The sequence below is a fragment of the Homo sapiens genome, chromosome 12 (genome assembly GCF_000001405.40).
Source record: "Homo sapiens chromosome 12, GRCh38.p14 Primary Assembly".
NCBI classification, from domain to species: Eukaryota; Metazoa; Chordata; class Mammalia; order Primates; family Hominidae; genus Homo; species Homo sapiens.
The window spans coordinates 126,621,830-126,729,641 of record NC_000012.12 but is presented as its reverse complement, the minus strand read 5'-3'; the positions used below and the strand labels follow the sequence as shown (position 1 = coordinate 126,729,641).

The 107,812-nt window shown below is 41.2% G+C and overlaps 2 long non-coding RNA genes across 4 annotated transcripts; one reads left to right on the top strand and one right to left on the bottom strand.

The window, feature by feature from the left end:
* Positions 1-9,311: 9,311 nt before the first annotated feature.
* Positions 9,312-39,226, bottom strand: LINC02824 (long intergenic non-protein coding RNA 2824). The gene is made up of 5 exons (NR_183614.1): positions 39,054-39,226; positions 37,727-37,842; positions 34,052-34,125; positions 21,358-21,463; positions 9,312-10,477 (listed from the first exon to the last, which is right to left on the bottom strand). It is a non-coding gene; the product is annotated as a long intergenic non-protein coding RNA 2824 (long non-coding RNA).
* Positions 39,227-39,323: 97 nt separating this feature from the next.
* Positions 39,324-76,696, top strand: LOC100996671 (uncharacterized). 3 transcript variants are annotated; one of them, NR_110034.2, is made up of 3 exons: positions 39,324-39,607; positions 64,078-64,197; positions 76,555-76,696. It is a non-coding gene; the product is annotated as an uncharacterized LOC100996671 (long non-coding RNA). The 3 variants fall into 3 exon arrangements; NR_110035.2 differs by lacking the exon at positions 64,078-64,197; NR_110036.2 differs by lacking the exons at positions 64,078-64,197; positions 76,555-76,696 and adding an exon at positions 65,544-65,963.
* The last annotated feature ends 31,116 nt before the right edge of the window (positions 76,697-107,812 follow it).

The following is a 107,812-nucleotide window of genomic DNA, read 5'->3' as shown; positions in this document are numbered from 1 at the left end:
CACGCACGTTAAACAAAATACAAGTTAATTTTTCTCTTGTGTTCATAAAGTCCAGAAGCCATCAGCCAAGGCTGGGGGGGCAGTGTAGCTGCAGTGGATACCCAGGCTTCACTTCTCTTGCTATTCCACTGTGCAGTTTCCATTTCCAAGGAACACCTCATGGTCTAAAATGGCTGCTAGAGCTCCTGTCATTACTAATGGTTCGTTTTCCAGCCATGACATAGGGACAAAGAAAGGTGACTTCCTCTACTGAAGTTCACTTCCTGAAATTTACAGGTGCCACCCCCTTTTACATACTAAATCTTAGAACCTAGCCGGGCGTGGTGGTGCGTGCCTGTAATCCCAGCACTTTGGGAGGCCAAGGCAGGCGGATCACAAGGTCAGGAGATCGAGACCATCCTGGCTAACACGGTGAAACCCCGTCTCTACTAAAATACAAAAAATTAGCCAGACGTGGTGGCAGGCGTCTGTAGTCCCAGTTACTCGGGAGGATAAGGCAGGAGAATGGCGTGAACCTGGGAGGCGGAGCTTGCAGTGAGGCGAGATAGCGCCACTAAACTCCAGCCTGAGCGACAGAGTGAGACTCCGTCTCAAAAAAAAAAAAAAAAAAAAATCTTAGGACCCAGTCACAGAGCCACACCCTGCTGCAGAAGAGGCTGCCAAAGGCAGTCCTTATTCTGGGTGATCAAGTGCCCAGGAAAACATCAGGAGTTTGCTCCTGAGGAAGAGAAAGGAGAGTGGATGCCAGGGCCAGCTCCAATCTGAGACACACGTGGCCTGCCTGGACCACATGGTCAGCTTCAGGACTCTGCCCACCTCCCTGATGCATCCCCGACCCCTTTCGCACCCTCACTCAGTTCCAGCCACATGGCCGTCTCGCCATTGTTCTTCTTTCCAGGCACCCAGCTAATTCCAGCCTCCGGGCTTTTGCACACTAGTTGTTCCCTTGCCTGGACAGCTCCTCCCCAGGTATTCTCTGGCCTCTTCCCTCACTTCACTCAAGTATCAGCTCCCAAGTAAACCTCCTTGGGGAAGCTTCTCTGCCCACTCCACCACCACCAGGCACCCAGCTAATTCCAGCCTCCGGGCTTTTGCACACTAGTTGTTCCCTTGCCTGGACAGCTCCTCCCCAGGTATTCTCTGGCCTCTTCCCTCACTTCACTCAAGTATCAGCTCCCAAGTAAACCTCCTTGGGGAAGCTTCTCTGCCCACTCCACCACCAATAGCCCCCGTCACTCTGTCTCCTCACCTAGTTTTATTCCGCACCCTGATACTGGAGATCTGTTTTGCAATTGAAATAAAAGGAATAAAAGAGAAGATATCTGCTACCCCCACCCTCACCTCTGCCTAACTGGAAGCCTTGAAAGAAAATGGCAGTATTTAAAAAACATGTTTTATAAGTTCCATCTGGCTCCTGAAGGAACCTGCAGGCTCAAGGTGAGTGGATATCCCAGGAGTTCAGGCTGCACATGACTTCTGAAAAGCAAAAACTTTTTTTTTATCACTGAAATTGGCAGTATGTCCTTCCTAGTGATTTTCCAGCTGAGCTGAAAGAGCTTTAGGCAGGAGGCAGCTGGATAAAAAGTGCTTAGAAGATCTGTCTGTAAGCGGGCTAAGGTAGAGCTCTCCGCATTGAGAGCAGAGACCTAAGAAGACCCCGCACCTTACGGTAAGTTTAACCAACAGGCGGTCTCGCTACTGCGCTCGGAGCCCAGCCCTGCGGACACAGCTCAGGCGCGCGCGGGAAACAGGCAAATGACATTCTCCTAGCGCTCCTGCTCTCAGGCGCCCTGGAACCCTGGACAGAGGCGCAGCCGCCTTCCCAGCCTTAGGTGAGACTTGGCACGCCATCCACGCAACCACGCGTGCCAGTAACCGCGCAGAAGGGCGCGCGGGTCGCTCTCCCCGGACCTGGAAGCCTCCCCCTCCGCTACTCATGTGGGTCGGCTTGATTCTACCTGGGCCCCACGTAGGCATGATGATAATGGCAGTGGTTAACAGCTGCTAAGCTTTTCGTGTGCTTCAGGCGCTGTGCTATGTGCCTAATGTACCCACTAAATTCCCTCTGAGATGAAGTAATTCGCGCTGTAGAGATGGGGGAGTGGGGTGAAAGGCCTTCTGGAAAGCCCAGTTCTGTTCTACATTCTTGTACCGACTCGCCAGAGACCCCCCAGCCCCTCCTTGCAATCCTCAAACCACATCGGACCGGATCTCGATCTCAGGTGTCTGTTGAGATAATCGCACATTTCTGCCAACCTGGGGCCCCCTGCGAGCTTCGCTGTGAACACCTGCTCCCCCGTGGGCACAGCCTGGCTCTCAGGACCACAGGCTAGAAGGGAAACAGGTGCAGGGGGACTGGCTCCTCCCTGGGACCCTCCCAATCTTAGTTTAACTGAACTAGAGTGAGGGAGGCATGGAGCTCCATTGTTGGGGAAAAAGGAGTGCAAAGAACCGGGCTCCCCCATCCTCCTAGTCCTGTCAAGTCCTAGGGAGGGGAAAAGCAAGGGACACGACACCTCCACCACATCCCCCCTGGCGCCAGATCTGCACGTGGTCCGCGTGAGGTCCAGGTAGGCGATACAGTCCGCGGAGCCCCACAGTGTCCGCCTATCCAGCGCCGCCGCGGGATCCAAACCCCACGTTTACTGCGTCCCCTCACTCCGCACCCAGAGAGGCCACGCCACAGATGCCCTCTCCGCCCAGTCTCACCTGTGCCGGGGAAGGCGCCAAGCACCCGCCCCAGCGCGCCGCACCTGCCGGGGCCGCGATCTCCCAGCTCATCGAGTCCCTCGCGCCCGTGGCCCTTTGTGCCAGGCGGGCTGCGTCCCCTCGAGTCGTCTCCACCGCGGCTCCAGCTCCCGCCACTGCCCGGGCTGGAGACCTGACAACTTTTCTGAACCGCCGTCTCCATCTCGCACCCTTCCCGGGCTCCAGGACCGTCCCCTGTGCGCCCTCATCTGCACCGTCGCCGTCCGACTCCGGAGCCGGAGACCGGCCTGGGCGCAGGAGGAGAGAGAGCGCGGGCGGCGGGGAGGGGAAATCTCTCCGGGACTGCTGCTGGCGGAGCCGGGGACGGAGAGGAGATGGGGCCGCACTTACCCGGAGCTGGAACTGCCTGTCCGCGTGGACCCGCTCCTCTGGCACGGAAACTCCGTGTCTGCAGACTCCCTCAGCCCTGGAGACTTCTGCCGGGAACCCGGGACACCGAGAGGGGCCCAGCCCTTCCCCACCTCTCTCCTGACCGTTACTCCGGACAGGTAGGGTCTGCGCTCCTCTTCCTCTCTAAATTGCGGGTCACATTTGCGGATGCCAGGGGAGCTCGTGCCTTCGGAAATTAAAAATCCTATCCAGTTGATTCGGAACCATCTTCCGGATACACGGAGAGGAAAAAGAGCAGCGTGCACGACCGTGTGAACAAGGGATACACAAGTGTTTGTATAAACGGACGTGTACCTGTGTTTATAAATGTGTAGGGGAAAACACTCAAACATGCGGAAACACACCAGAAACTCATCACTGAAGAAAGGGTAATCGCTCAGTTTACCCTTATTGCCTCATTGAGTTTTTAACACGATAAGCCTGTGCTAACTATTTAGGTGGAAGTGCCCCCTTTTCCCCGCAGAATTGTTCCCGCAACGGCAGGTTTTTAGTTGGTTTGGTTTGGGCTTTGCACCATGGGGCAGGAGAAATCCAAACTTTCCGTCTTCCCCCAGCCTTTCCCGCTGATTTGCACCCAGCGCGCTCTCTCTTCTTTCATGGAAGTTGCCTCTACCAGGGCCCAACCAGATGATTTCAGTTCTGGCCTGATCTGCAGGGGGTGGGAGTCAGAGCCTGACCGCTCTCCTGACCCTGCCTGCAGTGAATGAACAGCATTCAGACACCAGCCTCTTCCCTCCCCAAACCCCAGGGCAGCACCCTCTGCGTCTGCCCACCCTGGAGGCAGGGCCCAGTCCCCCCCACACACACACCTAGGGCTGGCTCGGTGCAACCTCAGAAAGGAAGCCTGCTTGCTCGCAAGGTGTCACAGTAGTCTCCTTCAGTGGAGCACCCCAGGGCGTCCTGAGCCAGGAAAGAATTTCAAAAGAAATAGAATAAGGAAAAACTCCTGTGATTAAATGACAATGAAAGAGATAGATGCTAGCAATGAAGAATCAATTTTTGTCTCCAAAATTGGGCACAGGAAGATAACCCTCAACAGGACTAGGAGAGGAGGGGTGGGCTTGGACAACCCACTCATCCTGGGAGTGTGCCCCTGATACAGCGTATTGGAGAGTTCTAGTCCCAGGAGGAGCTTGACACCAGCTCACTTTTTTTTTTCCTTAAGAGCTATTTTTTTTATTATACTTTAAGTTTTAGGGTACATGTGCACAACGTGCAGGTTATATATGTATACATGTGCCATGTTGGTGTGCTGAACCCATTAACTCGCCATTCTAAGTTAGTTCCATTTGCCTGCAGTGGGGAGAAGGCAGCTGTGGTAACATCTCAGCCAGGCCAAGGTGGGACAGGAATAGCACTGGGTAGTCACAGGGTGGAAAGACCCAAACAACAGCTGAAACAAGAACTACACAAAGAAACCCAGGATAACTGAAAACCCAAAATACGGAGCAAAAACAGCCAAAACCCCAGTCAGGGTGACAGGCCCATGACTCTTCCAGGCAAACCCAATTAAGGGAGAAAGGGGGCATTCATGGGGAGTCCCTGAAATCCCCTCTGTATTAGTCTGATCGCACACTGCTAATACAGACATTTCTGAAGCTGGGAAATTTGTAAAGCAAAGATGTTTAATGAACTCAAAGTTCCACATGGCTGGGGAGGCCTCATAATCATGGCAAAAGGCAAGGAGGAGCAAAGGCATGTCTTACATGGTTGCAGGCAAGAGTGCACGTGCAGGGGAACTCCCGTTTATAAAACCATCAGATCTCATGAGACTTATTCACTACCATGAAAACAGTGTGGGGGAAACTACCTCCATGATTCAATTATGTCCACCTGGCCCCACCCTTGACATGTGGGGATAATTACAATTCAAAGTGAGATTTGGGTGGGACACAGCCAAACCATATAATTCTCTTTTTCTGGAGCACCTAATGATTGTTCTACCCCCTAATTAAAGAAACACCCATTAAATCGGAATGCTGGGTGGTCACAGGAGAAGAGGGAAAATATGAAGCAGCAATTTCACATAACTGCAGGAAAGGAGCTGTTAGAATTAGTGACAAGAACAAAGACAAGCCTGGGCTGATAAGACCCCAACAAACAAGGTAGGGGGCAAAGCTGGTTGAGACCAGCTGGATCTGATATGGTGATGGACTTGACTTATGCCCTACCCGACCTAACTGTACTCTCGTCACCATCCAAAATCACACACCCACCAGCACCAATGTATATTTAGTACATAAATGGGTGGCATCCCAATTCTAAGATATCCCTACTTGTTTTCTTAGAAAATATCATGATTATTCCCCTAATTAGAAGAGCCTATAAAATTAGACACCCAAATTCTGCCACGTTCTTCTCACTCTCCCAAGCACGCCTGCACTTCTCTCTTCTGTGTGTACTTTTGCTTGACAGTAAAAGCTTCTTGCCTTTTGCTTTATTCTGATTTGTCATCGAATTCTTTCTCTCCATGGTGTCAAGAACCTGGACACTGCTGGGGCTAGGGTCCCACTGGCTTCCAGATACCCTCCTGAGCCCTCTGGCAACAAAAGGGTCACTGAAAAATGAGGGGTTCAACAGGTCTGCATAGAAAAAAAAAAAACTGCTGAGAATTTCCAAGACTCCTTTGATTTGCGTAGCCTACACATGACCTTAGGAAGCAGCTACAGTTACAAAGCAGATGGAGACTCTCTGGTCTTCCTAAAGCAGCAGAAATATGTTATTTTCTCTCTCTCCTTCCCTCCCTTTCTCTGACACACACACACACAAACACATACACACACTTACACGCTTAAATGTTGCTCTCCTTCTCAGTGCACTGAGGAATAAAACATAGCCCATTATTTCCAACCGATGGATTGGGGCCTCATCCACCCTTCCTTTCTCCTAGAAAAGAATATGAACCACGAAGCTGTAAAGTTGTGCCCAGAGTTCCCCAGCTCTCCTTCCTCTGCATTTACTTGCTGATTATCACTTGATCTTAGCCAAAAGGCCGAGAAGCGATATGTGCCGATTATCTATCTCTTAGGTCCCCCTGCCCAGCCCCCATGTGAGTTCCCTGGAGTGTGACTAGATGGAGCGGTGCTTTCACAGTCTCTCCAGTGGGGCCGGGCACAGTGTGCATCACAGGACCGTTTGTTGCATGAATGACTCCTGTGAAGCCTTACAGTGTTAGCCTCATTTTAACAATGGAGGCACCGAAAGGCAGACATGTCAAATTAAAGTCATCTACCTTGCAATATTAGTAGTATCTTTAGACCTGCAGATGCTCTTCTAGGCATAATACTTGAAGTAACTTATTTAATCCTTATGAAAACCCTAAAAGTATGTACTCTCGTAATACCAATTTTACACACAAGAAAACAGATGCTTAAAGCAAATGCTTAAAGAAGTCCAGTTAGGTGGGGCGCGGTGGCTCACGCCTGTAATCCCAGCACTTTGGGAGGCTGAGGCAGGAGGATCATGAGGTCAGGAGATCGAGACCATCCTGGCTAACACAGTGAAAACCCATCTTTACTAAAAATCCAAAAAAAAATATTAGCCGGACTTGGTGGCGGGCGCCTGTAGTCCCAGCTACTCAGGAGGCTGAGGCAGGAGAATGGTGTGAACCCAGGAGGCGGAGCTTGCAGTGAGCCGAGATGGCACCACTGCACTCCAGCCTGGGTGACAGAGCGAGACTCCGTCTCAAAAAAAAAAAAAAAGAAGTCCAGTTACTTACTTGCTCAAGGCCACACAGTTGGTAGGTGATGGAGCTGAGACTTGAACTCAGATAGTCTAGTTTCAGAACTCACATTTACTAGATGATTTATTTATTTATTTATTTTACTTACTTATTTGAGATGAGGCCTCACTCTCTTGCCCCAGCTGGAGTGCAGTGGCAAATCATAGCTCAATGAAGCCCTGATCTGGGCTCAAGTGATCCTCCCACCCAACCCTCTCAAAGTAGCTGGAACTACAGGTGGGCACCGCCTTGCCTAGCTACTGTTTTATTTTTTATTTTTAGCAGAGATGAGTGTGGGAGAGAATGTTGTCCAGGCTGGACAATTTTTTTCCCCTCAGCTTTATTGAGGTAAAATTGAAAAATAAAAATTGTATATATTTATGGTATACAGCAGAATGTTTTGATAGAGGTATACATTGTGAAATGATTACCACAATCAAGCCAATTAACATATCCATCTCCTAGCCTAGTTACCATTGGGGAGGGCTTTGGTAACATTTAAGATCTACTGTCTTAGCAAATTTTACCTACACAGTCCACGATTGTTAACTATAGTCACCATGATGTCTAACAGAGCTCCAGAGCCTATGCATCCTAACTGAGACTTTCACCCTTTGACCCACATCCCCTGTGACTTCTGCCCCAATAGGCAGCTTGGAGCTCAGGTATTTCTGGAAGTTGGCTCCTACCTGGACTGCAGGACACGTCACTGGTCTCTGTCGACTCCCACTTGTTAGTACATTTCAGTCAAGTTTCACTTGCTTCAATTTTCTACTTAAACAAAGATAAATTAGTTTTTGTAACTTTTACTTAACAAGACAGAAAAGTCCCAGGCCCCTGTGCTGTTCTGGGGTCAATGCTTTCCAGGAAACCAGCCTCTGTGGAAATTGATCTCCCATGAAGGGTAGCAGGAGCCAATGCAGATGCCTCTTACCTTGTGAGATCAACTTGAAGATTGATACCCAAATGCCCATTCTTACCACTTATCCTGGCTCCATCCTGGTCTCTTCATGAACCGTCATGCAATCATCATCAATATAATTTCTTAGCCCATTCTCTCAGTTTCAAGGTCAGCAAATTGTCCATTTAGATGCATTGTGGCTTAATATGGCTTAATAAGATTTGTATTAGATTACAAGTAGAATGAACTCAAATTATGTTACAAAGGGAATTCATTCACCACACTGCTAGTCCCTTTATTCAATTTGTATACCTAACCATAATAGCTAGCACGTATAAGTGCTTATAAACAATGGACACTGTTTCAAGTGGTTTTTACATGTATTAACTCATTTATTATTATTATTTTTATTTATTTATTTATTTTTGAGATGGAGTCTCACTCTGTCACCCAGGCTGGAGTGCAGTGGCGCAATCTTGGCCTACTACAATGTCTGTCTCCTGGGTTCAAGCAATTTTCTGGCCTCAGCATCCCAGGTAGCTGGGATTACAGGCATGCACCACCACATCCAACTAATTTTTGTATTTTTAGTAGGGACAGGGTTTCACCATGTTGGCCAGGCTGGTCTCGAACTCCTGACCTCAAGTGATCCAGCCACCTCGGCCTCCCAAAGTACTTGGATTACAGGCGTGAGCCACTGTTCCTGGCCAGCTCATTTATTATTTGCAACAACCTTATAGCGTTACTATATTTTCTATTTTCTTTAAAGGTAAGGAAATTGAGGCATAGAGGATTAAACAAACTACCTACAAATAAGTCCCAAGACGTTGCCAAAATTGACCCTGTTGAAAACAACTAAGTTAGAATAATCTCTGTTAGAGAACATTGAAATTTAGAGGAAAATTTTCAATTAGTGTATTATTTTGGTACTTGGAATGATGCAACGGTCATTCCTTCATTTTTATAAGAAAATATTCTGACGTATTTTCTTCTATAGATTATTTATTTCTTCTACGCCAAAGCTCAGCCTACATACAGTTGCCAGTGTCCCCTGGGAACACCGGCTGGTGTGTGTGGCTGGCAGGGAAAGAAAAAGGAAGAAAAAAAAAATCAAATTTCCTTGTCTGGACCTTGAGTCCTAGGTTGAGGGAGTAAGCAGATTCTAAATCCTTGTGTGGCAGCAAATTGAGTATATGTTACACCCCTTCATGTCTTCAACAGGAGAGGCAGTATTTAGCCCCCAAGAGGCACTTGATGTCTGATTTATGAGTAAAGGTTGTGGCAGCCTCCAAGGGTGATCTGTCTTCAATAAAGAGTCCATAAATAGTGCTGTCATTTAAAGTAGCAGCCTTAATGGAGCCCAAGAATCTGACCTTTGATCTTTGTGTCATATATGGGTTAGCTGTTAGACTGAAGAGTCCAAGAGAGGGAAGCTCAGGCCAGCTGAAACTAGAACAGCATAGAGGCAAAAAGGAAAGGGATTCTTTTGCTCACCTTCCCTGTGTAATTTATGTTGACCGTAAATCATTAGGTTTGACATGATGTTTATTAAATGGTAATAAAACACTCCATGTGTCAGTCAGGGTTTAATCAGAGAAGCAGCACTTCTATTAGTATTATGAAATCAGGGATATATTTAGAATGAGGGCTTGTAATACTTGGGGGAGAAGGGCAAGTGTTGGAAGGCCCGAGGAAAACCACCACTCAGCCCTCCTCGAACACTAGAGCAAGTTGAGGTTAGGTGGATAAGTGGGAGCTTTCAGGGTGTATGGCGAGTAGGCAGGTCCAGCTGCAGAGTGGGCTATGAAGGGCAGTGCAGGGAAGGTCTGTGGAATGCTGTCCTTTTGAGTTGCTGCTGCTTCTGCAGGTCTGCATTCAGACTTGTGGCAGTCGGCCTGGGCCCTTTGTTGGTCAGGAAATCTGGCAATTGACAAGAAGAGCAGGATAAAGAATAAAGAAAAGACTTGTAAATCCCACTGATACCTTGCTAGCTCTTAGCTCCCACCTGTACCCACAATGATCTTCAGTGATCAGTGACTGTGGCTTCATTTTTACTATCCAAATCACGTCTAAATTTATTTTATTGGCCAATCATCACCTGGAAATAAACAGGACAAGAGATTTAGGGAAATATGATTCTAGCTTAACCAGTTTGACTGAGTGCAAACCTCCTCATCCATTGACAAGGCAATGTTCAGAAATGGGACCATCCTCTTCTTGTGAAGCCCATTTAAAGGATATGTGGAGGATAGCATTCATCTTTGATAGCATAAGGTAAGTGTGTCACATATTTTTGTAACAATAGAAATGATAGCTTTGCATGTAGCTATCTTTTTGCAGAATTCCCATAATGTTCTTGAAAAGTAAGACAAGACCTACCAAAGACTATTCAACTTCAACATAATGGAGAAACTAGGAAGTGAAAATGCTATTAAGTATTTTTTTTAAAAAAAAGATAAAATAAAGGACATGCTCAGGTGCTGCAAGTCATCTGAGAACAACTGGTTTTGCTTACCTTCCTCTCCCCCGACACACACATATGCACAAACACTTCACCTGAGAACAGAACATCATTCCCACTTCCGTATGTCTCAGGCTATCCTTGTGAGAAAGCTGGCGTTTTGAGAAAGGGAGGCTCAGGGAATTGCAGGAGGCACAGGGAATTAATTCTGCTGCCTACTGCCACGTGTTGAGACCTGGGGGAGAAAAAGTGATTGACATTACTTCTGTGTATTGACACTGGGCAGTGGGGAAACATAATAGCTTTTTAAGTGACTACCTCTATTTAGCTTGTAATGAGTGTATCAGTTGAGCTATCATGTAAAAACCATCAAGGATATTTGTAGTTATACTATTAAGACTTAAATATTCTAAGGAAAAAAGAATGCATTGGCTCATAAAACTGAGGTTTAGGGATGATGATAGCTTCAGGTATTGTTTCATCTAGGAGTCAAATCAAATGATCTCTTCTCTATCTTGGTTGTTCTCTTCCCCCATCTACAAATTTTGTTTCTCTTTGCATATTGATTTATTTTCTTCTGTAAGTATTTAGTCCCTCTAATCCTTCCCTTTCTCGTCTTTAAAATGGAAATGTTAAAAATGCATACCTCACAAAATGATTGTGGGGATTCAGTAGATCATGTATGTACAATGCTTAGTAAAGTGGCTAGAATATAGTAAGTGGTCAAAAATATTAGCTATCATCACCATGATCATCATCAATGTCATCATCATGATCATCATCATCACCATTACCATTATCATTACCATCATCATCATCATCATCATCATCATCACCATTATCATCAGGAGCATCATCACCATCATTGTCACTATCATCATCATCACATCATCACCATCATCATCATCACCATACAATTACCATCATCATCATCACCATTATCATCACCATCATTATCACCCAATAAAGGCAAGGCCAATAAGATAAAACATATTATTGTAACACCAAATTAAATATTTATTTTGAGTTTCTAAATGATCTGTTGAAGGCCAAGGAACCACCACAGTTAAAAAGGAAGGGAAAAATATTAATTCAGATCAGAGCAAGAAGAGTGTCACTGGAATGAGCAGATGAGCATCTTCAAATACCTGGAGGGCAGTGATTAACCTTAATAGTAAGCTCTGTGTCTGTTGCTCTCAGGAGAAGAGCCCAGGGACACTGATAAGACACCTGGTTGCAGATCACAGAAATTAGTCAGTGATATGGTTTGGCTTTGCCTCCCCACCCCACCCAAATCTCAGGTTGAATTGTGAGCCCCAGTGTTGGAGGTGGGGCCTGGTGGAAGGTGATTGGATCATGGTGATTGTTTCTAACAGTTTATCACCATCCCCCTAGTGCTATCTTGTGATAGAGTTCTCATAAGATCTCGTTTGAAAGTGTGTAGCACTTCTCTCTTTGCTCTCTTTCTCTCTCCTGCTGGCCATGTGAAGATGTGCTTGCTTCCCCTTTGCCTTCTGCCATAATTGTAAGTTTCCTGAGGCTCCCCAGAAGCAGAAGCCTGTACAACCCCCAGAACTATGAGCTGATTAAACCTCTTTTCTTTATAAGTTACCCAGTTTCAGGTATATCTTTATAGCAATGTGAGAATAGACTAAGACAGTCACTAAAAATAATCAGCACTAACAGTAGAAAAGAGAGAGATTTAAAAAAAAAAGAAAAAGAAGGCCAGGTGCAGTGGCTCACATCTGTAATCCCAGCACTTTAGTAGGCCAAGGCGGGTGGATCACGAGGTCAGGAGATCGAGACCAGCCTGGCCAACATAATGAAACCTCATCTCTACTGAAAATACAAAAAATTAGCTGGGTATGGTCGTGGGCACCTGTAATCCCAGCTACTCGGCAGGCTGAGGCAGGAGAATCTCTTCAACCCAGGAGGCAGAGGTGACAGTGAGCCGAGATCGTGCCACTGCACTCCAGCCTGGGTAACAAGAGTGAAACTCTGTCTAAAAAAAAAAAAAAAAATAGCTGAAAGTTTCAGGGGTTTCAGATAAGGCTAACACTAGAGTCAGAAGTCAGGTCAACACAACATTCTCCCATTTATTCTATCGAGATGGGGACCAGAAACTACTCCATCTCTGTATTTTATGAGGGTTCTCTGTTCTTGGGGGATAAATGCCCAATTCAAAATCCTCTTTCCTTAAGAGAAAAATATTTAATGCCAACTGAACAAAAGGAATCCTCTCTCTCTCTCTCTCTCCATCTTGCTATCTGTTGTCTACTGATCTTAATGAGGGTGCTAGAAAATATTGCCTGTATTTTATTTTGTGAATTATAGATATAAAATATTTATCCAATATTATGTACTGTCATCAGAATTTCATGTGACAGAGGACATTTTTTTCTTATGAAAGATATGAACTACAAAATAGCAGAATAGAGAAAATTTCCAGGCAAGAAAGGACTCATAGCAACCTCAATATACTCGTCATCATACACATTTTTGTTATCTTCTTCAAAACCTATGGAAGTTTCCAGATGTCCATTGCAGATCAGTGAGTAGAGAAAAACAGACAACTTGTATTAAGAAAAAGTGGGTTTTGGTCTAGGTACTGCCACTTTCTGACTTAACTTGTTTCTCAAATTTCCTTAGTTGCCCTTTATTAAAACTCTTCCTTACCCATCTTCTAGCGTGCGCACAGACACACACACACACACACACACACACACACACACACACACACATATGCAAGAATGCACCCAAGGCTGCCAGCTCATTTCAGGGAGAGAGGCGGCTACATACTCCATATCTATGCAGTTTGTCAAGTACAGAAGAGTTTGAACTCTACAATCTAACTTTGGCCATGGGTGAGATAGAAATTGGGGGAAGATAGTGGTGATTCATTGATTTCATCTGATTCTCTGAAATAGAAAAGGAAAAACTACCAGAATTGCCAACATGATTTTCAGGAAGAAGCACAGAAGTCAGAGTTGAGGAGATTTGTCCCCGAGATGCCAAAATAAAAACTAGAGTTAAAGTAACAAAAACGTATTTATTGTCTTAGTACAGAAACAGGCAAGTTGATGGAAAAGAAATGAATTACCTCTATGAAGAAATTTATTATGATTTGTTGATGTTATTGTTGTTTTCACTAAATGGGTCCTGCCTTACTAACTAAATCATTCTGTAAATGATGGAGAGAATAGAACAGAAGACACCTGGCTTTGTGTGCAGAGCTTGGCATCAAGGAGGACCAGGCAATAGACGTGGCTTCTGATTTTTGGTTGCAAATGGGTTTCCTTTCCTCTGTTAGAGTTTGCACAAGTTGTTCCCTCTTCATATAGCAGAGAGGAGATTCTCATTCTAAAGCCAGCCAGATCAGAGCAATGACTGCACTCCCAGTGGAGAATAGTGTTGGGTTCACACATGACAGGATGTTTCTAGGATTTGCATTCATTTTCTCTCTGAAAGACTATGATCTAGCTTCCTAATCCTCTATAGAGTTTGCAAAGTGTTCTAAAGAAACTTTCCTTCCTTCCTCCCTTCCCTCCCCTCCCCTCCCCTCTCTTTTCTTCTTTCCTCCATCTCCCTGCAAAATGTTCACAGGGTCAAAAGTGCTCAATAATGGTTTACAGGGTAGACTTTTAAGAGAGAGACATCCGGCCGGGCGCGGTGGCTCACGCCTGTAATCCCAGCACTTTGGGAGGCCGAGGCGGGTGGATCATGAGGTCAAGAGATCGAGACCATCCTGGCTAACAAGGTGAAACCCCGTCTCTACTAAAAATACAAAAAATTAGCCGGGTGCGGTGGCGGGCGCCTGTAGTCCCAGCTACTCGGGAGGCTGAGGCAGGAGAATGGTGTGAACCCGGGAAGCGGAGCTTGCAGTGAGCCGAGATTGCGCCACTGCAGTCCGCAGTCCGGCCTGGGCGACAGAGCGAGACTCCGTCTCACAAAAAAAAAAAAAAAAAAAAAAAAAAAAAAAAAAAAGAGAGAGACATCCATATTGGCTAAACTAACTAAGCACCAACTCTGTGCTGAGCGCTGCTTTAAGAGTCGTACTTTCATCGTCTTATTTAACTACAACAACCTCTCATTCTTATTTAACAACAATGACCTTCCTCATTCCCGTTTTAGAGATGAGGAAAGTAAAGCTTGGTGCTCAAGAGCTTGTTCGATGTATACTTAGAGAGATAGTGGAAGGGCTGGGATCTAAATCAGACAGGTCCGGCTCCAGGTCCCAAGTGCCTGAGACACCATAGCATGAGATGAAGTGCTAAGATCACTTCAAGCATGATGCAGGGAGGGATTGGAGGAAAGTGATGTGAGTTACATTTGCACCACAGATGACTTGCCTGTGGTGGATTACTGTGCCAGGGAGATTGTTTTCCTCTGTGCTGCCTCACTACCAGGTGGTTATTAGAGTTCCAAATGATAAAGAGAAAGAAATCACTCTAGCAGCCAATCACGCACATTCATATGGAAACATTCCCTGTGATTCAGTGGTGCATTAGTAATGCCTGTAAACCAGAGGAAATAAAACTCAAAAAGTCTCACATGGCATGGAGCATTAGGAGTTTCAATATCAAGAAGTATTATGGGGCCGGGCATGGTGGCTCACGCCTGTAATCCCAGCACTTTGGGAGGCCAAGGTGGGTGGATCATTTGAGGTCAGGAGTTCAAGACCAGCCTGGCCAACATGGTGAAACTCTGTCTCTACTAAAAATACAAAAATTAGCCAGGCAGTAGTGGCATGAATGTAATCCCAGCACTTTGGGAGGCCGAGACAGGTGGGTCATTTGAGGTCAGGAGTTCGAGACCAGCCTGGCCAACATGGTGAAACCCTGTCTCTACTAAAAATACAAAAATTATCCAGGCAGTAGTGGCGTGACTGTAATCCCAGCTACTCGGGAGGCTGAGGCAGGAGAATCACTTGAGCCTGGGAGGTGGAGGTTGTGGTGAGCTGAGATCGGACCGCTGCACTCCAGTCTGGGTGACAGAGTGAGACCCTGTCTACAAAAATAAAAAAAGTAAAAATAAGAAGTATCACAGTAGGGCAGTTTGAAAACAGGCTAATTTATAACAGCTCAAAAGTGTCAAATTTGTTCAGATTCTTTCTGTGCTTTTGCTTTGCTGTCTTCATCTTATTGACTAGGTCCTTAGGCTGGATCCCTTACAGTCAGCAGAATGGTTGCTCATGTTCCGGGGATTTTGTCAAAACTGGACAGGCGTTCTAAGTGTCTCCTTTTTTCAGTAAGAGAACTTTTTTAAAGGAAATTCCCAGCAGATGTTCCTTTGCATCTGATTGTCCAGAACCAGGTCTCATGCCCAACAATCACTGGCAAGGGTAGAATCTGGGTTCTACCTTTTCTGGGTTCTACCTTTTCTGGGTTTACCCCTGCGCCAAGGATGGAGTCACCTTCCATGAAGGGTGAATGGACTTTGGTTAAGAAGCCAATTGTCCTGCCTTGTGAGTTAAATAACTTTCAAGCAAAGTGTAGAACTATTCGGGAGTTCACCTTCGGCTGTCTTTCCCTTGTCTCTGTGACATGGTCTGCGGTCCCTAAAACACACAGCTGAGGCACATTTTACACACAAGCAGAACCTGCCCAGTGAGCTGCTGCTAGCAGCCCAAGTGAGTTCTCAAAAGGCCGAATTATTTCTTTTACCCAGACCAGATCCACCTGGGACAGTGAAAAATTTACTTATCACTCAAGTTGCCACTGCTGTTTTTTAAAAAGACCTACTGGGAACACTTCAAAATCCTTTTCTGTTGGTGTCTATTGAGAAACCCGGTGATTACTCCTCAATTTCGGTAGTTCTGCCTGGATTTACACTACAGATAATTGGGAAGAACATGTTTTTATTGAGTGGAATTTTGGTGCCAATCTACTCTGTAGACGCTCACCTGGGACCTCTCTGCTTGTGTGTGGTGCATGTTATGTCTCCGGCAGAACATCTTTGGGTTTTGGATTGTAATCAAGGAATGTCTAGGCACATGTGTTTTTTTCTTCTGTAAAAGTTTTTCATCTTTATTTCCTTTTTTGGTGGAGAAAAGGAGCTTGCTAGGTTGCTGAGACCACATGTGCTTTTTGTTTTTTTGTTGCTTAGTTTTTTTATTTTTATTTATTTATTTACTTTTGAGACGAAGTCTTACTCTGATGCCCAGGCTGGAGTGCAGTGGCATGCTCTTGATTCATTGCAACCTCTGCCTTCTGGGTTCAAGTGATTCTCCTGCCTCAGCCTCCCAAGTAGCTGGGATTACTGGCGTGCACGACCATGCCTGGCTAATTTTTGTATTTTTAGTAGACACAGGGTTTCACCATGTTGTCCAGGTCTCGAACTCCTAACCTCAGGTGATCTGGCTGCCTCGTGAGTGGAATTCTGGTGCCAATCTACTCTGTAGACGCTCACCTGGGACCTCTCTGCTTGTGTGTCGTGCATGTTATGTCTCCGGCAGAACATCTTTGGGTTTTGGATTGTAATCAAGGAATGTCTAGGCACATGTGTTTTGTTCTTCTTTAAAAATTTTTCATCTTTATTTCCTTTTTTGGTGGAGAAAAGGAGCTTGCTATGTTGCTGAGACCACATGTGCTTTTTCTTTTTTTGTTGTCTATTTTTATTTTTATTTATTTATTTTTGAGACAAAGTCTTACTCTGATGCCCAGGCTGGAGTGCAGTGGCATGCTCTTGACTCATTGCAACCTCTGGCTTCCGGGTTCAAGCGATTCTCCTGCCTCAGCCTCCTGAGTAGCTGGGATTACTGGCGTACACACCTGGCTAATTTTTGTATTTTTAGTAGACACAGGGTTTCACCATGTTGGCCAGGCTGTTCTCGAACTCCTGACCTCAGGTGATCCACTGGCCTTGGCCACCGCGCCCAACCCACATGTATTTTTTCTATCAACAACTTTTAAAAAGGGAGAGAAGGTTGTAACAGGATCGCTAAGTACTGGATCTGCTTGTGCCTTGTGACTGCAGCCCTTCAATGAAAAGGGCTGATGCATTTGATTATGGAATCATCAGGCGTTGTGCTGGAGAAACTAGTTTAAAAACCTAAACATGTGAGTTTTGCAAACGTAGCCCTTAGAATTTAAATCAGTACCATCTTTCCTACCTTTTCCCCAGGAAAATACACCGTGCATTCACAAAGTCCTCCAGGCCATGAGTCTGCCTGCTTTCCAATTGCATATTTACCGCCTATCAACAAATTGGTTGCCAGTGTCCAGCCGTAATTATCCTTGGATCTTGGTTATAATTTTAGCCTGAGGTGAGGTTCACTGCAATATCATGAATAACTCTTGGGCTCTCAGGTTCTTACGGAAGATTCTAAGTTAGAAAGCTTTTATTTGGGGAATTAAATACAGTGCTGGATATTCATGCTTTTTAAAAAAGATTTTTTTCTTTCTCTAAATGTCAGCTTTTCTAGTGCATGACTTCATATTTGTTTATAGGTCATGGGCTATACAATTTCAGCCTATATAGCTCATAAAAATTGGTCAAATCAATTTAAAATAGTGCGTTTGGGTGAACATAAGAATTTAAACTCAAATGTAAATTTTCTTTTACATTTGGAAGTAGAGAGGAAGGGTTTTTTTTTGGTATGACATATTAATGTATGCTAACAGAGTAAAAATGTTATAATGCTAGACAAAATCTGAGCTATATCTTGTGACTCAAATAATCTTTGACTTCTTTTTGAGAATAAGGTCAAGCATCAAAGAGAGGCCAGACAAGAGGTACCATTTCTTCGATTAGTCTGACCTCATGAGGAAAAACAGGTGTTGGTGAAGGGGTAGAGGAGTCCCCCACTAGGACAGAATCGGAGAAAGAGCCCTAGGTTGCCACTTGACAAATTTCTCAGCCCTCCATCCCTCCCTTCTCCCTTGCTTCCTTTCTGGCCTTCACCCTACATGGCTTTGTCCTCTGTCAGTGTGTCCAATGTGCATATAATCCCACACTCCTTACATAGATCATTGTTTAGAGGAAACTTCCAAAGTGAAAGCAGCCTTGAGCCAAGAAGCCAAGAGCTGTCTTTGTTATTTAAGTTAGTCTTTCATTTCCTCGACCATGGATAAGCCACCCAACCTCTGGGTGTCAGTTGGCCCAACCACTGAATAAAGTGATCGCTGCTGGCTCTAACATGCTGTGATCTATTTTTGTAAGTAAATGATTTAAATACCTCCTAAGATGAAGGGAATGCACATTTTTGCCTCAGATAGAATTATAACCTTCAAATATAATTAGATTGATTATAGTGGTCTAATTTAACACTTTAATTCCTCAATCCTTTATATTCTACATTATTTTAAAGCTCCCACTTCCACCCTGGAAATCTTTTACCAACTGTGACTTGGGATGGTGCAGAGGGAATGAAACATAGTCATCTCAAATATATACATTTGCATGTAAATTGGAGTTCTTTCCTTCACTTTCTGTGTCCAGTGTGCAAGATGCAGTGAGCGAGTTAGGCTTGCGGTATTTGGTTCATGCTGTGGCTTGGAGATTACACCAAAACCATGTACACTAGAGTTGAGAAAGTTTAGAATCTAAAAAGCAAATCCAGAGATGTTATTTGAATGGAGGGGGTGGGGACAGGGATAAGGCCTGAGATGAGTAATGTCCATTTCACTGTCTTCATTTCAATCCTGTCTTCCTTCCATGTAGCAGTGTCTAAGGGGCAAGGCAGGGAATGTGTCTGCTCATACCCCCATAAGGTCCTAATCATCGCTACCTGAATAGAACCTCACCAAATCTCTAGGCAAAATAGCTTTCTGGGCTCTGGGCTTCACCTGTGCCTAGGAACTCTAATCTGGTTCAAGGGCTGGATAGAGAACAACCCCACATCATCCATTCTATCCTCTGGATACCTCCTCCTCAATTCACTCCCTTGCCAACAGTCCTTTCACCTCCTGTATTGAGCATTCATGCACAAAATTTGGCTTAGAAGTTCTATATCCTCAAGTTATGTTTCCCAGAGTCATTGCTGTTTTTAAAAAAAAGATGTTTAGAAACTGCCCAAATCAACAGAAAACCACATACCACATGTTCTCACTTATAAGTAGGAGCGAAGTGATGGGAACACATGGACACAGAGAGGGGAACAACACACACTGGGGCCTACTGGAGGGTGGAGAATGGGAAGAGGGAGAATGTCAGGAAAAATAACTAGTGGGTCCTAACCTTAATACCTGGGTGATGAAATAATCTATACAACAAACCCCCATGACACAAGATTACCTATAAAACAAACCTTCACATGTACTCCTGAACTTGAAAGTTTTTTAAAAAGACTGTAGAAAGAAAAAGAAACTGTCCAAATCAGGACAATTTGGAAAGCAGCTGGTCTTTGAGGTATTTCTGAGAAGCAACAGTAACACATAGGGTGGGGTCAATGGTCCCCCAACTTGAATTCACACCAAAGTTAAACAGAGTCACTTTGCCTTCCCAATTTCTGTTCTGAAAAAGTTCTTTACATCATTCAGGTCCTTTAAAATTGGAAGATGTGAGAGCATTTCATGGTTAAAATTCACTTTGACATAGATTTATTTTTCTTTTTATATCTAGGAATAGTCTAGGCCAGGTAGAATTTATTTTAGGTTGTTGAACAAAATACCACTTTGGGCTACCTGGTTCTATATATTCTATATTTATAGAAATTTACATTTACATTTGCTATAGTTGATAATTTGGCAATAAATGTTCAATGACAAATAGAATAATTATCATATGTCTACAGTGTGTCAATTTGCCTCCTAGTCTGCAAAAGGTACAGTCTTGTTCTACATCTAGAAGAGATGTAAGACAAAACACAAACACACAACACAAAACTGTTTTGTTTTCTAACAGTTGAAATGATTTCTAGTCTTGGCATTGGCTGAGAAGAGTGTGTTTAGAATATTTTTACATAAAGTGATTTTTTTGTTGTTGTTATTATGTTTAGCTTCATAAAGAAACTGAAAATGTTGTTTTGCAGATTGTTTAATTAAAGTAAAGCATTATACACATGGCTTGCAAACATTTTAAAATTATGATATAAGAAGAGAAACTGGCCAGGCGCAGTGGCTCACATCAGTAATCTCAGCAATTTGGGAGGCCAAGGTGGGCAGATCACTTGAGGTCAGGAGTTTGAGATCAGCCTGGCCAACATGGTGAAACCCTGTCTCTACCAAAAATATAAAAACATAAAAATTAGCCAGGTATGGTGGCACATGCCTGTAGTCCCAGCTACTCAGGAGACTAAGGTGCCAGAATCACTTGAACCTGGGAAGCAAAGGTTGCAGTGAGCTGAGATTGCACCACTGCACTCCAACCTGGGTGACAGAGTGAGACTCTGCCAAAAAAAAAAAAAAAAAAAAAAGAGAGAAGTGGAGCTAACATGTCCAGTGAAATTGAATATGGAGATATGAAAGAGTTTTATAATTTCACATGCTCTATTGTGTCACCCGGAACAAACAACAAATTACGGTAGGAACTAATGAGTCTAACTATCTACAGTCATCTTTGGAAAGAATGAGGCTTCTTTCCGTCCAGCCACCTAGTAGCTGTGGCTGGGCCAGTGATGGGGCTTGGAGGGTTTGCAGAATAATGTTAACATAGCCAGAAACTGCTCTTCTTAGAAAGATCTGCTTGCTGGCCATTGGCTGGTGTCTGGGTACTTTGCATTTGAGCTATTCCCTAAGTGATAATAATGACTCACTGTTTTTAGAATGTTTGTGCCAATCATGTGGCTTTTGCTGAACATCTGGTTTCTTTCTGTGAATCTGAAATTCTGAAACGTGATTGGCAGACTGCCTATGTGAGCAGGTCCAGATAAAAATCTTGGGCTTCCCCGGACAGAAACCTTCTGAACATTTTGCAGAAAAGCTCACTCTGTGTAACTCTCATATAGGAGGAAGAAAGCATGAGAAAGGCTGCCTTATGAATTCCTCCAGACTCCCCCTGTGTCTTTGTCCCTTACAATCTGACTGTGTTGCCTCATTTTGCTGCTGTAATAAATCTTAGCCAGTAGTACAACTCTATGCTGAGCCCCTTGAGTATTTCTAGTGACTCTCTGAACATAAGGGTGGTATCAGGGTCCCCAACACAGAGGGGACCAAACCAGAAAGTAAGCATGGTTACCTTTCAGAACCCCACATACATCAACTTCAGGGGATGGTAGGACATCAAGATCTGGGCGGAGGAGAAGAGTCTTTGGGAATCATCTGCCTGTGATTTGCATCCTGTACTGGCAATGGAAAGATCATAGAATTCAATGAGGCATGAAATGGAAATGCTATAGGAATAAAGTAATAGATGAATGTAAAATGGTGTGATTTTGATGGATAAGGTTATGGTTTTGATGGATTCTAATGGAAAACAGAGTAAAACATATATGAGAGATCTGAGTATATATAAAATATTTCATTTGAACTTTTGTCTTCTGAGGAGAAAAACTGCTAAAATGTGCAAAATATTCCTTTTTTTAAAAAAAATATAAGTTTAGAAATGTGTAGAAATTTTAAAGGGAAAGTTTGTTTGTTTTTTTGTTTGTTTGTTTGTTTTTGAGATGGAATCTCGCTCTGTTGCCAGGCTAGAGTGCAGTGGCGCAATCTCGGCTCACTGCAACCTCCACCTCCTAGATTCAAGTGATTCTCCTGCCTCAGCCTCCCAAGTAGCTGGAATTATAGGCATGTGCCACCACGCCCAGCTAATTTTTGTATTTTTAGTAGAGACGTGTTTCGCCCTGTTGACCAGTCTGGTCTTGAACTCCTGACTTCAGGTGATCCGCCCGCCTCAGCCTCCCAAAGTGCTGGGATTACAGGCATGAGCCACCGCTCCTGGCCTCTTTTTATCCCAAATTCCATTAATTATTAATACTTCTGAATATGGGATACATTATTGTCATGTTAGTTTTATTCCACTGCAAAAATATCCATATTGAAAATGTATAGTATTCGACTCCCCAGGCAGCTACCTGTCCATGTGGTACCTTTGTAAAGTTAGAAAAGGCACCCCTTCCTCAAAGAGTTTGACTGCCGTCTTTCTGACAATGGTTATAATAAATACTGTACCATATTTCATTAGATGTAAGATGCTAGCATTGGTCAGACTTACTCTTATTTTATATACCACTAAGAAAAACAAATGCTGCCTACAAGATGAATTAGTTGTAAGATGCCCCCTCATTGCAGATAATTGATGAAATATAAATAAATGAAGCTACAATAGAGGATGTGAATTTTGTCTTGTTAAGACATACCCCTCTGCAGGTGTGTGCCCTGCTAACTTCTCAGATCTTGTCTTCAATACCGTGTGCCTTTCAGAATCCTGACATTCCTTCATTTACCAAACACCTGAGCACAGGCTGTAGGTGCCAGCATCCCAAATCCTACTAAAACTCATAAGTATAACAAAACCCAGTTCACAGAGTCAAGCCTATGTTCTGTAGCAGTCAATACCAGGAGTGAGAACATATTCTTTGACTTGGAAAGGGGCAGTCCTGGGTCTGGGTCTGCAACTCCTTAGTTGTGTAGCATTGGGCTGGTCATGCCACCTCCTGAGTTCAGCTTCTTTCCCCTGAGAAAGGAGATCATAACATACACAGCTCAGAGCTGATTGAGAACTTTCTGGGTTCATTAAGGAGCTATCTGTGCTTAGTAAATGCCTGTTCTATTTTACTTATTGAGAATTCTTTCTAAACCATCCAGAAGTGTGTTTTATTTGTTTGTCTCTAAGACAAGCGGAAGAAAAAAAAAACATATATAAAATGCGACATTTTGAGGGTGGAACTGTTTATGCTGGCTTTAAGCTACTACCTCAGCTCCAGACCTGCCCTTTCACACCCTGATGTCAGGGCTGGAGCTCTGCAAACCACACCTCTGCTTTGCCGGCTGCTTTCTGTTGGGCTCTGTCATTAGGGACACTAGAGGGAGACCTTGGGGGTAGAAGGGGAAAAGGATCTTGCTCTTTATGTCTTTCCTGCTGTTCCCCTATGCCATCCAGTAAATGGCCCTGCATGCTGGCAGCAGTCATTGATTCTAACTTCCAGCTTCTTCCTACTGTCTGAGGCCAGCTTCAGCACAAGCTCGAAAGACATCAGCATCTCCTGGGCATTTTCATCTTTTCAGAGTCTGGGTCTCAGCTCCCTGGGGACCTTCTTCCCAGCTCTCAGGCATCGCTAGCAACTGGGTGGTAGTCTTTCTTCTGAATGGTGGGTCTTTGCTTTGCACAGTCCTCCAAGCTTCTAGGTTCCAATATAACTACATGTGTGGTTTTTTCTTCAAAGTTAAATAAAATATTTCATTTAAAGAGGCCTCTGTGTGCAGCAAATGCCAGTTTCATTTCACTCATTCATGGCACTTTAAGGACAAGTTGCAAGTATTTTATTTGCTAGTGTTCCAGGCATATCAGAACATAAAACATTCTTATTTAATGTGGAATATTTGTAGGAAGATCTGAGTGATTTTTACAGTGGATTCATTGAAAGTGATATTTAAAAGGTTTTATAGAGGAAATACATTATTATGCCCATGCAGATACATCATAATCTAGATTGGAATGTAGCAGGAAACTGTTTGAAATATAAAATAATAGTCCATTAGCTCTGAGAAACGTAAAAATCACATAACTAAAAGAAATATATTGGCTTAAGTAAATACTGGTTCAAAGCAGACAAAAAAATGCCAAGAAAAATACTGCTAAGTAGATTCTTATCCCTTATTTGTGGTCTATAAAAGCAAATGGCAGCACTGCAGTTCAGGAAATATTGGTGACTAAAAAGCAAGTCTCAACGTAAAATCGTATGAAATAAGAACAAATGCCTTTACTTGAAAGCAAAGGAAATCAAGCAACAACAACAACAAAAACCTATAAATTTGACTGAATTCCCACACAGGCTGTGTTGCATATTGACAAGCCAATATTTTTGTATAAATCAGTACAAAACCTGTAAAAAAAAAAATTGAAGGTACCCCAAGGTCATTCTCATGTATGTAGTAAAAGCCAGTCAGTATTTGCTTGGCTATGAGCACATGAATAAGCAGCAAAGGGGAAAATAATTCTGATAGAAACCAGCCTAAACCATGCCTTCAAGAGCTTCCCAGAAATTCCATTCCTATTTGAGCCATGGTTTATGGCAGTGATCAATTTAAATCTAGTCAGAAAATAGTCCATAATTTACCCCCTGATTATCTAGGTGGCTAATACCTTATTTCTCAAGTAAAGAAAAGCAGCCAGATGCGGTGGCTCACGACTGTAATCCCAGCATTTTGGGAGGCTGAGGTGGGTGGATCACCTGAGGTCAGGAGTTTGAGACCAGCCTGGCCAACATGGCGAAACCCTGTCTCCACTAAAAATACAAAAAATTAGCTGGGCCTGGTGGTGGGCGCCTGTAATCCCAGCTACTTGGAAGGCTGAGACAGGAGAACCGCTTGAGCCCGTGAGACTGAGGTTGCAGTGAGCCAATATCATGCCATTGCACTGCAGCCTGGGTGACAGAGTGAAACTCCACCTCAAAAGAAAAAAACAAAAAAAGAAAAAGAAAAGCACGCAAGGATAGAAATCACCAATCTTTTCTGTGATGTTTGTGTTTCCGTTTTCTGCCACCAGGGGCTAATGATATTACCATGGTCTATAAATCCACTATTCCTCTTTCCTTCCCTGTTGGGCTTTCAATAGGCTTAGTTCACTAGACATGGGGCAAATATATTGCTTTTTGGTAAAGATGAGTTTTGCTTGCTGACAAATATGGTAGCTCCTTACAAAATGAACAGTGATCAGAGACATTGTAAGCTAGTAGAACAATACATTGCTGTAAGTTACCCCAAATTTATTTGATTCAGCCTGGGTTAAAATACAAGCTAATGTATTTTAGGACTCAACATTTTGTTTTACATTTGTTGGACAGAACATTTGAGAACAAATTTAAGAAGTTACTGACACAAGTGTTTTCAAGGATTTTCTTCACTGATATTTAGCCTTTGTTTACATAGGGAAGAGGGAAGATTACCAGATAGTTTACATTCTTATTATCATGACATATATGCCATACTTAATTGATCCATATCATGGCATTATAGCTTTTGAATTTTTCTCTGTTTAGATAGGAAAATAAGTTTTTCATTATATTGAAAGTTCATTTTAACTGCTTCAAGAACTATTGGCTTTATTACTGAGACTATGAATGTTTATTACAGGAAACTTAATTCGGAAAACTTTGTTCACTGTAATTGGAAACCGAGTTTGCCACCAAAGGCTGATTAAACCCAACAACTATTCCATTAAACTGCTGACTCTTCCTTTAGTTTACACAGCCAAGATAAAAGAGATTGAACAGAATCTTTTCCTTGACCTCGAGAAATGAATGACTTTCACAGGTGAAAAGGATGGACCATGTCTGACAATTTAAACAGTCAATTCACCTTCTCCATGAGCCTCAGTGAATTAACAATATTTTCAACCCCTTTATGACTCTTCAAGAAGAAATAGGGCGGTTAACCTGCATTTTACATAGGCTTTCTGCTGTTTATCTTTTCAGCCCTTTATATATGGCCTTCTATTGTTTCTCTTTTCTGCCCCTGAGAAGCTTCCTCTGATACCTCTCACTGGAAGATTTGATTGTATTGGAAGAGGGAAGGAATCTCACAGGAGATCAGTATGGTTTTACCTTGTATCTGTTCTATCCATGCCTCATTTCCCTTTCTGTATTCTGTTGTGGGCAGAATCCAGGGACAAGTTGTCTTGGCATTGTCATCTTGCACAGAGCAGCACCCTGAACATAGTAAGTAGTTGGAAATAGTAACTTGAGTGCATGGCTATCCTACTACAAATTATTTCTTAATGCCCATCTTTCACGGGTATCATGGAAAATCAGGATTACGCATCACCTATAATGGAACTCATCACATTCCCCGTGCTCATTTTCCAGGTCTCCTGAATCAATGGATGGCTCTGCCTTGTATTCAGTGCTAAAAAATGGAATTCTCCAGTGAGAGCTCTCTCATCTGATGACCAAGTCCAGCCATGGTCTGCTGCCTCTACCCCATAAATGTCCTTCAATTCCAGCCTTTTGCACAATTTCCAGTTCAAACTAACCAGTGTATCTCAATTCATCTGTTGTTCCCTACTGGGTTTCTCTTACAGCAACCAAATCTGATTATAGTATTTCCTTACTTAATGTCTTTCTGTGGCTCACAACTTACTTTTCTAAAACGATCTTGATTCTTCCAATAGCTGAAAAGATTTAATATGTCCCAGCCTCTGCTGACCTCTCTGGCCTCATCTCACCTTACCCTCATTCTTGAGAATCTTTGTTTTATTTTGTTTTTGCAGAGCGGCCATTGTGATTTATTTGTCAGTTCATGAAAAGCACTGGACTTCTCATCCGGGGCATGTGTCATTCCTTCTTTCTGATTCCCTTTTTATAGAATGTTCTGATTAGTCACTCATCCAGTTGATTTCACTTATTTAAAAAAATTTCAGACAAATGTCACTTCCTGAGTGGATTTTCCTGATTACACAAATTTGTTTTGACTCTCCTGTCATATGTTCATTCCCCTAGGTTTGATCTTGTATATATACTAAATCTGTGATTAAATAACTAATTTTTATTTAGTTGCCTATTATGTATTTTCATGGCTAGAATGTTATTCTTTGTCCTAGATCCTAAGAGTAGGATACATATCCTACTAGGTAGATAGACAGGTAGATAGATAGATAGATAGATAGATAGATAGATAGATAGATAGATATGTATGATACTATATATATATATATATATATATAATCCTTTATATATAGTAGGACACACGCACACACACATAAAAGAACAGCACACACATAAATATAAGAACAAATTATTTTTAATCCAGGTTCTTAATACCATAGATCATGATTTTTTATAATGCATATTCATTTTCTGCCACTCTCTGACCCCTAACACGTGTGGGAGATTGTTCTTGGCCATGGGTTTTGGGTGGTAAGGAGATAAATGTTGTCCTTAGCCTCAAGGGGCTCATAATTGTTCAACTAAATTTGCTTAAAATGAACCTTGTCTGTCAATATGTATAGATGAAGTATACCTAAAGCATGTTGTGGCTCATTAGGAATGGTCTTAGGAAGTGTTGGGTTGAGAGGCTGAAATAGTAGGTCATCTAAAGTGCATTAAGAAGGGAGCCCACTGGATCCCAGTCTCTGCCACCCCAACAAGAGACTGATCAGCCTGCATGTTATTGAAGGCAGAACCATTACAGAACCTCGAGGGGCAAGGTGCTGAGGTGGAATAGGGGACAGAGGAACTGGGTCTCCTCTTTCATTCTGCACACAGCATCTGTGGGCATGTGGGTGAATTAGGTCACACCCCTGGCCATTATAAGGTGTTTGGGATAAAAATGCAGTGGCATTTGTGAAGTGTCTAGCACATTGCCTTTGATCTTAGTCAACAAATGAACGCTTGTTTCTTTCCCTGCCCTTTTTCCTCATCATCAGACCCATCATTCTAAAATACTTTCATATTCCCTTCCTGCTAACTAGGGAATCAAACTGATGCCTAGGTGTGTCCTTGTGTTTTCTGCTTGTACAGAATTTTTAAAAACTCATATATAGTGATATAAGCTATATACATAGATTTATAATTTATCCCACATGAGCTTTGAGATTATTTTTATATGTCCTCCAGCTATAATGAAAATTTCATAAACGAACAACCCCTTTTTATAGTTTTTTACGTTACCCCAAAATGCTCTGTTAGTGCTTTGTGGACAATAGTTTCGGGTCACCTGCCTATGGAAAGAGTAGGTGTTCATGAATGCTGAAATGGTCTCAAGAAAGAAGAAGAACTCAAAGCCAAGGACCTGATGATCTACAGAATGTCTGGTACAAATGTTTTAAGCACAGGAGCGACCTGGCTGATGTAACTGCATGACGTTTGCTAACTGGCCTGTCAGTTTACAGACCCCATCATCATTTTCTAACTCCTTCATTTCCACTGACTCTTTCAGCAGAATGAAGGTATCTTCTGACATAATGTTGACTGGCACCAAAAAATTACACATGAAATTATGAAATCTTTTAATTAACTAGTTACTAGTTAACAACATGTATAAAGTATCTGCTATTTTATTCTATGCTAAGCATTCCAGATTCAGTGATGAGCAAAAATGCATGGCCCCTCCGTCTATCCTGTTTATACAGAAAGGATCTTATTCCCTCTCCAGTGTCCCAGTTTACCCATACAATATGCTCTTGAAATATACATCACAGGATGCATTGTTGAATGTTACACAATGTTGAATGTTATACAACATAATGTAGTTAATTTCCACAAGAATAGTTTTATGAGTTCCTCAATGCCACAGTTATTATTATGCATTCCTAAATAACATCAAATCTTACAAAAACTGAAATAATTATTCCAGGAGTTAGCAGTCCACAGGAAGTATTTTCCTCGAGAATGACTATAATCTGATTGTCCATATTTTCTCTTTAAGCACTGTATTAGTCTGTTCTCATGCTGCCAATAAAGACATAACCTGAGACTGGGTGATTTACAAAGGAAAGAGAGTTAATTGACTCGTAGTTCAGCATGGCTGGGGAGGCCTCACAATCATGATGGAAGATGAAGGAGGAGCAAAGACACATCTTACATGGTGGCAGACAGGGAAGTGTGTGCAGGGGAACTGTCCTTTATAAAACCGTCAGATCTTGTGAGACTTATTCATTATCATGAGAACAGCACAGGAAAAACCTGCCCCCATGATTCAATTCTCTCCCACCAGGCCCCTCCCATGACACATGGGGATTATGGGAGTTACAATTCTAGATGAGATTTGGGTGGGGACACAGCCAAACCATATCAAGCACTTTAGAGTAATCATTTAAGCCAACTCACAATGAAAACATAACATGATACATGATATTCACGTAATTCAAGCTGTAAGGCCACCTCTTTTGCTAAACAGAAACAAAGGAAACCCAATGAAATATTAACAGTAACTAATCAGAAAGCAGCAAAGCACATGAGAGCCCTGCATACAGCAAGTGCTCCTGGCCCTGCCATGAGTCAGCCAACTTCCAGAGCCCTAAAAGGAGAACTTCTGTAACTTCAAGCCAACTGCACAGTGGCACGGAGCCCTTGTCTTGGAGCCTCAGCTGCTTCAGCGTTAGAAATGGATCCTGAGAATAGGTCTTGTGAGCAGAGAGTGGGGGAATTAAATGAATTCTTCTTGCTGAAACTGAATGTGCAAATCTGGTACTTAGACTGTATGTATGTGTGAAAAAGGAGGATGAGGTGTGATTAACAAAAGATAAGTCGTCTGTCTATAAGCACTACATTTTCTGGTGATTTTTTAAAGATTGTTTTTCGCTATATATATATATGTGTATATATATGTATATATGTATATATATGTATATATGTATATATATGTATATGTGTATATATATGTATATATATGTATATATGTGTATATATGTATATATGTATATATACGTGTATATATACGTATATATATACGTGTATATATATACGTATATAATATATATATACGTATATATATACGTATATATATATATATGTAATCCCATCACTTTGGGAGGCCGAGGCGGGTAGATCACCTGAGGTCGGGAGTTTGAGACCAACCTGACCAATATGGAGAAACCCTGTCTCTACTAAATATACGAGAAATTAGCCTGGCGTGGTGGTGTATGCCTGTAAACCCAGCTACTCGGGAGGCTGAGGCAGGAGAATCGCTTGAACCTGGGAGGCAGAGGTTGCCATGAGCTGAGATCGCTCTATTGCACCCCAGCCTGAGCAACAAGAGAGAAACTTCATCTCAAAAAAAATAATAATTTTATAATAAAAAGTCATTTGAATTAATAGAAGAGGACACCACAAACTAAGTGAAAATTGAGCAATGAGCCAATGGGTTAGTGATTCTCAGGTCACCATCTTTGGCCTGAAAATGATTTTCACTCAAATCCCAAGCCAATATGACTGCTATAATCCCCAAGAACATGTAAGGATAAGAGAAAAAGGGAACAAACTGCATCACCACTTTTAAATGTGGTATGTCCTGGGGCTGTTGCTCTGATAAGGAAAAGCTGCAGCATCTGGCATCAGGCATCCATCCTACCTCATTCCTTGCCATCTCTTGGGCCACATGTCATAGTGATGCCCCCAGCCAGCCTTCCACATAAGTGGTCCTACCAGCTGCTACCTGGAATGGAACTGAGAGGCCAGATTCATTTTCCAGGAGGAGGCCCCAGTGAGCTTAGACAACATTCACCGAAATGACGGTTCTCTCTGCCTGGAAAACAGCATCCCAGCTCAGGCTTATGTTATACCCCAGGGTTTGGTGTGTAATGACAGAGGCCATCGATCCATTCTGGGGACACTCTGGGATCATAGAGCCCCTCTCCCATTTTTCCCTGGTGATAATCTTGCCCGTAAAGGGAAATAGATAGACCACGCTTTGAGGATTCTGTGGCAATTATAAAGCCTTGGAATCTTGCAGGCAGGAGACTAGACTTCTCAGTGTCCAGCACTAGAGAGAGGGCTGTGGGGAGGGAGGTGCTCCTTTCACAACCAAGGGTTCAGGGTCAGTGGAGGTCGGCAACCCTCTCCCCTCCCCGTGACCCCCTCCGCACACTCTACCAGTGGTCTGACCTTGGGCAAGGTACCTACCCTCAGTTTTTCTCATCCATAAAATGGGATACTTTACATGACATACATCACAGGAGAGATGTGAGGATTAAATTAGCCAGTGTGTGGAGAATGACTGGCACAGTGGCTGTCATGCAGAAAGCACTCAGTAAATTCAGTTGGCAGCCAGTGTCTTCGCTGTCCCTCCTCACCTGTGTCCTATGTGTGCTCATATGTGGACAGTGCCCTGGTTGTTGTTGCAGTGAGAATTAGCAACGAAGGATTTAGCTTCTAAGAGTTCAACATCAGCATTGCCCAGGAAAATTAGAATTTTAAAGGAGCCTTCTCCTGTGGACTCAAAATGAATGGAATTTTAATTCTGCCAGATTTGTGTTAGACTTTGACTGTTACCAAGATATTTAACTTTCAAATGATTAAGTTTGCTAATCTACAAAATAAGAGTATTGATTGATATTAACCCGTGGGGTCTGTAAAGCTTCAAAAAAGGAAGGGTGAAAGTCTGACGGGGTTCAGAAGACAGTCTGTGCAGTTAGAGGCAAATGCATGCAAATTCCAGCTCAGCCAATGAGAACTTATCTCCTCTAGCTTCATGTTCCTTATCTATAAAACGAAGATAATAGTAGTCCCATAGTTTAAATAATTATGAGGATTAAATAACCTGTGTAAAATGCTTAGTGTCTGCTAAGAATTTTAGATTTGGTTCTTATCATTACATGAAATTCTATTGTATTAATCAGGCAGGATCCATTCAGCTGCAAGTGACAGAACACTTACTTCAGCAAAACGAGCTAACTTACTGCCTCACACCCAGGAATTGATCTGAGGGTTCAGTCAGGAAGGGATCCAGGAATTGAAACACTTCGGTCAGCAATTGTTTTCTTCTTTGTATCCTTGCTCTTTTGTTCTGTTCTTTCTTTATAATTTGCCTCAATCCCAAGAAGGTTTTGTCTTGGTGATATTGGACATATTCCATGAGTTTGGTTATCTCTGCAGGAGATACCGTTTCTTAATTCCAACATTTAAAACATGAAGTCTTCCATGCAGTGCTCACCAGTTCTTATTAACTTGGATGTCATTGCTGGCTCATTCCCAAAGCACTCATTGTTGACAGTAGGGTGGAAGGCTCTGATTGGCCATCCTGGATCATTAGCTCACCCCATAGCCAGGGTGGGAGTCAGCTCCACCTGACAGCATAGGCTGAATATGGTGTGGTGCTTCTCCAAAAGGAAAGGGAAAAAATGGTGCTGTATTAGTTTGTTAGTGCTGTCATAACAAAAGAACACAGACTGGGTGTCTAAAAAAATAGAAATTTATTTTCTCATAACATGGAAGCTTCCATAATATGGAAATCCAAGATCAGGATGCAGACAGGGTTGGTTTCTTTGGCGGCCTCTCCCTTTGGTTCCCAGATGGCTGTGTTCTCTCTGCATCTTCCCATGGTCTTTCCTCTGTGTGCACAGGTACTTCTGTCCAAATTTCCTCTTCTTATGAGGACACTAGTCGCATTGGATTATGACCCACCCTGAAGACTTCATTTTAATTTAATTATTTCTTTAAAGACTGTGTCTTCTGATAGGATTACCTTCTAGGCACTGCAGGCTGGGATTTCAATATATACATTTCAGCGAGGGAGGGGGACACAATTCCTCACATAATTGCTGCTATTAGAGGAGAGGTACTGTTCAGGAGTGGAAGGTCATGCTGGAATTGCCAACACTCCAAACTATCACTGGTTTATCTTATCACAGGTTGAGTTCTGTTTTGCAAAATAAGATGTGAGCTCAGCCTCGGCAATTGAGGCTGGTTCCATTTTGTGGCTCCTCCCTCTTGACTGTGGCTTCTGCTTTTCTGCCACTGGGAAGAGAAGCTGGAAGTTCAGGAGTCAGCCTTTCCATGCTTGAGCCCAGCAGAGATCTCACTTCTGCTCAACCCACTAGCAAAAGGAGTCACAAAGCCCCACCTAACTTCAAGGAGGTTGGACAATCATGGAGAGAAGATGGATACTCAGTGTGCCATCTCCAAAGGAAAAATTGAGTCACTTCAGGAAACTGCAGCAATTATCTCATCTTTTCTTCCAAGTTTCCATGCTGATATTGGTTACTGCATCATCCTATCACTGTAGAGGCACGTGTTTTTCTTCCTTCCTGCCTCTGCAGTTCAGCAGGCTCTATACTCCATCAGCATCTACAGTATACTCCATCAGTTATGTCTATCACATCCTTCTCTTCATGTTTAGTGCCATTATCTTTGTTCAAGTCTCTATAGCAACATATATAGACTATCGCAAGAAGAAGATCTAGAATATAAAAAAGCTCAGAGTTGGAAACTCTAATGGGTACTGGAAAAAGAGGAATGATTCTTCATCCTTACAGCATAAAATTCAGGACTGGAATGAGGCAAAAGACAGGAGATGAGGCTGGCTGGGCAGGTAAGCAGGAGACTAACCAATACCAGCCTTGATCAAGTCAGTCCAGAAAACTGAGAACTTGCATCCAGTGAGTGATTGGGAGCTATTGGGTAACTTTGAGAAGGGAAGGTGAAGGGTGAGGGGGACTGGGGAAATATGAAGCTCGAAGCCAGAGTCGGTGTTGGTGGAGTCAGATTTTTAGCCTGTAAGGGGATCACAGAGGTGCACAGGACTTTTGACGAGTTACTAGAGTTCTCTGTCCCTCTCAAGTTCCTTATTTATAACAAAGCAATAATTCTAACAAACATTTCCTGTAGAAGTGGACTTAGGGAACTAATGTATACAAGATAGCTCTCACTGTTCCTGAGTATAGAAAGTACTCAGTGAAAACTGGTTATAATTCAGAAGGGGAGAATCAGATGGAGCAGGCTGCCTTGAGAGAAGCTATGAGATCTGTGACAAAACACGCCCAGGCAGTTGGCAACCCTGCTTGGAGAACGCTGAAGAAATAAACACATGACTTTATTCTCCCTCGCTCTTTTATCGTCTTCTATCATTGGCCAGAGCCAACTGGAAACCAAAGCAGAAAGGAAAAAAGAACCAATAAGGGTAGACAGCAAGACAGGGAAGGCAGAGAGTGAGTTCATGGGGCAAACAGAAAACATCCAGCACCTCATTGTGGATAAAATTCAAGAACAAGTGTTCTCTCAGCTGCAAGTGATGGAAACTCAAGTTACACTTGCTTTTGCAAAAATGAGATGATTTACCAACTCATGCCATTGGAAAGTCCAGCAGTAGATTGTGTAAGGTTCAGTCGAGGTGGGATCCAGAAGTGGAAGAACTGTGGGTAAAAGCACAGAGAGAATTATTAGGGTTCTTGTACTTACATTTGAGTAGTAAAGTGGCCCTCATTAATAGGATATGATGATCTGTGCTTTGATGCAATTCATGAACAATAGAGATGGCTTTACTGTCACACACTTGCGTGTCCTTGGCCATCACTATATCACTACAGGTACACTGAGCCAGCCTGGGTCATCTGTACACTGGTTCACCTGCCCTGAAGAGTGTCATTGTCAGCAATTGATTATCTTCCAGTTTTAAACTTCTTGATCATCTCTAGTTACTGAGTGAATTATCTAACAAAAGAAATACACATTTGAGTTGATGACCAAATGCACTTTCTGCATGTGAAACTAGAACCACGCAAGCCTCATTGAAGACCCCTCCAAAGTGGCAAACCAGGCAAGGGGAAGTGTGATCAGAGAGCTATTAGCAAAGCCAAAACCTATGAAACTCTCCACCCACCACTAGCGGATCCCTGAAAGGAATCACGTGGACAACGTGTGATTTGGAAGTCCAGTGTCCCACATGTCGTAAACTCAGAATATTTTAAAGGAGTTAGATTGGAGTTAGCAAGGAGGTGAGACATGATGATAATTTTATCTCTTAGCATGCTCTTTGACGTCTGCCAGTCAAGAGTTCTTCGTTGTGCACATTTGTCATGATTTGTTACCTATTTGAAAGGAGCACAAGTATTGTCTCCCACCATGATTCTTTCATCAGGGATCTGAAGTGGAAAAAACTGATGTGGCAAAGCCCTTCTGTCTAGGGATGAATATCGAGACTCTGTATCCAGGGGATAGGTGACTTTGGTGGGCATAACTTGCCTAACATGTGACCTTCTCCCACTACAAAAATAATCAACATCAATCTCTCTCCTGTCTAGCCTAAGCTGTGCAGTATAAGAATGAATGGTTTCTTGTGGATGTGAAATAGATGTTTCCTCAGGCACACTCAATACATTTGTCACTGAATTCTTCTTGCTCTTGGGTCTGTAAGAACTGATTATGCATGTCAGATTTTTTCCTCAATTCAATGGAGTTTAGCAAAACATTCAAAGGCAGTTTTCTTAGACTTGGCGTCTCCATCATGCAGCAAATGACTAAGGTCTCCTAATGACTGTCTGCGACCATGGTTATTAATCACTTCAGGGACAGGTTTTATGCACAGGGACTTCTGCCCCTGGGCTGCTGAGTGGCTGGTGCTCATGGGGGCCCCGAAGGAACATGATGCTTCACTGTTGTATCTAAATACACCACTTGTCTCAATGACCACAGACACTGGGTTGAAGTGTGGTGCTTTCTGTATTCTCTGATGGTTTTAACATTTTCAAGTAAGAAAAAATGCACAAAAGATTTATAATTGCTTAATCCAGTCTATCATTGTTGGACATTTGGGTTAGTTCCAAGTCTTTGCTATTGTGAATAGTGCCACAATAAACCTACATGTGCATGTGTCTTTATAGCAGCATGATTTATAATCCTTTGGGTATATACCCAGTAATGGGATGGCTGGGTCAAATGGTATTTCTAGTTCTAGATCCCTGAGGAATCGCCACACTGACTTCCACAATGGTTGAACTAGTTTACAGTTCCACAAACAGTGTAAAAGTGTTCCTATTTCTCCACATCCTCTCCAGCACCTGTTGTTTCCTGACTTTTTAATGATCTCCATTCTAACTGGTTGAGATGGTATCTCATTGTGGTTTTGATTTGCATTTCTCTGATGGCCAGTGATGATGAGCATTTTTTCATGTGTCTTTTGGCTGCATAGATGTCTTCTTTTGAGAAGTGTCTGTTCATATCCTTCAGCCAATTGTTGATTGGGTTGTTTGTTTTTCTTCTTGTAAATTTGTTTGAGTTCTTTGTAGATTCTGGATATTAGCCCTGTGTCAGATGAGTAGATTGCAAAAATTTTCTCCCATTTTGTAGGTTGCCTGTTCACTCTGATGGTAGTTTCTTTTTCTGTGCAGAAGCTCTTTAGTTTAATTAGATCCCATTTGTCAATTTTGGCTTATGTTGCCATTGCTTTTGGTGTTGTAGACATGAAGTCCTTGCCCATGCCTATGTCCTGAATGGTATTGCCTAGGTTTTCTTCTAGGGTTTTTATGGTTTTAGGTCTAACATTTAAGTCTTTAATCCACCTTGAATTAATTTTTGTATAAGGTATAAGGAAGGGATCCAGTTTCAGCTTTCTACATATGGCTAGCCAGTTTTCCCAGCACCATTTATTAAATAGGGAATCCTTTCCCCATTTCTTGTTTTTGTCAGGTTTGTCAAAGATCAGATAGTTGTAGATATGTGGCATTATTTCTGAGGGCTCTGTTCTGTTCCATTGGTCTATATCTCTGTTTTGCTATAAAAAAATGATGAGATCATGTCCTTTGTAGGGACATGGATGAAGCTGGAAACCACCATTCTCAGCAAACTATCGCAAGAACAAAAAACCAAACACCGCATGTTCTCACTTATAGGTGGGAATTGAACAATGAGAATACATGGACACAGGAAGGGGAACATCACACACCGGGGCCTGTTGTGGGGTTGGGGGAGGGGGGAGGGATAGCATTAGGGGATATACCTAATGTAAATGACGAGTTAATGGGTGCAGTACACCAACATGGCACATGTATACATATGTAACAAGCCTGCACGTTGTGCACATGTACCCTAAAACTTGTATAATTTTTTAAAAAAAGATTTATAATTGCTGTTTGTGGTTGACTGTTATATCCCACAGTATTTTTTTTTTCCCGTATTGGGTACGTTCTTTGAAAAATAAAATCATGAGTTGGACAAGAAATATCAGTACAGGAGACAAACTGTGTAAGGAAATTACCTGCTGTCTTCAAGGACACAATTGTCCCTTCTGACTCAAAAACCTGAAAACTTTCCTCAGGTGAAAAGGGTTGATTAGAGTGTGATAGTTAATGTATATGCCAATTCGACTGGGCCCTGAGGTGCTCATATCGAACATCATTTCTGAGTGTATCTTTCAGGATATTTGCTGATGAGATTAGCATTTGAATTGGTGGACTCAATGAAGTGTAATATTTCCCCTTCCCCAAAGCGTGTGGGCACCAACCAATCCATTGAGGGCCCAAATAGAACAAAAGGCAGAGAAATGAGAATTCTCCCCCTTGTTTATTTTTTTCTGCCTCATTGCTTGACCTCAGACTTCTCATCTTATCCTGCCATGAGATTGGGATTTGTATTATCAGCCCCCACTGGTTCTCAGGCCTTTGAGCTCAGACTGAATTACACCACTGGCGTTCCTGGGTCTTCAGATGGTGGGGGGCACATCGTGGGAAGTCTCATCTCCATAACCGTGTGAGCCAGGTCCTCGTCGCCACAGCAGAAAACCCAAAACCTTCCGTCTCCCTGTGCATCTGTCAGAGGACGCCTGATATGACTAATAAAAGGAAGAGACTGGCCACTCAATGCCAGAAGATGAGAAGAGACAATGGGAAATTCTACCTGACACTCGTCAATGGCAAACCGTCCAGGCCTCACTGGTGAAATATGGGCATTGTCAGTGGATAGGACACAGGGAGTCATGCCCACTTCAGGAAGGCTATGAGCGGCTTCTGTGCTACTGACCTTTCTGGGGGAAACAGCCATCACTGCAGGCCAAGATGCACTTCGCTAGACTTGACTGGGGCTGCTAGCTCCTCTCTTCTCCTCAGGCTCCTGCAGGCTACAGGCCATTTCCACACCTGCAAAGAGGTGTCATCATCAGTCAGGAGAGGAGGTGGTCAGACAGCAGTGGGACCACAGGGGAACACAGAGCTGTCAGCCCAGGGACAAGGGATTGACCGATGGGCCAGGCCTCTGCAGTGACAAATGTCACAGCTGGGCTGTTTCTTTCTGAATTAAGGTGCCCCCATTTGTCTGACTGATTCACCAGGGGAAAATACAATAGACAAGTTCTCAGGGCTCAATCTACTTGAAGAAGCCTGAACTATACCATTGAGAACAGAATTTATAGCCACAACAGGGGCTTTCTTTATCCAAACTTTAGTTCTGGTTTTCCTTTTGTTGATGAGTTAATTTACGTTCAAATTTAGAAAATGAAATGTGTTTTAAAACTCCAAGTGCAGCTCATATAGGAATTTTCAAGCCCTGTAACCTATCAGAATAACAAATGTGAAAGCCCACAGTGGTTAGGCAGGCAGCGTGGAAGTGTGTCTTGGCCTGTTGGCACTGGAACAAAGTTACCAGCCAAAACTCTGCTTCTTGGGGACACTCAGCCTCAGCCACCTGCTGCCCGTGGCAGCCAGAGCCGCCTGTCCCAAAGGTCACTGCCCCTAGGTGCTGACAGGAAGGGCTTCAGAGCCACACTGCAGCTACTAATCCCAGCGGGGCCACCAACTAGCTGTGGGACCTTGGCCCAGTCAGCTAACTTATCAGGGTCTGTTTTCTGATTAGTAAAACAGGAAAACTAACAGTGTCAGCCTCATGGTGAGTGTTGAGTCCAGGATTAAATACATAAATGCAGAGAAATCATTTAAAACAGGGGTAGCACACTGGAAATGCTACATAGATGTTACCTACTTCTATGGTACATTGATTTTCGTTTTAAAAGATACCTTAAAACATGAATTCTTACGTGAAGTCTCTTTAGATATGGACAACTAATTGAAATATATTGAATTCATATATTCATATTTATGTAGTATACATTAATATATAATAAATTCATATATACAATAGAGCTTGAAATACATATATATAATATAAACATACATGAAAATATATTCAATACTTTTAAGTATAGTATATGAATATAAATGCAGTATTTATGTCAATACACTCACATATTTGCATATATTTATTTGAACTTAATATGCCCTGTATTTGCTATGGGCTGTGGGACATCTGTGAATAATCTCTGAAGGAAAACGCTCTTCTGTAACATGTGCTGAACCTGTGAATGGGAGAGAACTAGCATCCACATTGTCCATAGTAGAAAATGATGGTCTTCTTTGGAGATGATCTCCGTTTCCAGAAGGAGAAGCCGTGGCTTGCCCATCCTCTTCAACTCCTTCAGCACTGATTGTTCCAACCGTGATAGCCTGCTCCAAAGTTTGCCCCACCATTGGCTGGCCAGTGGCCAATCAGATACTCTCAATGCCGTGATCCGAGATTGGGCTTTGGGCCCTGAACTGTGATGTCACAGAACCTGGGACCTGCACCCATGCTGGGCTAAGACAAGGGGCAGAGGCAGAGAGAGAGAGAGGAGCCACCCTGAGAAGGAAGAGACCAGGTGGGCTCTGAGACAGGGAGACCCTTTCTACGTCGGTGCCTTGACATGTGACTTTTTTGTCACTTCGTGCTCCAGGATCACACCTGGATGAACTATCACTTTCAAATGACCTTGTCTTTTCTCGGGCCTTCTGAACTGATCATCTCTTCCTTCTGATACAAGAGGATCTTCCCTGGAAGACCACTGCACACCTTCTAGTAACACTGCGACCCTGGGTGAGTCACTTAACTTTTCTGGGCCTCAGTTTCGTCATCTGTAAAATGTCCAGAACACCTCCCCAATTCGACAGAGCTGTTCTCAGGATCAAAAGAGCAAACTCAGTTCATCCGTGAGACACTTGCCTTTTGCGTGGCCCTCAGTAGAAATCATATATCTTCTTAACAGCCACTTGATTTTTCCGAACCTTTGCCAAGTAAAAGTCTGTGTCAGAGCTCACAGACTCCACACTTGTGTCCCATCAGAGTCTCTGACCAGGGACAGTAACCTTCAAAGTGCAAACAGGAAATTAGCCTCCAGCCACTGCTGTTCCTCCAAGTGCCACGTGGCACTCAGGCTCAGGTAGGCAGTGGGGCTACAGATTCTTGTTTTTACACTTGACTCAGTTTCCTTATCTGTAAGTGGGGATAACAATAGTAACCATGTGAGAGAGATACATATGATATATACCTCTCCCTATATTTGCTATGGGCTGTGGGACACCTGTGAGTATATATATATTATACTCACAGTATAATATATATATATATATAATCATGTGAGATATTTATCTATCTATCTTCTATCTATCTATATACACATACTACAAGATGAATATGAGATATGGAGATGAGACATCCCCAATGTGCCCCCCACCATATATACTTGTAAATATACAACAAGCATAATCATGTGAGAGATATATACTATGTAACAATAGTAATAGTTAACATATATGATTGCTAACAATAGTTATGTGAGAGATGTATATAATATATATCATATATATCTCTCCTGTAATTACTAAAAATATATATGGTCTATCTCTCTCACATAATTACTATTGTTAGTAATCATATATATTAACTACTACTATTGTTAATATATATATTAGCAAAACATATGGATTAAGTAATCTAATGTTCTAATGCCTATAAAGTGCCTAGAGTCTGTCACATAGTGTTGTATAAATATTAGCTATTACTATTCTCTTATTGTATCCAGCCAGCAATTCAACAGTACTCACTGTGATTATTCTAAATTACACATCTAATTTTCTGTTAAAAATTCTTCCATGGCTCTCCATTGCTCTTGGTTGGGCTGACCCCTGCCCACCTCTCCATCCTCATCTTATGTTAGATGCTCCTTCCCCGGCAGCCACACTGGCATGTTCTGTCTCTCTTTCAACCCTGGACAGGTGGTCTGAGGCCCCTACCTCCTACCTGATGGAGATGACTCTTGCTTATCCTATGTTTCACAGCTCAGGGCTTACCTCCTCTGGGAAGGCTTCCTTGACCCCCCAAGTTTGAATTAGATGTCCCCCATCATCTTAGACTTACTGCCGTCAGAGCACTTTCTGCCTGTGCAGTAATAATTAGTTTGCCCGCTGCCTCCTCACTAATCAGTGAGTCCACCTGCTTGTGTGCTTTGCCCGAGTGGATGCAGCCTAATCACCAGGAAACTTCTCACCCAACAAGCAACAGGTGTTTCTAGGATTGGTTCATTGACTCGAGTCAGAGCTCTGGAAAAGCCTCTGCAATTCTTTTGGTCTTTCCTCATTGGCACAAGGTGGCTGCCAAGGCTCCAAATATTTGGTCCTCACAAAATCACCTGAAAGTGGAGCAAAGGGAGGGGCTTTCTTCACACTTCTCCAGCTTAAAAGAGCTGGAGGGAGAGGAAGGGGAGCAGGGTGTGGAAACTCTGGAGACTGCTCAGTTCTCAAGAGTCTAGAACTTCCTGAAAAACAATGCTGTAAGTACTCTCCAAAACCTCTTCCAGGATTCAGTGGCTTTACCCCCAGTGAAAGTCATATGCTTCTAAATCTATGAATGCTTTACTATTTTATATAAAGTTAGTGGGGAAGGCAGATATCTATATACTGAAGATAAAAGTACCAGGCATAGTTATCAAAAACCTTTGTTGTGTAATACATAAATAAGGGGAACCAAGAGATTGTGCAGTTCTTTTTGGCTCTGGATCCCCCCTGAGCTTTCTCCAGCACTGGGAGTGTCTCTTCTGGATTTTTAGCTATCATAGGTGTCACTGGCCTAGCTCCTATCATTGCCAGGTAGGGCTGGGGCTGAGATTTCTGCCTGTAGTGCTTTCTGGACACCTTCTTGCTTCCTGAAGGGACCAGAGGGTTCAGTCATGGCAGAGGCACTTTCTGGCCTGACAGATCAGGGTGAGGACTAAAACTGCAGAAAAGAACAAAGCCACCCTATTGCCTCCTGCTACTCAAAATCTTATATTTTTTTTAAAAAGAAATATTTCCATAGTTTTTTTTGGGAACAGGTGTTATTTGGTACATGAGTAAGCTCTTTAGTGGTGATTTGTGAGATTTTGGTGCACCCATCTCCCGAGCACTATACACTGAACCCAATTTGTCATCTTTTATCCCTCACCCCCTTCCCACCCTTTCCCTCTGAGTCCCCAGAGTCCATCATGTCATTCTTATGCTTTTGCATACTCCTAGCTTAGCTACCAATTATAAGTGAGAACAAATGATGTTTGGTTTTACATTTTTGAGTTACTTCACTTAGAATGATAGTCTCCAATCTCATCCAGGTTGCTGCAAATGCCATTAATTCATTCTTTTTTTGTGGCTGAGTAGTATTCCATCATATATCTGTATATATGTATATGTGTGTGTATATATATATATATATATATATATATATTCATATAACAGTTTCTTTATTCACTTGTTGACTGATGGGCATTTGGGTTGGTTTCAATTTTTGCAATTGTGAATTGTACTGCTATAAACATTCATGAGCAAGTATCTTTTTCATAGGATAACTTCTGAACAGCAAGTCTTCTAATTTTGGATTAATAGGTTTCAGTTTCTCACAGAAAGAGGATGCATCCTGCTTTGCTTGTGAGAATGGGGAGATAGATAACAAAGCTTAGTTTCTGTTCCACCAAATTCTACCCCTTTTCCTAAATGACGAGGAGAGTGAAGCAAATGACCTGCTAATAACCTCCACTTTGGTGGAAAAAAAAATTATGTGGCTGAAGACTAATAATGATAGTAAATTAATAATTGAATAAAATGTCACATGTGCTCTATGAGAAAAAATATCTGTAGTCACATGTTGAACTAATTTTATGCATGGCTGCTCACCCTATATAATTGTATCTATTTATTATGAAAAATTTCAAATATGCAGAAAAATAGAAGTTTTTAGTGAAGAACCATATACCTACCAGCGCCTAAATTCTACTGTTAACATTTTATTCTTCTTGCTTTATTCTATATCTTTTCATTTCTGTCAAAGGATGATGACTCGATACCTGAGATTATGTGGTCAATCCTATCGATCTTTTCTCCTTTACGGTTTGAGACTTTTGTGTCTTTTTTTTTTTTTTTTTTTTTCGGAGTCTCTCTTTGTCACCTGGCTGGAGTGCAATTGTGTGATCTTGGCTCACTGCAACTTCCGCCTCCTGGGTTCAAGCGATTCTCCTGCCTCAGCCTCCCGAGTTGCTGAGACTACAGGAGCCTGCCACCACGCCCAGCTAATTTTTGTATTTTTAGTAGGGACAGCATTTCACCATATTGGCCAAGATTGTCTCGATCTCTTGACCTTGTGATCTGCCCACCTCAGCCTCCCAAAGTGCTGGGATCACAGGTGTGAGCCATCACGCACGGCCTTTGTGTGATTTTTACAATGACCTTTGGCTAAATCTGTCCCTATTCTCCTCTTGTACTTTTATCATTTTGCATCTTACATTTAATTTTTAATCCAGTGGAAATTATATTTATATAAGGAATGAGAAAAATCTCCAATTTGTATTTGTTTTTCTTCCCAAATTGCTAACTAGTCATTCTGCTTCCAGTTCCAATTTAGGGCTTTGGAGTTGCCCTAGAATTTCTTTATGTCCATTCCTTCTTGGCCCGTCTCCTCCATGTGTCTCCATAGATGGATGCCCTAGGTCCATGTGCTCAAATGAAAGACACATCACAGCTCTGCAAAAGGCACTGGAGGGGACCAGATGCAAAACTACAGAACTAATGCTGGAGGCAGGAGCATCTGCTGAGAAAATTAAATCTCTCTTTTGGGATGCAGAAGGGAGAGGGAGAGGCCCAGGATGGGAGAACAATAAAAGCTGTTCACGCAGCTCAGGGGCTTCTCAGATCCCACCCCACCTGTGGTGCTTAGCTTGTATTCAGCTTCAGCCCTGGCCATGCTCCAGGGCTCCTGGGCAGCCACATCCCTGGTACTATTCCAGGCCTCACTGGGCTGAGTTGCCTGCTTCCTTCTCATCTGTTAAAACCACAGGCTTGGAATTTAGGATAGCACTGGGGGAGGGGAACTAACCTCTCTTAGGAGAAAAAAATAGGGTCCAGAACACAGTTTTTCAGGGAGAGAACCTGGCCATAATGAACAAGGAAGAAAGAGAGGAAGGGAGGGGGAGAGAATACAGTGGTGTCCATGAGAATCTGGGTTTTGAACCATGACAATGTTCATAAGTATTATAGGATCTAGGGTGTGATAACTTCTCTGAATTTTGGGTCCCCACCTATAAATGATCACATAATTGTTCTTACTGCTAAGGGTTTTGAAGGATTGAAACAATCTATGCAAACTGCTTCACTCAATAGCTAGCAATAGTAGTCACTAAAAAATTAATATTTACACACACACATACACATGTACACACAGGCACATGTACAAGGAAAACATAAGGAACTTCTGGCTACTGCAGGACCCTGACAGGGATCCTTCATTCTCCTCATAGACAGATTCAAACTTGAACATGCCAAAATACTGAGCCCCATCACATGACTTTCCCAGGCACTGACTTGAGCTGTCAGGGTATTTTGTGGTTCAGAAACTAAAGGAACACAGTGGGGAAGGCAGAGGAACATGGCTGAGTGAGTCTGACACTTTTGTCCCTCCACCCTGGGAGTCTAAAAAAATCAAGGCCTCTTTGGTCTTTGTATCACAAGATATCAACAATGAAGATGACAGGCCTGGTGACAGTAAGGAGAAAATGGGTGAGCAGAGCCCCCGGGTCAGAAAGACCTTGGAGGGCAGTCTCTCTAATGAGGACTGATATGGTTTTGCTCTGTCTCTTCAACCAAATCTCATCTCAAATTGTAATCTCTATGTGTCAAGAGAGGAACCTGGTGGGAGGTGATTAGATCATGGGGGTGGTTTCCCCATGTGGTTCTCATGATAGTGAGTGAATTCTCACAAATCTGATGGTTTTGTAAGTGTTTGGTAATTCCTCCTTTGCTCTCTGTCTCTCTCCTGCCACCTTGTGAAGAAGGTAATTGCTTCCACTTTGCCTTCTGCCATGATTGTAACTTTCCTGAGGCCTTCCCAGCAATGCAGAATTGTGAGTCAGTTAAACCTCTTTCCTTTATAAATTACCCAGTTTCGGGTGTTTCTTTATAGCAGTGTGAAAACGAACTAATATAATGGGTATCAAGAGTGTGGTACTGCTATAAAGATAATCTGAAAATGTGAAGGCCACTTTGGAATGAGCAGATGTTGGAACAGTTTGGAGGGCTCAGAAAAAGACAGGAGGATGTGGGAAAGTTTGGAACTTCTTGACTTGTTAAATGGTTTTGACCAAAATGCTGTTAGTGATATGAACAATGAAGTCCAGGCTGAGGTGGTATCAGATGGAGATGAGGAACTTATGTTTAAAAGGGAAGCAGAGCATAAAAGTTTGGAAAATTTGCAGCCTGATGATGCAGTAGAAAAGAAAACCCCATTTTCTGGGGAGAAATTGAAGCCAGCTGCAAAAATTTGCATAAGTAACAAGGAGCTGAATGTTAATCACCAAGACATGGAGGAAAATGTCTCCAAGGCATGTCAGAGATCTTCAAGGCAACCCCTCCCATCATAGGCCTGGAGGCCTAGGAGGGAAAAATGCTTTCATGGGCCAGCCTCAGGGCCCTGCTTCTCTGTGCAGCCTTGGGACATGGTTGCTCCCCAGTCACGCCAGTGCAAGCAGTGACTAAAAAGGGCCAAGGTACAGCTTGGGCCATTGCTTCAGAGGATGCAAGCCCCAAGCCTTGGCAGCTTCCACCTGGTGTTGGGCCTGTGGGTGCACAGAAGACAAGGGGTGCGCTTTAGAAACCTTTGCCTAGATTTCAGAGGATGTATGGAAATGCCTGGATGTCCAGGCAGAAGTCTGCTTCAGAGGTGGAGTACTCATGGAGAACCTCTGCTAAGGCAGTACAAAAGGGAAATGTGGGGTTGGAGCCCCAACACAGAATCCTCACTGGGGCACTGCCTAATGGAGCTGTGAGAAGACAGCCACTGTCCTCCAGACCCCAGAATGGTAGATGCACTGACAGATTGCACTGTGCACCTGGAAAAGTCATTCAATACCAGCCTGTGAAGGAGCTGCCCAAAGCTATGGGAGCCACCCCTTGCGTCAGTGTGCTCCGGGTGTGAGACATGGAGTCAAAGGATATCATTTTGGAGCTTTAAGATTGAATGACTGCCCTGCTGGGTTTCTGACTTTCATGGGGCCTGTAGCCCTTTTGTTTTGGCCAATTTCTCCCATTTGGAATGGGAGCATTTATCCAATGCCTGTACCCCCATTGTATCTTGGAAGTAACTAACTCGGTTTTGATTTTACAGGCATATAGGCAGAAGGGTCATGCCTTGTCTCAGATGAGACTTTGGACTTTGACTTTTGATTTAATGCTGAAATGAATTAAGACTTTCAGGGACTGTTGGGAAGGCATGATTGGTTTTGAAATGTAAAAAGGACAGGAGATTTGGGAGGGGCCAGGGGCAGAATGATATGGTTTGGCTCTGTGTCCCTACCCAAGTCTCATCTCAAATTGTAATCCCCATGTGTCAAAGGAGGGACCTGATGGGAGGTAATTGGATCATGGGGGTGGTTTCCCCCATGCAGTTCTCATGATAGTGAGTGAGTTCTCACGAGACCTGATGGTTCTATAAGTGTTTGGAAGTTCCTCCTTCACCCTCTCTCTTTCCTGCTGCCTTGTGAAGAAGGTGCCTGCTTCCCCTTTGCCTTCTGCCATGATTGCAAGTTTCCTGAGGCATCCTCAGCAACGTGGAACTGTGAGTCAATTAAACCTCTTTCCTTTATAAATTATGAAGTTGGGATATTCCTTTATAGCAGTGTGAAAATGGACTAATACAAGCCTCCCACCCAGCCCCACTCAGATCCACTGTATTTTCAAAGAGCAGGGGACACTGGGGCCAATCCTTCTTATCCCACAACTTTAGAAATGTTTAATTGGTAGGACCCAGAGCTGAGCACTAATAATGAGAATCTGGTAAGATTATTCTTCTTAACAAGCAGAGCTGCATTTCTGGTGTAGCTTCTGCCTGATACAGATTGGGGAAGTTCATTTGTGAAGTTCTTTCATAAGTGGATAGCAACACACCCACATTTCTTTTGGTACCAATTAAATAACTTCATTCAAACAGCAAACATGGTAATAGAAATGAATTCAATGATTCTTTGACTTACAAGAAAGATAAATTTAAAAGGAACAAAACAAAACAAGAACTCAACATTGAACAAATGCCATAATTTAAATTTTTTTTATGTTATCAAGGACAGTATGGCCATAGAAATGTAAAGAGTCATTGGAAAGGAAAAAATTAAAATATCTCTGCTACAGAATGACTCCAAATTACTGCAACAATACTGCTGGAAATTTGAAAATTAAGTGGGAAGGCTTGTATTTCAGTCTCCCTTTCAGCAGAGGACCATCAGTTCTTTCCCGTTTGCATGCTTGTATTGAAGAAAATTTTCCCCAAAAGTTCCAGTGCCACTGCTTTAGCCCTGATAGAATAGCCACCTCAGGAGACAGAGCTGGTACATCCAAAGGTTAGGAGACAGAAAGAGTTTAGGGTGGTGGATGAGAGTCTGGGGATTAAGCCAGAGAACCTGTGTCAAGTCCAGGACCTGCCTCTTAATAGCTGTGTGAGAATGCAATTGGCTGATACTTATATAGAGCTTATTGCTCAAAAGGTACTCGTACATTCTGTCCTCACTGCAGTCCTAGAGAGGTCAGGACCCCTGCCTGTCCTCTTGTAGTTCCCTGTGCATTTTATCTATGGTGCATGTTTCAGTGTGTAATTTAATAGGTTTGTGCTTGTTTGGTTAACGTGTTTCTTCTCTGGTAGGATGTAACCACCATGACTGGATGGTCTAGGTTTGGTATAGTTCTCCACTGGATATTCAGCACCTAGGACAGTGCCTAACATATCATCAGGGGTTCAGCTATTTAGTAAAGGGAGGCTCAGGGCTTTACATTGGAGAGATTGCTGAGCTGCAAAAGGTAGGAACTCAATGAATGTTTGACTCTTAAATTCACAAATGAAGAGGGGGGTCTGGCTCAATGAAAATTTAAAATCCAAATGTCCTGTACTGTGTTTGGTGCTTAATATGCAGCAGCTATAATAGAGTGCATAACCAAAGACAGAATGTTCATAAGCCTAGACTGAAATAATGCTGGTGGGAAGAGGGCATTTAAACATTCCTGAGCAGGTTGAGAATAATCGACTCAGAGTGGTTGAGTGAACTCAAGATGACGCGCTTTTGTTCTCAGGAGAATCCCCAAATGGGGTCTGAAACCTGGGCAGAGTTGTGTGGTATTTCCTCTTTCCTCTAAGAAAAAATTGTTCAGAAGAAAGAAATTCCAAAGATTCTTCCACCTTTAATGAGAAATAATTGAGAAAGTGGGAACTGTGTCCTACTTTATATTCCAAATAAAGACAAGCACTTGTGATATGATTAACTGCAGGCAGAGGCTGAACTAGATTTCACTAGGCATGGAGGGTAATTGAATTTCACTTTGTGCTCACTATTTTTCCTTGGATAAATAATAAGAATATATCCTCCAATATTTCTTGGCTATTGGCTCCTATGAAAATTTTTCTATCACCTGATCCCAAATGCTGAATGAGAAACACCAGCTCTTGAACTCAAACCACTCAGATCAGGAAAGAATCACCCTCAGTCTTCAGGAAGAAGGGGAAGAATTGTAGAAAATAGCTCAGCAATTTCTGGGCTTTATATTTGAGAAAGCAAAAATAATTGTGGCCTGTGGACCAATTTGCAGTTACTTCCTCAGTCCCTAGGTGTCTAATTTGGATGGACATGTTCCACAGTTAGAATTACCTGCACATGGGATATTTGTCCTGTGAGGTCAGAACTGTCATAGTGGGAAAGGCTAAATACAAGTCACTTTAACTACCCCCACCCAGTCAAAGTTGTAAAACCAAAACAATATTACATCCTGAGGAGAGGGCTAGCAGAGATTCACTCCACAATTAAAGATCAGTCAGTGCGGGGATCATGGCCACAATCATATTTTTGTTTATTTCACCAGTTTAGCCCCTCCAAAAAGCAGATGAAGCTTGGCCTGTGACTTTACACTATCTCAACTTCCGTCAAGCAGTAGCCCTGTTCACAGTCGCTATCTCAGATGGGCTATTGTTATTAGAACAAATTATTAAAGCCTCAGGTCCATAGTATGTGTCTACTTATTTGGCCAACAATTTATATTTTAATCCCAGGAGAGTCAGACACAATTCATATACAAATGGCATGCATTTCTTTACATCTTTGCTCCAGTATTATGCTAATGTTCCCATCCTTACTCATGATGTATTCTAAAGATATATGGACCACCTAGACATCCTGAAAAATAGCATGTTGTTTCATTATGCTGATGACATCATGCTTATTGGTCAGGGCAAGCAACAGGTGATTAGTTTGCAGAAGTCTTTAATAAGACACATACGTGAAAAAAATAAGAAATTCTGGGACTTGCCATTTCAGTATGTTTTCAGGTGTCCAGTATTCAGGGTATACAGGAACTCCACATTAAAAGACAAATTGCTGCACCTTGCATCCCCTGCAACAATGAAGTAAACATAATATCTGGTGGGACGCTCCAGGTTCTGGAGGCAGCACATTCCACACACAAAAATACTGCTGAGAACCATATATTTTAAGACACAGAAGCTGACTTGCTTTGGTCAGGAAAAAGCTCTGCAGCAGATGCAAGCTCTATTGTAGACAGCCTTGCCACTTGGGCCATATGATCTATCAGTCACTACAGTCATTACGATGTTAGAGATGTCAGGGGTGTATACACACACACACACACACACACACACACACACACATATGCATTGTGGAGTTTATGGCAAATCACAATGGGAGTTTTAAAGCAAAGCCATGAAGTTCTACAGCCAGGCCATATCATCTGTAGCAGAAATGTATGTGCTTTTCTTGTGTGAGTCCAATCCTGGCATATTACTCTGCTCCAGTAGAGATGAAACAGAGATGGACCAAGAGGGCACCAAAAGACCATGCATCTGGAACTGTTAGTTATGAGCTATGTTTTATTAGACCCTCTTTTCCTGGGTCAGGCAGGACCACAGAATCCATTATAAAATGGAAATGCCATATATGAGATTACGCCAGAACAACACCAGAGGGACTGAGTACACTGTATGATCAAGTAACCTAGCCATGCATGTCACCTGCCATGGTTACACAAGAATCATTCCATCAGCTCACTCCCAGATCTTGGTTTTCAGCTAGGTATGTGGGTACAACTAAAAAATGGATGGGGGCTGCATTACACATATACTCAGTGGTGGGGCTGAAAGGCAGTGGTGAGGGGAAATCTTCATTGTTAGAACTGGAATAAGTGTACCTGGCCATCCTCTTTGTATGAAAGTAGAATCCTGAGATGAGAATAGTTGTGGATTCCTGAGCAGTGGTCAAAGACCTAGGTGGCTGGTCAGAATCCTGTAAGGAAAAGACTGGAAAGTCTGAGACAAAAACATCTGGGAAAGAGGCACATGGATGGGCATAACGGAGTTGGCATAAACCATGAAGCTGTTTCATACATTTATGTCACTATAAGTAATCTATGATTGAAGAAGAAATCAACAATCCAGGAGACAAAATGATCCTGCCAGTTCACATGAGCCAACCTTTGTCATTATCTACTCCAGAACTAGCATGGTGGACACACTGATGTAGCCTTCATGGTGGCAAAGGTGGAATGTATAGATGGGCCCAATAACATGGACTTTAACTCATAAAGTTCATTCTCATTGCATCTCGAAATACCCAATCTGCTTGCAAGAGAGATCAAAATTGAGTTTCAATTATGACACTAGTCCCAAGGAGAACAGCCACTTTTTTCTAAGCCGATTAAATTGGATCCCTTCCATCCTGGAAAACCCAGTGATTAATCACAGCCTTAGATATATATTTCATAGACAGATTTGCTTTCCTGCTGGGGGAGCCTCAGCCAGTACCATTATCTGTGTGCTTATAGGTGGCTTGATCCACAAGCATGAAATTTCATACAGCATAGCATCCAACAGGAACCCACTTCATAACAAGGAGGTTCATGAAAGGGCCCATAAACGTAAGATCTATCAGCAATACAACACATTGCATTGCCTGGAAGGAGCCAGCTTGAGAGAATTGGAATTACTTACTAATGGCGTGGTTGAAATACCAGGTTGGGGTAATACTCTGTGAGGATAGATTACCATTTTTTAGAATGTAGTATACGCATTAAATCAGAGACCTCTATATGGTGTTGTGTAGCTAAGGGAAGACTAAATTGATCCATAAAATCAGAGTAATAAAACAATGGCTCTATTTACCATCTTCCCAATGGGCCATTGGGAGAATGTTTGTCTCTCATTCCTGCCATTCTGAGTTCTGCACGGCTAGGGGTCCTGTCCCCGAACGTGGGGTCCTGTCCCTGAATGTATGCACTCTGTCCATGGGAAAAGCAAGGTTCCCCTTGAGCTACAGGTTATGGCAGGCACCTGGGCACTTTGGATCCCTTGTGAAGATGTCAACAGATAAGGGGTCACCATGATGGCAGGCATAACTGACCCTGATTGAAAGGAGCTGAAAATGCTCTTACACAATGGGGGCAAGAGAAGAATGAGAAGAATATGCATGGACCTCAAGTGATCCACTTTGGTACCTTCTTATATTCCTTTGTCTAATTATAACTGTGAGTGAACATGTATAGCAACTCCTGACTGAGAAGAGTATGATTACCAGCAGGTCAGACCCATCAGGGATGAAGGTTAGGCCGCAGTATCAAGTCCGCCAGCAAGATCTTCACGGAAAATCCATGAGAGTGGAAGAATTTGTCATTTATACTGGAGGAGAGAGATGGTAGGAACCTCACGTGGTGCTAAGATCAACTGCAGCAACCAAGTCTGTAGTGTGTTCCATATACTCGCTCTTCTAATCTTCCCTTCAGTGAATAAGGCCCATGGGGCACATTGAGTAACTGCTTCCTGATCACATGTAGAAGACCTGTGCAGCCGAAGGGGTGGATGCTGGCAGCCTTAGATTCCAGTGCTCACATCTCCCTTCACAAAAATCTGCTTCAAATACCATAGATCTCCATCTTCCCACACAAGGTATTTCCAAACACTAACCAAAAGTTGCAGTGGGGTAGTAGAGCCAGGACATTTCTGCCCAACGTGCACCTCCCACTGGGCATTTTTGCCTGTGGACTCCTTATGTGCCTCGCTGGATTTCTTAGAGATCTGCAACAGTGTGAGTGTGAGTCTTTCTTCCCTCTCTCCACTTGCTGGCATCCAACCTGCCTCATGGTCTAAAGGCTCTCCTTGCATGTCCCTGTCTACTCTTCTCTTCATCCTTCACAAGCATTTCTCCTAATAGACCTTTCATGTGTATAATGTCATCTTGGCATCTGCTTCTCAGTGGACATGAATTGGCAGAAATATTTATCAAATGGAGAATACATAAATAAATAAATGAACAGACCAGTGTTTAAATCCTTATTTTGCAACATTATCACATATTTGTACAGTATATTTTGTCTCTTGTATTTTTGTTCTCCTCCTCTTTCTCCACTTGCTCCCCTTTTTTTAAAATAAAGTCCCTGTTTGAGGATTTCCTATTTTCCACTAAATTTATGGGCTTTGAGAGTGGCCCAACCCTCAAGTCTCTCAACCCTATCCCCAAACCTAGGTGAACACATGTCTCACAGTCCAGGACTCAAAACTACACTCTTGTCCTGACCCCTCAACCACATAGAGTAGCTACCTTGGGTACCCCTTCCCTCTCTATTGCTGCTTTCTCCTTTGGCCCCTCACCCTCTGAAACTAAGGGAAAAAAAAGAAAATTAGGATAAATAAAGGTAAAAAGGGGAGACTAGGAAATTTTGCTTAGTATTGAGCTAGTTTGCAGGGCTCTTCTTGTCTTTACAGGAAAGATAGCTTCTAAAACTCCTTCATGTTGTTTATAAGGTCCCTGCCTCTTCTAAATACAGTAGCAGCAGCAGACCCAGTATGGGTAACAAGTAGGGCTCAGTGTGTCATTTGCTATTTTTGCACCATGACAAGCCTGAACAGCTGTTCAGTGTGAAGAGCATCTCCACCAAACAAGGAGGTTTTCCAAAGGACAAAGGGAATTGTTCTGGCCTTGTGACTCATAGAGAGTAAATAGAGAGTAAGTGTCCAATTATGGCCAATTCAATATTACATTCTGGGACACTTTGTTATGCTTGAGTGTGTCCCTCTTTCTCAGAGAAAACAAGGGATGCACAGAGAAATTGCAGCCTAAATGGGAAGGTACTTAGGAAGGAAAGAGGAAGAAACCTCTTTTGCTCTTTGAGAAGGACATAAAATAAGTGAACCAGTGGTGCTTTTTTTCTGTTGTTTTATCTCAGGTCTGCCTTTGAGCTGCACTCATTCCTGTTTAGCTTTTATTGTCAAGAACATAGAATTAAATTAGGAAGAACACCTTTTCTTGAGCTCGAGATTTCCTGAAGGAGGATCTGCATTTCACATGGATGGTCAGGATACTAGTCTCTGAGCCTCTCAGTTCCTTCATCTGTATGATGGGTAATGGTAGCACCAACCTCACAGGGTGCTCATGGGGATCACCTAAAAAGCTGGTTAGGAAACTAACTGGCATAGGTAAGTAATCAAAAGATGAAAGGCAGTGAGACATGGTGGAGAGAGTGGGAACTAGAGGATGGTGGTCTGGTCCAAATGACAAAGGTCTGTTGACAAAGGTCTGTTGACAAAGTTCTAATGACAAAGGTCCAAATGACAAAGGTCAACTGTCATTAACCACTTGCGTGACACTGGCCTGCCTCTCTTGCTTTCGTTGCTTTATCAGAAAAATGGGATGTGTGCATATATATATATATATATATATATATATATATATATATATATTTGTTGAACATATATGTGTGATATGCATATACACACATATACAGACATATATTTACAAGCCTATATATATGCATGTGTGTGTATGTGTGTGTGTGTGTGTGTAGAGAGAGAGGGAGAGACAGAGACAGGGAAAGAGGGTTGCTGTATTATATAATTTAACTCATGCAAAGCACTTAGGAGAGTGCCTACATGTTGCTGCTGCTGAACACAATGTAGATCTTCTGGTCATTATAATTATGTAAGCACATAATCTAGACTTGAAGTTGGATACCCAGGGAAGTCTCAGCTGACAGCAAGATTGGCCCCCAGATTTTCCTCAGGCAAAAGGAAAAGAATGAAAGACAATAAGTGCCTTCCTCAAAAAAGTAGAAAAACTTCAAATAAACAACAGAATGATGCATCTCAAAGAATTAGAAAAACAAGGGCAAACCAAACCCAAAATTAGTTGGAGAAACAAAAAATAAAGATCAGGGATGAGACAAATGGATTTGAGACTAAAAAAATACAAAAGATCAATGAAACAAAAAGTCGGCTTTTTGAAAAGATAAACAAAATTGACAAACCTTCAGCCAGACTAAGGAAAAAGGAGAGAATACCCAAATAAATAAAATTAGGATGAAAAAGAGAACATTATAACTAACACCACATAAATCCAAAGGTTCATTAGAACCTATTATTAGCAACTATACACCAACAAACTGGAAAATATAGAAGAAATGGATAAAGTCCTAGACACATACAACCTACCAAGACAGAACCATGAAGAAATCTAAAACCTGAATAGACCAATAACAAGATAGAAGCAGTAGTAAAAAGTCTCCCATCAAACAGCACCTGCTGAATTCTACCAAACATTTAAAGAGGAATGGATGTCAATCCTACTTAAATTATTCCAAAAAAAAATCAAAGAGTAGTGAATACTTTCAAACAAATTCTATGAGGCCAGTATTACCCTGATACCAAAACCATACAAAGACACCAAAAGAAAATTACAGGCCAAAATCCGTAATGAACACAGATGCAAAAATCCTCAAAGAAATACTAACAAACTTAATTTAATAACATATTAAAGAGGTCATTCATCATGATTAAATGGGATTCATGCAAGAATGTTTTAACATATGAAAATCAATAAATGTGATACATCATAACAGTAACAGACAAAAAACACAAGTTCATTTCAATAAATGCAGAAAAAGCATTTGATAAAATATACCATCTCTTCATGATAAAAACTCTCACAACACTGGGAATAAAGGGAACATACCTCAATATTATAAAAGTCGTATACAACAAAACCACTGCTAGTATCATAATAAACAGGGAAAAACTGACAGCTCTTTCACTAAGATATGGAACATGACAAGGATGCCCACTTTCACCACTTGTTTTCAACATAGTCCTAGGAGTCTTAACCAGAGCAACTAAACAAGAGAAAGAAATAAAGGGCATCCAATTTGGGAAGGAAGAAGTCAAACTGTCTATGTTTGCAGATGATACAATCTTATATTTTAAAAAATCTAAAGACTCCACCAAAAAAACTGTTAGTACTGATAAACCAACTCAGTAAAGAATTAGAATATAAAATCAACATACAACAAATCAGTAGCATTTCTATATGCCCACAGTGAACAATCTGAAAAAGAAATCAAGAAAGGAATCCCATTTACAATAGTTACAAATATAAAAAATATTTAGCAATAAATGTGACTGGAGAACTAAACAATCTCTACAATGAAAACTATACAACATTGATGAAAGTAATTGAAGAAGACATAAAAAAACAAAAAATATTTCATGTTCATGGATTGAAAAAAGTAATATTGTTAAAATATCTATACTACCCAAAACAATCTACAGATTCAATGCAATCTCTATCAAAATACCAAAATTTTAAAGAAATTTTTTATTTAAAATCTTAAAATTTTAATGGATCTACAAAATACCCAGAATAACCAAAGCACACATGAGCAAAAAGAATAAAGGAGAAGGCATCACATTTCTTCACTTCAAATTATACCACAAAGCTGGCCAGGTACGGTGTCTTGTGCCTGTAATCCCAGCACTTTGGGAGGCCAAGGTGGGTGGGATAGCTTGAGCCCAGCAGTTCAATACCAGCGTGGGCAACATGGCAAAACCCCATCTCTATAAAAAACACAAAAATTAGCCAGGTGTAGTGGAGCATGCCTGTAATCCCAGCTACTGGGGAGGCTGAAGCACAAGAATCACTGTAATCCAGGAGGCGGATGTTGCAGTGAGTTGAGATCATGCCACTGCACTCCAGTCTAGGTGACAGAGACAAACTCTGTCTCAAAAAAATAAAAAAATAAAAAATAAATTATGTATCTATCTATCTATACTATAAAGCTATAGTAACTAAAACAGCATGGTACTTCCATAAAAACAGATACATAGACTAATAGAACAGAATAATAGAGATCCCAGAAATAAATACACACATTTACAGTGAACTTATTTTTGACAAAGGTGCTAAGAACATACTTTGGGAAAAGGACAGTCTCTTTGATAAATAGTGCTGGGAAAACTGGACATCCATATGCAGAAGAATGAAACTAGACCCCTATCTCTGCCCATATACAAAAATAAATTTAAAATGGAGTAAAAGAATTAAATCTAAGACCTGGATCTATGAAACTACTACAAGAAAATATTGGGAAACTCTCTAGGACATTGGTCTTGGCAAGGATTTCTTGAATAATAGCCCCCACACACAGGCAACTAAAGCAAAAATGAACAAATGGAATTAAATTAAGCTAAAAACCTTCTGCACAGCAAAACAAACAAACAAAACAAAACAAAACAAAAAAAGACAATAACAAAGTGAAGAGACAACCCACAGAATAAGAGAAAAATATTTGTGACCCACTCATCTGACAAGATATTAATAAACAGATTATAGAAAGTGCTCAAACAACTCTATAGGAAAAACTCTAATAATCCAACTAAAAATGGGCAAAAGATCTGAAGAGACTTCTCCAAGAAGACATACAAATGGCCAACAGGTGTATAAAAAAATCCTCATCACTTATGATCGAGAAATGCAAATCACCGCTGTAGTGAGATATCATCTCACTCCAGTTGAAATGGCTTTTATCCAAAAGGTAATAAGTTCTGGTGAGGATATACAGTGTTGTTGAGAATGGAAATTAATACAACCACTATGGAGAAGAGTATGAAGGTTCCTCAAAAAACTAATAATAGAACTACTACATGATCCAGGAATCCCACTCCTGGGTATATCTATAAAAGAGAGGAAATTCATATATTCCAGAGATAGCTGCACTTCCATGTTTATTTTAGCACTATTCACAGTATTTACACTATTCTAAGATTTGGAATCAACCTAAGTGTCTATCAGTGGATGAATAAATAAAGAAAATGTGGTACATTACACAATGGAGTATTATTCAACCTCTGAAAAGGATGAAATCCTGCTATTTGCAACAACATGGATGGAACTAGAGGAAATTAAGTAAAATAAGTTGGGGACAGAAAGACAAATATTGCATGTTCTCACTCATACGTTGGAGCAAAGAAAAGTTGATTTTATGGAGGTGGAGAGTAGAATGCTGGTAGCCAGAGGCTGGGAAGGGTTTTTGGGGGGACATAAACATGCAGTTAGAAGGAATAAGTTCTAATGTTTGATAGCAGAATAAGGTGACAATATTTAACAACACTATATTGCATATTTTAAAATAGCTAGAAAAGAAAACTTGAAATGTTCCCAACACATAGAAACAATACATATTTGAAATGATGGAGACCCCAGATATCCTGACTTGATCATTACATTTAACAAAATATCACATGTACCCCATAAATATGAACACATATTATGTCTATAAAACACTAAAAAATAATTTCCCAGTAAACTAATATCAAGCAGAGCCACTCTGTGATTCCGATAGACTAAGATGATAACTAGACCACTTTAAAATCATGTCTGAATTCTCAAAAATATAAGGATAGTAAAGAACCTACAAAAACAACCAAACATCCCTTTATTTTCCTGAATGATATGAGTGAATACAGTTTTTTCTTAATTATAGGCTTACCTTTGATCTGGCATTTCTGCCTTTTAGATAGACATATGAACATGTCCAGTTGTAGAATTAACCTTGCTTTCAGAAAGCATTTTATTCAAAGCCTCACTTCACGGAACCTACCCAAAAATCATCTGAAAGAAGAAAGCCCAAATCCTAGAATGACCTGTTTCTAATACAGTCTTCTTGAGTCACCTAATGGTTCCCATGGTGCTCACCCTGTCTTGTTGCCACAAGGCAATTAACCCAACTTTGCTAAGCTACAAGTTTGTCCCTGCATGTCTTTCATTGAAGGGTATTGGTGCCATTCTCACTAGAGTGGGCCCTGCTCTGTGCTGACCCTCTCCTCAGTGTGAGACCCTGCACCCCTTTAGCATCAGCTACTGACTCCCACTGGATGGGAAGCTCCACATGAGCAGGGCTGTTAGCATCTGAATTTGATAGAAGAGAAAACTAGACCCAGAGAGGTAAAGTAACTGCCCACACCCATGCAGCTGTAGGTGGCTGGGAGTCCAACCCAGCCTCCTGCCTTCCCAGCTCCAGGACCTGAATTCTTTCATTGCATTCTTTTTAACCAGAAAGTTTGCCTTTTTTTTTTTTCCCCAGGGTCTTCTCCATCACCCAGGCTAAATAGAGCACAGTGGTACAATTAAGGGTCACTGCACCCTGACCTCCCAGGGTTCATGCCTACCTCCCACTTCAGCCTTCCGCCTAGCTAGGACCACAGGAATGCACCATCACACCCGGCTAATTTTTGTATTTTTTATAGAGACAGAGTCTCCCCGTGTTGTCCAGGATGGTCTCCAACTCCTGGGCTCAAGCGTTCCTCCCAAAGTGCTGGGATTGCAGGCATGAGCCATCATGCCTAGCCAAAAATTTGCTTTTACCCAAATTGCTCAAACCTACCTGGTTTTCTGAGTCACATTGGGCACTTATTAAAAGTACTTATTCCTGGGTACCACCCTGGACTTATATGACTCTCCCAGTGAGAAGCCTGGCATCTTTACATTTACCAACATCATCAGGTCATTATTTTTTACCAGTCAGGTTTAGAAAGCTTTATTTGGATAACACAACATGTGTAGAGGTAAGACACCTGCCAAATTAAGTTCACCAGGCTTTATTGAAGATAAAATCTAATCAGCCATCTCCTCAGTGAGAAGTAAACTTTTATTGAAAGATACTTTCTTGTTTTTTCTGCTTCTCACTAATTCTTCCATAAAAATTATAAGGAAATAAGAATAAAAAGCTGAGAGGCAGAAGTATTTACCACTTACCATTCATTCAGGGCAATAGGCACTTTCAAAGAGGACAGGAAAGAAGAAAACAAAATTCTGTCCAACATAAAGCTTTCCCTGCTGTGAAAGGCAGCACAGTGGCAAATCTGATTGGTTTGGATCTGGTCACATTTCAAGGGCTGCATTCATAAAATACTACATTGACAAACATAATGAACTTTAATGGTGTCTCCCTTCACTAAAGGAAATCAAGGACATGCAGAGAAAAATCAGGAAACTTCCCTGCAATGAATGATTGGGTTCTAGGTGGAGATAAAGTGGACTTGGTTATATGTTCAAGAATATTGAAGATTTCTCCATCTTTCCACTCTCTGGACTGAGGGCAGGCTGAAACATTATAAAATAGGTTATTTTGGCTGTGTGCAGTGGTTTATGCCTATAATCCAAGCACCACGCGAAGCTGAGGCAGGTGGATAACTTGAGGCTTGGAGTGACAAGCCTGGCCAACATGTCAAAACCCCATCTCTACTAAAAATACAAAAATTAGCCAGGCATAGTGGCATGTGCCTGTAATCCCAGCTACTCAGGAGGCAGAGACAGGAGAATTGCTTGAACTCAGGAGGCAGAGGTTGCAGTGAGCCAAGATCATGTCACTGCACTCCAGCCTAGGAGACCGAGTGGAAGTCTGTATCAAAAAAAAAAAAAAAATTACTACTAATAAAAAAAAAGGTAACCCAGCTACCTATATGTTAAAGAAACCTGATGAGGGCTGCTTAGCAGATACTCTGACTTTACACAAAAGTGGTTAGGCGATGTCAAACCACTTTGCTTTCAGAAAGTATTTTATTCAAAGCCTCACTTCACGGAACCTACCCAAAAATCATCTGAAAGAAGGAGGCCCAAATCCTAGAACAACTTGTTTCTAATACACCCTTCTTGAGACACGTAATGGTTCCCATGGTGCTCATCCTCTCTTGTTGCCACAAGGCAATTAACCCAACTTTGCTAAGCTACAAGTGTGTCCTGGCATGTCTTTGATTGAAGGGCATTGGGGCCATTCTCACCGGAGTGGATTCAGGGAACCAAAGACCTGGATTTCCTCTCCTCTCATTCTCTGATTTCTTGCAATTAACTCTCACTTTCCAATCTAACCGGATGTTGGAGGGCAAAGAATCTAATTAATGGTGCCAAACCATATTGTTAGCCCTCAAGGGTACAGAGTGGGAGGGAAAATGGTGAAGAGTATTGAAGTGTTGCCAGTGGAGAATATCTGGCACACAACTCGAGGGTCACTGTCTTTGTTTTAGAAAAAGTACTGTGAGCTGTAAAACATTTTCAGTTTTTCCATGACCCCATGACCGGCAACAGAAGGTATCTGGAATAAGAGTGATTCATACTCTAAAGAATACAATAATAAAAATTCCTATAGACCAGCATAGCACCAAACAAACTCTTGTAGCCTTGGGAGGTACTAAGATGAAGAAGGATAATTTCTGGGCATGAGGAGCCTCTCAGAAGGGAACAAGAGTTGATACAGCAGCAACCTGTGTGACCCAGTTACCTAGTACAAGATAGGATAAAGGATGTCTCTGCAGAGGGCTGCATAGTCCAAAGATACCATGTAGGCCATGATACTGTCTAAGTCATTTGAACAGAGATACAACTTTGGAGAGACGCAGTGGCAACCCTAAATCATTATGACAATGGCAATCACAAGTACTAGGCACTCTTGCAAATGCTTTGTATTGACTCATTCACCCATTGCATCAACTCTAGGGTGTGCATTACTGTAACCCCCACCACAGGGAAGTTAATCTTGCTCAAGCCCTCATAAATTGAGTAAGGTCAACATTCCTGAGAGATGAGAGGAGGTTAAAAATAGAGCTTAAGTAGAATTGCAGAATAAAGCAAGATAAAATTATATGTCTTGATTATCTGAATTTGTGGATGGAGTTGTGTGCCTTCCACATACAGATGGTTTTTCCTAGTCTTGATTGCTGCTGGAAGAGATTTCAGGAGGCATCCTAGGCACAATGATGGTTGAGTTTTTGTTTCTGGGTAGCCACCAGTCTGCCTGATCATATAAATACAACATCCTCATGGCAGGTGAGCAGCCTGAGGTCTGAAGGAAAGTAAACTCAGTCCCAATAGATAGGAAATGCTAAGAAGGGCCTAGAATTCAGACACAGAGCTCCTGTGGGGTAGTTCCTGCGTGGTAGATACAGGAAACGACAACCTCTGAGAGTCTTCAACTTCAGCTAAGATCCAACCTTGTGCCTTTTAAGGAGAAGCACCTTAAAGCAGAGATTCCAAAACCTTGCTTTGAAACATTTCAAGGTGTCTCTCATTAAAGGAATGCAATACATATGTAAGTGCTTAATAATTTAAATATATATATTAAATATATATTAAGTATACATGTATATTTAAATATATACTTTAATATACAAATACATATTTTAATGTATATTAATATATATATTTGAATTCGTATTAAGTACTTTTTGAATCACTTTAAATGTCACGAATGAGTGGACAGGATGTCACAAAATTGTCACAGATTGTAGTCAATTCAAATGCTTAGGAATCATGTGTTGCATGACCAAATTTCCTATGACACCAGCATTTTTTCTATAGTAAGAGAGCCTCAATATAGCACATTCGACGTGTTTCTTGTGCACAGACATGGGCTGATTCTTTATTAGCTACACAGGTCAGTGACAGGACCAAGCAACATCAAATCTGTTGACAAACTGAGTGATAAAACAATCATGTCTACTCCTGTTTATTGTATTCTTTAGACATTTAGTAGGTCTGTGGTGGGGATCAATGCTGTGTTTTTCCCCCAACCTCAGAGGTGGCATTGAAGCTCCTGGTCCTTAAAAAGCACTCTGAGCATCGTGGTTCCAGAAGATCCCCTTAGGCCTCATAAGCCAGTATTGCATCACTGTTCACCTTTGGTTCTAAGGGAGGCAGGAAAAGCATTTGGCAAAGAGGAATGGGAAGTCAGGGCTGCAGCAGACCAACCATGACTCAGTCTCTGGGGCTGGGCAAATTACTGTCTGGACAAAAGCAATTTAGCCATAAAGAAAAAACAATGACTATCGGGAAGAAAATTGTTGCTGCCAAGGCAAATGTTCCAGAGAAGCTCGTGTAGGAAAGAAAATGGACTTTCCGAGCATGTTTCATCTCTTAGGAGAGCTCCCTTTGTCTGTCTACTCCCAGTATCCAATATATGAGTTGCAGTTGCCCTTTTATTAACTTCTCTGATTTTTAAAAAACACTTTCAAACATACAGAGAAATTTAAAGGAAACTATAACAAAACTGCATGCACTGCCCAAATTCAATGAAGATTCAGACTTTGCCATATTTCCTTTATTTATTTTGGAACCATTTCAAGAAAAATTACAAACAGCATGATACTTCTACTCTAAATACCTTATCACACATCTCCAAAAAATAAGGAATCTCCTGTATCAGCTAACACTATTTTGATGTTTAACAAAATTAGCAAATTATTCATTTCACCTGGTCCACATTTAAATTTCTCCAATAGTCCCCTAATTGTTTGGTGTAGCAGCTTTTAATGGATCCATGATCCAGTCAAGAATTAACTGATTTCACCTTAACTGTTCTCGTCTCTTCCAGTCTCCTTGCTCCTTATACTTTAGACTATCACTGGGTCCCCTGACCCCCTTCCTTTACTATTCAAACCCCAGATGGATTATTCTCTCAAAATTTATGCTACTTATTTTTCTCTCTTCAAGGGAGTGTCTCACCTTACCACTCAAGGGCACCACTCCAGTGCTACTGAATCTGGAACACCTACCATGTCTTGGATTTGACCTGTGGTTTATCATCTACATTTCCTGTCATTATTCCCTTTGCATGCTCCATTTTACCCATCATTTCTTTCTTCCAAATTTCTATCCATCCTTCAAAGCCTGAATTCCGTGTCTGATGTTTATTTGATTAGCTCAGATCAGAGAAACCCCCCATTTTTAAAATGTAACAACAATCAGTCCCATAAAGTCTTGAACTGAAGTTGTTTCTATGCACATTTGCTCCATCCATTGGCATTCTAAGACCTAGAGGCAGGGTTCCTGTCGAATTAGCTCTATGCTCCTAGTGATTTGGGTAGTCCCTGCTCCATGGTACTTACTAGGTAAATGTTTGGTGAGTGAATGAAGGTGTGAAAATGGTTAAAGACATGCTGATTCCATCTATTAAAGATACTCAAAGTGGCCACTATCCTGAGTACAAGAAAGCTCCTGTGGATGCAAATTCTTCAGGTTGTCTAAATATTTGAGTGACATAGAAAATATAATTCCAAACAGCTTAGGTACACAAGATAATTTGTTGATGTAACTCTTTATTGGAAGAAATGAATTCCGGCAAGGCTGGGATTGGGGCTCACACAAGGATACCAGGATTTGGTCTCCATCTCCTAAGTCTTCCCTTATCCATGTTAACTTCATTGTCAGGCTCCACATGGAATTGAGATGGGATCTGGGAGGGCTGTATCCTCTCAGGTTCAAGTCCTATTAAAAATATGTTTTTCCTCTACACAATAGCCCCAAAAAGTCTTATCTCTCATTTACTCATTAGGTCAGTAACTATTCCTAAAGTACTGTGGTTATGTCAATGAGATGCTTTGATTTCCCTGATATGAGGTACATATTTAATTCCAGAAAAGAATGAGAGCATTCTATGGAAGAAAAATGTTATCACCTTTTTTCCCCCACTGTGTGATAAAGTAAAAGATATCTATTGAAATTAATGAACATTTTAAAAGTTACTAAATCTAGAATAATAGAACAGATATGGATAAATTTGGTTCATTTGGGAACCAACTATGGTTTAGTACAGGAAGAGCAATTAAGTAGCTCTTATTACACCATAACCACTCAGTCTTCCTGACCTGCAGCAGATGTTCCTAGTCAATATTGTCACTTTTCCTTCTAACCCTAGATGCATATTTAGAAAAATCTCAGCACATCTCTGGGCAATGAAATCATTCTTTTGGGACCTGACACATGAACTGAAGTGTAATTGGCATTCTTCGTGGAAGGGGCATGGATTTAAATTGTCGTGAGTTCAAATACCAATCCCACCTAGCACTTACTATACAGGCGAATGTAGATAAGTGATATAACTCTTATAAGTTTTTATTTTTTTGTCATTTTGGAAAGTGGGAAAATTAAATATCTATCCATATATTAAGTGAGTATAGCTAAGTTCATAACCCAGGCAGTGTTAAATACGTGCTATTTTGCCTTCTCCTTCCCAAAAGAGATCCTCTCTGCACTGAGTGGAGCTTGTGGGGTCCTCTCTTTGAGGAATTGAAGGCAAAGAAACCTCAGCCTGTAATCAAGTAGTTATAACTCTCCCTATGAAATTCAAGATTGAGGGTTTCAACTCATCCAAATCACCTTGCACCACCTATCTTTGGACAAATGATAGTCTTGGAAGAACAAATGTGTTTCAGGACACTAAAAAGACTTAATCTATGATTGAAAAAATACTAGCCCACTCAGTACAAAACCTTTGTAAGACTTCACTGGAAAATTTTAACAATGTAATTTGTGACAGGGGGTTGCTGCCTTTAGAGGAGAGGGCATCCTGCATGGAGCTGCTTGGCTTAGGGATCAGCCCTGCCCCCAGGACACTTAAGGCAAATCAATAGCTCCTGGATAAGTTTCTCCTTTAGAGGCTGTTTACACTTATTTTTTTTTCTTTACTCTGAAGACACACAATCAATAAAACATGAGTGATTACCTAGCCTGAACTGAGTATTTATTTCTTATGCATCAAAAGTTTGGAGAAAGCATTTCGATTCCAAAAATTACCTTTTCTTCTTGTCCACTGGGAAGGTGCCCTTGCCTTTGAGCTTACATGTGACTGCACTGGAATTTGGTAATAATGCTCAATCTTTAATAGAAGTGTGAAATGGCATTTCTTTGTTGCATCCAGCTTTTAATTGACAAATAATTTTGAGTATCAACTATTTTGTCGGACCCTCCATTATGTATTAGGGGGTGTATCTGAGAGACTTGGTTCCTGCCTACGTGTGAAATTTGCTATTAAGAGGCAGATGTTAAACCATTTATTTCAAAATCCATCCTTTAATTGCATTTAAGACAATACTTATCAAGTAAAAGTGCACAATGCAATCTAAAGGTATAACTGGGTAAGCTTTTCTTAAATATATATTTTAAAGTTTTTATATAAAATAATTATGTTAAAATGTGTAGTATTTTTATTTTAGTAATGAAGAAAAATTGCACTTTGGGGAATATTTTGTGCTAAAATGACAGAAATCCCAAATAATAATAATTTAAATTAATAACTGTGGAGATGGGCAGTGCTAAGGTCATTTATCAGTGCTGTAATATCAGGTCATGGCATCACCGTGAGCCAGTCCTCTAAACTTTCAGGTTCAGGTATCATGGCCTTACATGATATTCATCTGAAGCAGGATGAGACAGAGCAGGCAGAAAAGGAAACATTTCTGACAATGTTCTGTTATGAAGAATCCACCTTTCCTAGAAGCCCCAGCAAACCTCCCATCGGACTCATAGGTGCAAACTGGCTGAAAGGCTCATTCCAAGACCAAGCACAGGTACAAGGGCCAAAACTGGCTAGAACAGGCATGACTCACCTTTTCAGCTTCTCAGTCATCTCCTCTCAAGGGCACAGGTCTGTTTGGTTGGTTTGTGAATAAAACTGGGGGACTGTTATTATGGAAGAAGCAGTGATAAGACCCTTTCCATAAAGAGGAGAGACGTGAACTGGCATATATCACCAGGACCACCTCCAAGTAATTGACTAATAAATAAAAGCTCTATTAGTAAGAATTATGGAATTTCTGTCTCATTTTTATCTCATGAAAAATGGTTCAAGATCCATTGGTTTCAATCTATAGTTCAAAAGGAATCCAGTCTCTTTTAAACAGCAAGGAGAAAATAAATAAATAAATCTCACGGACAACAGGGGTATTGCTTCACATGGCCTCACGGTGGCACTGTTGAAGAGTCATTCTGTGCAGATCCATGGGCTGCGTTGTTCAGGACTGCCTAGATCCCTGTGCTCAGGCACAGTTGGGTGCCAAATTATTGTCCTTTCAGAGTCATATACATCTTTAGCCATTTTCTTCGAATCACCACCTCTGTTCCATGAAGAATCCTGCAATCAGCTGCATGTTTTTTTGAAGCCAACTCTTTGAAATGAACTCTTACCACCTTTAACTGAGCCAGGTCACTGACTTCTTCCCACAAAGCAATTTTATTTCATAGATATGCAACTGAAGTTAGAGGAAATGCAGCATCCACTTCCACCCTACTGAGAGATCCTGGATTCTCTATGAAAATTAAGATTTCTACCTTCCAGAGTCAATTTTGTATGCCAAAAAGGGTAGGCCACTGAATACCCTTTTTGGCATACTCTGAATACCATAATTTTGTATGCCACTGAAATAACTGTATGAGAAGAGGAATTTCTCTGCCCTTTTCTATCTCCGTTTACTGGATAGAGTTCAATCTTTTGAGGAAATGAAGGCATGAATGAGTGTGGCTACTCAGATATTTGTCATATGAAAATTTTAAGAAAATAAATGTTTATATAACTAAGAGGGATGGTTCAAGTGACTTTCCTAGAGAAAACTTCAGCTGTGTCATTGTTTTCCTGCCTAGAAGAAGGTAAGACAGACGCAATTTTATACACACTGTCAATGACAACCTCGTGTACTCTAAGTCTTAGGAGGCATCCTAAAAGTCTCTTAAGAGATGCCACCTGTGCTTATCAGAGAGGAGCAGAATATGAAGAAAAAAACCCAAACTTTCAAATTCTTAAATACAAAAATATTGTTAAATAAAAAAACTACATCTCAGCCTGTGATGTTGCAATGCAGATTGGCTCACTACTGCAACAATGCTCAAGTCTGTGCCTTCTGCACATTTTTCTAATACATTCTAGGCAATCTCCAAACTCCTTGGGCCCTTCATTTCCAAACTTAAATAACTTTCTTATAACAGCCCTAGTGAACAAATATACCTATTTTTATTTGCTCCTCTGTTTGGTTTTTTTTTCTGTTTGGGGAATTCCCCAACTGAAGATTCTTTGTAGGAAGCAAAAATTACCACCCACTCCATAATATGAAATTGCCAGGGCCTTCTCCAACTCCCGTGCAGCTAGGGTGTAAGAGCCCAGCCTCGCCAAGAGAAGAACCTGAGCTGGCTTTTGTTTCAGGACATGTAAATGCAGCAAAGTCTTATGAAGACGTGATGGTAAATTTTAGGTGTCAACTTGACTGTATTAAGGGATATCCAGATAGCTCATAAAGCATTATTTCTGGGTGTATTAGTCCAGTCTCATGTTGCTAATAAAGACATATTCGAGACTGGGTAACTTATAAAGAAAAGATGTTTAATGGTCTCATAGTTTCACATGGCTGGGGAGGCTTCACAATCGTGATGGAAGATGAAGGAAGAGCAAAGCCATGTCTTACATGGTGGCAGACAGGAGAGAGCTTGTCCAAGGGGACTCCCATTTATGAAACCATCAGATCTTGTGAGACTTATTCACTACTACAAGAACAGTATGGGGGAAACTGCCCCCATGATTCAATTATCTCTACCTGTCCCTGCCCTTGAAATGTGGGGATTATTACAATTCAAGGTGAGATTTGGGTGGGGACACAGCCAAACCCTATCAGTGGGTATGCCTGTGAGGGTATTTCTGGAAGACATTGGCATTTGAGTAAGTGAGCTAAGTAAGGAAGATCCACTTCACCCATTGTGGGCAGCACCATCCAATCGGCTGAGGACCAGATTGGAACAAAAAGAGGAAAGAGGAATTAGTTATCCCTACCTCTCTCTTTCTCCCTCTCTCTCCTGGAGCTGAGACGCCCACCCTCTCCTGGCCTGAGAGATCAAAATTTCACATTTTCCAGACTTCAGACTCCAAGGCTTGCGCCAGTGGCCTTTGGGTTCTCAGGCCTTGACCTCAGACTGAGAGCTACACCATTTTCTCCCCCTAGTTCTGAGGCCTTCAGATGTGGACTGAGCCATGCTGGCAGCTTTCCTGGTTCTCCAGCTTGCAGACAGCATATTGTGAGATTTCTCAACATCCTAATTGTACCTGGTTCTCCCCCCAAAATCCCCTCTTATCTATCTATCTATCTATCTCTATTTAGTCTATCCATTTACCCATCCATCCACCCATCCATGTATCTATGTATCAATGTATTTATGTATCTATTTCTATCTAATCTATTCATCCACCCATTCATCCATCCATCCATTCATCCATCCATCTATCCATCCATCCACCCATGTATCTATGTATCTATGTAATGTATGTATGAATCTATTTATCCACCTATCCATCTATTTATCTAACTGGCTGTCTATCTGTCAGTCCGCCCATCTGTCCATCTGTCCATTCATCCATCCATCCATCCATCTATCTGCCTATCTATCTATCTCCTATTGGTTCTATTTCTCTGGGGAACTGTAATGCAGAGGGGCATAATTTCTGGAAGGATGGTGCATCTGCAGTGTTTACACCATTTTTCCCAGGGTATCAGTGGGAGTGGTTTCAGCTGCAGTGCTCACAGCCTTCTGTTAATGGTCTTCCCCCAGCACTTGCCTTCCTGGTCCCCTGATGGGACTAATACTTTAGCATCACTTGGGGCATTTTCCCTCCTTGGGTATCCTCTAAGCCTTTCCTTACTATCCTCCTGTGATTACATGAGCCTACCCAGTATCACATTAGTGCATCTCCATTCTCTGTAAAATAACCAGAGGTTCTTTCCCTTGCTTACAACTGAGAAACCTGGATGATTCAAATAAGATTTACAATAACTTCAGGTTTCTTCCATGGACAGCAAGTCTCTTTTACCGAAGCCACACAGAGTTCAACATGACATAGCCTGGTCGTTGTCTTTGTTTGTGGGACACAGAACCACCACCACACCACCCAGTGTTCAATGCTCTGCCCCATCCACAAGGAAATGTGGCGTAATTTCAGATTTCAGAGAGGAAGAAAGAACACTAGAATAAAACAGAACAAAACAGAATAGTTTAGCCTGATTTGGGCTCTACTACCTACAAGTCATATGATAATTTCACTGATCTTATAATTTCTCCATCCATGGACAGAATCAGCAATCTGCAGTCGATGGGTCCAACCATGGTATCATGTGTCTTTTTGTAAATGAAGTTATTTTAGATCATACCCACGGACGTTTGCTTACAAATTGTCTATGGCTGCTTCTGCTAGACAATGGAAGAGCTCAATAGTTGTGGCACATACTGTCCTGAAAAGTGTAAAGCATTTACTCTCTGTTCCTTTATGTAGAAGTGTGCTAACTCCACCTATGGAATGCAGATAACTCAAGCCTGCTTCTCAGTCTCTTGTGGGGCTCTTCCCCTACCCTCCTCCAACTGCTGTCCTTACAGTGCTGGACCAACTTCTTGCCTTTCTCAGAAAGTGGGGACATATTTTTCATCTCTATGCATGTGCACCTTGCTCTTCCTTCCATGTGAGATATCCTTAGACTTTCTTTCCTTGTCCCATTTCCCCTTGGCCTTCACGATACAACTGAAAATGATTTTGTGTCATGCCAGCTTTTCAGGTCCCTTCTCTAAGGTCAGTGGCATCCTGCCCTTGCCTCTATCCGCTTGTATAATTTTTTTGAGCCACTAATATGAAAACACCCAGCAAAGGATCACATCCTTCCTTTTCTCCTTTCTTGCATGTATCCCAACCAAAATCCTGGGTCATGTGTATGGGCTTTGGCTACACAGAAACCCTGAAAACTGTGGCAGTCGCAGTAACTGTGGGAAAACTTACATTGCCCATAGTTGCCAGGTGGGTCCACTCACAATCTCCAAAACTTTATTAACAACCATGGTATAACCTAAGGAAAGAGTTAAAATTAATGACAAGAAAAGTTAACAATGTAACTCCTGTGTTTTGTCCTTGACAAAAGTTCCTACGAGCTACATCTATAGGATTCTCTGGGGAGTGGTGCACTCTGATGATCACAGCTATACTGTATTTTCAACGTGTCCTTTCTCTCTCTCTCTCTCTCTCAGAAATTTTCTTGTGTTGATTAGACTAAATTAAAATCAGGGGTATAATGAATACATTGCAGGTACAAACAAGGATTTTATAGGCAAATCATTGAATATGGAAGCCTTGATATCATTCATGCTGATGGGATTCTCCTTTTACTGATAATCTTGTAGGAAGAAATGAGGCTAATGAGGGATGGGGCTGAAGAGGAGGAAATAAAGTGAAATTAACAACAAGTTTTGTAGAGTGTATGTAACAGTCCTAAAGGCCAACTGGGTCAAAGAACCGTGGGGCCAGCAGAACTTCTAGTTGCATTTGACTGGCCAGAGCACATGGATAGGATCATGCACTGAAGTCGCATAACAATCTCCAATTTTCCAAGTTTATTTATAAATCTGAATGCCAACGAGAAATCCAGGCAAAGGCTGACAGTCATTTTTTTCCTTGGTTCACAGCCATATTCCTAGTCCATGTAAATATATTGTGTTCATTTGAGCTTTGGTCTGCATTACACAGGTTAAAAATAGAGAAATCTTTCCCCAAATGGCAACTATTCTACGATCTAAGCTCTCCCTGCATGCACCAAATTGTCTCATAATCTCTCATTAAGCAGCAGTGAAATAAAAACACACAATTAGGAATAATTTTAATTATAAACTGCCCTCCCAGAGAGAACTTAAATTACAGTTAAAACATAGAAAATCAAATAAAATCCAAGAAAATATCAAAGAGCAAATAGAAGTCTCAAATAAAAGGTCCTTGCACAGAAAGCAGATTGCAGATAATTAGAAATAAAGCTGGAGATTCAATTACTTGGCTTTTCTTCTAAGAAGCTGATATTTATTTTTTACAATATGTCTGATTTTTAAAAAATCAATAAGTCACAATAATGGGAAAATGTTGAAATAATTCATTGTACTTAAATATTGAAATACAAATAATAGCATCATGCCATTTAAAATAATATATGATAGCAGCATTTACATTCAGGAATGAATGTTCCACAAACTTGCTTTCAAAAAGCCTTACTATCTTAACTGGGCTTCATGAATTTTAACTTTATGAAACAGGCACAATTATAAGATTGTTAAAAAAAGTAAGCAAAGGAATCCAACATTCACATATAGATGGAATAGAACTCATAATACAAATACTGGTGAAAATTACTACTTTTTAATATTTGTATATGTTCTTTTTAACTTTTCATATAAGCAATAAAAATAAAATATTGTATCAAAAAATAGCTACAATATGATTGAGCCCTATGAGAATTGCTGTAGTTTACCAAGTTTTAGACAAAGCAAGACAAATATCTATAAAATAAGTAATTTTTCTTCACTCACTTTACTACTTTTGACAGGAATTCATAGATTTCTATTTTCATCTCCATCAAAACATAACCATAAAAGGCTCGAATGACTTACATGATTCTCTTCATGAGATCTTAGTCTGTTTGGGATGCTATCACAAGATGCCATAAACTCAGTAGTTTAAAAAGCATGAATTTACTTCTCACAGCTCTGGAGGCTGAGTATTTAAGATAGAAAGCTGATGGATTCCACACCTGGTGAGGTCTCACTACCTCATTCACAAAGATAGCCTTCTCCCTGTGTCCTCGCATGGTGGAAGGGAAAGGTTCTGGTCTTTCCAGCCCCCTTTAAAGGCACTCATTCCATTGTGAGGCTCTACATTCATGGCCTAATCACCTTCCAATGGCCTCATCTCCTAACAGCATCACCTTCAAGACAGGCTTGGACATACGAATTTTGGTGAGGCGCACGCATTCAGACCATAGCATAGAGTGATCATCATCAGTGGTGTTTTAAAAGCTCTCGGGAGGCCAGACTGTCTCCTATATCCCAGTGTTTAAAGAATTTCGAAATCAAGACATTACACATCTTTATCTCTGTCTATCATGCATTTCCTTTGAACAATTTACTCCTTCCTCCTTCTTTTCCATCCTCTGTGGAGTAGTGGAGCTTGAGCACTCCCACATCCTCAAATCCATCATAGCATAAGTAAAGGTCATGAGTGCAACATGCTCTCAAGGTAAAATAGATAGCACATCCCTTTGTATTCTTAAATAGGCTTCAGTCTGGCTAAGCCTCCACCCATCAGGGATGGTAGAAAATGCAGTTGAGTAACTTTGAGGGAGATCTTCCCTCACTGTCTGTGATTGTCAGGAACGTAGAGACTTGTGCAAGCTGGAAGAATTGAAGAAACCCCTGGTCCTGAGTTCACCCGGGCTACTGCTCCTGGGGTCTCCTGTTTGACATCCATAGTTTCTGCTCAGAGAGAGCCAGCTCCCTTCCTTCAAGCTGAGCTGGAGATGAAGAGCCTCTGCAGAGGAAACAGATGCCCAGCTGCCTGCGCAGGCTCGGAGCTCCACCCGCTTGATGTTCTAGGGTGCTCAGGATGCTGGGTCCACACGGGGGAAATCCACAACCCATCTTTCACATCATCTGGGCCAATCCCCTTAGTTACTCCACCTCAATCTGCCCACTCTCCATAATTGCAACCCTCCTCTCTCTGGGAAATACCAGCCACTTAGAATCAAGAGTCTAGACATTCAGAGGCTGGGCGTGGTGGCTGGCGCCTGTAATCCCAGCATTTTGGGAGGCCAAGGTGGGAGGATCCCTTGAGGCCAGGAGTTCAAGACCCACCTGGGCAACATAACAAAAACCTCTCTCTAAAAAAATAGGAAAATTTGCCGGGCATGGCAGCATGTGCCTGTAGTCGCAGCTCCCTGAGAGGCTGAGGTAGGAGAATTTCCTGAGCCCAGGAGTTTGAGGCTGCACCATGAGCTGTGATGGGGCCACTGCCCTCCAGCTTGGGAAACGGAGCAAGACTTTGTCTGGGAAAAAACAGAAAAAAAAAAGAGTCTACACAATCTGAAATTAAGCTCTCCTAATAATTTACTTTGCTGTCAAAGACAAGCTTTTCCCTTCAGGAAAGAAAACTCCAGCTCGGGTTTCGGGTTTCTTTCTTCAGAGGGGTGTGGACAACCCTTATTCATCCATGATAATTCTTCTAATAAGAAATCAAGGAACAATCATTTTTTTCCTTGAAGCCATCTGAATCCATAGAACTTTCTCTTTCTAAGATGATTATCAGTCTTGGGCACACGTTTAAATCACCCGGAGACTTTTAAAACTCCCAGGCCCCCAGTCCAGGCTGCCCCAATCCGAACTTCTGTAGATGGGTCTTGGGCATCACGAAAGGGCAGGTAAGCCATCCTCAGGTGATTCTCTTGTGCAGTAAGCACTGAGAACTGCTGTTCTACAGCATGAGTTTCCATTACTCGAACAGAATCGTTGGTAACTGGTTCATGAGGATAGAGGCTTTGTATTGTGTTAACTGTTCTGCAAGGATCGTATGCATCCAGATGATGTTCTAGGAACTGTAAATATTAAGGGAAAAAACAGAAAACGTGACTGGGCATTGCCCACAAAGTACAACAGTTTTATGCTTTGTTTATCATAATATAGGCAAAAAGGAAAAATAAAGATTTATAAAATTAATATTTATAAAACAATATAAACATTACAAATTATAAATATTTTATTTATTTATAAAATAAATCAATGAGCAGGTATAAGAGATTGTCCTTAGAGATAAAAGCTAATATTAATTGACTACATATGGCAAAAAGCATGTTGGTATTGCTAAAATTGGTGGTGATGGACAGAGAATTATCAGCTTATGAGGGTTGCCTATTGTGCAGAGAAGGAAGGATTAATGCAGGAACAGGGCTCTGAAGATTTGATTCACTGTCTGTCTGCCAATGGCTCAAGCATACAGTGATCAGGTACAAGAGATTGCTCTTAGAGATAGAAACTAACATGAATTAACTACATATAGTGAAAAGCATATTGGTACTGATAAAACTGGTGGTGATAGACAGAGAATATCAGCTTATGAGGAAGAAGAGGGGACGCTGACTCCCCAGAAGCCATTCAATCCCCAGCCTCCCTTCACCCCTCCCACCTGCATGAGGCTGCTGCAGCTCTGTGGCACCAAAAACCATTGGCTCCCAGGATTCTACAGTCCAGACCGAAGTTCTGACTTCCTGCTCACAAGCTGTGTAAACCTGGATAAGTTACTTAACTTCTCTGTGCTTCTTACTGTCGCCTCAATTGTAAGACTGGTTTAACGATAGTGATTTGTTACCATGAGGGTTATAAAAGTAAACATTAACAGAGTGCTTAGATCAGTGCTTGGAAGGGCAAAAAAATGGTCCAAGATTTATTATGTGATACATTTATTCTAGTTGGGATCAAAGGCCGAGGTTGGTCAAAAATCTTAGAGGTTTACCAATACTACAATAACTTTCGTTACTAAAATTGGTTTTGGAAAAAAATATGCCTTTGTGGTTTTGAGAATGAAGCTCTCTGCCCCATCCCTGCAGCATTGTCCAGAGCTCTGGATTTTATGCAGGTGAGGCTCCACAGGTATAGAAGCCTCTGCTCATCTGTAGCAGTGAGCATGGTCTATGCTCTCTTTATTGCTCCTGGGCTGGATGGGATGTTGGAACCTTTGCAGGATAGTGCTGTGGGTGGACCTTGATTGATCCTGCTGCACATCCTGTCTGTGCTACTAACACTTGAGTTAATATCACAATAATATTGCTTGCCACTTATACATATGTGCAAATGGGAAGCCATCAGGATTAATGAACAGTGCTGGGCCTGGGAGATTAGATATAGATGCTCTTATAACTTACCGGTATATTTCCATATCTCTTCCTTTACAATGATTATGTATTACTTATATTAAAACTTGGAAAACAAAAATCCTGTTTTCAAAGATTTTAATGGTCCCACAAATTCTTAAGACATAATACTAAGTGGAAAAGCAATACAAATTATCTTAATAGTATCTTCTTTAAAATATACATATAGAAAAACTACTGGAAGTTAATACTGTTTATTTCAGGGATACAGGGGTTTGGGTACTTATATTTCCTTCTTTAGTTGTAATGAAAATTTTAAATTTAAATGACAAAACAGCTCCTTTACAATGGGAATTTGTATGTCCTAATCAAAAGACATGTTTAACTTACAAAAGAAATGGCATCATCAATTTTATCTATTGTACAAACTTTTAAAGAGTTCCTGTTACTAATGCTTAGGATTGTGTTGCTTGAACCTTCCGAAAACTACATATGCAGGAGAACTGTTGGCTCCTTTTTTCCTTCAATTACTGAGTTCTCTATTCTTGACATTCTGCTGAGTCTGTTAGATGATGGAAAAAAGCATATAGAATGTCTGGTACTTTTTGCTCAAGAGAGAAGGCATTAAATGTGATACTGGGTATTTTTCCAAATGTCTTAAATTGGGCTGCTAAGGTGTATGGGCTTGGCAGTCTTGACTTTGCTATAGGAGTCTTTTGGGAATGTACTGAGTGTGTCACGCAGTGTTGGAGGAAACTTTTTGACCTAGAGTCTTGCTTAATATTCACGTGACTGACTCTGCACAGAAGGTTGAAGCTGGCTGCTTCAAAGGGTCAACTATTGTGTGGGGAAGGAAGGATTAATGCAGAAACAGAGCTCTGAAGACTCGATTCCCTGTCTGTCAATGGCTCAAGCACACAATGATCAGGTACAGGAGATTGTCCTTAGAAATAGAAACTAATATTAATTACTGAAAACCTTTTATGCCATGATTAGCATAGAACTCACAGTACTTATGAAATTAGCCATGGTTCACAGTTCATCCTTTCTGACTTCGAATAAGGTTAAGATATGAGACTGGGCTGGGCGCGGTGGCTCACGCCTGTAATCCCAGCACTTTGGGAGGCCGAGGTGGGTGGATCACAAGGTGATGAGTTCAAGACCAGCCTGGCCAACATGGTGAAACGCTGTCTCTACTAAAAACTACAAAAATTAGCTTGGCATGGTGGCACATGCCTGTGGTCCTGTCTACTTGGGAGGCTGAGGCAGAAGAATTGCTTGAACCTGGGAGGCAGAAGTTGCAGGGAACCGTGATCGCTTCACTGCACTCCAGCCTGGGTGACAGGGCGAGACTCTGTCTCAAAAAAAAAAAAAAAAAATGAGACTGAACTTTACCAAGCAATGCAATTCAAAACAACGAAACTAGCATTTCAATACAATGAGAAAAACACATATTTGGAAACCAATGAAACCGCCAAAATAAAATATTTGATTGAGCATGACTGTGGACACAAATCCACCTCCCTAGGACAACGTGCATGTGGGATGTCTTGTGTATATTGGAAGCAGTTCCAGGAGTGAATGAACTAAATTCGTTTCCCTTGAGCTGATGACTTTTGTTCTATATTAAGCAATTCTTATAATGCACTAAATCTCAAAATAAAATTAATTAAATGTCCTCTCTAACCCTTCCTCAGATAATATTCTACTTTGAAGAACACCAGTAGACCGAAGCAAGATGACTAATTTTTAATGCCAAAGTATGCAAAACCTGCCACTTCACTGGCAAGCCATGAATTATTCATAAATATAGACTTGGTTAATATCTTTAAAAATGCAGCATATTTTGCCTTGTGATTTCTAGCTTCGATAACAGTTTTGGAATCATGACATATGAACCAAATTACAACAAGCCCCCATATTTATTTTCTGTAGACTAGGGAAATATGTTTACTGACTCAGTAAGAGATCATCAATAGATACCCGAAATAAGGAAATTAAACTCATCTTTTGCACAGCAGTTTTGCCAGTATTTGTGCTAGGAACACTGAAATAAAGAATGTATCATTTTAGGGAAATGTTTATTATCTGTTTTAACAGCTGAAGAATATTATTCAGTGGTTTCTCACTAGCTTTGCCTAAAAATTTTGATTAAATTGTGGGCCTCTCCACTGAGCAGGAGACACTAATATCAAATGTGTGTGCATAAACTGGAATGACAAATCCCTTAGTCTCAGAATCATTGAGCTGGAAGGGGTACCCCACCACCATCTCTCCCTATAGCTAGTTTAGACTTAAGTTTTCAAAATGCATTTATTTTCTTAATTCACTGACCTACCCCAATCTCTTGCTTCTCAAATAATTCTGTTCTTTATAAGGGGTTTTTCAGATTGAATTTGACTTCCTCAGCTCCAGGCCACACAGAGTATTGTGCATACTTAATCATAAATTAATGTTTTTATGACTGTTCTAAAGAGATTACTATGGATTCCATCTCCAATGCCTCACAGTTACATTATTTTCGCATACTTATAATTACCTGGAAAGGTTTTTAGATGGGATGCAGTTTTTATGGGCCATAAATACTTGATGTAATCTATATTTTGTTTGGTCACATTTTGTTTATTTCTGTTGTGGATGCAAAATATCAGAACAATTTAAGATCTTACTGAATGAGAAACTTGAACAGAAATAATGACCTAGTATCTGCCATTTTTATTCTAACTAAATAAAATCAAAATATCATTTAAACATGCAATAAAAAATAAACATTACATGAGAAAGTTACAAGAACACATGTTATTAAAACCAAAGTAGGTGAGTAAGAATATTAACAAGGCTATGTTGAGCTGGATCTTTTAAACCCGACTGCTAATGAGATCAGGCATTAGGAAGTGAGTCTTCAGTTAGAAACACTGTATTTGAATTTCGTCTTCTAGATGAGAGTGGCTGCAGCTTAGACACTGGGTAAGAGAACGGGAGGGTCCCCAGCTTGGGAACCTCAGCCTGTCTGGCTCCTGCCTTCCTCCTTCAGCCCTAGAACAAAGAAGAAGGTAATTTAGGTGATTTCTGGCTTTTTGCTACACTCCCTCAAGGCGAAGGAAAGGGAACTGGTCTTGTGCTCTGACTTTGAATATTCACAAGAACATTATCAAATAGTTGTTGCTATCATTCCCCAGCGAACATATGCGGAGGTGAACATGACCTGTGATTTCAGAGCTGGGAAGAGACCTTGGGCTTTCATTCAGGAGGAGTCCAAGGAAATGAGGAGTTTTCTGTCAGGGCTGACAAAGAAACATTGGGAGAAGCTTCGCCTAAATTTTCTGCCTCACTGAAGGTTTTTGCGACCAGCAAAAACGAGGACATAAGAATAAGAGTCTTCTTGGTTTTAATCTCACCTCTCTGCCTCCTAGCGGTGTGACCTTGGTCAAGTTGTTCTGTTTCTTGCTGAAATAGTAAAATCTCCTGTGTATAGGGGTGTGTGTGTATGTATTAAATTTAATGATATAACATACGTGAAGGGTCTGGTTCATGGACAGCCTCCAACACCTGGTGTGCAGCAAAGAAAGAGCAGCTGGGCTGAAATTGTCATCTGTAGAAAGGCCTGTTGTCAAGGTTGGCCCTTTTCATCTGGAAACTTGTCTCTCAATGTCAATAGTTCACTGATAAGAGCGCCCAGTGTGCCTAAACTGCTTGTGCAAATGATATTGTTTATGTGAACACCTGCTTTTCCTCTGGGGAGTCTGGAATTTGGGGACTTCTCAAAAGAAAGAAGCAGGTGTTCACATAAACCATACCCTCTGCTAGACAGAGGGTGTCTACATGACCAGCCCACAGTAAAACTCCTGGGCACTGAGTCTTTAACAGATTTCCCTTCGTTGAAACACAGTATTCATGTTTCAGCACTTTTACTGTTGGGGGAAGAGTGTGCTTTGTGTGACCTTTGTGGGAGAGAGATTATGAGAATCCTGCACATGGATTCTACTGACTCCACCAGTATAACCCACGTGGTTTGACTGAATACCTGACCAATATTGCAGTAATAAAACTTAGCTGTATAAACAATATGTGCAGAGCCCTATGAATCTTTCTGAAAAGGCAGGTGGTCCTAGGAACCCCAGAAACTAGCAGGGCTTATTACTATCACACCGTGAACTTCCCTATGGCGTATCCTTATTTTACCCCTTTCTGAATCTCTTACAGGTCAAGGAAAAAGGCTCAATAAAACACTTTCGTAATTGAGCTAAATTTTCATTTTTGGCCTGTGGGTTATACTTTAAAATTAGGCCCAAATTTACTGAAGGACATACATTTTTTTGTATGAAAAGACTTCCAATACCCTAGTCCTGTCTAAGACATTGCATTAAAAGAGTACATTCCTCTAGGAGAACTTTATTAGGATTGTTATAGCTAAATCTGGTAAGGTATCATTTGCAGCAGACTTAAGGATCTTGGAGTACAAGACTCTGGCAGATTTTTAGGACCATGCAGTGTTCCGGGATGGGTGTCACTCCCAATTATGGCGCTGTCACAGTGTTCTTGGCCCTATGCTCAGCATTTTACAAGCTTCACCTCACTTAATTCTGATGACAATCCAAGGAGGAAGGTTCTACCATTATACTCATTTTATATAGAAGGGAACTGAGAGAATTTAAATAGCTTGAGGCTAAGTAATGTTTTCAAGTCCACACAACTGTCAAGTGTCAGAGCTGGTATCCAACCAAACTTCATCTGACCCCAGACCCTAAGGCCTCTACATCCTGCCTTTCACAAGATATTGTTTGATAGTTTCAGGGAAATCGTTGAAAACCAGAGACAAAAATATAATCCTTGAAGGCTTTGTGGAAAATCACATCTATTCCTAAAGTATGCACTTTCACAAAATGTTGTTTCTCCTATTTGATCTTGTTTTTAGTGTGTCAGTTTTAAATACAACCCATGTCTTCCCCACAGGTGCAGGGACCTCTTTCTTTCCTTTCTTTCTTTCTTTCCCTTCTTTCTTTCTTTCTTTCTTTCTTTCCTTCCTTCCTTTCTTCCTTCCTTCCTCCCTCCTTCCCTCCCTCCTTCCCTCCCTCCTTCCTTCCTTCCTCTCTCTCTCTCTCTCTTTCTCTCTCTCTTTCTCTTTCTTTCTTTCTCTCTTTCTTTTCTTTCTTTCTTTCTTTCTTTCTTTCTTTCTTTCTTTCTTTCTTTCTTTCTTTCCTTCCTTCCTTCCTTCCTTCCTTCCTTCCTTCCTTCTTTCTTTCTTTCTTTTCTTTCTTTTCTTTCTTTCTTTCTTAGACTGAGTCTCGCTCTGTCGCCCAGGCTGGAGTGCAGTGGCGCAATCTCAGCTCACTGCAAGCTCTGCCTCCCGGATTCACACCATTCTCCTGTCTCAGTCTCCTGAGTAGCTGGGACTACAGGCGCCCACCACCATGCCTGGCTAATGTTTTGCATTTTTCATACAGACGGGGTTTCACTGTGTTAGCCAGGATGGTCTCGATCTGCTGAGCTCGTGATCCTCCCGCCTCGGCCTCCCAGAGTGCTGGGATTACAGGCGTGAGCCACCGCGCCCAGCCCAGGGAGCTCTTTCTTTCTCACTTGTCATCCGGGTCAACAAATGCAGCAGTGCAGGTTGAATATCCATAATCCAAAAATCCAAAATCCCAAATTCTCCAAAATCTGGAACTTTTTCAGCACTGGTGCTCAAAGGAAACGTTCACTGAAGGGTTCTGGATTTCAGATTTTCAGATGAGGGATGTTCAATGATAAGTATAATACAAGTATTCTAAAACTGAAAAAATCAGTTTCCAAATATGATAAATATAATACAAATATTCCAAAACTGAAAAAATGCTTGGGACTGAAATGCTTCCAGTCCCCAGCATTTTGGATAAGGGGTACTCAACTGTATCTGCTCTACTGAGATCTGTTACCATATGGGAGGTGGGGATGCAACACTTATTCTAACACTTTGAAATAGGGATACTGCCTGCCTGCAACCTTTTGTCCACATTTCCAATCTTAGCTTCTAGCTATTAATATAAAGATAATTATATTTATGAAAAAACAGTAATAAAAATATTAATAATTTTCCAAAAACATTGATTAGGTGCTGGGAATTGTGCTAAGGGCTTTACACATATGAGTTTATTTAATCTTCCCAAGAACCACCATATGATCGGCACTTTTAATCCTTATTTTTCAGACAAAGGAACCAGAGTACAGAGGTATTAATAATTCAGCTCAAATCTCTCAGCTGGAATGTGGAAAAGCCAACATTCACTCACAGCTCTTGGTTTGACCCAAAGCTGCCTGCAATTCCCTACTATGTGATCTACAAATACAAAGACTGCAGACAGCATAACATTCTCCTGTTTGAGAAATATAGCAGCAGCCTGGGCCTTCTTACACGTTGCAGACATATGCAGCATGAAAGGAGAACAGCTTTCATAACCAACAACAAGTGTTCCAAAATACACACCTTGGAGCAGCTGCCTCCTATAGTTACAGGAAGTGGCTGGTTGGGCGTGAGCAGGGCAGGAGAGGGCTCCCTTGACCATACACACGCCAGGAGTGTTGGGTGACCACAGGTGATGGTCAGGTTGTTGCTAATACTTTCTCAAAAGTAATGATTAGCCACAGCCAGCACCAGGAAAAGGCCGTTTCCTAATAGATAGAAAACAAACGAAACTGATCAGCAGCTTTCCAATAAGATCACAGAAGTATGCCAGTGTAGAAAAGCCCCAAGTCAAGCCAGGTGCCGTAGCTCAGGCCTGTAATCCCAGCACTTTTGAGGCCAAGGTAGGTGGATCACGAGGTCAAGAGATCGAGACCATCCTGGCCAACATGGTGAAATCCCGTCTCTACTAAAAGTACTAAAATTAGCTGGGCGTGGTGGCACGTGCCTGTAGTCCTGGCTACTCGGGAGGCTGAGGCAGAAGAATCACTTGAACCCAGGAGGCGGAGATTGCAGTGAGCCGAGATCGTGCCACTGCACTCCAGCCTGGCAACAGAGTGAGACTCCATGTCAAAAAAAAAAAAGCCCCAAGTCAGGAGGTTGAGCTGTGTACTTGGTTTCTCAAGTCGCCCCCTTAGCCCTCTCCCAAGCTGTACTTTCCTTCTCTTGCCTTTCTTTCCTTTCCTTACTGTTCTAAAGTTTTTAATAAACTTTCACTCCTGCTCTGAAATTTGCCTCGGTCTCTCCTTCTGTCTTATGCCCCTTAGTAAAATTCTTTCTTCTCAAGAGGCAAGAATTAAAGTTGGTGCAGACGCATAGGGATTTGCCACTGGTAACACAGTGTAACTCTGGATACCTGTCACCGGTAACACTATGACATATTATGGCCCTTATACTAGACTTGGAGGTAATGTGCTGAATCAGTCTTTCTGCAAGACCTTCTCTGAGACAGAACTATGACCTGTTGGATTCAGATCAGGTAAATAGAGATAAATTATATTTATCCTTACACACTGAGTGTGCTTTTGAAACTCAATATATACGGTGGTGATTTTTCCCTTATCAAAACTGTGTATATATGAACAGGTCTGGTAAAACACAGGTCATTCTTTTTTTCCCTATAGGTCTTTGTTATAAATGTCTTAGCATTTTCATACAACATATTTCCTGTAATTTTTCCAAGTGAGTTTTAATTAATTTCTTTAAATAAAACATTTTATTATTATAAGGTACACATAAGATTTGTCATCTTAACCATTTGTAAGTATACACACCAGTGGTATTCAGTCCATTCATATTGTTGTGCTGCGGACTATGTATTTTGACATTAGGCACTGACCACTCCTGGGCAAAACTGAGGAAAAAAATGTGAAAACTTTCTTTTCCCCATATATCCTGAATTGTGGTCTCCAGGCATTGCAGGGACTTGGCAGAATTTGCTAGAGCATTGGAGTAACAACATTCTAATTTAAGTGCTTTAGCTCCCGAACAACTCTAAGATATAGTTAAGCTAACATTGAATGTTAGTTAGAATGTTAGATATACTTAACCTAACATTGAACAAAGCTAGTAAATACATCAGGCAATGAGCTACTTTGAGAGGCATGCAGTCTAATGGTGAAGATGATAGAGTTTTGTGCAACAAAATGAATGTCCCATAGTTTCTTTTTTAAAAAAGGTAAAGTGAACCTTATCAAAATACAAAATGCTTGCACTTCAAAAAATGTGAAGAAAATGAAAAAAAAAAGTACAGACAGAGAGAAAATATTCGTAAAATACAAATCTGATGAAGGACTTTTATCTAGAATTTACAATGAACACTTAAAAATTCAATAATAAAAAGACAAACGACTCAATCCAAAATAGGCAAATGATATGAATAGATATTTCACCAAGGAAGGTATATTAGTGGTTAATAAACATATGGAAAGATGTTCACCATCATTAGTCATTAGGAAAATGTAGGTTAAAACCACAAGCAATACTATTTCACACTTACTAGAATGACAATGGTAAATGAGAAAATGAATACAAATGGTACTTGTACAAGTGTACTTGGTAATATTAACAGAAATGTAAAATGGCACTGCCACTTTGAAAAACCATTCCTCACAAAGTTAAACGTAAAACTGCCATATGATCCAGCAATTTCACTTCTGGAAAAAGAGGTAAGATGAAAACACATGTCCATGTGAAAACTTGTGCACAAATTGTTCATAATAGAATTATTCGTAATAGGAAAAAGTAGAAACAACTGAAATTTCCATCATTAGGTACGTAGATAAGATACAATATATTCATAAGTGGAATAGTATTCAGCAATAAGAATGAATGGACTACTGACACACACAATGTCATGGGTGGACCTACGATTACCATGTTAAGTGAAAGAAGCCAGACACAAGAGAACACATATTGTATGTTTCCATTTATGTAAAATGTTCAGACAAGGCATATTTATAGAGATGGAAAAGTAGATTAGTAGTTGCCTGGAGCTGGAGATGGGACCAGGGATATATTGTAAATGGGATCTTATGGGAATATATTTTTTTTGAAATGGAGTCTCGCTTTGTTGCCCAGGTTGGAGTGCAGTGGCGTGATCTCGGCTCACTGCAACCTCCGCCTCCCAGGTTCAAGTGATTCTCCTGCCTCAGCCTCCTGAGTAGCTGGGATTATAGGCACCCACCACCACACCCAGCTAATTTTTGTGTTTTTAGTAGAGATGGGGTTTCACCATGTTGGCCAGGCTGGTCTCAAGCTCCTGACCTCAGGTGATCCACCCACCTCGGCCTCCCAAAGTGCTGGGATTACAGGCATGAGCCACCATGACCAGCTGCATATGGGAGTATTTTAAAGCTGACTTATAGTAATGCTTTCAGGACTTAGTAAATTGACTAAAAGTCATGGAACTGTGCACCTGAAATGGATGAATTTCAAATGGTCAAATATACCTCAACAAAGTTGTTTTTAAAAAACAATGATGAGATGTCTTAATTTTCTATTGCTGCTGTAACATGCTTAGCTTAAAACAGCAAAACTTTATAGTCTTACTGTTCTACAGGTCATACATCTGAGTTTTTCTGCCTTAAACCAAGATGTGGACAAGGCTGCATTCTTTTCTGGAGACTGTAGAGAAAAATTGGTTTTCTTGCTCTTTCTAGCTTCTAGAAGCTGCCCACGATTCTTGGCTCATTGCTGCCTTTATCTGTAAAGCCAGCAATGGTGGTGAGTCCTTCCCACATTGACTCACTTCGATGTGTGTTTCTCTGACCCTCCTTGGCATCCATCATCCACTTTGAAAAACCCTTGTTATTATTGAGCCCACCCAACAATTTAGGATAATTTCTCCCACTTTAAGGTCCACTTGATCACACCTCCAAATCTGTTTTGCCATATAAGGTGACACTGTCAAAGATTAGAGAAACTAGGACATCTTTGGGGGAGGGGACATTATCTGCTTAGCACACAGAGGGTCTCAGTTCAGACTTCCTGGTGAGACTGCCAGTTGCTTAGTGGTGTGACTTGGGCACATTGCCCATCCTTGCTGTGTTTCAGTGTCTTCATCTGTGTAATGACCATGATATTAGTATCTGATGCATGAATTGCTTTGAGAGATATAAATGGGTTAATGAATACAAAATGCTTAAAAATTTAACCTGTTTAATATTCATAAAGGTGCAATATATATTAGCTATTATTATTATTATATTATTGTTTAGTCCAGTTCATTAATCATTTACTTTTCTTTTTGGAGATATAAATAAGAAGGGCCCTCTATCCTGCAGAACAAAGGAGAAAGGCCCACGTTTCCTTGGCAAAAGTAACCAAGGCCTGTGTTATGCATTCAGCTGTGTTAAATCAATCTCAGTACAACTGATGGCCTGGAGGAGTCTGCTGCTATCAAATGCAGACCCAAGGAATGTAGTGAGAGAGCCTATGACTAGGAAATGTCAAAAGCACTGGGAGACCAGGCTGCTAACCCACCACAGTAGAAACAACAAACTCTGCTCATTCATTTGGAAATACAAGAGCTCTTTTAGGGGAGTGGGAAGACCAGAAAGAACTTTTTCGACTGAAAGTGATAGAAATCCCATCTGAAATTGGCAACAATATGAAGTTTATTCATGTTTATCATAACTGAAATATACAGGAAGGAGACTCCTTCAGGTATGGCTTGAACCAGTGATATGATTTTGCTGTGTCCCCACCCAAATCTAATCTTGAACTGTAGCTCCCATAATCCCCAAGTGTTGTGGGAGGCACCCAGTGGGAGATAGGGGAATCATGGGGGTGCATTTTTCTCATGCTGTTCTCATGATAGTGAATAAGTCTCATGAGATCTGATGGTTTTATAAAGAGGAGTTCCCCTGCACACATTCTGTCTTGCCTGCCACCATGTGAGATGTGACTTTGGTCCTCATTCGCCTTCCGCCATGATTGTGAGGCCTCCCCAGCCATGTGGAACTGTGAGTCAAACTTCTTTCCTTTATAAATTACCGAGTCTCATGCATGTATTATTAGCAGCATAAGAACAGACTAATACAATCAGGGATTTCTCTAATGTCACCAGCATCTGGTTACTTTCTTTTCTTCTCTTTGCATTGTTTCCCCCTACTGGTTTAATTCTTAGACAGAATCTCCCTTTCTGAAGGCACAATGGCTGTATTATCTCCAACTTTGCATTCTACCTGACTCCAGTTCCCTTAAAAAGCACAGATCCATCTTCCAACACTCCCAGACAGGGACCCGTCATTACTCATTAGCTCTGATTAGCTCTGAAATGGGCATCTATGAACCAACCACTGGGACCAGAGAAACTGAACAATCCAATTGATCAGGCCTGAGTCTCAGTCGATAGCCTTCCATGTAATAAGACAGAGGAGGCTTCCCAAACCCATAATCTGAGAGTGGGGGAGACCTGCCTACAGCAAACTAAGATGTTATTACTGGGAAAAGGGAAGGGCTCGGGGACTGCTGATAAAGAACAAATGTGCACCACGAAGCAGCCAGAAGGCCCCATACCTTGAGAACAGATTTGCATATCCCACAGTGTCTTTAGCTTTGATTCATGCAGTCAGGTCATTTCAAGCCAAGCCCTGTGAAAAAAAGGGTCTGTGGGGAAGAAAAGATCAGATTTCTTAGGGGAAAAAGGAGGTAACATAATTAGGTCAGTTCCACAGGGTCTGCTTACATAGAGGAGCAAGGTTATGGCTCGGCATAGTGAGAAGAGCCTATTTCAAAGTGGGATGAGACTCTTCCAGAGTAGGGAGCGGATGGCTGCTAAAGGGAGTTTATCAGTTTGGATCCAAGCAGGAAAAATGAAGTTATGGTGGTTACTTTAACAGAAATAGAGTTGGTTAAATAGATACTGATGGACTAAATGGGCAAAAGGGAGACTTAGGTAACAGTTCTAGTAAATGACAGAAGCAGTTCCCTAGTGATATTATTTGGATCTGTGTCCCTACCCAAACCTCTTGTCTAATTGTAATACCCAGTGTTGGAAGTGCAGTCTGGTAGGAGGTGATAGGATTATGGTGGTGGAGTTCTCATTAATGATGTAACACCTTCCCCCCTCGGTATAATGAGTGAGTTCTCATTAGATCTGGTTGTTTAAAAATGTGCACCACCAGCCCATGGAGGGTGAAGCAAAGCAGGGCGGGGCATCACCTCACCTGGGAAGCACAAGAGGTCAGGGAATTTTCCTTTCCTAGCCAAGGGAAGCTATGACAGACTGTACCTGGAAAATTGGTACACTCTGCCCAAATACTGTGCTTTTCCAATGGTCTTAGCAACCGGCAAACCAGGAAATTCTCTCCCGTGCCTGGCTCGGTGGGTCCCATGCCCACAGAGCCTTGCTCACGGCTAGCGCAGCAGTCTGAGATCACCTGTGAGGCTGCAGCCTGGCACGGGGAGGGGCTTCCACCATTGCTGAGGCTTGAGTAGGTAAACAAAGAGGCTAGGAAGCTCGAACTGGGCAGAGCCCACTATAGCTCAACAGGGCCTACTGCCTTTATAGACTCCATGACTGTGGGCAGGCCATAGCTGAACAAAAGGCAGCAGAAACTTCTGCAGACTTAAATGCCCCTGTCTGGTAGCCCTGAAGAGAGCAGTGGTTCTCCCAAGATGGTGTTTGAGCTCTGAGAACGGATATACTGCCTCCTCAAGTGGGTCCCTGACCCCCATGTAGCCTAACTGGGAGGCAACTCCCAGTAGGGGCCAACAGACACCTCATACAGGTTGGTGCCCCTCTGGGACGAAGCTTGTAGAGGAAGGATCAGGCAGCAATATTTGCTGTTCTGCAATATTTGCTGTTCTGCAGCCTCTGCTGATGATACCCAGGCAAACAGGGTCTGGAATGGACCTCCAGCAAACTCCAACAGACCTGCAGCTCAGGGACCTGACTGTTAGAAGGCAAACTAACAAACAGAAAGGAATGGCACCAACATCAACAAAAAGGACATCCACACTAAAACCTCATCTGTAGGTCACCAACATCAAAGACCAAAGGTACATAAAACCGCAAAGATAGGGAGAAACCAGAGCAGAAAACCTGAAAATTCTAAAAACCGGAGCACCTCTTCTCTTCCAAATGATCGCAGCTCCTCGCCAGCAGCAGAACAAAGCTGGACGGAGAATGACTTTGATGAGTTGACAGAAGTAGGCTTCAGAAGGTCGGTAATAACAAACTTCTCTGAGCTAAATGAGCATGTTCTAACCCATCACAAGGAAGCTACAAACATTGAAAAAAGGTTAGACGAATGGCTAACTAGAATAAACAGTGTAGAGAAGACCTCAGATGACCTGATGGAGCTGAAAACCATGACATGAGAACTTCGTGATGCATGCACAAGCTTCAATAGCCGATTAGATCAAGTGGAAGAAAGAATATCAGTGATTGAAGATCAAATTAATGAAATAAAGTGAGAAGACAAGCTTAGAGAAAAAAGAGTAAAAAGAAATGAACAAAGCTTCCAAGAAACATGGGACTATGTGAAAAGACCCAATCTACATTTGATTGGTGTACTTGAAAGTGATGGGGAGAATGGAACCAAGCTGGAAAACACTCTTCAGGATATTATCCAGGAGAACTTCCCCAACCTAGCAAGGCAGGCCAACATTCAAATTCAGGAAATACAGAGAACACCACACAGATACTCCTCAAGAAGAGCAACCCCAGGACACATAATTGTCAGATTCATCAAGGTTGAAATGAAGGAAAAAATGTTAAGGGCAGCTAGAGAGAGGTCGGGTTACCCACAAAGGGAAGCCCATTAGACTAAAAGCGGATCTCTTGGCAGAAAGCCTACAAGACAGAAGAGAGTGGAGGCCAATATTCAACATTCTTAAAGAAAAGAATTTTCAACCCAGAATTTCATATCCAGCTAAACTAAGCTTCATAAGTGAAGGAGAAATAAAATCCTTTACAGACAAGCAAATGCTGAGAGATTTTGTCACCACCAGGCTGGCCTTACAAGAGCTCCTGAAGGAAGCACTAAACATAGAAAGGAATAAACGTTTCCAGCCACTGTAAAAACATGCCAAATTGTAACGACCATTGGTGCTATAAAGAAACTGCATCAATTAATGAGCAAAATAACCAGCTAACATCATAATGACAGGATCAAATTCACACATAACGATATTAACCTTAAATGTAAATGGGCTTAATGCCCCAGTTAAAAGACACAGATTGGCAAATTGGATAAAGAGTCAACACCCATCAATGTGCTGTATTCAGGAGACCCATCTCATGTGCAGAGAGACACATTCCCTTTGAAAACTGGCACAAGACAAGGATGCCCTCTCTCACCACTCCTATTCAACATAGTGTTGGAAGTTCTGGCCAGGGCAATCAGACAAGAGAAAGAAATAAAGTGTATTCAATTAGGAAAAGAAGAAGTCAAGTTGTCCCTGTTTGCAGATGAGAGGATTATATATTTAGAGAACCCCCTCATCTCAGCCCAAAATCTCCTTAAGCTGATAAGCAACTTCAGCAGTCTCAGGATACAAAATCAATGTGCAAAAATCACAAGCATTCCTATATACCAATAACAGACAGAGAGCCAAATCATGAGTGAACTCCCATTACAATTGCTACAAAGAGAATAAAATACCTAGGAATCCAACTTACAAGGGATGTGAAGGACCTCTTCAAGGAGAACTACAAACCACTGCTCAACGAAATAAAAGAGGACACAAACAAATGGAAGAACATTCCATGCTCATGGATAGGAAGACTCAATATTGTGAAAATGGCCATACTGCCCAAGGTAATTTATAGATTCAATGCCATCCCCATCAAGCTACCAATGACTTTCTTCACAGAATTGGAAAAAACTACTTTAAACTTCATATGGAACCAAAAAAGAGCCCACATAGCAAAGACGATCCTAAGCAAAAAACAAAACAAAAAAGCTGGAGGCATCATGCTACCTGACTTCAAACTATACTACAAGGCTACAGTAACCAAAACAGCATGGTACTGGTACCAAAATAGACATATAAACCAATGGAACAGAACAGAGGCCTCAGAAATAACACCACACATCTACAACCATCTGATCTTTGACAAACCTGACAAAAAGAAGAAATGGGGAAAGGATTCCTTATTTAATAAATGGTGCTGGTAAAACTGGCTAACCATATGTAGAAAGCTGAAACTGTATCCCTTCTTTATACCTTATACAAAAATTAATTCAAGATGGATTAAAGACTTAAATTTAAGACTTAAAACCATAAAAACCCTAGAAGAAAACCTAGGCAATACCATTCAGGACATAGGCATTGGCAAAGACTTCATGACTAAAACACCAAAAGCAATGGCAACAACAGCCAAAACAGACAAATGGGATCTAATTAAACTTAAGAGCTTCTGCGCAGCAAAAGAAACTATCATCAAAGTGAACAGGCAACCTACAGAATGGGAGAAAATCTTTGCAATCTACCCATCTGTCAAAGGGCTAATATCCAGAATCTACAAATAACTTAAACAAATTTACAAGTAAAAACAAACAACCCCTTCAAAAACTGGGCAAAGGATATGAACAGACACTTCTCAAGACAAGGCATTTATGCAGCTAACAAACATAAGAAAAAATGCTCATCATCACTGGTCATCAGAGAAATGCAAATCAAAACCACAATGAGATACCATCTCACTTGAGTTAGAATGGCGATCATTAAAAAGTCAGGAAACAACAGATGCTGGAGAGGATGTGGAGAAATAGGAACGCATTTACACTGTTGGTGGGAGTGTAAATTAGTTCAACCATTGTGGAAGGCAGTGTGGTGATTCCTCAAGGATCTAGAAGTAGAAATACTATTTGACCCAGCGATCAGCGATCCCATTACTGGGTATAGACCCAAAGGATTATAAATATGCTACTGTAAAGACACATGCACATGTATGTTTATTGTGGCACTATTCACAATAGCAAAGTCTTGGAAAAAATCAAATGTCCATCAATGATAGACTGGATTAAGAAAATGTGGCACATATACACCATGGAATACTATGCAGCCATAAAAAAGGATGAGTTCATGTCCTTTGCAGGGACAAGGATAAAGCTGGAAACCATCATTCTCAGCAAACTGTCACAAGGACAGAAAACCAAACACCACATGTTCTCACTCATAGGTGGGAGTTGAACAAGAGCACATGGGCACAGGGTGGAGAACATCACACACTGGTGCTCGGGGGGTGGGGGGCTAGGGGAGGGATAGCTTTAGGAGAAATACCTAATGTAAACTATGAGTTTATGGGTGCAGCAAACCAACATGGCACATGTACACCTATGTAACAAACCTGCACGTTGTGCACATGTACCCTAGAACTTAAAGTATAATAAAAAAAAAATCAAATAAGTAAAAATTAAAAACAAACAAAAAATGTGCAGCACCTCCCTGCCACCCTTCCTCCTGCTCTGGCCTTGAGATGTCTGGCTATCCCTTTACCTTCCACCATGATTGGAAGTGTCCTGAGGCCTCACCAGAAACAGAAACCGCTATGCTTCCTATACAGCCCGCAGAACCATGAGCCTGTTAAGTCTTTTTTTCTTTATATATTACCCAGTCTCAGGTGTTTATTGCAGTGCAAGAACTGACTAATACACCTAGGCCCAGGGAAAAACAAATGGAAGAGGATGGGTTTATCAGAATCTGGAAATATGGAGGAAGAGTCACACAGATTGAAACCCAGACTCCTCTTGGGGCAGGGAAATTCTGGCTGTCTGCTGCTGGTATCTCTGAGGAGGAGAGTTGAGGTTGGTTCTGATTATGTGAGAAGAAAAATGAACAAAGACAAAAATGAACAAAAGAACACCCGGGTTTTCCCTATCTTGGTTATTGTGAATAATGAATTGTAGAAATCTGCTGTACAAGGTAGTACCCATAGTTAGCAACACAGTGTTGCACAGATAAAAACTTGTTAAGAGGGTAGACCTCATGATAAGTATTTTTATAAAACAATAAAGAGCAGAGCAAAGGGACACAGGAAACCTTTATAGGTGATGGATATGTTTATTACCTCGATTGTGTTCATGCTATTATGGGTGCCTGTGTGTGTCCACAATAATAAAAATGGACATATAATATACATGCATTTTTTTCATATCAATGGTACCTTAATAAAGCTGTAAGAACGAAAAAAGAAAAAAAAGCAAACTGGAACCAACAGCTGCTCATAGGATGAACAGCCATCGCTAGGGTCTTGCTGGCAGAACAGAAAGCAACACAAGAAAGTGTGAGTTCCTTTGCCCTCCGTTTTCTGGTCTTCCTCCAGTCCCTGCTATTGGCAGAACCTGGAGTTAGCAGTAGACAAATCTGTTCTTCACAGTCCTGGCTCTATGCAGGTGAGGGTAGAGGGTGGCTTGGAGCCAGGAGATGATGGCCAGAGGGAGAACAGCCCCGAATGGACCAGAGTTGATGGTGGAGATGGAAGGTCATTCTTATCTGTCATTCATGGGCTTTGCTGCTGTCCTTAACCTTCTCTTTGGATATTGGAATTTCTTCTTCTGCTCTTCTAATGGAGACACCCAAAGGAAGGCAGAGTGGAATTGACTCACAAATAATCAAACTCCATTAACAGCCCAATGTCCAATTTAGAGTAATTTAGCAGCTTCATATTCCACACATCCAGGAGAAAGAAAAGTCTGTAAAAAGGACAAAAATAGAGCTGGCTGCAAAAATCTGTTGGTTTTTGCCTACTCGGCACTCATTCTGGCAAAGGCTGTTCATTTCCATTTGTGGAGTCAGCCTGTGCTTATATGTGTGCATGTGTGTGTCAGTGTGTGAGTGTGCATGTGTGTGCATGTGCACGAGATTGTGCATGCTTGTGTGTGTGCATGTGTTTGTGAGTATGTGTGCATGTGTGCATGGTGCATGAGTGTTTATGGGTGTGTACGTGTGTGTGTGAGAGAGAGCACGTGTTTGGGGATGAAGAAGCCAAACCCAGCCTTCTGTTAGCTCTAGAATTGTTCCCATCATCTAAACCTTTCTTTTAAGTCTGTTTCATCATAGTGATGAGTGCAGGATACATAAAGGAGCTTTAAAAAATAGAGAAACCCAAAAAGCACAACATATGGAAATGCTGTTTAGTTTATGTATGGGCAATCTCAACTACCTGAAACGTCCCCAAATGATCACCTGCATATTTGTAAAGATGCTGCTGGTGCTGGGTAGAGAAGAGACCTTGGAACACGCTGCTGACTGCATCATCTGAAACAGGAGGAATCAAGCCAGGGGCTGGAATAACAATCCCAGGATTCCAGTGGACAGACTCTCAGGAAAGGGACCCTTAACACCCTTCTCTCCCCGAACTCCTGTCTTCCCTCATGCTTATTAGGCTAAACCCCACCAATTTTATGTAAGCCTTACATCCCCTAATTGACTCAGTTACATCCTGATCATTCTAAGAATATAATTCTCAAAGTGTAGTCCTCAGACCCATCAGCATCAGCATCAACTGGGAAGGAAACTGTTAGAAATGTAAATTATCAGTTCCCACCTCAGTTCTACTATATCAGAAACTCTGGGGCAGGGGCACAGTAATCTGCTTTAATAAATTCTCCAGGTAATTCTGATACAACAAAAATTGGGAACCTTTGGTCTAAATCTTGGTAGCCCCATTGATCTTGTCACTGCTTAGTTTGCAATATTTAAAAAGTCAATATAGTAACATAAATTAACATATAAATGAATATATAAATAAGAAATTTGAAGTTTATACTCTAGTATTTATTATTTTTTAAAAAGTATGTGTATTCCAAAACTGTTCACCAAGTGGTATAAGTTATAGTGTGACTGATTCATCAAAAAATTTTGATAATTTCCCCTATTTTTAAATTTAAAGAGCAGTTGCTGGATAGGCATACTTCTGAAGACAAAAGAAGAAAAAAGTAGTTGGTGTGTGATCTTTTGTTTGGCATGGTTTTCATTTGTTCAATGATGCTCACGTCTGAGCTAATCAGGGAATTGAATCAAATTCTTCAAATGACCTCCTTCATTAACTTGGTCATTGCATGGTTTGCAAAGTAAACAGTATTTCTGTTAAAACAGTGACATTGTCAAGGATTTCTATGAATATGGTTCAATTGCACTCTGCAGCCCCAAAGGCCATGTTCTAGAGCAGAGGATATCAAAGGAAGCGCCCCGTGAAAACCACATCCATCAGTAGTTTACCTGGCCACAGCAACATAAGCAGTGATCCCATGTCATGAAGTGGGAAGACCTAGAGACCTCAGCCACCTCCCCACTCATGGGATTGGGTAAGAAGATGCCCTGTGCCCATCCTAAAGACCTCAGCCACCTCCTCACCCATAAGGCTGGGTAAAAAGATGCCCTGTGCCTGCCCTGGAGACCTCAGCCACCTCCCACCCATGGGGCTGGGTAAAAAGATGCCCTGTGCCTGCCCTGGAGACTTCAGCCACCTCCCACCCATGGGGCTGGGTAAGAAGATGCCCTGTGCCTGTGCTTGGCCTCACTGCTCTGCCCTGCCTCCATTCTCTGAGATCCTTGGGGCTTTCTTGTATTCTTCTGGTTTGTGAAGTTGCACATTGGAATTGAGAGTTTTGGAGAAATTCTGATGGTTTTCCCTGAGAAATTATGTAATCACCCAGGTGAGGGTGTCTCATGAAAGGCTTGCCTCAGATTTTTCCAACTGAAGGGGAAAGTTTGGAAACAGAGTCCTGCAGAAGAGCTGTCTGTGCTGAAAGTGAAAGGAACCAGTTGTACTTAGTTTATGAACAGACAAGGATTACACTGGCCTTCCAGACATGTTAATTGGGAGGATTGACTAGCATTTTTCATGAGAATTCCTGTATTGGTCAAAAAGATCTCTTGGGTTGAGTCACGGAAGCCATGTCAAGGGGGCTTGAGCTAAAGGGACTGTTCGAGAAAGACACTGGGCAGGCACTCAGCTGGCTCTGGGCCCTGGCCTTTGCTGCCTTACTGGACATGGAGTGGAGGCATCAGGATCACAGGTGCTCCCTGACTACACATCTTTCAGTTACTGTAAGAGCAGAGGCCAGCTGGCTGACTCTGAATCCTGATTCTAGCTTCTGGGAGAAAGAAGGGGATCATCCCACCCATGGCCAAAGAGGCTGGCGGGGACAGAAAGTGAATAAGATAAATTATAAAGTCCATGGCATGTCAGCAAGCAGCAAGTGCTAGAGAGGACACAGGAGGCAGGGAGGGGAATAGGGGCTCCAGTCGAGGAAAAGGAATTCCCTTTTAAATAGGCATCTCAGTGAAAGCCTCACTAAGAAATGAGCTTTGAGTGGATGCCACAAGTTACGGAGTGATCAGTGTCCCTGTCTTGGGGAAGAGCTCTCTAGGAAAAGCAAGTGGCAAGTTTGGAGAGGAACAGCTGGGAGCCCAGTGGGTCTGGGCAGGGAGTGCGGGGTCAGTCCTGGGGCTGATGTCAGAGAGGTAACTGGGGACCACGGGGTCGGGTAGGGTGGGGATGAGGGGCATTGGCTTTTCCTCTCGAGGGACTGGACCAGCAGAGGGTATGAGCAAATTTTCCTTCAGGTAGCAACTATATATTTGGAAGAGGGATTTTAAGAAGCTGCTTGTTATTGTCTTCTTTCCCCCAAAATCAAACTGAGATCAAAAAATTGTAAACTATGCATGAAACAGTTAAACAAAGAAACTTGAAGTTGACAAGGTCTTTTTAAATAGGACACATCATCTAGAGGCCACTAAGTAAAACATTAGAAGACCTGACTATAGGCCGGGCGCGGTGGCTCACGCCTGTAATCCCAGCACTTTGGGAGGCCGAGGCGGGCAGATCATGAGGTCAGGAGATGGAGACCATCCTGGCCAACATGGTGAAATCCTATCTCTACTGAAAATACAAAAAAGAGCTGGGCGTGATGGCGCACGCCTGTAGTCCCAGCTACTCAGGAGGCTGAGGCACAAAAATCACTTGAACCCAGGAGGCGGAGGTTGCAGTGAGCAGAGATCATGCCACTGCACTCCAGCCTGGCAACAGAGCGAGACTCTGTCTCGAAAAAAGAAAAAAAAAAATAAGAAGACCTGACTCTATAAAATACAAAACCTTTATATGGCAAAAACAACTTGAAAATCAAAATGTAATTCATAAACAGAAATCAAGCTGAGAATACAGTGGCAAAGCATAAAATGAAGAGCTAATATTCACATCCAAAAAACACAATACCGTTAAACAAATAAATACAAAAGTAATGACCTAGATAATTTACATAAAATATCAAGGATATGAATACTCAGCCTCATTAATAATTATAGAAATGCACATTTGATCAAAATACAACTTTATTTTTATCAGAATGGAACAGATGAAATTATTTAGTGTCATTAAATGGTTGAGAAAGAAGGCCTTTCCCTAGGGTGCTGATGGGACTATGAGTAATTATAGTTATTTGAAGGCCAAAATGGTATGATTGCTTAAAAATAAAAACGTTACATTCTTTGACCCCAAAATTATACTTCCAGAAACGTATCCCACAGAAATATTTGCACAAAAGTCTAAAAAGATATAGATGCATATACATACATATGAGTGTATATGCGTGTTTATTATAAAACTGTATTTTTCTTCATTGGTAATGGAGAAAAAACATGCTGGAATTGCGCAAATATCTGTTTTCAGAAAATGAGTTAAATGAACTATGTGATGTCTCTTAAATAGGATTCAATGCAGTCTTTCAAAGAGGTATTTTACATACTCTAGTATAAAAAGTTGTTGTCCAAGGCCAGGTGCAGTGGCTCACGCCCGTAATCCCAGCACTTTGGGAGGCCGAGGCGGGTACATCACAAGGTCAGGAGTTCAAGGCCAGTCTGGCCAACGCAGTGAAACCCTTTTCTACTAAAAAAATACAAAAGATTAGCCAGGTATGGTGGCAGACTCCTGTATTCCAGCTACTCAGGAGGCTGAGGCAAGAGAATCGCTTGAACCCAGGAGGCCGAGGTTATAATGAGTCCAAATCATGCCACTGCACTCCAGCCTGAGTGACAGAGTGAGACTCCATCTCAAAAAAAAAAATTGTCAAAAAGACTGATAACTGATTAAAAGCAAATTACAGAAAAATACGTGAAGAGTGATTTGATTTTTATGTTAAAAATATGAGTATATTTTCCCCCCAACTCCACCACACACACACCTGTGTGTACCCTCAAGAAACTCTAAAGAAACATACGCCAACTGCAAATATTATGTCTATCTGGGAATAAGATTAATAGACATGCTTCCTTTTTTAGTGTATAATTTTAAATCCTAAGAACTCATAATATCTAAATAACAGAAAAGAGAAATATAAATAACAGAAAAGAGAAATATTTTAATAATTTAAAAATTTCAAAAGGATTCTTAAATCTAAAAGTTTTAACAATTTGCACTTCGATACTGACTTTGTGTTAATCTTGGGGGGAGCAGGAGGCCCGCAAAACATCCCTGGCACCCCACAGAATGGCTGCATAATCCAGAAAAGGAGGGGCTGCACTAGTCCAGCCATCCCCCCAACCCCCACCCAGCCTCTTAACTGCCCCCTGGAGGTCTCTGCACCAAGCTAAGCTGAAGAAGAGATGCCTTGGCTGATTCCCCAGATTCTTTGCTGCCTGGTGACCACCTGGTGGTCAGCAGCCAGACCTATCTCGGTGGCCAGTAGGAAACAGCATCTACCCAGATGGTCCAACCAGGGGTACTTCCATGAAAGGACTATTTACACAGATGTGAGCAGGGGTAAGGGAAGACACCGGAAGCGGAAAACCTTCCAGAGGTTGGGGACAGGAGGATGCTGTTATGGCCTCTAGGTCTGAAGAGCGAAAGGAAAGATCAGGGTCATCAGATGCCAGGGCTGGAGCCCCAGAGGAGGGACACTCTGAAAGCTGGAATCCTGCAGCAGCAGATGGTCAGAGACTTGGCACCAAACCACAGAAGGGACAGGGAAGAAATACCCTGCTCTCTCTCTCCTCCTGCCCTCCTGGATCTGGTTGGTGCCGTTCATTGATTAATTCCAATTGGAAGTCAGAAGATAAGGATATCCTGGGAGGGGGCAACCTTTCCTAGCTCAGAACAGAGCTGAAAGGGGCAGGAAATAAACCAAGTAGGAAATGTTTGGCAAAGGGAGATTGACCATGGCACTAAGTGAGTCTCCCACTTTGTTGGGGCAGTGAGGCTGGACTGGATCCCTTCTGTCTTCACCTCTGCTTTCTGCTACTTGCTGGCTGAATGTCCCAACAGTTGTTAAAATCTCTGAGTCTTACTCGGCCACCTTAATAATGGAGCTGAGCACCCCTGCTTTGTTCCCCAAGTTAATGGATGTGAACGTGCCTTGTGCAACTGTAAAGGGCTGTCTGTTCTAGGGAAAGGGAACACTACACTCCCATGCACCATTTTCCCCTAGGTTCAAGTCAGTCAGACAAAGAAATTAACAAGTTGCTCTCAGCACTGATTTTACATTTCTGATCTCTTAAATGTGTTTTAATGAGTTGATTTAATTTTAATGCAAAATTCATTAAAATGTATTTGCTCAAAGTAAATATTTAAATGAATATTACACACGCCAGGGAAGGAAGAGGCTTGTTTAATTACATGTCTTCTCTCTGAGAGTGATCCTGGTTTTGTCTATATAGGATGATTCCTCTAAGAACCACAGCATCTCCTGCCCGGGGGAAGGCCCATTGAAATCAACCAAGCCCCACACAGACTAAGAGCAGTGCGTTTGGGTTTGTGGAATATTGTGGTTGGAACTGGCTGCTTCCCAAAAGTTTACGGTCCTGCAGCCACAGAAGCACGCCTATATTGGGATGGTATGAGATAATAAACAACGCATGATGTATTTTCCCCCAAATTTCCTTGTACTTTTACACACAACTAAGCAGCTGAGCCATTTCTGGCTTCTTTTCCAAATGACAACACGTAAAGAAAAAAATGCTCATAAGAAACAAACCAGTCTATGGCCAGGTTTTGAGATTCAGAATAGAATTGAAAGTTAATACAAAACTAATGCTTTCAAGAGGAAAAATAAATGTTTTTCAGTTACAAGGTTTTGGTTCCCTTGAATTTAAGATTTTAGGTTCTGATCTAAACAGCAGGCAAAGAAAACAATGTTACTGGTGAGAGTTTCTCCTGTTCACCCGGAATAAGGATTCCACATGCTTTAGGGCAGATAAGAGAGAGCTGATGAGAAAAGCAAGCAGGGCTATGCAGTACTGTAAGCTGATGGTGGTTAGGTGATGAGTCCTCGCAAAAGCTTGGGAATCTGAAAGTAGAAGCAGCCTACCGTTGAGTTCCTTCTGCCTTCTTGGCATCAAAGAGTTGAGTAGAGATAGATGCACATAGGTCCTAGGCAGAGGGGCTGCGGTAACTCCCAAAGTCCTCGTGTTTACCGACCAGATAAAGAAAAGAACCGACATCATGCTCCCGGGTGACTGACATTAGCCCAGGCACACTATGGAGAGCTAGAGGACAAGGCTTGGCCTCTACACTGGGACTGGCCCCAGCAGAGAGATACTTGATTTAGGCCATCTGACACCTGCCCTCAACCCAGTGGTGGGTAAGTTTTCTCATCTATGAAATGGGATAATTAAGAAATCCTGTCTCATGGATTTGAAGAGGATATGACATGAGATTAGCCATGTAAAAACACTTAACACAGTGCCTAACACCTGTGCACTTTTTAGTAAATGTATTTGTCATTGGAAGTTCAAGAGTAGAGGGCTTAAGAGAGGAATGACATTGACAAAATCAAGAGAACATTTTTGGTGTGGATGGGGGCTTGAGTGTATTTGTACAGTGAGGTAAAAAAGAAAGATGGCACATAAAGACAGAAATGCAACCAAAGGAAGAGCAAAGGCCAAGAGGAGAGGCCATGAGAAAGCATGCTCACAATCAACCATCTCTTCTCTTACTAATCAAAAGAATGAGGAAGGTAGTGAGAGCGCACAAGAGCAGAAAACAGAACTCAAATGGTCAGTGAACATATAAAATATTATCTGTAGGCCAGGTGCGGTGGCTCACTCCAGTAATCCCAGCAGGCTGAGGGCGGATCACGAGGTCAGGAGTTTGAGACAAGCCTGGCCAACCTGGTGAAACAAAACTTAGCTGGGTGTGTTGGCGGGCACCTATAATCCCAGCTACGCGGGGGGCTGAGGCAGGAGAATGGCTTGAACCCAGGAGGCGGAGGTTGTGGTGAGCCAAGACCAAGCCACTGTACTCCAACCTGGGCAACAGAGTGAGACTTCATCTCAAAATAATAATAATAATCATCATCATCATCTGTACACCTAGTAATGAAATATATATTAATAAAATAGTGAGATATGTTTATCTTATTAGGTGGACAGATACTTAATTCTCAATGCTGTGAAGATGAGGTGAGATGGACAGTTATATTCCCTTTAAAAATCAGCATGCTATTTTAGAAAAATTATTCAACACCTTCTGCCATGTTATAAAATTATTTGACTTAATAATTTTGCTGATAGAATTTTACTTTAAGGAAATACAAGTTGGAGTCAAAGGTTTTTGTATACAGCTGTCTTTGCTTATTAATCATGTTAGGAAAATACTGATTACAATTTTAAAGTGTATCATCATTAGGATAGAATAATCAATCAATTTTGTTTAGTCATTAAAATGACTAAAATAATCAATATTGTTTAGTCATTAAAATGTTTTTAAAATTTATATGGAAATGTTTACGATAGGCTATTTTTTAAAAGCATGATATTAAATTTTATATAGAGTAAGATCCCAAGTGTGTGAGATTGTGTGTATGTGTTTATACATTGCACTCCTGTGAGTCAGGTATGGAGACAGATTAATTTTGGAGAATGTGTTCCAGAGCCCCCCAAAGATGCTCATACACAAATACCCCCAAATTGTGAATATGTTGTGTTACATATCAGAAAATCCTTTGCAGATGGAATTAAGGTTACAGACCTTAAATAGAGACATTACCCTGGATTATCTGGTTGGTCCAGCGTAACTATATGGGCCCTTAAAAGTAGAAGAGGAAGGGGAAATAGTCAAAGAGAAATGCCACAACAGAAGAGAGGGGAGAGATTGGAAGCAGGAGAAGGGAGTAGCTCCATTTGCTCTTACTGGCTTTGAAGATGGAGAAAAGCGCCTATAAGCTAAGGTATGTGGGCATCTCGAGAAGTGGAAAACAGCTCTCAGGCAACAGCCAGCAAGGGACGTCATTCCTACAGCCGCAAGCAGATTAATTGTTCCCATAATCTAATGAGCAATGAAATTGATTTCCCCATAGAGCCTCCAGGCAGAAATGCAACCCAGCAGACACCTTGATTTCGGCCTTGCAAGGCTCTAAGCAGAAGAACCAACCGAACTACCCTGGATCCAGATTTCTGGCCTTCAGAACTGTCCATAATATATCTGTGTAGTTTGAAGCTGTGAAATTTCTATCTATACCAACAATAGAAAAGTGATGCAACATACATTAATGTGATATAGATCTTGTGAGCCGTTTTGTGTTCACTCCACTCACTCATTCAACAGACGAATTTTACAGTCACAGTTAGAAATTTTAAGGTAAAGGAGAACTCAGTACTCACTAGTCATTGTTTTCATGTTATTTATTCCCTTCCCCACCCCTAACCCCTCCGTTTCTGACTTTGATGTTCAGACATTCTGGAGAACATAAAATGCTCCAGGGACTTTTGTGGCTGATCACGAGGTACACTTTAAAGTTTTATTTACTTTCTAACTTGTGGTAAAATACACATCATATAAAGCTTTTTTTTTTTTTCTGTGCACGTTTCTTTTGTTTTGCTAATGTTTTTACTTGTAATTGACCCATAATTGTACATAATTATGGTGTACAATGTGATGTTTCATGACATGTATAAATAGCATAACGATCAAATCACGGTAATTACCATGTCCCTCATTTTAAACATTTGTCATTTCTTTGTGGTTATGACGTTCAAAATCTCCTCATCTAGCTATCTTGAAATATATAATACAGTACTATTTGCTGTAGTCACCCTACTGTGTGATTGAGCAACAAAACCCTTTCTTGCTGTCCAACTGTGACTTTGTCCCTATGACAAACCCATCCCCGTTCCCCTTTCCTCCCTACCCTCCTCAGCCTGTGGTAACTATCTTAACCATTTTTAAGTGTATAGGTCAGTAGTGCTAAATACATTCACATCATTGTGCAACCAATCTCCAGAAGGTTTTCATATTGCAAAACAAGAGCTCTACCCATTAAAAAACAACTCCCCACTCCTCCTCCCCTTACCTCAGGCACTGACACCCATCATTCTACTTTCTGAGACTACAAATTTGATTACACTTGGCACCTTATGTAAGTGGAATGGTACAATATTTATACTTTTTTTTTTTATTGAGATGGAGTTTCGGTCTGTCACCCAGGCTGGAGTGCAGTAGTGCAATCTTGGCTCACTGAAACATCCGCTTCCCGGGTTCAAATGAGTCTCCTGTCTCAGCCTCCTGAGTAGTTGGGATTACAGGCATGCACCATCACACCTGGCTAATTTTTTGTATCTTTAGTAGAGACAGGGTTTCACCATGTTGGCCAGGCTGGTCTCGAACCCCTGACCTCGTGATCTGCCCGCCTCGGCCTCCCAAAGTGCTGGGATTACAGGTGTGAGCCACTGCACCCAGCCAATATTTATAATTTTGTTCTAGCTTCTTTCACTTAGCACAATGTCTTCAAGGTTCAGCCATTTTGCAGTATGTTTTAGAGTTTCCGTCTATTTTAAAGACTAAATAATGTTCTATTGAATGGATGAACCACATTTCATTTATCCCTTAATTCATGGGGATTAGGTTGCTTCCACTTCTTTGCTATTGAAAAAAATGCTGCTATGAATATGGGTTTACAAATATCTCTTTGTGACTCTGCTTTCAATTGGTTAAAATATATACACAAATGGTATTGCTAGGTCATATATAATTCTATTGTTAATTTTTTTAGGAATCATTATAGTAACCGCACCATTTGAAATTCTCATCAAAAGTGCACAATGGTTCCATTTTCCCCACATCCTTGACAACAGTTTTGATTTTCTGTTTTATGTTTTGGTTTTGTTTATCTGTTTTGCTTTTTTTTTTTTTTTTTTGGTTAGTAGCCATTTTGATGGGTATGAGGTGAAGGATGAGCAATTTAAAGTATCAAATCAGTGAGGGGAAGGGAAGGAGATGGTAACTCTTTGTGTGTCTAGGATTGTCTCAATACATGCTACATAGAAAATGAGTTAAAGAGAATAGTTATTAAACTTGAATCACAGCATCATACAAAGGGAGACAGGCAAAGACCAAGATGACCAGCAATCAAGACCAAAGTAGGTTAATGTGCAAACACTAAACCCATCCCCCAAATCACAGCAAAAGTCTTGGAAGGGACTCACTGGGTCAGAGATTTCTGGAGAAAATATCACTACCAAAAACACTTTATGTTTCTTTATAAATCTGCCTATCTGGAGAAACTTTAGAAATAATCTAATCTATTATTTCCCCAATCAGAAGTACCCAGGTTTTACCCACAAAGATAATAATGGTGCCAGTTGTGGATTTTTAGTAATGTCCATGTTAAACTAAATGCTTAACATTATACCATGCTTGCTCAATTTAGGATCTTTATTTGCAAATAAAAATAACTTGGGCTCCTTTAAGACATAAGTTCACCTTATTTGGGAAAATTCTGAAAACTGAAGGGAAAATATATGGAAACAGGAAAGACATAATAAACACAGTGAATGAAGAAATTTTTAATTTTTTAAAAACTGAAATGTACTGAGCTATTTTGTTTTATTAAATATTCATTTATATGTGTATTTAATGAATAAGTAGGGAAACAATGTTTCTTAAAACTGCACCTGAATATAGAAAATCCAATGTGCTTTTGCTGTAGAAAGCTGAAGAATTGCCAATTCTCCTACTAATGAGAATAAGATGGCAATTTACAAAGTCATAATTTTCTCTGAGAACAGCAGAGAGCTCATAAAGTTGAATTCATAAGGAAACTGAGTAAATTCCGAAGGGCAACAGTCCCACTGGTGTGGCGGAAAATGTTTAGCTAACCCCTTCCTGATGGAGAACAGCCCTGATATTTAGTCTTTGCAAATTTCCATGGGATAAATATTCCCACTGTGGCCAATTTCAAGCTAGTAACGTGGTCAATGAGATTAGAGTTAGGAAGAGATTTGCATAATTGGCCATTGGGAGCTGGAAGGATCTGGCTGTAGCACTCCTAGATAGGACACTCCTAGGAAACGAAAGATTAAACACAACAACAAGCATAATAAACTCTTTCATCTTTGGCAAAGCATGGAAGAATAAGTGGCTTTCATAAAAACAGATACAAATCAGGTAAAAATTTTACATATTCCAAATGAGACCTATCACCCATTTCAAAACAACTGGAAGCTCCAAATGCAAGAGAAGTTTGTGGTCACTCAGAAGCTCCTTACTGCGGGACTACAGGGAATGCTTACCCATAAGGAGCACAGCACAAGACCATAGACAGCTTTCTGTAGTGCCGATGTGCAGGCTGTGATTGTGTGCCCTTAGTGTGGGACTTGCAGGTCCCTGCCTGGCCCCTTCTCTCCTATTAAGCAATAACCTCTTCTGCTGGGAGGGAGGCAGCAACTCCTCTCACCTCTAGGGCTCAAGAAAAAAGTCATTTCTTCTGGGAGAGGGATGGAAGCAAAGCTCATCTGCTTCTGGGAAACAATAAGCTTCCCCCCTACCCGCCCTGCTTCTATGGTTATAATACACAGATTTAGCCCATCTTGCCTCAGGATGATGAAGAAGATGCATAATATCAATATAAGGAACGAAAGCAGAACAATTGCTACAGCCCTGCAGCCATTGGGAAGATAATAAAGTAACATTATAACAACTTTATGCCAATATATTTCATGAGCTATGCGAAATGCACAAATTGCTTGAAACATCAAAGCTATTAAAGTTCACTCAAGAAGGAACAGACAACCCAAATATCCTATATCTATTAATGAAATTGAATTAGTAGTAAAGAGCCTTAGCAGAAACAGAACTCCAAATCAGATGACTTCACTGGAGAATTCAACCAAATATTTGATGACTAAATAATATCAAATATAGATAACTTCATCCAGAAAAGAATTTAAAAAGGCTCAACACATGACAGTTAATTTTGTGAGACACCCAAACCAAACCAAACAGCCAGTGGAACATTACAAGGAAAGGATTCTACAGGTCAGTGTATCTCATAAGCATAGGTCCAAAAATAATTAATAAAATATAAGCAAATTGAAAATAGAAGTACATAAAAATTATAGTATGTTCTTATCAAGTAAGGTTTATTGCAGGAATGTAACAATTTAACATTAAGAAATACAATATAGATATGTATATTTTACCATATTAAAAACAGGAAAACAAAACATGGTAATTTCAATAGATGCAAACAGAATGATGTGACGACAGTCAAGATTCATCACGATAAAAATTCTCAGCAAATGAAGAATAGAACAGAATTTCTCCAACCTGATTAAAGAACATCTTCATCAAACCTATAGCTAATACTATACTCCCTGTTCAAAACTGAAACTTTTCCCTGCAAAATACTGGGATAAAACAAAAGTACCCAATGTCATCACTTTTATGAAACATTGTGTTGAAGGTCTTAGAAAGTGCAGTAAGGCCAGAAAATCATATTAAAGTAATACGAGTTATTAAAAAATAATTTAAAATTGTCTTTTTGTGTAGATTACATGACTGTCTACATAGATTTCCAAAGAACATTCAAAAATACCAATAGAACAAATAAATTTAGTAAGTTCACATGATGCAAAATCAATACATATAATCTGCAATTAGTGGTTGGATATTATTTTAATAACATGTACATTAGCATAAAATTTTGGAAGGTATATGAAGTTATAAATTTAACAAATGTATATACAAGATTAATATGCTAAATACTATAAAATATTGACCAGAGAAATCAGAGAAGATCTAAATAAATAGAGCTTACCATACTCAAGATACTATACCTCCGATTCAATATTTTTAGAAATAATCTCTCTCCAAATTGCTCTATAGAGTTAAAGATATCTCAAATCAAAATTCTACTCAGCTATTTGTTTAAATTAGCAAGTTTTGCACTCAACATTTATCTTTAAAAAAAGCAAAAGGTTTATATTGGCCAACACAATTTTGATAAATAACAATGTGCTGTCACCACCCTATTTCAAGACTTACTATACTGCTACATTAAGACAGTGTTGTATTGACATAAGGATAGAAATGTAGATCACTGTAACAGAACAAAGAGTCCATGAGTAACCCATCCATTTGTGGCCGATTGATTTTTGAGAAAGATGCCGAAGTAATTCACTTGGAAAACTACAGCGTTTCAATAAATAATGCTGGAATAATTTCACATATATACAGTCATGTGCCACATAAGGACATCAGTCGATAATTGACTGCATATACAATGGTGGTCCCATAAGATTATAATGGAGTTGAAAATTCCCATCACCTAGTGATGACATATCCTTGGTAACATCATGGCACAGCACATTATTCAACTGTTTATAGTGATGCTGGTGTAAACAAGCCTACTGTGCTGATAGGTCATATAGAATATAGCACACACAATTAGGAACAGTACATACAACTTGATAATGATAATAAATGACCATGCTACTGGTTTATGTATTTACAATACTATATGTTTAATCATTATTTTAGAGTATACTCCTTCCACTTATTTAAAAAAAAAAAGTTAACTGTGAAACAGCCTGGGACAGATCCTTAGGGGAGGTATCCAGAGGAAGGCATTGTTATCCTGGGAAATGACAGCTCCGTGTGTGTTACTGTCTGTGAAGCCCTTCCCATGGGGTAGGTGTGCAGGGATAGACAGTAATGTGGATGATCCTGACCCTGTGTAGACGTAGACTGTGTTTATGTCTTGATTTTTCACAAAATGTTCAAAAAGTATAAAAAGCCCACAAACGGTGGCTCATGCCTGTAATCCCAGCACTTTGGGAGGCAGAGGTGGGAGGATCAATTGAGCCCAGGAGTTCAAGAACAGCCTGGCAACATGGCAAGACCTAGTCTGTACAAAAAAAAATACATAAATAAAATAGAAAAATAGAAAAGAAAAAAGATTATCGAATAAGGATATAAAAAATAAAATATTTTGTATAGCTTTACAATGTGTTCATGTTTTAAGCTGTTATTACTGAAGAGTCAAAAAAGTTTAAAAAATAAAAACACATATGAAGTGAAAAAGTTACAGTAAGCTAAGGTTAATTTATTATTGAAGAAAAATTTTTAAATAAATTCAGTGCAGCCTAAGTGTGGAGTGTTTATGAAGTCTACAGTAGTGTACTGTAATGTTCTAGTCTTTTACACTCACTCACTGACTCACCCAGAGCAACTTCTACTCCTGCAAGCTCCATTCATGGCAAATGCCCTATATACATGTGCCATTTTTTACCTTTTTATGGAATTTTTACTATATTTTCCTATGTTTAGATATGTTTAAACACACAGATACTTACCATTGTGTTATAATTGTCTGCAGTATTTAGTACAATAGCATGCTGTACAGGTTTATAGCCTAAGAGCAGTAGGCCATATCATACAGTATAGACGTGTACACTAAACTCTACCATCTTTGTACATCTTTGTGTCAGCTCACTTCATTATGTTTGCACAATAAGGAAATCACCAAATAATACAGTTCTCAGAATGTATCCCATCATTAAGTGACACATGACAGTAAAGGAGAGAGAAAACAAAAACTAACCTCAACCCATACCTCACACCATATTAAAAATCAACTTGAATCGGATTAAAGGCCTAAATGTGAAGCCTATAACTATGCGACTTCTGGAAACAGTATTGGAGAAAATGTTCGTGACCTTGGGTCAAGTCAAGGTTTCTGATGATGCACATCCAACAAAATTTCAGTACTACCAGGAAGCTCTGTCTATGGCCTTGTGCCCTGCCCATCAGCTTCCTCATGAGCTTGAATGTGGGGTTTCCAGCTGTT